This window comes from Streptopelia decaocto (assembly GCF_964273445.1).
Source record: "Streptopelia decaocto genome assembly, chromosome: 6".
In the NCBI taxonomy this organism is placed as follows: Eukaryota; Metazoa; Chordata; class Aves; order Columbiformes; family Columbidae; genus Streptopelia; species Streptopelia decaocto.
In genome coordinates, this window is record NC_138660.1 from 65,695,088 (window position 1) to 65,839,266 (window position 144,179).

Below are 144,179 nucleotides of genomic sequence, written 5' to 3' on the forward strand. Positions count from 1 at the left end.
TTCTCTGGTAACAAGTCAGTCTTCAGTGTTCAGCAGCTCCACGCTCCTTACCACCATTATATATATTTATATACATAGACACTTATTTATGTAGATATACACATATACACAATTTGCCTCTTAGAATCAGTAGCTGGTACAATGTTACTCAATAGCACCAAGGCCCATCAGCCACAATATTTACATCTGGCTTCTCGGGTATTTTTCTGGCTTATAAATAAAAACATTTGAATGGAATGGTGCAAAAGAATAAACTCCACCTCTTTTGTAGGAAACGCATCTAATTTGCTTCAGTGGTGGTTGTTAGTAGAATCATGGAATCATAGAGTGTCCTGAGTGCTCTGATTTTCCAGGGAATTCTTTTTCTTAGCGGGAGGAGGGTATTGCTGTGATACGGTTTGTTTGCTGTCTCCGAGTTCTGAATTAGCACGCATGCACAGAGTGCTTCTGGATGAGCTGTGCTGTGCAAGAGGGACATTTGCAGATATAGAGTAAAGAAATACTTGTGTAAGCAGTAAATTTTCTCCAAAATAAAAGCCTTTTGACCAAGTAATAAGAATTCCAAGAGTACCGTTCACATATTCCCACCAAATACGTTGCAAAACGCATTTAAAATGCGATTTGTGTGTCGAAGGAACCGCAGCAGTTTATGTCTGTTATTTCAGACAACACTCAGTGAAACTGTCGGTTCCGAGAGGAGGCTGAAGAAATCTGCTTCAGACTCCCCAAAAACGACCGAACCAACAGTTTTTAATTGAATCTCAAACGACCGTAACTGCGTTTCGCTCAGTAGTCAGCACCCCATCCCACGGAGATCCAGTTGGTTATAGGCAATAAGATTAATTCTGGGTTACTGCCTCTCCGATGCTGCCAAGAGCGAATCCGCACCGTGTTCTAGGGTTAAGGAAACCTCACGCGGTGCCAACATCACACTGTGACATTGCCTGCGGAGTGTGAAAGGATTATATCCTGTCTTAACATACCAGAAAATGGAAAAGAGTCTAATCACTGAGTAAGTATGCAAGTCACTAAATATAAATCTAAACCGGTTCCTGCTGCTATAATATCAAGTTTCCCTTAAGAGCAGCTCTCTGTAAACTTTGGGCTGTGGGTTCTCATATTTATGGCATGTTGGTAATTTCCAGATGAAATCGAATCGCACTATAAGTAAAGAAGGAGAGGGCTGGTGTTTTTATTTGCGCGCCACGCAAACTTACTCCGGTTCTGGATTCCTTCCAAGTGGCACATTACTAAACAACAAAGATTTGGCAGCCCGATTTTACAGCTAATTTTTTCTTCTGGCTGTCTGAGTCAGAACTGAGTTCTAACTCTGCTCTCCTTCCTACAGACTGGGCCTACAGAGGGAAAAGTAGGTCACGAGAGATAGGAACAAGCAAAACCAGGACAAAACTGTGGCCCTACCAAAGTCAACGGCAAAGCATTAACTTCACTAGGGTAAGGGATTTCGTGGTACTGTGCACAGATGACATGACACAAAAGCAGCTCGAATGAGTTACAATGAGGTCATTTTTATACATTTCAGCATCGCGTTGTGCTTAACTATGAAAGATTTTAAATGTGGCACCGTAAAGTCATGCGGAGCTGCCTTTGCCCAGTTCTCAAAGGGATGATTCGTAGCGCCGGAGAAACCTCATGACAAACCATGTCTAATTTGGCCATGGCCCAGGGTGACTCCAGCAGATCCCCAGAGCCGGCCTGCGGAGATAAGGCAGGATCCGTTTAGGATCTTCTCATGATTGTGAAGGGTTCGGGGCCACGGGCTCCTCATGCTGAAGGACACAAAGTGGCAGCGGATCACACGGGAAAACCTAACATTGGGGGAATATCACAATAAACGAGCCAGGGCTGCAGCCAGACCTTGAACTGAGTGATTTAGGAGGAGAAAACCACAGCTCTTGGACAACTGCTGAGGTTTACCTGCCTTGCATCATTAAAAAATTTATTAAAATAAGAGAAAATAGAGTTTGTATGCCTTCTTATGCTGGTAAAAATATTTGGCTAGGGTACGTCATTCTCTGCATCTTGATTTAGTTAAAGTGTAAATGTGGTGACCTTTAAAAACTTGAACAAAATGTGCTAGGGAAGTTTTATTGTGATATTAGAAAATGATCAAAAATGTGACTGAAAAGAAAAAAGGAGACACCTTTTTTCTAAGCAACCATTAACGCTCATACCCTTTAATTCTAGTTATAATTCTTAGAGTCCTTTAATTTTCTCCTGAAGCTCATCTAATCAATGCTACACTTTCTTCTGTATTTTTTGTTTTCAAGAATTAATCAAGTTAATGTTCCTCCAAAAGGTGCAAATTTGGACTCAGTTATACTGTAGCTGCTTCTGATAATGTCATTTCATTTTCATCTGACCTCTGTTCAGGAAAACAATTTTAAATAATGCCAAGGAATATATATTATAGCACAGAAGAGCAATCATAATTAGAAACTGAAGATTTAAGGCCTCCAAAATTGCATCAGACATTTTTCTGTTTAACAGTAAATCAAGAGTGTTTCCAAATCAGACTTTAAAGTCAAGTTGAAATATCCTCAATAATTTGCACTTCTTCCCAGAAAGATTTAAGTTACCCACAAAATAAAGAACAAAAAACCCAACAGCTGCAGCAGAACACAATGTCTGACCAGAAACCACGAGACCACTTCTGAATGGAAGTGGAAAAGGCAAATTAAGGAATAGGCAGAATAAAGGTGTTTTCAGGCTTTGTGAGGTTTTCAAGGACGCGACAGATTTTTCTCATGTGCAAATTCCACATTTTCCCTCCACAACACTTGTCATCCAAACTCTCTTCTGATAACCGGAGTGAAGTATTTACCCATATGAAGAAAAATTTGCAACTGTTAATTTTGATAAGATCAAATAAGATGGTGTTCTGTGGACTAGATCCAAAATGGATTTTGGATCTTTCGGTACTAAGCCAAAAGGCTGCTATTTTCTTGCATTGGGACAGGTTTTCCAGCTGTCTTAGCTCATCTATAAGTATGTCAAAAAGCTTCTGCACCAACTAGAGAAGAAGACACAGTAAGGCCAATGCTTTGGTGGTGGAAGATGCCCAGCACTGCTGGGGGACCTGCCCACCAAACTCTGGTGTCCTGTGTCCCAGGGACACCTGGCAGCTCCCTCCATCTCACCCTTCCCATCACCTCCCGGTCCATCCTGCACATGGAACACCAGGCTGGTGTTTTAATTAACCACCATGTACGAACTCCAGATAGACATCTGGCCAGCTTCAGCTAGACATCCAAACCTGAGAAGCTGGGCGTCTGCTGCACTTGCTCCTTAGTACCTGCACCCATGAAACAAAGTGATCAAAGAAACCTCTTAAAATAAAATGTTGAATGTACAGGGAAGAGCCCCAAGGTCTTTGCGGCAGGACACCATGGCCCTGGTCCCGTATGTGAACATATCACAGAATCACAGAATCCCAGAATGTCAGGGGTTGAAGGGCCCTGGAAAGCTCATCCCGTGCAATCCCCCCATGGAGCAGGAACACCCAGATGAGGTTACACAGGAAGGTGTCCAGGCGGGTTGGAATGTCTGCACAGAAGGAGACTCCACAACCCCCCTGGGCAGCCTGGGCCAGTGTTCTGTTACCCTTACTGAGAACAAGTTCCTTCGCAAATTTAAGTGGAACGTTTTATGTTCCAGTTTGAACCATTACCCCTTGTCCTGTCACTGGTTGTCACCGAGAAGAGCCTGGCTCCATCCTCCTGACACTCCCCCTTTCCATATTGATCCCCATGAATGAGTCCCCCCTCAGTGTCCTCTTGTCCAGCTCCAGAGCCCCAGCTCCCTCAGCCTTTCCTCACACGGGAGATGCTCCACTCCCTCCAGCATCTTTGTTGCCCTGCGCTGGACTCTCTCCACACACCACCTCCAGTATGACTCTAGTGCAGGCTGATGCTCAAACACAACAGAACTATAATTTAAGGGTGGTTTCACACTACATATTCTCAGCAATAGGTATTTTACCCTTGCATTGTAGCAAATCTGCTTGATATTCGGCAATTTCTGACTTCTGCTTACTTTTTTAATGCAACGCAAAAATAGAGTTGTTGGACCAGCTCTTCCCACCCAAGTGAAACTTCATCTGAAACCATCCCCGAAACAAACCGTTTCTCTCTTTAAGTATGGAGGCAGCTATTCTTTGATTTCAGTGAAAGCAATGACTCAGGGAGTGAAATACGGACAAGCCAAGCAATAAATTCAGTATTAATTAAAATATCAATAGTAATAAGAGTAACTTGGAGTAACATAATTTACATGGTCTTTTTACATCTAAAGTTTCACAGTTCTTTATAATAACTCTTAAAGACCATGAAGAACAGCCAGAGCCTTGAGGAAACTCTGGGAGCTCACAAACACGGAGGATGCCACAGAATATAAAGTCTAATTTCAGATACGAGCTGTTAAGTGCCTTTGGAAGGAGTAAGAGACACGAGAAACAACATGGCTTGCAACGCAACGCTCACGCAAGTTATGCCAGAAAGAGCAATAAGAACTACAGATTACTGTAGTAATGTCCACTTTATGTCCACTATTACTCTTGACAGGCGGTGCTTGTATTTTGATCTTCTTTCTAGCTGAAGGTGACAGAGGAAAGAGTATGGAAAAGCGTGGGTAGTGAGGGATCCAGGAGATAGCAGGTGTTCCATCAGGGACAGCTTTGAGGTGGAAAAGGCAGCCGTACGGAGCGGGGGGATGAGGGGAAGGAGTCATGTCGACAAGCAGGTGGTCCCCAGGGCCTGTCAAGTGACTTGGATGGATGTGGAGGTGATTGACGGCTTCTGTGCTGGCTGTCAGGGGGGCTTGCTTCAGCTGAAGGAAGATGCCAGGGACATATGGCAGAAGAGGGATAGCCAAATTTTAGGAGCACGTTGACAATGTAGGCTATAAAAATACCTTCTCTGGAACTTCTGGTGCATGGAGGAGCTGTGGGGTGGGGGGAGAGGAGAGGGCAGAATATCTCCCTCAGAATCATGGTGTGAGCTCCGGGAGAGGAAAAACAAGCTGTCGGTTCCCAGAGTCACGGCGGTGACGGCCGCCACCTCAGGGCAGCCCACGCACATACCTGCGCCCCACCGCCACCGCAGAGCAGGTGAAAGATGCTCATCTCACGGTTCAAAGCCTCCTGAGATAAGGCTGTTGCCAGCAGGAAGACGGGCACAGCAGAGGGGTTCCTGCTCTTGTGAAACCGGCGGTGCGGCTGGAAATCTCCATCTCAAAAGGCAGGTGACTCTGGGAGGGCCACAGAAAATCTGGTGGGGTGCAGCCCTGGATGGGGCAGATCCCTGCGGTCCCTCTGTCCCTTACGGACAGCAGGACACAAAGTGGGACCCGAGCTGAGGCCACACATGGCTGTGGGGAAATCAAAGTGGTCCTGGCCTGTGGCCAACCTCAAACCAGCCCTGCAAACAGCACGACATCCACCCCACACACACTGAAACTCCCACGGAAGGAGAGACCCACAGAGTTTCCTCTTTCTTTTAATTAATAGAATTTGCCTGAGGGCGTTTTGGAAGTATTCAAACAACCATTGTTGCTCGTGTTCCCACACTTTCTCTTCCTCTGCTGGTTCTCTGCTGTTGCAAAACTCAGAGGCAATGACACGAAACAATGTAAGTTCAAAAAACTTAAGGAATGTCATCGTTTGTCCCAGAATCTGGCTCGGGCCTCTCTCAGACTCTGCACTTACGGCACCTCAAAGCTTACAAATGTCTACACAGAGACTGGCTGCTGACAGATTAAAATGCCTCCTCTTTCAATGTATATTCTACATAGATTTTGAATGCTTTATCAATCATGCAGAACATCCAAACAAACAAGAAAGGGGTGTAACGATAAACCCTATCAGAAGACTTCACCTTCCAGATGTTAAATAAATGTCTCGATGTTTGGCCAAACAAATGGAAACAAAGCCAAGCTGTAGGTTTTGAAATAAATACTTCTATTAGCTTGATTACAGTGATCTCAATTGATGACTTGCATATGACTATGACAATCCTGTGCATACAGAGATTATATTGTGGGGATGGATTATATATTATTACAGTCCATTAGGTTCATCTTCTAAGTCTCACCATTTCAATGGCACATTTAACATCAAGAAAATATTGGGGGAAAATATTGCTTTTCTCACTCATTTTCAGCATCTTGGATCCCCAGTCTAAATTTATCCAAGACCAGACTCAGAAAATTTGTCTTTAAGTTAAATGAGACTCTACAATTCATTTCACTAGCGCTAAGAAAGTTATTGCATGACCCTACCAAGAAAACCTCTGAACACACGTAGTGGGATATTTCACCACCAGAGCACAGAAGCTGATGGAGAAGCTGTGGCTCAGCCCAATAGATTTATTATAATCCTGCTGTTGAAGAAGCGAAGGGTCTTTCCACCCATAAATACTGGTTAAAACATTAATGACAAATAAATGGAGCGAAAAGCCTCTGTAGAGCTGAGCATCAGGACAAAGAAGCCCGCTGCCCTCCAAAGCTGCCGCAGACAGCGGGGAGCAAACTACCGACTTTCTCCCCACAGGATGTTGTAAAAATATTTCCTCCAGTTTCACTCCATGAGAAAGTCAGTTGAAGTCCCCAAGTCCCTCCTGGTTCCTTGCCAAAGCCATATGAAAATACAATTGTTGCCCGATTTCGACATATAATATGACACAGACTTGATAAATACCGGGCTCAAGTTCATAGGCTTTGTAAAGCTGTTTCATTGCATGTTTAAAGGGCTTGATCCTGTTCCAGCTGAAGTCAATGGACGTTCTCTCATTTACCGCAGAATGAGGTCCCAAAGCCTTGAAGGAATCCAGCCTTGCAATTATAAAACACTGTCTCTCGTGGACAGAAATGTTACAGGCTCAGGAAAAACCCTGCCCGACTGACAAAACGCAAATCAGTCACTTGCTGCAAAACTATTTTATTGTACAGTGAGAAATATCTAATTTCATTTTGATTTGGTTTGCTCTGGTTTCTCTCTCCTTGGCTTAAGCATTCCCGCCATCTTCGCTATACTGGTTTTTAACGGTCTGGAGCTGGATCGGCTGGAAAGGACAGTCGAGCCCTTGCACACAAACCTAAGGTGGCCAGAGCAAGTTCTGAAGAGACGCTCGGGTACTGAGCACAGCAATAAATCCATAAATATCAAAAAGTATATGAAAAAAATAATATGCAAACTATCTGAAATTTCCTTTTTAATTGACTTCACTTGATATCAGGCTAACACTTGTGGAATTCCTTATGAAGGCTTCTCCTAATGGCATGTAAACAAAATAAAGCTTTTCTTGGGCCTGAACTTTTGTGACACCTATGACAAATTAGTACTAATTCATCAAAGGTTACTGTGCTTTGTTCCCAAAATTAAGAAACAGAATCTTTAAAATTGGGACTGCTGCTAATGTGTGGTTCAAATAACAACTTTTGCCACAAAGCACAGGAAAGTTCATCAGGGAGCCAAGGCCAAGTAGCACTCATTGGTATGTTGCTTCCTAAAGATGACAATATAAAAAGGATGAAGATGGTTTTCTAGAGTATTGAATAGCTGGGTCGTGCGTTACAAATGCATGTTCATATAACTAGAGATGTATGATGTGGATCCACTAGAAATAAGCATTTCTGTTCCAAACTCTAACATCTTATTTCTACCTTATCTTGTAAGTCATGCCACGGAAATGAAGAGCTGCTATCCAGTGAGTAACAGAGGCATCATCTGATCCTCAGAGAGAAGTGCAGCAAACAGATGCCCAAAGGTCAGCACATTGACACTTGCAAGTAAGCAGCCATCCCAATTTCTGTCCCTTCTTTAAACAGAAGTCCAACAAACCCCAAGTTTTTGATAACAAATGTCATCCTTTGGGAGAAATCTCTTCCTACTGCCACCGCACAATCCATAAATTTGACACGAAATCAATCACTACCACTGCAAGAGCGTTTTAAAGAAAATCCCCATTGAATTCTCTAAGAAGCTAATGAAAATACCAAAAGAATCAAACATCCCTAGCCTGAATTTATTTTAAATGTACAACCTTTCAATGCTTTCTTTCCAAAATCAGAAACATCTTTGATAAATAATTGGATATTTCTCACACATTGGCACTCTCCTTCCCCAGTAATGATAAGGACACCCAACATTATGGGGACAAACTTTGCTTTTTCTGCGTCTTCCTCTGTGCAATTCTGTCCAAACCTCTCAGCCTGGAGACACCCTACAGACACCACAGTTCTACACATATGACCATAATCCAATTTGTTCTTCCTTGAGTTGACACTTGACTTGTTGACCCTTCAGACAAGAAGCAGTTGCAGTCATTTCAGCAGGACTGCCAGGTAACAACTGAAGGGGGATGATACACAGTGTTGCCCTCAGGAAGCACCAAGGGCTTTTTAAAAATCATGCAGATTCTTGGAGGCCTCACAAGGGAATGATTTCTGGGGACACCATTCAGGGAGGCAGCAGGAATCAACATTTTTTAAAATAATAACCAAGTCATCAGATCCTCTTCATAGGATCATAGAATTGTTTTGGTTTAGATCATCAAGTCCAACGTTAACCCAGCGCTGCCAAGTCCACCTCTACCCCATGTCCCTGAGAACCTCATGTCCGTCTGTCCAACCCTCCAGGGATGGTGACTCCAGCACTGCCCTGGGCAGCCTGTTCCAATGCCCCACAGCCCTTTGGGGAAGAAATTGTTCCCCACATCCAACCTCAACCTCCCCTGGCGCAACTTGAGGCCGTTTCCTCTGCTCCTGGCGCTTGTTCCTGGGGAGCAGAGCCCGACCCCCCTGGCTCCAAGCTCCTTTCAGGCAGTTCAGAGATCAGAAGGTCTCCCCTCAGCTCCTGTTCTCCAGCTGAACCCCCCAGGTCCCTCAGCAGCTCCATCACACTTGTGCTCCAGCCCCTCACCAGCTCCGTTCCCTTCTCTCAACTCTCTCCAGCACCTCAAGGGCTTTCTCGTCATGAGGGGCCCAAAACTGACCCCAGGATTTGAGGTTTGGCCTCCCCAGTGCCCGGCACAGGGGAACGATCACAGCCCTGGGCCTGCTGGCCACTGTACTGATGACACAAGCCAGGATGCTGGTGGCCTTTTTGGCCACCTGGATGTAATGCTGATATCCTTCAAAGTCAGAGGGAGCTCAAAGCTCCCTTCACAATGGGGTGCGTGAATCACTGTACCACCAACCCAGTGGTGAGAGGACCTTCTCTGCTTTCCCTTGTCTGTTTTGCTGCCATGCAACAAAAATGGAGGAGTCCTGGGACTCAAAGGAGGAATGGTACAAACAAAACTGACTCCACAACATCAATAACAAGTCCTGGAGTCTGACCGTGCTGCCAAGTCTTGATGCATTTAATATCAAACATTTAACATCATTTAAGTTCTTAAATTTTGAGGTCCATTCTGCAGGATTTGCAAGATCTGTACCCACATGTGGTACAGATTAAGCCATAGTCACATTCTATTTTTTTCTTTTCTAATCTCTGGCGCAATACATCTTGCATTAATTCCCACAGAGTGGTAAAACTCCAACAAAAGGATGAACCCACCCTGTCTCGTCTACAGCTCTGACCACCCTTCCCGAAGATGGGCAATGTGGTGGTGACCTCCACGGAGATAAGAACGAGATGTGTCACCTGCTTGTTGGCCAAATTTCTCCAAAAGCCTGGCTAGAGGGGGTAGAGAAGGCAGTGCCATGACCATCCCCTCCATCAGTAACATTTGAAAAAGAATTTAAAACAGTTACGGCAATGGAATTCTGCAGGGACCGAGTCCTGCCAGCGTGTGGGAGGATGCTCTGAGATCTACGTGCCGTTCCTCTCCTCGCTGCTTCCAGCGGGAGCCAGACAGCTTGTCAGGCTGAGGCAGCTGGGCCACGGGGAACCTGAACAACACGGCAATTTCTGAGCAAAGGGACGGCCAGGACATTTTCATTACTTCCCCAGCCGAGCCGGTGATATTTTGGTAGCGCAGTTTTGGATTTAGGCACTGATGTCTGCCTCGCTGCTGAATCCTTTTTTTGGATTTGGCCTTAAAACCTTATGTTCGGCAGCATTTGTTTCATCTTCGAGACTTCGAACACAAGGAGAATTTGGCTTGACTATTTTCTTTCTTCATTCACACTAGGAATCCTGTGAATTCATGAGGATGGGTGTATGAGCATAATCTCTCCTTTAAATTCATCACCGTTATAGGACACTGAAGCTGCACAGCCACACAGACCAAAAAGTAAGCGATTAGCAGTAAAGGATGTAAAATGTATCTCCAGACCTTCAGCATAATATTTAACTACACTTTTGGTAACAGAATATAAGCTATTTTTAAAATAGTTTAGACAAGCCATTTTGTAGAAAATGTTAAAGCATATTAGCTAGCGAATAAAAACTAACATAGAATAATGTATTTGCGAAGCTATGCAGTTACTGAAGTCATGGCCGTGAGACCTGTAACTCGGTCTCAAAAGACTTAAGCAAATTAAACATAATGAGCCAGCCAATTCTATATAATAGGGAGATTTTTTTCCCCTGTTTTATACTTTTCCTTTTAGTTCATTGCATAAGTGCACCAGAGCAGAAGTGAATGCTATTTGCATTACCCCACGGCTGCTGAAATAACAGGCATGAAATTAGAACAACCTTGTTGATTACTTTTTAAAAATACTTTTTAAACAAGCTTTGGAATAAAACAAGTGTAAGTGTTTGCATTTAGTCGCTGTATATAAAAACAGATCATTTTCTAGAAGATGAAGCTGCAGCTGGAGCAGCATCCAGTTACGGCTGTTATTCTGCAGGAATCTTTACATACTCCAAGGACAGGCAGAATATACATTTGTAGTGAATTTGAATAATTTTTGCTTTCGGAAAAACTGTCAGAGATTTTCACCACAACATGAAAAAAAATAAATACAGTATGTTCAGCGCTTTCAGAAAACACTGCAACTTAGTGTCCTCAAGAGAGATAAAGAGTACGGGAACAGGTAATTAAGAGACGAGTGGACAAATAGTGGAAGAGATGGGTAAAGATTAAACGAGCTTTTGAAGCGCGATGGAAAAGCTCTTAGTGAAGTGATGCCATACAAGACTTGGGTACCAGATGGCGAACTGGCAGCGTGTGCTCCGCTGCCAAAAGGAGTGTGTCAGGAGAACAGGAGAACTAAAGGAACGGAAGGAGAGAAGAAAGTGATTGGATTTGGAAGCACTAGAGCTGTCAGAAGATGAGGAGGAGTTTGGCTGAACTTTGTGGAAGTGAGAAGCATCCTGCGAAGCAGGGCAACAAGTTTCTGCTCGTTGGGGGAAATCTAGAGCTGCGTGTGCTCCCGAGGTGCTCCAGTGTACCACGAGAACTACGTCTATGTTATAGGGGCATAAGAGAGCAAGTCCTGCTTCATAACGAGGCTAATTAACTTGTGTGCGCTCTGAATGGACGCGGTTATAATTGCAGTTCAGCACAGGTACCGTTACCCTGGAATTTCCTGGTCTATATAGGCTGGGAAAGCCAGGATGGATAGAAATGTTTCCGTGAATCCAGCAGGAAAGGACAATGTAAAAGAAAATGTCAGTGAGGTCAGGGCAACACTGTGAAAAGTGATGCAAAAACTTCAATTATCAGCCGAGATCCTCACACCGATGAATCAAATATAACTAACTATAAGCTAAGCCTTTCATCACCCTCATCGTTGATCTAAATCCATAGGCTAAGCCTGGTGTAGATGCCAGAGTGGGAACAATCATTGAATTCAACAAAGAGAAGGGTATTTTTAGTATTTTGCAGCAATTTGATGCAACTTTGATGCCACCTATTCCAGTTAGGAGCCCCACAAGAGTCGTACTCCGACAGGCACCATCTTCCCCATCATTTTGTATCAAAAACTTAGGAAATATGTGGGCATTTGCCCACCCACTTGATCTCATTTAATTATCTCTTTCCAATATTAGATAGCACAGGGCGTTTAATAGGCATATTAATAGACATTAATATCCTATATATACATTAAGCTTATGAACTGAAAGCAAAAAGATATTTAATTGAGGTTTACTGGAAGAAAATACAGAGTAAGGATATCAAACACTAAAAAATAATTAATTGATTGTCCAGTCTGAAATTCTTGGCTGCTTAAAAGAAACATATAAGCAATCTTTAGAAATCTATCTCATGTTTCTATTTGGATTTTCTTATTCTTCTAAATGGTGATTATTCGTTCTAAGTAAAAGGTAGTCCAAAGAGTTTTTTTAAAGAAAGAAAATTCCTTTTTGAGGTGTCGTGAGGTGAGCAAACTGTCTCATAATGGTCATTTGATTAAAAAGTCTATTTAGAAAGGGGTCGGAACAATGGTGAAAGTGTAATATATAAGATTTTAAATGAATATTAGTAGATGCTTATAGAAATGTTTGCAAAATAACAACATTTCCTTCCCGTTATATCTTAATAAAACTGTAAGGAACCCTTACCGAAGAATTGCAGCTTGCTTTTCTCTGCTGAGGCTGTTCATTTGGTTCTCTCAAGCCAGTCTTTACTTTGACCTCCCGGCCTTTGCAAAAGGGTTTTATTTTTGCATCTCTCAAGAAGCTCTTGGGCGCTGCTGCTGGCGGCGCCGCCTCCGGCCTCCCCGCGGCAAAGTGCCTGCGGCTTGCTGGAGAGCTGAGAGACTCTTCTGCAGGCTTCAAGAAGACCCTTGTCAACGGGAATAAATAGAGAAAAATGGCAATGAGAAGAAGGAAGGCAAACGCTGCTCAACAAAAGCCCACTCCACAGCCCCGAGAGCGAGGAAAGGCTCCTTTCCGTCACTATTAATAGAAAGGGAAGAAAACATTTACGCATCATTTGTATCTATGGCCAACGGTCTGCTCGGAGACGTGCAACCAAGATTTCAAACCTGGTTTTCAACGTTTTATTCTATTTACATAATCCTGCACTGAAACTGATAATTACAACTGCTTTGGAACAGCAGGATCAAATCCTTAGTTGAAACCACCCCAGTTTTCATGTTTAAACAAACAGTAAACCCCAGTACATAAATTATAAAGAAAAATCTTACTATTAGTATATTAACCATGTATTTACATGCTGTATTGCCTACTGATTTACAACCCAACAGTCTTTGTTTCACTTAGTACATGCAACTAATGTTGACATGTTCCAGATTTCGTTTCACCTGGAAAACAACATTGTGAGGCAACACGAAGTGAGCGGCTCAACTCTGGGTAAAAACCTCCATTGCATCGCTGCCACTAAAGATGCCAAGTTTGAATGTGGTTCTTAGCTCCGAGTATTTTCAAAAGTGAGAAAAAGATGCCTTCACTCCCCTTAGAAAAACCTCCGGTCTTTTTCTTAGCTCTATTTTAGACCCTGCAAGTTCACGCACAGTGTGTACCTGAAAGATCTAGAAGGAAACACCTTCAATCAGTATTATTGGAGACGACAGGGTGAAGATTTCTTTAATTAATGGTCCTTTCTGGCAACCTGTGCCACTGTAAAATTAGCTCCAGATTTGTTCTGCCATGTTTATGGGCTCCAGTTCAAAAATCTATGAAGTGTGGAGTATTTTACAAGCTCCTACAGCAACACAAAAAAGCAGGTGCTTGGACACACTGTGAGAAGGAAACAAATGCGACCGTTTATCTAGAACAATTTGCGACCCACCGGGAGAGCTCAGATGCCAAAAGAGTGACAACTTCAGGATATCCATCTAGCAGCACGGCTATAGATTGATTCGATTTCCCCAAGAAATCTGCAAAACAATCACGCTGCCAAGGAGAAGATGTGCATTGCACACACTAGCGCATCCATTCCTCCCAGCTCTGTGTCTACACGAATTTACGTATCACATAACCTTGGTTTTCTTGCCAGGTTTTCATCAAGCTCTCTGCTTTCAACATTGTTACTCAAGTCTGTCAGTACCTCTGCAATCGTTAACTAACTAATTAATTGCTTTGTGTGCCTGAGTAGCAAGAAAAGTGTCACCAAGGCTGACTTTGTTTAAACTGTGGAATTTAGAGCCATGCTCTGAGATGAGCATTAGTGCTCATTAGAGGCTGCTACCTACATACGGACCAGGCAGCACAATGGGAGGAAAAGCATTTGAGGGGGGAAGCTGCTCCCTGTCTTCCCCAAATAATTTCCTATCCACAGAATCCTATTCCAAGCCCAGAGCCAAGGAAATCATTGAACTCATTGGGCGGGGAAAAATTTAATGAAATATAACAACGGCAAGTGTAGAGTCTTGTATCTGGCTAGGAACAACCCCAGGTTCCAGTATAAGTTGGTGAATGACCTATTAGAGAGCAGTGTAGGGGAAAGGGACCTGGGGGTCCTGGGGACAGCAGGGTGACCATGAGCCAGCACTGGGCCCTTGTGGCCCCAAAGCCAATGGGACCTGGGGTGGGTTAGAAGGGGGTGGTCAGTAGGTCAGAGAGGTTCTCCTGCCCCTCTGCTCTGCCCTGGGGAGACCACACCTGGAATATTGTGTCCAGTTGTGGCCCCTCAGTTCCAGCAGGACAGGGAACTGCTGGAGAGAGTCCAGCGCAGCCACCAAGATGCTGGAGGGAGTGGAGCATCTCCCGTGTGAGGAAAGGCTGAGGGAGCTGGGGCTCTGGAGCTGGACAAGAGGAGAACGAGGGGGGACTCATTCCTGGGGATTGGTATGGAAAGGGGGAGTGTCAGGAGGATGGAGCCAGGATCTTCTCGGTGACAGCCAGTGATAGGACAAGGGGTAATGGGTTCAAACCGGAACACAAAAGATTCCACTTAAATTTGAGAAGAAACTTCTTCCCGGTGAGGGTGGCAGAGCCTGGCCCAGGCTGCCCAGGGGGTTGTGGAGTCTCCTTCTCTGCAGACATTCCAACCCGCCTGGACACCTTCCTGTGTAACCTCATCTGGGTGTTCCTGCTCCATGGGGGGATTGCACTGGATGAGCTTTCCAGGGCCCTTCCAACCCCTGACATTCTGGGATTCTGTGTGAACTGCTTTGGGAGGCACAGTGAGGGCTGTGAGAGATCCCTCGAGACGTCCCGGTTTTAGGGCAAGATGGGGCTTACTTGTCTGTTCCTGTTGCGAGCAGTTGCTGCCGGTCTCCCCACCGCACGCTGAAGTTTTGTGGATTTAGTTTTTTCTCTTTCAAAGAACGCAGCTGCCTGGAGTTTGTTCTGCTGCTTTTCTCCGATATTACATTTCCCCCCACGAAACGCAGCATTTTGCCTGCTTCAAACAGCACTTTGAAAAGCTAAATTTAGGCAGCCCCCAATACCGGTTCGCACATCACTATTATTCTTCAGCGTGCTGCGCAGGTGCCTTCGCAAGGGTATTAGTCAACAAGATGGGACCTCAAACAGCCGTTTGAATCCTGACACCGTTCTCCAGAAATCACTGGGTACAGATGCAGGTGCAGATGCAAGTCCAGCAGGCACAACTGAAAAGTCCTTCAAGGCTTATAAAACATGCAGTACATCTGTTCCGAGCACGGCTTCGTGGCTTTGTCTCTGCATCTGTGCAAAACCACACAGCAACGAGGCACAGATCTATTTTGTTTCTCTGGGCACACATCTTTTTTATTCGGTTGGGTTGGAAAATCTTTCATTTTCTTTGTTTTTAAAGTAGTTCCAAATGCAAAATCAATTTATACTGATCTACTGTTTGGTCTTCTTGACAGTTTGGTATCCCCCTGCTCTAACATATAACTTTTTAAGGGCAGATTGTTCACAGGCTACTCAAAATTCAGCACATCCATAGTGAGTCTGCTCCATGCTTTGCTCCAACATGACGTTGAGCTATTGGATCGCTGTATTTGCTTCTAATAATGGAACCTTGCAGGTGGAGCTGGGCCAGAGGAGTTACATATTTGTAGCCCCTTGGTAGGATCGGCCGTCCTGGCTTTGCTCTACTTATGTGTCTTATTAGTCTTGGACTATAAACTGTTATCATCTCTTTGCTGTATTATTTTTTGTTTGTTTTAATGCAAGCTGCTTGTTTCTGGGCAAATAACAAAACTAGGAAGTCAAAACATCACATTTTGACCTCACCACTTATAAGATCCTTCATCTTGGGTGTGCTATTCCCCTCTCTATTACTCATTTTCTGCATCTATAATAATACAAGTAATGATGCTCACATTGCTTTGTAAACACAGCCAAGAAGCAGAACGTGGGAGATAAGGGTTATTTCTGCCCCAAGTGGAGAACAATATTTCTCTGTCACTACAAAGTCCCTCCCCAGGCTGGGAGGGACAACAAATTTCTTGTGTTGTGGGACACATTCCCTGAAGGAAATTACGAAAAGTTCAGTGAACATAAACTTCAACAGGTTCATTAATAATTAGTTAGTGTCCTTAACATACTAAATGAACAAGTAGGTCATTGATACAGCCTCAAGTGACTGAGTTGGCATAAGCAAACAACATTCATTGCAGCACAACAAAATCGCGGGTGCGCTTCTAGGAACAAAGAACTCAGCCCGAATTTATAGGATGGGGGATTCCCGGGAAACAGGGACTCTGAAAATTCAAAGTCTGCCAGATACTGTGGGCGTGAAGTTGAATAGGAGCTCCCAGTTCTGAACAAACCTTCTGAAAAGCCCGTCCCTGTGTCTGAATGCACGGGGAGAGAGGCGCCCTTTGGGAACCAGGACTCCTTCCCACCACCAGGTCTGACCCGGCCACGGCTCCTGGAGGAATTATACAGGGAAACAATTAGCAGAATAAATGTCTCAAGAGCATGACCCGCGTGGGGGTTTTTCTTTTCTTAGAAAAATCACCTTCTAGAGGCTATTCTTATAGTTTAAAAAATGCTTTCCTAATACAAAACTAGCTTATGAGACTACCATACAAAAAAACATGGGAAGGAAGTCATGATACAATTTATAATTAGCAAGACTTAGGCTAACACTTATATATATATCTTGAAGAACGGAGACTGGAATCAACAATCTGGTTAAAATGAAGCTAGCCTTGTGCTGTCTAGTAATTTTTCATCCTCCAGGACATTAGCTTCACTTCTCCCTATTCAAAACTTCGCTATTTGCTTGGGATACTTTCTCCACTTCAATAAACCCAGTTCTTTTTTCACTCAGGATTCCCATATGACTCTCGTCTTTTTCTGCTGTGTATCTGAGGATGAAAAAAAAGCATCTAGATCATACTTAGTGATTACCAATGTTTAGAAATCTGAATATACATCCTTTGAGTTGATGAACTAGTTTTTTTCTGCGTTGGGAAACAGACCAAGACCTCAGTCATTAAAGTATAAGAAGCCAAGGATTAAATATGTGCCTATACACAGATCTATCTATCAAACCGATCTGCATCCATATGCACACACGCATACAATATATTTCAGACTCGCATGCTAGTGCTAACAAGTTTTGTAGCCAAGCCACATTCCATTTAGGAGTTAGTTTTATAGATCCCCATTCAGTGTCCCCTCTAAGGAATTTAGTTTTCAATTAAATCAGAGCACTTTGAAACCCTTCGGCCTTTTTTGTCTTTTAAAAAAAAAGGAGAAACCTTTCCTCCAAGACTACTTTTTCACGTTATTTACACGAAACGGCACATTTGGGACGTTAGTCACGGTGCTCTGAAACACAATCTGCTGCTCTTTAAGGCCTTGGGTGGGGAAAGTCGGGACTGAGAGCCAAGATAATGTACTCGGGGAATTTGGCGTTACACAAAAATGGAGGAAAAATGAAGCAGATGGAGGGGATGCAGGATAACGCTGGACACAGGGTCTTGTCGTTTAAACTTGATACTGTTTTCAAAACAAATTTACCATCAGCTCTAAAGGGCCCAGGATGGGAGCAGACTACTTACTTTGAGTAAAACACGCCAGTGAAAAAGGAGAGGAAAAAGAAACGCACAATACCCTGGACAAGTTGCTTACAAAAGCTTATCTATTACTTCAGTTATTAATTATGTTTGGTACTTGAAGAGAAAAGGCACTTGGATCATGTCCCTAATTCTGATAATACTCTGTTTATTGTATTCTTATGTATTTATGTTTCATTTCAAGAGTAAAAAATGGTAATAATAATAAAGAAATCACTTCAAAGGTTTGCAAGCATCGCTAACTTGGACTCACATGAGACCACAGCATTTTTCCAGACCCTTATTAAAAATACTCTTAAAACAAACATAAACAATAACTCCCTTAAGAAAATGCATCGTTCAGCATTCAGAAAACGAAACATCTCGCTGGCGTTAAAAAGCCAACATCTTGACGAAACTCCACTTGTGTTCCTCGTAACGAAGCCACGCAGCAAACCGCGCTGGCTGGAGCGCATGAATATTACATAGACTTCCATTCATTTCCAACTCCTCGAGCTTTTCTTTTCCCTTGGGTCTAAAGGAAAACTCTCCTTTCTTACAGGAGAAACCGCACAGGTAGCACCTCCCCAACCTCCCTGGAAACGCTCCCCGCTCGTAGAAAGTTCTCGAATGAAATATTTGTCGCAGCTGTTCCGCAGACACAGTATGTCTGCTGTCTACCCCGCAGTGAAAACAAATCGCAGCCAGTTTGCTGGTCACACGTTCCAACTGGGATTTTGCCATCTGTCATTGTGTTTGCAGAGCTATTTAGATTTCCAGTTCATACCAAACAAATTCCACCTCCAGCACCGGCAGGACTTCAAAAGGCGACCGGGGAGATCATATAGATGGGGAAACGTGCCCGAGAGTCGGGGGACCTGCATCTGTTCCCAGCTTTAAATATTGCTCGGCATAATTGCATTAAAGGCTCCTCGAGAGGGGTCGGGTGGACGTTACCAGATACAGCAGCGCGATCAATGTAAAAACCCCCTCGCCCCATTGTTTCCTGGGCTATTAGCAGCTTACTCTCTATTTAGGTGTGTTAAACTGAGTTAGGCAATCACTGCTTTATCCACGGTATAAAATTCTAATAAAACCACACTGATCTTAAATATCATTAAAGGTATTTTTAGTTAATTACGCCTCGAAATGGAGAATCTCAAAACATTTTACTGCTATCTTAATTCTCCAAGGGTTTTGGTGCGAAAGAGATGAAAAAGCCGGATTTCTTTCCTCTTTCCTAAGGCTCTCTCAGCAGTACTTCTAGACAGTGTCTATGGACCCTGGGCACAGGAGAACTTTGATTATTGGGAAAAGGCAAAGAGAGGCTGATTTGATGCCTATTTAATCTCACCAGCCCTCGCTGAAGAGGGAACTTCAGCCCTGGGTTGTTCTTCCTCCTCCCCCAAAAGCAAAGCTTGCGCGGAGCTGCCAACTCTCATTCTTTTGGAATGAGACACTCTCATTTATTGTCTCAATTTCAATCTGCCCGAGGCCGAAAATAAAGACAGTCACCATTGATTTCAGGCGGATATTTAGAAACACACTCGGATTCTTTCTAAGTCAATTAGACGATCATAAATTGGCAACTCAATAAAGCTCCTGCTGGGGATTAGGTTGTTGCAACAAAACCTCCTACTCCTGTCACCCAAACTTTCACAGTTTTTAATGGAATGGGATGTTAAAGGGGGTGGCACTGAGTAGTAAATGGAATAAGGAAAGCTCCATGCCCTTAGGGCAAACTCTCCAAAACAGACAATGGGAATGACCCCAAAAAAATGCAAACTGTTCCTAATTATATTTTGGACCTATTTCCCCCATGAAGAGCCTGGCCTGGAAACTCGTCAGGAAGCGAAAAGCAGAACAAAACAATAAATTCAGATACAGCAGAGACAGAACTTCTGTCCGTTCAAACACTTTGATGTGTACACAACCAAGTGGCACGCAGATGCTGGGCTTTTTCACTTGCCAGAGAGCTCGGAGCAGATGGGCTGGAAGGAGGATTCCCAAACTGCCGCACATAAGGACGGAGATCCCCAGAGGTGCTAATAATACTGATTTTCCTCTAGAAGCTGCTGTGCTTCAGCCACAACTACCGCTCCCAAGGCTATTTGATCAACAGCTTCACATCTGAGAAATATTTAAAGTCTAAGATGCAAAGGAGCTTCTGCTCGGGCAACTGGCCTGTATTTAAAATGAAGCATGAATAAACGCGCTGGTACAACAGGAGCGAAGAAGACAAGGTAAGAAAACATATACCTTGAGACAGCACCACCTTAGCAAACACAGAGTCAAAAAAGCCAAGAAAACAAAACCAAACCAGCAGAAACATTTTGAGAAGCAGCCCCGAACCACCACACTGTGTATGTTTTCCATCTCTTGGGAAGGGTGCAGAGGTTTGCAGGCAGGGGTGCCCAGATTTGCACGCAAACGGCAAAGCCCCTTTCTCTTTATAAAGTGCTGCTGCCGAGGGAGAAGGGCTGGGAAATGATTATAAAGTGCCCGCAGCAATTATAGCCAACGGTGCGCTTGTGGTGAAGAAACAGAAGTAGTTTAACAAACAGTCTTGGCAATTTGTGGAGGCTTGGGGGGAAATGTTAGAGGCAGAGCTGATACCCCCTGCATCCTCGGACACTCAGCAATGTATCAGAAGCACCAAAGGGTTCGGCCCCATCTCCTTCCACGGCTCCAGCTGGGCACAGAAAGCTGGACACAAATCATAAAAACTCCTGTGGGTACTTCATACCCGTCACATGCAAAAACAGGGAAAGAAAACAGAGATTTCATTTGTGCTACAAGCATTTTTCCTTGCTCATTTAATCTTGTTTATTACAGTAATGCCTAAACAGCCCACCACGTTTAGACTCATTTCATTACACTGAGGCACAGATAGTCCCTGCTTATTTCTGAAGCAGATGCTGCTCATGATTTTCCTGTTCATATTTGATCATTTCTTCAAATAACAGTTATAACTGAGAAAAGAATTGAGAAAACAGTCTGTGGCGGATCTTCGTGTTCTGGATTAACTGAAAAGCATAATCTGATATTCAGGTTGTGCTGTCGAGGAGCGATCTGACACATAACTTGCATCTAAGTGTTTTATTTCCTGCCTGGATGAGTGAGTAAACATTTCTAAGTGGACATAATCACATACGAATTCCATCCGCAAAGGCTTTGAGGCATAAATTGCTTTGCACTGGCTTGTGGCACTGATTCTCACTCAAGGACGCACTTCAACTGCCGGACACCTAAATAAATGCAAGTTAATTTTCCACCAACATCTACAATTGTACATTTTATAAGTATTAGTACATAGGGAAAGTGGTAAACAGGTGCTCGCCATGACAGCACCAGAGAAGTTATGCATCAGATACATATTGTCTGTACCTTTTTGGTATTTATTCAAACAAAGCTATACTGATGACAGTAGCAGAGAAGATCTGGTTTCCACAGATTCCAAAAGGGTTGATACTGTGATTAAAACAGCTTTTAAAGTAAAAAACCCAAACCAAAAATTAGCTTAAGAGTTATTTTACATCTTACTCCGAGCTTTTTCCCTTAGTGCATTAATCAACCCAAAAGCAGGGCAAGAATTTTTGTCTGCATAAGCAGAATCAAATATATTTCAGTAGTTTCTGTTGAAAGTAAAAAATATTTTGCAGGAACTGAAGCTAAAACGTTATAATACATGAAAAAACAACAGACCTCCAATTAGATTCCTTTATCCCTAGTATCCCTAGCATATGGTCTAGAGGTATATGCTATGCACTAATGTCTTTTCAGTGCTATTTTAAGATCCTATGAGGCTGCAATCTGAGAGGAGTGGTGACAGATACACAGGCACAACTGGGTTACATTCATCATGTATGCGACTCGATAACTCCACGCAGAAAGGAACTTCGCAGAAAGGATAATAAACTTCCCTCCTCAGCCCTCAAGTCTGTATTCTTAATAATTTCTAGATAATAAGAGCACAGGAGTTTAGTGGACAGAGAACATCACAGTGAAAAAGTGTGACCAGTTCGTTGGCTCTTCATGAACTGGGATGAGACAAACAAATCAGTGACAAGTGAAGTTATGAGATGTCTCTTCATCTTTTCACAGACCTTTTTCTGTAATCAGTTTATGTATTCAGGTTTAAATATTCAACTTTTTCATGCATTAATGTATCTGCTTTAGTCTAAACTTGGTTTAAACTTTAATCAGCAGAGAGAACATATTGAACCCTCTTAGCATCAGGGTTACTTCAAACCGTTCATAGCTTGCACCAGCTTGACAGTACGGCAATATAAATATCTGAGGTGTGTATATTCCGTTTACACAAAAGTAAACAGGTCATTTTAGAAAAGCAACTTCAAAGCCTTGTAAAACCTGTAAAGAAATCCAAGTTCCTCTGAAAACAATGGCAAAATTCCCAGGGATTTCAACAGAGACAGGATTTCATAGCGATTTTAGCGGATGAGCTCAGAGGCTGAGCTATATATTCTGCTGGTTAATAACCTGCTGGATAGACCTAATTTTGTTGTGGCAAATTCATTTTTGATGGAGAGGTCAAGTCCTCAGCAATGGCAAGAGGATTGCAAGTAGTAACGGGCTTGGTGGTCTTTTCTTTGTGATGGATGCAGAGCAGGGGGCTTTACCTCTTTCTACATTATTCCTTTTCCTGATCACCTTGGCAAAGACAGAACTTCCCTCTGCTCCCTGTTACTTTTTTCATTGGAGAAGTCATACCCCATTGCAGGTCTCTATCCCTTTGGTTAGAAACACGTAGAAAGCAAAATTAATAGATTCCATTTTATGCTTACACGTTTGGGTTTAAATAGGTTTAGACCTAAGAGCACTGGCGTGTCATCCAGCTTACAGGAGCTTACAATAGAGGAGAGGGACAATATCTGCAGCTTGGGGACGACTGGGTAATGGAGGGGATGGCAAAAGGCCCCTCGCGGGGTCCTGACACGCGGCTGCAGTGATGTGTGGGGAACAAAATACCAACCTTTCCTCACGGCTTATAGAATCACGAAATAGTTTGGGTTGGAGGGCCCTTCCCAGCTCCCCCAGTGCCCCCCCTGCCATGAGCAGGGACATCTTCACCAGCTCAGGGTGCTCAGAGCCCCGTCCAGCCTGGCCTGGGATGTCTCCAGGGATGGTTCAGCCACCACCTCTCTGGCCAACCTGGCCAGGCTCTCACCACCCTCAGGGCAACAATTCCTTCCTCATGTCCAGCCTGAATCTCCCTCCTTTAGTTTAAAACCATCAACCTTTGTTCTGTCACAACAGGCCCTGCTCAAAAGTCTGCCCCCATCTTTCTTACAGGCCCCTTTTAAGTACGGAAAGGCCACAATAAGGTCTCCCTGGAGCTTCTGTTCTCCAGGCTGAACAGCCCAACCCTCTCAGCCTTCCCGAGCTCTGGAAGCTCACACTGCTTAGGAAACAGGTCCTGCCGTCCCCGAGCAGCAGCTGTGCTCAAACACACACCCAGGGGATTTTCTAACGGAGGGGAAAATCAGGCAGGACTGCATGGTGCAGGGTACAGAGAGCTGCTCCCTCCCGTTGGGTTCGATATGAGATGAAAATATCAGCGGCAGCAGGACCGTGTTTAAAAATTAATAACATTCACAGATAAATTTGCATAATATTTCATATACAATAAGAATGCATAAATCCCATTTGCTTCTATTAAATAACCTGACAATTATTCTGCTTGACAGAAGCTTGAGAACATAGTCCCCAGGGAACAGCTACCACCAGCCGGGATGTCCCTATGCCAGCTACATGAGCCTCCTTCAGATTTGTAAGCAAACAAAAGTCAAAATGTGAACCGACACTATATATGTGAGTTCAGATTAACAGAATTACTCTTTTATTTGAAAATGCAGAACCTTGCTTTGTCTGTTACTGATGCCGGTGAGTCAGTTCCTATGCATTTGCTTTATAAATACATCACAACTTTAATTGCAACTGCTGAGTTATCGCTCTCACCTCAGCTCCTTAGAGGGAACTTTCTGGAACATTTTGCATGGCAGTCAAAGCATGGAAAAATTTATAAAGACCAACACAGATGCCAACATGTGGGGAGAAATGTTGTTATACCATTTGAAAGCTAGGAAGAAATTCGTGTTGATCCTGATTGGAACAGTCACTGTATGTGCAGTGTCTAGAATAAAAAACAACAATAACAACAATTTGTTTTGTAGAAAATACTCCACGTCCCAAACTCCATTTCTTGGCCCCAGCGTGCCGGTGTTACAGGAAGAGGAGAACAGTTTATTTAAAACAGTTCCAGGATTTCAGGCTGAGCTCACACAATTAATTTTCCCATCCAAACATCACAAGCTCCCATTTAGGCATCAGCTCCAAACAAACCTCCTGGAAGTGAAGCCTGTGCTGTGTAAGAGCAGACAACACTCTCACTAGGAACTGGTGGGATCGCTCAAACAACCACATGCTGAAGAAACACAGATCCTTTTTGATTCTTTTTGATTTTAAATAAAACACGCCCTACCTGAGTCTATGGAAGCTCCCTGGTGCATTAACACAAGCCTGTGTATGCAGGTGGAAGGCATGGGAGATTTTCTGTACAGCAATTCACCCAAAAGATTTAACATACTTCATAGTTATTAATTAATTTCCTAACAGAGCGCTTAGTGGTGGGGAACGTGATGAACTGATGAAGGGATGAATTACATGATTTACTTACAGAGCTCAAGGCAAATTTTTCATAAGAGTCCCTCACAGGTACAGCACAACCCAGCATCATGCAGAAACAAGCTTCTGGCCCCAAATAAGCGTAGCCACATCTTTCAGCATTTCACTCAGTTTCTGTAAGTTTTATTTCAGCATTTCTAAACCCTTTTGTGTGAACTTAACCATTCACCTTACTTATATATTATATGTGTGTGGAGTCGCACAGTTGCACATCTGGGGAAATTTTGACCCCTCATTTTCTTCCTGGCTACACAGAGTACTCGTCAGTGTCAGTGCTCTGACATTTCTTCTCCTGCTGGAGTCAGCGAGAGCTTCACCATTGGTTCTGCTGCCCCCAAGACCTCTCACACTGACGGCAACGCAGCTCTGCACGGAATGCAGCAACATATGCTGGGGAAAGCTGGCCAGATCGTTCTTCCCACACACATCAAAGAACAAAGTGGAACAATAGTTTGCCTTTTTGCATTAATTCAGTCCTTATTGTCTGCACTAAGCAGAGAAAGTGCAGCACAGCGGAGCCAGAGGAGTGTCAGGACACATTAGGACTCATTAGGACAGCTCAGACTATGAGCCTTGAGGACTTGGTTTTGCTGAGTGGGTAATGAAAGTGAACACTTAGTTTTGCTTCTAATTACTTATTATCCATCCAACAGAAGTTCCCTGGGTTAACCGGAGAAAGAAGATGGCAAACATGGACATTTAGGAGTTTTTTTGCTTTATCCATTCCAACCTTGCTGTCCACAACATCCCTTTACAATCTTAACACGGCTTTCATGGCACACGCTAAGAGGCAACTCTAATTTACTGGTTTAAAATCAAAAAGCATCAAAACCTCTCTGTTTTGAAGAATGGTTTTATGCATTTTGAAAAACCTGTAAGTTTAGGTGTAAATACTTTGAAACCATTCTGCTGACCAGATTTAGATAACATACCATTCTGCACAGCAAGCTGAGATAGAGTATATATTTTCTCTCCCATGTCTGTAAGAACTGTTAAGAAAGTTAAATTAAAAACAGCCGATAAACAGCTTAAATTAGATTTGCAATCTTAGCCACACTTGGAGCTCAGACCTCAGAAACCTCGCAAATGTAAATTGTCTTTATGCTGAGACATCAGCCGCAAGGTCCTGCAGCATCGCTGGGGCAGAGACTGAGCTGAAACGGCATCCTGGGCCTTGGGCTGGGCTTGGGGACAGGCTGCTCAGGGCCAGCAGGACCTACTAGTGTTGGTGACAGCATTAAAGGATGAGGCCTTGAGCTAGTGAATTGTCTATTAGTTCTCACACTGGCAGAAGATGGATCAGAGGATGGTTCCATGTGCCAAAAGCCATGGTAGATGAACCATCCCTGGAGACATCCCAGGCCAGGCTGGACGGGGCTCTGAGCAACCTGAGCTGGTGCAGATGTCCCTGCTCATGGCAGGGGGGGCACTGGGGGAGCTCTGAATGCCCGTTCCAACCCAAACTATTCTATGGTTTTATGATTCTATGAATCTTTCTTAATAAAAATCTTTATAAATCTAAAATGCAATATCCATAGTTACTGCCAGACATCATGTCTAAGTGGCTCTCTCAGTTTTAGTTGCTCGTTACAGAGCCGTGCTGCCAAGGACTTTGTTCAGTTACTCAGTTTGTCCAAAACCATGAAAATCTATAGACTGTTTGCTAAATCAAACAAGCAACTACAACAGTGCACACAAAATAAAAGAAGAGACTCCTGATAAATGGGTTCCAAAAGCCATTCATAAAGATTATGACTTACACGTTTTCATCAATACATACATTGCTGTGTTTGAATTTAAAAAGCATGTGCAGTAATGGACTCTATATCTTACTTTGAAGACGTGTCAAAACAGAAATGAACTTCAGTATGCAATATCAAGGGTTTACTATATTGATTTTGGAAGCCAGTCTATACACAGTTTTCTACAAACGACACATATTTCACAAAGCAACTGCTTTAAGCTATTTACACTGCATTAGAGACAGACAAATTGATTTGGACAAAATGTGCCAACGCTAAAACAAATTTAAGGTCTGAAAAAAGTTCATTTAACTTTTAACTCACACATTTCTTGCCCGTGTCCGGTTCCAGGCACCAACCCAGCACACAGAAGAACCGTGAAGGTCCGTGTCTCCCTCCTGTTCCACGACCAGAAGCAAGAAGTGAGTCACAGAGTTCAGACTCGGTCCTGAACCTGAAGCTTCAGAGACTATTTGAGTCTAGAGCCATTTTTGGATGAAATCTCCAAAAACACCATGGGAAAACACGTCTTACAAAATGCTCAGCCCCATCTGGCTGCCCTGAGAAGTTTAGTTACTTTGAAAAGGCGGTTTTGGGATCTTGTCCACGTCACACAAGTCAGCAGAAATGATCTGTTGGATGGAGTCCACCTTTACCATCACACACTATTTCCCTTTAAAGAGCATCAGCACATCCCTAAGCCACTGAACATCTTCTAGGTGCCAAATATTCAAAGGGATACACTCAGGAATCAGGAGATCTCACCACCTCCCTTGCTAAGGTTTTCCAAATGGCGTTTTTTGATAAAACTCTTTTAAGTTCAGCTTTTCCTCAGAAACATCTATGTTGCTCGGAGGACGAAGACATGTCAGGACAGCATCTGATTGTCAACTTCTTACAGTCTCATCTGCTCTGAACTCCGAACATGGTTTAACACGTTCACACCCGCCCATGTCCCTGCCCTGGGGACAATCCAGACCAAGGCAACACCTCCAGCTGACACGTGCTTTGTTGTACCGTTATTAATAAGCAACTACTGATTTGGGGGAGATATTACACAGACGCTACAGTTTGTAGAACAGGTCAACCCAGCCAGCAAAGTTTCCTTTTTAGCTAAGACCACGTAATCCTCTAACTAAAGTTTTCATCTCAATAATTCAAAACCATGGCACCATATGCTAAACGACACGAATAGCTTGTCCGTCTTTATAATTAACTCTCTTGAACTGTCTGGCTGTTTGGTTTCCTTTGGCTGCGACACTCCAGCCATGTGTGATCAGCGCTGTGCAAAACTACTTTGAAATGTCACCTTCGCCAAGGTCAGCCACATTCACCATTAATCCGGAAAAAAGGCCGAGGGTACTCACCCCACTTGTTTTCCCTCCTCACTTGGAATTTTCTCTTTCACCGACACCCTCGGTTTCATCTCTCCAAGCCAGTTCATAATCCATCTCAATGGCTCTTCTCCTCGGCTATTTTTAATTTTGAAAATCCCCATCAGCCTGTGGTGTCACCGGCTGCCTGTTGTCCTTTGAAATAAGGACCGAAATCAGGCAGCACTTCCCCTCTTATCTAGATATCGTTGGTCTTTTCAAAGACATTGGGGGGTGATTAAATATTTCCTGGCTTTCACTCCAGTGAAGCCACATATAAACATCTAAATCATGCTTTTTCTCTCTCTTCCATCTTTATGGTTTCTCTGAGCTAATGCTGCCGGTGGGAAGGCCCTAGTTCTCCAACTGCCCGTGGCTCTGTCTTTGGCTCCTTCATGGATCAGCCCCAATTATCCCCAAATCCATCAGTATTTTTCCTGGTGCTGAGCACCAGGAGGGTCCTCGGGACCAGGCAGCGCCAGGCCCAGCACATCCCTCCCGCTCCTCAAACCCACAGGCCGAATGGAACAAGCACAGAAAACACGTTGGATTTAGAATTTCCTCCCTCCTCTTCAGTTCTCTTAAAGATTTTGGCAAGATTTTTCACTGAAAATGTTCACCTCCAAGCCACAATCTGCCATTTTATCACTTATTTTGAAAGGAACATTTCAGGTTTCCTTCCTCCCTCTCTCCTCTCACTGCTGATCTTTCTCCTCTTTTCAGCGGCAAATACGGGAAGAAGGAGAAAAAGGGGTGAAGTAGTGACAAAACCAAACATTCGGAATATTTTCCCCTTAAAATCTCTAAAAATAAACGCAATCTCCCCATTCAGCAAGAACAACAGGAGGAAAACCAATTGAAAATATTCAAGAATTGTCACGATTGCCTCATTTTTAACCATCCCTAGAAAAAGAACGGGAGCTACTCAACCACAAGCACATTTCACTGAAGTGACACTTAACAATCCAAAAATATGGCATTTAGTTTTGCATTTCTCTGAGCAGCAGAGAATTCTATGGGTGGCTGGAGCAGCAGCTGCACCGCTCCACAAAAACTCAATGTTTCGGAGGAAAAAGGGGGTTACTCATGCTGCATTCATGCTTTTCTTTTGGAAAGTCTGACTTTCCAATTAAAAACATCATGAAAATTGATTTTCAGACAAACGATATCAAATACAAATGATATCCAAATACATATTAGAGGTTAAGATCCAAGTTTAATCACTCTACTGAACACAATGACTGGATCCAAGTTCACCTGCTGTTCTGCCAGGGGCACGAATCATTTTACCTGTTCCATAGTAGATTCTACATAATATTAAATCCTACCCATCTGTTTCCTACACATCCTAAGAATGCAACCAAATACACCTTTCTGATTTTCCGATCCTCTTCTAAACTATTTTGTGTTATTTTCAAGCATCATTACTGTGTGCAAATGGCAATTTAAAGGCAAAAAGTATATGGCAAAATTAAAATGGTAATTTTCATCGTACGTTTTGTTAATCTTGGGCCTGATTTCTGGCGTTTGTATGGCTCCAATTTAAAAATGGGCTGTATTTTCTTATGGTTCTTGAATATAGAGATGAGATGGAGCGGGGTAGCAGTGTTTGTAGCCATCTGCAATCAGACAACTCCACATCACCTCCCATGGCCTGAAGAACGTGGTTCATCCCAAGGTCCTTAACAGAAAATAAAGCTGCATATGTAGAATTAAAACCAAAACTAACCAACCAAAAATCCAACCAGCCAGCCAAACTAAAAAAAAAGCTAAATAAAGAATTAAATACAGGGTGTTTCAAAAAATGGACCCAATCCAAAAATCACTACTGCTTGGCAATTGGGTCCGTCTTTTTGAAACACCCTGTATTTTCCTTACCAATTTATTAAATTGTATGTCGTGTAAGTAACAATCTCAGCGCCACAAAGCAGCAAGGCGGTGAGGTTAAACACAATCTGCAGCCTGGAACTTCCTTGTGTGCTAAAAAATAACCTCTTTTAACTTTGGAAATTATACGATCTTTAATAGCATAACAGATCAGGCACAAAGTTTTGTTTTTAACCTTGATCTGTTACATATGATTTTTTATTTAACTAGATAATAATAAATACTTGATGTCATAAAATGTGCTCTTGAACTAATAGATCTTGAAAGTATCTCCCTTTCCTGACCGATATATGTATCCCGGTATATTGGCCAAGTTCGAAGACAATCTAAACAACATTGTGGCTTTACTGTGCATGAAGGCAGCTGCCAGCCCTGGTCTTTTTGCCTCTATTTCACAGTTCCAACTGCTTCAGAAGCATTAAATTTCCAGTCTTGTACGGTATCTAGGATGTAAACAGTAAAATGCTCCATAGGATGGAGACATCTAGATATTTTTTTTTGCCTTATTGTCTAAACACTTCGCTAAACAGAGCGATACATTCAATTTCCAGTAGAAAACGGCAGGAATGTGCATTATTTTTGAGTAAGAGTGTATCTTTTTGCTATATTTAAGCAAAGATGGCTACATGAAGATTATGTCCCGGAAATCAATATTGCACCAGGGAGAGCTGATGGTCCCAGATCCATGGGAGAATCATTGACTCCAGTTGCATGTGACATAGCAAACAGTCTACATGGAGGCTGGCTGGGCTAAAAATAAAACTACAGACATATGGATTTTTATATGCATTATGCAGTTCACAATTGCAATACATTGCATGAGACGCTACCAGAAAATTAACGTTCTATATATTGCTCAAATGACTCAAAATCTATTCTGCGTACGCTCTTTCTCAATCAATTGTATTTCCGTAAAATATAACATTTGCCAATATTCTTTACAGAAGAGGAAAGCCTCAATTGAGCAGTAGGTGTTCGCAAATTATCGGGTTACTCTCCGCACCACTTGCATCACACACTGAAATAAGAGTTGATGTGACCGGGTCCCAGAGTGAGGAACAAGATGAAACGGCCCAAGGCCAACGCTAAATTACACGCTAATTTTATTTTATTATTTTTTTTTAATTATGAATGTTTCTGTATTGGGAAAGTGGGACGTGGCATGTGTAATTAACTCGTTTGGGCAAGTTATGGGCCTCTGTTAAAAAACTCCACCTACTTTATCTGATGTGCACACACCCTTGTGCGCCTTCAACGCCGCATGAGATGCGTGGGATCTCTCTTATGGCGGCTTCCCAATTTTCCAGCATGTAAACAAAACAGCTACATCCAGCAACGCTGGGGCTCCCCTTTAAAATTGCTTTGAGACCCAGGAGTGCAAGAAAAATCAAGCCGTGGCCTATGAGCCAGAGGAAAAGAAATGAAATCACTTTTAAAAGAGAACGTCTCCGGGGTGATGGCAACACCTAAGGAGCGGAGAAATTCCAAGAAAGAGATTTTATGCCGTTTAAAAATAACAACAAACTCAACCAGCTGAATGCGAAATTCTCCAGCATCACGTGTGGTGCCTGGGAAACCAGCCTGAAGCCACAAGTGCTTTACTACGAGCGGATAGAACATTTGTCCCTCGCCCTCCAGCCGAGCAGGAAATTACACCCGGGATATCACTCGGGAATTTGAAAGGTTTTAACCGTAATGAGGTATATTGAATATCCAGGACCCTCCATCGCTTTTCTCCGTTTGCACAGGGGGGCAGAGAAACCGAGATTTGCAAAGGCACAAGTCCAGAAATCCCGGGCACAAAGCTCATTTAATATCTTTGTAGGCACTCGGCAGCTCCAACAGGATCTAAAGAGAGGACAGCAAGAGTAATAACCAAATTCCAGGAAGAATCTGCACTGCTGAAGGGCTGAAAATGAGGGATACTCCCTCTGCAAAGCCAGGCTCGGGTTAATTACTTAGGTGTTAAGGCACCTGGGTAGGAAATACAGACACATCCAACTATTACGACCAGCAAAACTGAAAGGGGTTGTTTTTTCTTTCCTTCCCTCCCCCCAGTTTAATGACTTAAAAGTGGGTGAAGCAGATCCTTCCTTATTAAACCAGCTCCCAGCAGATGGCTTGACACCTGGCTGGAGCCGGGCTTGGTGACCTTTGGAGTGACAGCAGGTTGATGTATTGGAGAGAGAGTCCTTGGGGGATGCAGGAGGACACAAAGGACTTTCCGTGGCGCTCGCTTTGCTGGGGAAGACGTGTCGGCTCTTGCAAACGGGAGCTGACTTGCTCCACCAAATCTCTCGAAGGCGGAGTGTGCGTGCTCGCGCTGCTTTATCTCATCTTTACACAGACGTTAATAGCAACGATGCGAAATCTAGAAATAACAAACAGATTAGGAAATCTCTGATCACTGTTCGCTTATCGCAGAGAACTGATCCCCCCGGTACCGCTTCTATGTTTTTATGCCACCGCTTTGGCAGTCTTAAGGTTTGTCTTTGGCACTTTGGATATTTCTGACTGCTTTCCCAGCCTCGAGTGCTGGAAGAATTTTACCTAAAGAGTGGAGAGAAATTCATTTTCTGCTTTCCTTTTTTAACTTTCCATAGTCTTGGCAGCAAAGTGTGTCATGATGATGTTGGCAACAACATATTTGTGGCAGAAGGAAGAAAGAGAATCATAAAATATATGAAAGAAAAAGTTGACATTTTAATGAAATACCTTGGAACTTCTTGGGAAAAGTTATTAAAATGCATTCGGTTTCTAGCTGTTTGCACAGATAGGAGGAGTGGAAGACTTTCTCCTGAAGTCTTTAATAAAGAGTAAATATAATAAAAATTAACAGTGGCTCGAAATCATTTTCAAAATTCATTGCTGGAGTGAGTTTTAAGTTTGGGACATTCTGGGCTTTTCTGGGCGTACCCGAAGATTTCTGGCACACGGGTGGGATTCTGGGAGTGCAGCAGGACTTGCCCATGAGAAGAATGATGGAGCATCCAATGTTCAACTGGCTTCCAAAACTGGCACTTATTCCTCACATAGCTGCAGAGAAATGAATTAGTTTGTCTTCCACGCTACTCTGTCGGTTGATAGTGCCCAGTATTTCCAGCTCCTCCAAAGGTTGTGTCCTCCTTTGAACAAGGAATGATGATTGCAGCTCTGGAGACACTCAAGCCGGGATCCCAACGCAGCAGCCAAGGTCTCTCTGGGTGCGGAATCCACTCCTCGGCTAATTAGTGCCGAAGAAGAAAGAAATTAAAGACGCTCTTCCTCTTGCACGCTGCCATTGCACCTAACCCCTGTAATTACACATCTCATTTTAACATGACATAAATCTGAGGAAAAGCCTCTTAGTGCAAAGCACAATAAAGCCGGTACCGCTGGCATCAGCTGCACAACAGCGAGGGTGAGAGATCAGCCACACCTGGGTGTTCTTCATGGAATAAGAAAAGAGAGAGGGAAAATATTCCCAGGCACAGATTTATCAGGGTGATGGAGTTGAGGACCGCAGGAGCTTTGCTCCCCTGTCTTTCCCCCCTCAAACTGGGCTGTATTTCCCCTGATAATAATTGCATTAGAAAATATCAAGGGAAAGCACTGATCACCCCACTGCTGAATACGCTGGACAGTCACCAATTAACATCTCTCCACAAAAAATGTGCAAAGGGGGAACGCAGGACGGGAATCTCAAACCTGCTGGCAGGATAAAGTGATTTCCAGACCCGAACAAACCTGGTTCTGTGCCTCCTGTTTCACCTTTTCAAAATCTAAACTTGAATTACAGGCAAATCTTGGGAAAATTCGACTTCCAGTTGGTTTCAGCTACAGCTGTAGGATGAACAGGTGTTGCATTTCTGGAAGGATTCTGACATCTTGATTTAGTTCCAAACCATTAAATTCCCCCTGTTTAACCAGACTCCATGATGAAAAATATCTCTCTTTTTTATTTTTTACGAAGTTCTGAGGCTCATAAAGCAAAAAACCCCAATTTTAAATGGAAGAGTCATTTCATGAGCAGAACAGCAGGAGCTATTGTAAAAATTCTGTAGAAATACGACACTTTATCACAGCTGAAATTTCCCTTCTCCTCTTCTCCAGAATCAGCCTTCAGCCTCTGCCCAAGTCAAATATCCTTTATACACTAACAGTTGTGTCAAACAGATAAAGGAGTTGATCCATGTTATATAAAAACACACCAAAGAAAAAAGAAAGGAGAAACACCACTAAAAGATGATTTTGCAGCACAACCAGCTGCCTGGACCATCCATCCCATGCCGGACACCCAAGCAGACACGTGAGCCCCAAACCACAGCCACGGAACGCCCCTCTCGTTAGTTTTAATTAGCTTCAGTTTCAGCTCCGACAGAGAAATTGTTCACAATAACCAGGTTCACTGGTCGCTGGAGAACCATTAAACCCCGGGCAGGTTAATGAGCCGCGACACAGCGGGTGCTGCTGGGGCGACTCACCCCAAGTGCTCCGGGCCCAGAGCGGGGAGAGAACGCTGCTGTCAGATAGGGCGTGATTTTTAAAACTCACTTTTGCTGGTTAATTAAAGAAGGTGCTACACAAGATCTGATTCTACAGAAAGCAGCCTGCCCCCCTCACACAAGGTTTAGATTGAAAATTCTCCAGTGATTGTCGCCCGCTGCATGTTTGCTCAGCAGTGAGTAGAAAAGGTCCCAAATGTCACTGGGGGTACCCCAAAACCCTTACAGACGTATGTACTACATGAGCTTCTGCCGCCACACTGATGTGCAAGGATTTGTCCTTATTATTGTTAGGACACAGTCATTCCAAAATTATCACTAATGATTTCAAGGATAGCTCTTCTTCTACCATCAGTGCAATGGAACATATTGAGCATATAGAATCATTTTGGTTGGAAGAGACCCTCAAGATCATCGAGTCCAACTATAACCCACCCCCGGCACTGCCCCGTGTCCCTGAGAACCTCATGTCCGTCTGTCCAACCCTCCAGGGATGGTGACTCCAGCACTGCCCTGGGCAGCCTGTTCCAATGCCCCACAGCCCTTTGGGGAAGAAATTGTTCCCCACATCCAACCTCAACCTCCCCTGGCGCAACTTGAGGCCGTTTCCTCTTGTCCTATCAGACGAGAGATGTATAGATACTATACACTAGAATAACACATGCTACCCACTAGAATACCAAAGTGTAGACCAAGCACAGGCGTACTTACGGGATTCTGTTGATATTGTTCCCGATTTAAGTTGTAAAACCAAAACAGAAATAGCATGTAAAAAGACAACCCTGATCAATGAACGGCCCTGAAGAACACAGACTGTGTTGGCAGATCATTTGAGAATTTCACAGCTTGGAAAAAAGCCTTGGTAACAAAATTAATTCTCTTTTATTGGCAACTGCTTATAAAGATTTCAAACACTGGACTGGATAGCAGTGGATTTAAATGCATATTGACAATTAAAACTCTGGGTCACAACTACTGTGTAATAACGCTAATTGAAGAATGCTTGTGTTATTTTTATGGTATTTATGTTCTGTTTAAGAACTTTGTTATTAATTATCATAAAAACTCCAGTTAATAATCAACTCATGCCATAATTATCGTATCAGTTATATTGTCTAATTAAGAACTGGTGAGTGATTGGAATTCCAATACAGCAATACAGGCACAGGCTGCAATCCTAAACAAATACAAGTGTGAAGTTAATGAACAAAAGATTCTCAAAGCTTTAATATTTACTGGCAAAACTCTTTCACTCTGGATCATTGGTTTCCAGCCCTATTACTACATACAAATGACCAATTTCTGCTAATTCCTAAAGCTAACTCCTTTAAACTATTATTTTGTATACATTGTGTTAAGGCTTTTAATTTGTTTAAATTTGCATAATTATAGCAATTGTCTTCTAAGCTCAGTCTAGTGAAATAATTTGAAATTGGGATTTTGCCTATTTTTTAAAGATTAGTCAACTCTGTAGAGCAATGGATCTGGAATGTGTGTAGATGAGGTTCTTAGGGACACAGTTCAGAGGTGGCCTTGGCAGTGTTGGGTTAACAGTTGGACTTGATGATCTTAAAGGTCTTTTCCAACCTAAATGATTCCATGATTCTATTCTATGAAGTGGTATTGCCTAGATCTTCTCCTGACATTCAGCCCAAATGCAAGGAGACAGTTTGGAAGGGTCAGGAAAGAGCCAGAGTGGAATATTAATATGTACGGTGGCCAGCAAGATATTCAAGTACAATGTAAGCAACAAAGCATCAACAGGATAACCTTTTTTCTATAGATGTGCTATCCCTGTGTCTATCATTATCAAAAGAGTAGAGCAGAAGCTGCGTTCCAGCTCTCACCTCTGATGAAAAGGTAACACGCCGAGTCCTGTTTGGGAATCATTTGTTGCTTTGCCTCCATCCTCAGAGGACACAGGAGGGGTCGGCCATGGGCGCAGAGCTCCCCACCAAACCACAGACAGCAGCTCTTGCCTTCAGAGCTCTGGAGGGATCAGAGCCAGGACCACAGGGGCTCCCAGTCACTCGGGTGGGAAGGAGCCCAGGTCAACTCCGGGCTGTTCCATAAACTCGTCCCTCCTAAGGAGCAGCCCTAGCACGGACCGTCCCCAACCTCCACCGCGGCCAACAGCTTCCCTGTGACAGCCTTATCTTCCTTTAATACTTCTCTTATGCCTGGATCATCAACCCCTCGGTATGCTCCTCTGGCAAGTGTCCTGCCTCTGATGTGTCCAAAAAAGTTTGGGGTATTAGCTTTTCTACATTCAATGAGTGCTCAAAATCTATCTGGCTTGCCTTTTACGTTTAAATTGAGAGGTGACTCTTTTTCCTTAAAAAAACCCCAAAACAACAACAAAACCCAAAGCTAAGAGCTCCTTTGTATGTTGGTTTATATTTTATTTTGGCGGATCTTCTTTAAAATCATTATGTTGTGCATATTTGTGTTGAGTGGTAAAATAAGTTGTTGCCTTTAAAGTATCAAAGCCGCCTACAAACATATTTCCCTCTTAGTTGCTCCTTTAATTTCCTTTTAATTATCTTGCTCATTATTAGGCAGTTCCTCTGTAGGTGCATTGATTTTCATTTTGTTTCTTCCTCCTACAAGGATGCTCAGTGTTGTTATGACTGTTCCAGATTGGCTTTTTCACGCATACTGACTGAAGTGAAAGAAGAACTGGAATTAACCAAAGAATTATTCCTTTTTGTGTCAACTGTTTTAATGTCAAAATGCATTTCTGGGAGGGGATACCTGGATAAACCGTAGGGATAAACCAACCTACTCTCACTGTGCTTTTCATTAACCCTGTGGTTGCTTTATCACCAGGCCCACATATTCTCCCATTGCTGCGGAACTTCTGTCCTGATATTCTGGCCACTATTTCCTTTCTGCGACACCTATTCCAACATCCCCATAACTTTCAGACTTCTGCTCTTCACATAAAAACACCCACATGGCTGCTTTCGATATTGTGTTCATCCCCAAGTTTGTCACAAACATTTCACGTTCTTTATGATCTCCTGCATGGGATTCCTCTGACTCTTTTCCAGAATAAACTTTCCATGGCTTCGCCTTTCCAGGATGGTTTATCCTGAATTTTGTCCACATCTCCCAGCTTCCTTTCACTTTACCCTCTTATCTGTCTAATTAGTAGTGCCAGGAGAAGCGCTCATCTCTGCTGTAGGTTATCTATATTTCAAAAGCTTCTCATCCCAATACCTACCAGACCCTTTTCTCTGCCTTCTGCCTGCCTGTCTGCCCTTTGAAGCATCTCATCTCGCTTTCATCTGCTGCCAATACGACACACTCCTTCCATACCTCTGTTCTCAACTATGCTGCTGCACACATACAGATGAGATAGGATGCTACTTATTAAAACCGAAGCTATCAAAAAGACAACCAGCAGCACTCAATAACACATGGCAGAGTCCCTAAAAGTTTATGTAAATGAGATATTAAGAAGTTGTTCCTTTGAGAAAAAGGATAAAGTACTGTTTGGGTTATGAGCTGTTCTGTGTAGGAAGCACTTTAAAAAAAATCAACAAAAATCCAACATAGAGTTGTATATTAAGTATAAAAACCCATCTTGTTTTCTAAGGATTCATAGTCATCTAAATAGTCATGTTCATAGTGATCTAAACAGTCATGTTCATAGTCATCTAAATAGTCATGTTCTTCAGAAACACCAGTGGCAATAAGTGTCATTTTCCCTTCACATGCTCTAACAAACTGGGTCATTAAACTCTGTAGGATCAGTATCTAAAGTTTTCTTTGCTGATTTATTCTTTCCAAAAGAATTGAAAAAATACTATTGCCCATTTCAGTTACCTGCTTCTCACCAAAACATCTGCTATGTACTAGGAATAGGCTAAACCAACCAGGCTATATCCACATGCAGTTTATTTTATCATATTTCAGCAGAAGAAGGAGAAAAGAGGATTTAACTTTTTCCTGGCTGCCCATCTCTATGGTGAATAAATCCAAAGAGTGACTTTTCCACAGTACAGATAAGCCCTGCTACTCATTGCTACGTGTTCTCACCATGTCTCATAGGATCGTTTTAAGGAACTTCACAAGATTTAAAGATAGTACCTCCAATAACCCTAATTCCAGTTATCTAGGACTCGGAGGCAAAAAAAGAATAGAGCATTTCTTGCATACAAAACACTCCTGAATAATTGTTCTCAAAACAAAACATCAAATAACCGGGTTCCTTCACAAGTTGCTGCCTTCAGCTCATCACGCCACCAGTGTGGGAGTCTCATCGCCTCCCCAAGAGCCCCAGCACAAGCAGAACGAGAGAACTGACCCTTTTTACCCATTTGAAAACAAGTTGGTTTACGCTGCACCAAGCGGAGCCCTCGGAGGATCTGTCCCCTTTCTTCTGTCCCCGCAGGGCCACGGGATATCAGGCTTTAAAAGCCACGGTATTTGTCATTCATCCAGGATTTCAGCTGCTCTTCAGCTTTGTGTAGGTGAGGGTGGAAAAAGCTCCAATGGGTTTCTGCAGCAGGTTATTTTTTTAAAAAAAATTAGTATTTTTGGAAAGTAAGTGGCTGGGAAAGATCAATAACGGGCAGAGGACAAGAAGTGCTGCAGGTATGTGACAGGGACACGGCCCACACAGCCCTAAAGTTTGTCATCGTTGCCATATGAAAAACAAAGTGAACCAGGTAATTTGTTCTTTTTTGAGCTTTTCCACGTGAATGAACAAAAGCAAAATTTTCTACTAAATAGTCTGTCAAAAATTCCCATTTCAGCAGAGGTAACATAATTGTAAAAATTGGACCAAATGGAGAAAAAAAATAAGGTCTTATTCGGCTTCTTTTTAGTTTCCTCAGCGATCAGGATGAGTTGTAGGAATTAGCTCCATGATTCTACCAGAACTCTATTCAACACCATCAGCAGATGATTTCTGAAAGAGTATATAATGATGTAAATGAATCCATTTGCAAAAGGTCTGCTCTGATTTGGAACGTACATGGCCATACAATAAACATGAGGTACTCTGAATAGTAACTATGCAGTTAGCGATTATCATCCTGCATTACTTAAAATACAAATTGCCATAAAATTCCATACAATATAATGTTTGGACACATTACTTTTTGCCTTCGAATGGAAGATAACAAATAAATGCAAAATGTAAAGCATCCTGCTACAAAGCCATTTCTAATTTAAATATCACATATAGGCATCCAGCTCATGTTGCTTTTAACCTTAGGAGTGCCATTCAGCTCCCTACCGTTATTGTGGAAGAAGAGGAAGGCAAATAATTTGTATTGATTTTGTTGGATCTCTACTTGGACATTTATTCATATAAAATATCTTCGAATGCCTAAAATAATTTCCAGGACAAGGAATTAAATAGAAAACCTAGAAGTATAATGCTCCCTGATCCTTGCATTTGCTTAACATACATGATCACCTGATTTTAAACGGGGAACGGAAGTTGAGTGATACAACTTTAAAGTTCCGCCTTAAATTCGTGGTTTCATAGAAACTGCATATTAAAGAGCAACTTAAAGATTTCTTTAATTCATCTTATTTTTAACACACAATGTCCTCTTGGTTTAGTGTGTTAGCAAAGACGAGAGTTACATGAAGTTTTGAGTCCCTTTATCATCTTTGTGAGGACCTGAGTTTTTCAGAAATCCACGATTTCCATTTAGACACCAAACACAAAAATGATCCAGCGGATCAGAGGTTCTACAGAAAAGCTGATCTGACTTAATGTTAAATGCACTGGTACCACCCTGTGCTGCAAAGATCACAAAGACCTGCTTTAAATGCGCTTATATGGTTTACAATTTGAGACATTCCTAAACAATTTTTTGTCTATTGGTTATTCGTGCTTTGTTCAGTGTCATATAACAGCGCCTACTTCTATGCTGTCTTTCTTGTTTGGGAAAACAGAACTATTGTCAGTACAAACCCTCAACAAACTTCTTTTGTTGTCTGCATAAAACTGCAAAATCGTTAATATATTTTTTCAAGATATTGGCCAACATTTCCCCTGACGTGAGACATCTTAGTAATATATGCAACCTGTTTTTTTCAGTTGAAAAATCGTACAATAATAGAATCAGCCTTTGTCTTATCATAACAGGCCCTGCATTGACTTCAGCTATTAAAAAAGTTATCAGCAGCTATGCAGCATGCATCTTCAAGCTGTACATCCCCACAAATAAATTGTAAAAGGAGAAAAAATTAGAACAAGGGAGTAATTCAGGTGCGAAAGTGTCCCAGGAGGTCTCTGGTTGGACCTCCCGCCCCAGCAGGGTCAGCTCTGGGGTCCCACCCGGTTGCTCAGGGCTTGGTGCTCTCAGGTCCTGCAGACCCCGAGGATGGAGATGGCACGACCCGGAGGCACAACTGCAGTGCATCTGGACCTCTTGACTTCCAATGCACGCCTGGTGTCCCTTTTGCTCCCACCCCACACTGAACGGGGATAACCGTCCCTCGTCCTGGCCGCATCCCTGCCCCGGCAGCCCAGGATGCCGCTGGTTCCAGCACGTGCTCCTTGTCGCCAGGGCTGCTCCCCAACCAGCGCTACATACCCAAGACACATTTCTGAGGCAGCCAAAGCCCTGGTGCTGCCCTTGGTGATCTGGTGGTGGCCGCGACATTGGGCAGCGATGCTCTGTGACCACTGATCATGCTCCTCATCAAGCTACTCATTTGCTTCCCACTGCTGTACAGTTTTAGCTGAACTTTTCATTTACATATAGATTCAAAAGTCCTGCTGGTATATTTAGGATGACATTTAATGATACGAGAAAGAGGAGCGATACCACGACTGTGTGATTATGGGCAATGCTGACGAGAGCAATTGCTGACTTGTAGCTGACATCTTCAAAAGAGCCGCCCTCAGAAAGTAATGATCTGGCTAACATCAATAATTAACAGATAATAGAAAAATGTTAAAATGGCACAATAAAGCAGGATTTGATCTGCAACATTTGTGTCTCGTATTCCAAATGCATGAAAGAGAAACTGCAGTAAGCTGTATTCTCTGAGCAGCTATTACTGTAGATAAATATTATTAGCTATAATTATTATTTGTTGTACACTTCTACAGTTATAACATCTACACAGCTTTCAATTCCATATAATCTCTCTGAGTTGAGGAGAAAATATTTCTGCAATATTAATTACTTGCAAATTGTACTATACGTATTGTACTGAGATAACTCTTTACCTTCTAAACAGAAATCGTATATAATGCCACTGCTGGCTGCCCCAGGGACAAGGTGTGTTTGTAATGAGAACCATGCACAGGTTGTATAAAAAGTAAAAATATGAGGAATCACAGAATCTGAAGATAGGAAGGATTTGAGATGGGTAATAGCAAGGCTTAAACCTCTAAAATGCATCAGCACAAGCTTGTATTAACTAAACCTTTTTTGAGACATGAGAAAATCAGCCCTATTTCACACAGTTGCAACTTTCCAGGTATTAGAATGACGGACAAATTGGGCTGAAACGTCTCTGGTGTGACACCCTGGGTTATTGGCTTTAACTGCCGACCTGCTGACAGGTCACTGAGGAATCCCACGTAGAAGACACCAATGTTGGGAATGTGCACAGAGACCTTTCCAGCTGTACCTCCAAAAACCTCACATACCTCAAACCAGAACTCACAGAACTAAACTTCACATCTATGCAGACATCTATGCTGCGGGGTCCGCAGCAGCTCAAACCGAAACACTCAATTTTGAGAGGATTAAATATGGCAACAACCGACACCACAGATGTTTTTATCCTAGAAAGCAAATCGCTTCTTGGCACTACGGTCTACAGGAACGACCTGTTTTAATTAGCTCTGTTCAATTTAGGTTTCAAACAGTAAAGGTTTTGAATTCACACGCACAAACAGAACCACCCCAGAATGGGGAATGATAATTTCTTAGGGATTTCTGCTGTTGTTTCTACTTGTGCCCTTCTCAGCAATGTTGAAATGCCAATGGGAAATGGATGAAATTCATTAAATGTCTTTTATAAATCATGTATTGTTTTGCTCCTTGGATGATTGACTATGCTAAAGAACTTAAAAAATAAATGAGTGTACTTTGGCAGGACTGCATGTGAGTATCACCTAGTTCTGAATAATATTTACATGATTTAAGAACAGGCCATTGCATTGAACTGAAAATGTGAGTTTATTGCTGAATTAAAGAGCACTGAAAATAATTAATGCAGACATAGTGAAACAACAGGATGAAGGGCTAATCCTGCTATAGTTGGAATTATAAAAATGAAATCATTTTGTGTAGCTGTCAAACTAGCAGACTCAGGAGACTGGAAAAAAGGCTGATTTTTTTCAGTTCTATTCTTTTAATTCTAACCTAGATCAGAGGTTTGAATGGATAATACAAGATGATTATAAAACTGGTTGTTTTCTAAGTTAAAATTCAGGCAGGAGGAAAGGTTACGAAACTATAAATCTTTTTGTGAGTGTATGGTTCTCCTCAACATTACCTCAAAACTATTCAGATCGCTACTTCTTACCAGGACTTAGCAGGCAATGGTGGGAACGTCTGGAGCAGATTCCGGCTCTTCTCTCAGCGACTCCCGAGTTCCCCTGATCTCCGGACGCTTGTGCAGCTCCTGTTGATGCTGATATTGCAAGTTCAAGCCTGTAGATGATCGTTGCCATTAGGAAAGATGTTTTCTACCAGCAACACAACAGTTTCGGTCATGGCGATGTGGGCCTGAAAGAGAAAAACCTATTCAATATACTATATTATCATTAAATATATTTTTACTTAAAGAAAACTTTTTAAAAAATGAAAAAAAACTCTTTCATTTTATATGAATTCGGGATATTTCTGACTGGGGAGATAACTCAAATTTCCAGCTTGTTTTATCTTGAAAAAAGCCAGTTTCAGTGACCATGAAGAAACAATGTTTTGTTCTCAATGAGTTCTCTTCAACATGGCGATAGGTGAAATATAAACATAAATATATGTAAATAAAACCATAAGTCACCACTCAAACTCGCACTCCACAACTAAATGCTTTTGCAATCTGATAAAATAATGCAAGATGGGTACCTAAATGACACGCCAGGTACGAAGCCAAAACTGATGCCTTGCTTTGCACAGGACAATGGATCGTTTTGGATGAAGTACCAAATGCCACAATCAAGTGGGATATTACTCATCCAGAAACATCAAATGCAATCTTATACGTGTGTGCTGTGCCGTCTGGCACCGAAGTCACACACTACAGCTGGGTAACATGGAGAATGAGCCAATTGCCATCACCTGAGTTGCCAACTTTCAGCAAAAACTACTCTTAGTCTTTCTTTCCAGCCAGCACATGTATTTGTATACTACGAGGAAGGGAAAACATAACAAGTAATCACTGAGGAAAGCCTAAGAAAACTCCTTTAACCACACACAGGGAGAATATGCAAGAGCCAGCACATAAAAATCTCGCAGGAAAACGCGTATGTGCACGTGACAAAGAATAAAAGGGAAAATGTAATAGGGAACTATAACCCACAGAACATCTTTCCATACAATAATTCCGGTATCGCAGCTGCAGCTTGCCTTAATAAAACGTAAAGTAGTCAGTAAAGGGGAGAAAGGTTTCAGATTCTCACACGATAGCTGTTAGATATGTGAGCTGCTTTGTCAGTTTTATGTCATAACTGAAAAGATAAGCACCTGTTGCCCGAGGAAATGCAGCCTATTTCTTAATGCAAGGACATTCCACACGTACTCAAATAAGCAGCAAAGGAGAAAAAGGTAAATGAAAAATGATCGTGGTAGCCAGGGGTTTGTTGACTGGCTGGTAAAAGAAGAAAAGATTGGAAAATATCAGATTGTCTCTTGTGTAAATGAGGAAACTGAGACGAACACGGAAAATGATCCTACTTCTAGATCATAAAAATAACTAACAAGGATGAAAGGAGATTGCTAAAAGATATATTTTTTAAAATGCTGTTTATGTTTCTGCCCATCTAAGATGATCACTCTTGATTTATTGGTGCAGAATATATTGCTGCAGCAATTGGAGTGATGATGATAATAGCCAGGGAAAAATGTTGATGCTGTTAGTTTGATGATTGATTGAAGCACTCCTAAAGCAGCGAGGGGATTTATCAATGTGCCTCTGAACTTGGTAAATGATGCTTCTGCAAGTCTGTAAGCAAACTAAACCGGAAGAAAACTGCCAGTGCCTCCCACTGCTGAGACACACAAGGACTCATTTAGTGTTGTTCCAATTAGGGGTGATTAACTGTAATAACACTCCAAGCCTTGCTACACTGAGGCTGAAGTTGGTGAAACGTGGGAGAGCTAAAGCAAAAACATAAAACAAGGTTTGTGCGGCCAGTCCGCCCACAGCCCTTGGTAAAGCTGTATCATAGAATCATAGGATGGTTTGGGTTGAAGGGACCTTCAAATGTCACCCCGTGCCCCCCCTGCCATGAGCAGGGACATCTTCACCAGCTCAGGGTGCTCAGAGCCCCGTCCAGCCTGGCCTGGGATGTCTCCAGGGATGGTTCAGCCACCACCTCTCTGGCCAACCTGGGCCAGGCTCTCACCACCCTCAGGCCAACAATTCCTTCCTCATGTCCAGCCTGAACCTCCCTCCTTTAGTTTAAAACCAACACCCCTTGTCCTGTCACAACAGGCCCTGCCGAAAAGTCTGTCCCCATCTTTCCTATCGGCCCCTTTTAAGCATAGAAAGGCCACAATGGGCACGAGGAGGCACCTGAGGTGTTTTGGAAAAGTCAGTCAATCAGTCACCACAATGAGCCTGGCCACAAACCCCACGCAACCCCACAAACACCACTGTTCCCCCAGCCCCCAGCCTTCTGTTTCCCAATCCATTGCCATTATCGTGTGATTTTTCTAGTTATTTATTCTCCCAATTTCCTTGATCTTCTAAGAACACTTCGGGCCTTTGCATGACTCAACGCAAAAAGTTCTTTGATCAGCATTGCTACTTATTTTTTGCGAGCTGAAGGCTGCATAAAAGGAAGCAAAAAGTTTCACCGAAATTAGTAAGGACTATTGTCTTGTCTCTCATTTATCCACTACATGGAATGGGACCGATATTTTTACCCAGTAGCCCCAGAAAGCTCACAGAATTGTAAGGCTACTCTATTGTCTATACTAGAGGTATCGAAAGGGAAAAACAGAAACAAAGCAGCATGTTTACCAAGAGAAAGGTAAAAAATTGCAGCCATGTGATGAACCTCGAGGACTTAGAAGCCAAGGCACTTGTCAGTCTGCATTTGTGAAGTTTTTGCCCTTTCTTCTCAGTTGGAGAGCAAGGCTTAAAACCTACGGCCTGAGCTGCTGTGTATGGTTGAGGCCTCCACCGAACACGACTCCAGAGGGAGGGCAAAATCCCAGCTACTAGATCCACGTCAGAATGTGTGAACCTCAGCGTTTGCTTTTATTGATAATGGCAGACAAAATGATAAAAATAATCATCAGAAGTGCCAGAACAAGACAACAAATAAAAGAAACCCAGAAATTTTATAATTGTGGGTAGACCTGTCAGACGAACATTTGAGCTGACAACAGATGAAGGTTGTATTTCCTTCACATGTTGTCAGACTTCATTAACAATGCAGATTAAAACAAATTAATGAGGCAACTAAATCCGTGCTTCTAAACTGCTCTTGTGGTGTTTTGTGTTAAACTTCTATGTTCGAGCCCCAGGAGGACAAGCTGGAGTGCTGGGTTATTTGCTGGGAGTCAAGCGAGCTCCACCACCGACTTGTGCAAATGACTCCACAGCACCCAAAGCAGCAAAACGGATGGACACCAGCTCAGGTTCCAGAAGCAACGAGCAGTAATTGCTCCTTCCTTCCTCTGCTAATGAGCCCTTCCACAATGCCAAGAGCAAAGCTGATGTAGCAGATTCGTGCTGTTGAAACTCTGGTTTCCCTGGTCCTCCTCTGCCTGCCCTGCAGCCTCCTGGGCTTCTCCCACCAACCAGGTCAATGCACAAGCCGGTGGAGAACTGAAAAGAAAGAGTCCTCTGCCAGGTTAAAACCACAAGTGATGGATCTGACAAGGTGGAGGAGAGAGAGGAGGAGGAGGGGAGGCAAACGGGACCTTTTCTTCCTGCGGGGACAAGCTGTGGGACTCACGGTTCCTCAGCCCGGGCAGACCACGGGGCTGACCTGACCCGCTAGAACACATCTCATCCCAGACCTGACTGTTCGTTGTGACTTGGGAGTCTCTACAGAGTGCTCAGTGCACAGTAAAGACAGATCACCCGATGGGGAAAAATTCAGCTGTATCTCAGCCTATAAGAAATAACAACATATTTCACTTAAAAGGAGTGATTACCAGCAAGGCTGTGGTAGCAGACTGAATTAGCAGAAAGCCCCAAGATGGATTCTTTGGGGTGGAGAGGAGAACTGGAGAATCAGCAGAAATTATTACATAAATCAAATAAAATTTTACATGCAGATGACTGATCTGGAAGGATTAAGTTACACTGTAAAAGCTTGGGAAGGAAATAGAGAGGAGCTCGCTCTTTCAGATGAAAGTAGGGTGGGAAACAACCTGTTCTGTGATTTCTTTGCTCCCCAAATGTATGTTCTTCCATTAGCAAAGGGAAAAGCATTCCAGCTTGCCGTAAAGTGTTCTGTCGGGTCACATCGTGCTGCACTCGAACACGTCGCATCGGACATGACAGGACAAACGCCATGACATAACACAACTAAACAAAGCGCAGCACTTCAGCCATCAGGCGCCGGCTTCTCTTCCCCGGCCACTAACGAGTGTCACTCTGGGTAGGAAACAGCTCACCTAGATTTTAAAGTACTATTGACTAGAAAGTGCTGGGAGGTTGTTTGGCGGAGCCGCTGCCCACAGACTGTCAGAAACCCCCTGTTCACTTCTAGTACCTAAAGGTGCCCGGCGAGAAGGGCAAACTCACAGGCTGCTGACCCACAAAAACTTATTTGCAGGCCTAAACCACTGTGGAGTTACAGCGAGATTTTTCATACTCACCGATAGCAATCTTTTGCTACTATTTTAGAAAAATAAAATTAAAATGATGAATTAATTTGAAAGGAAAAGCAGCCACCATTTACATATTACCTGACATTCAGGAAATAGCTGGTTTTACTGCAGGGAGCTGGGAGCCTGAGGATAAATAAACAAATAGGCGCAAGTAAAGAGACGAGATTAAACGCGGAGGTTTTTCCATATATGCATAAAAATGATTTATAGGAGGTGCCATGAGAGAGGTATGCCTTTGAGTTTGAGTCCACGGTGCACAATTAACCCAGATGAGTGGCACCTAATTACAGCACCAGGGTTACCCAAGGCGGGCACGAGGATCCTCCCGGCAGCGCCTCCGAGGCAACTGCACTCTCTTTCCGTGCCAAAACGCCTTGGCATTCCCCTGCAAATCAATGGCAAGAAAAGGAGCGGAGGGGGTGGAAGGAACCTGAGCTGAAAAGAAGATGAAAGAAAAATGGGGCGGAAGCACAGCTCAAATCAGAAAAAAAATCCAGGAAAAACCAGAGAGGCTTCTCCGGGTGTCTTGTGCAGCTTCTCCCACTGGCGGAAATCTCTGCTGGCCTCTCCCTGAAGATGGTTTTGTTAGTTTATTTTAATGCTTACGATTTTTAAGGGTTTTGTTATCTTTTCCCTGGCCAGCACTCATGGGGTTGAAGGTATCGGAAAGGAAGACGGCACTTTGTAAGATGCCCTTAAAGTAGAGGGGGATCTGTGGGCTCACTTTCAAACGTGATGGATATAGGGTTGGCCCAAGCCATTCCCCATATCTCACTTGACATTGCTTTCCTCCTTCACACCTCCCGAATTCCAGGCTTTTTGTCTTTAGACCAGGGCCTGGCTCCTTAATGCTATTTATATTCCTTACAGACCACTTTATCCGGAAAGTAACAAAGGCATTGGGTTCTTTAAATGTTGTATTACTGAAAAATGTTGCATTTCTGAGCTCTAATCTTTACACTTTATGTCTTCAAGTGGAAAGCTCTTTACCATCTGGAGGTCAAGCATGAACATACATGTTCATACTTTGCAATGGACTTACTTGATAAGAATTAAAATGTTAAGCCTCGATATACATGAGAATCAAACATCTACATTTTTTTAAGGATCTGCCCTGATCTTTGGGAAGTGGAATTTCTCTGTGTTCTTTCAGAGCCCAGCCAGGCAGAACTTAACCAACATTAAGACCTCCATATGCTACATAGAAGAAGCAATTTCACTGGAAAAAAAAGCCAAACCAAACCAAACCAAACATTTACTGTTGAACAAAATAAGACACTAAACTAAAATCTACAGATTTTTATACAATTTCAACTTGAAAATGTCAAAAGCCTCAAGTAAATTAAAAATAACCCTCAGTAACCTACCACACTTTCCCTCCCTGACGACTTAGGAGTTGAAAAGCCGTGTGATTTTGCTATGCTGAACAAATTTCTCAACTTCAGAAGTTAGAGAGCATATGCTGAAAAGCTGGCACCCCGAGGCACACCAGGTTCTGCCGTTTTCACCCTGCTGCACTGCGGCAAAGCCCCCAAACGCACACCACAGCGAAAACCAGCGCTCCAGGGGTTAAAGGACAACGCTTGAACTTGTCAAGATCTTTTTGCATTGTCTGGCAAAGTTGTTTGTTGTGTTGTAGATGCTGCAGGGTATCAGTCACGTTGAAGGAGAGGATGTCCAAGCAGTCCCACAGTTCGACAGTGACTGGCACTGTCAGTAAATCGTTTTGGCAAGGATTCAGTTTGCAGCAACGCAAAGGAAATCGTGTGATTGTTTGAAATGAGCTGAAGCATTTTGTATTCATTGGCATGCTGAGTCCACAATAAAATGATCAATTATGGCTTGTTAATACCACTCAATAACAGTTTGGACAAGAGCTTTCAGACTTGCTTTACTGTGGGTGGCTTCAGAGTACAGCAGATTCTCTCTCATTTTAAGCGGAGCAGTGGTGTCCTTTCTGCTCTGTGATATTTTCACTATGAAGCAGGGAAGTAAAACGGTTTTCCACGTACTTGTCTTCATCCAAGCCCAGCCAGCATCTGCTGTCATGCAGCTCTGAGCACAGAGTATGAGGGATTCATTAAAACCGCAGAGAGAAGAGGCATTGCAGTGGTCGTGGGTTTGTGATCCTGGCCAGGTCCTGAACAAAATCACCAGAAATAACAGCCTATGAATTTTAAAGCTCTTAAACAGTGTTGGGATCTTCCAATGTCATTCTGTACAGAAAGCATTTGTTTGGTGGAATAGAAAGATGTTAGGCATTTTGCTGGCCAGAGGTTGCACTTTTAAACCGTCATAGATATCCATGTCCAACCAAAGGCATCTGCCATCAGATATCAAAAGCATAAACTACATTAGTTTGCAGAGCATCCAGTCCTTAACTATTCTTTCCTAATTGGTATTGTTAAAATTAATTTGTCTCACCGATAGAATTTTACTTATTTCTAATATACTGGCTGACAAGTCCTCTGGGAGTTGAGGTGCTGGAACCGTGTGAGAAGTTGTGCTGAGTCCTACAAGGTGCTGAGTCCAGCTTTCCATCTTCCCCCGGTGGGAGCTGGCAAAGCCAATGGAAGATACCGAATGGATGAATGGTGACAACGAAATAATGAGGTTTTCTACCAGTTGGCTTTAGATAGCAGTAGGGAAACTTTTCTAGATCTCCCTCTAGGCAAAGATGAAAAAGAAGAATATTAAATAAAAACTCAGCTTAACCTGTAGAAGCTGGTGCTGTGGCTAATTCTGTCCAATGGCAGTGATTCAAACTATATTGAGAGAGACTTCAACGCACTTTGAAATCTTCCAGTGAAAGCCTTTCATTTTAGCCCATAAACACTCCAGTGACAATCCACAGACAAGACAGAAGAGTATGAAAACAGAAGTGAGGCTAATTATTTCAGATATACACCAAAAATCTGCAAGAATTTAGAAAATTATAGTTATCAGTTGATGTTGATAACAAATGTGGCCTCCTTGCTCTGGCTTTCCCAAAACTTGGGCATCAAACACACTTTCAGGAATCATTTTAACCAGCAAGCTATTGGCAAACTAAGTGGAGAAAAAGAAAAGTAAAACATATCAGGGCCTATAGAGGTGGATATGAGGAGAATAATTAGAAGCACTTCAATTAAATATATATAGTCAAGCCAAGCAATACCTACAGGCAATATATCTGTCAACACACACATGAAGGATGTAAACAGAAAGAATGGAAAGATTTAGTGCAACTCACTGGGCATAGCTAGGAGTGATGTGATTAAATTAAGAAAGATAATTCAGGTTGAATCTGAAGAACAACTTCCTGACAGTGAAATGTTTCAGCTTCAAACAATCTCCCAAGTAAGCAGTTAATCCTCGTTCTTTAAAACATGACTGGGCAAGAGCCCTTGTACATGCAGAATGGGGAATGCTGCTGCTTTTGCCAAAAGATAGATTGGAAAATGAAGTAAGCATTTAATTTCTTTAATATCTGTGAATCTGCGTTCCCAGTGGGGATAGCACAATGGTGAAACTGAGAAAAAAAGGAGATGGATGGGAGGCCTGTCCTAAACTCATAGTTAACCAGATTTCTTGAAGCAAATATTTTAAGATTAACATATAAGAAATAGAAACTGATGCTAGGCAGAGGGGGTGAAAATCCTGGGTAGGAGCTCAGCATATCATAGAATCATAGAATAGTTTGGGTTGGAAGGGACGTTCCCAGCCCCCCAATGCCCCCCCTGCCATGAGCAGGGACATCTTCACCAGCTCAGGGTGCTCAGAGCCCCGTCCAGCCTGGCCTGGGATGTCTCCAGGGATGGTTCAGCCACCACCTCTCTGGCCAACCTGGGCCAGGCTCTCACCGCCCTCAGGGCCAACAATTTCTTCCTCATATCCAGCTTGAACCTCCTCTCCAACCACGAGTGATTTGTGATGTAGCTTTCCCAAGGTTTCCAAAGAGCTTTGCCTCAGTCCATGGCAGCGCATCTCTCGCTGGATCACACTCTACTGCTTGCTGGTATTCCACATCTTTTCTTCTTCACGCTGTCATTAAAGACAGGGTCTGGCAGCACAACCTGATGAGGACCAAGCCTGCAAAATGCACTTTCCTTGAGGCAGCTGGGGCAGCAAGATGTGGAGCCCTTTACCCGTCCCCAGCGCAGTGCCGGCTGCGGCCTACGCTCCCATCCCCGTCCTCCAGCCAGCTCCTCCTCATCCCCACACCCCCTCACCACCAACACCCTAGCAAAAAAACATTAAAAAATGAGACTAGCTAAGTCTCATTATCCCACTACACAAATTAAATCAACTAAGGAGAGGCAAACTCAAGAGCTCTGCCCAAGGTTACAATCATATTCAGAGGCAAAGCCAAGACTAGATCTGGAATCCTGCTTTCTCCTGTAATGTTTAGACTACAGCTCCTGCAGCAAATGCTTTCACACTTTATAGTGTTTACTAACTTCATAATGTCTGCTAACACACTGCTCTGCCGGAAGAAGCTACACAGGAAAGAATTTAATCAATGGAAAATGAACGTAGCTATTAGGAATTACAGCACTTAGATCAGCTGGACAATTTCTGTTGTTTCAGGAGAAGGCCAGCGGTTCCGTTATTGCAGAAAGGAAGGACAAAAATCACAGGGATCACTCAGGCTTCACTTGGAAGGTACTAGAAGTGCAAAGCACCATCCATCACATTTATGGTACATGGCATCACCTGAGGCATGAAGTAATCATCTAAAAATGCACTGCCTGACGTGACCATTGTGTATAATCAATAGCCTCTACGATCCGAGAATATTAAGAAAAATCTTTTATTCTATTGATGTCTTGTTTTCATACAAAGATGTCCATTATCAGAATGGCACAAGTGGAGAACTTAGCTGATGGAGATTGAAAAGTACTCATTTTAGAAATAAAAGTGCATGGCTCAATGCATTTGTAAATCAGCACTGAGAAGCTCTGATTGGCTTTGCACATCAGAATTAACTCTTGGGGTATAAAAGAGCTAGCTTCAAAAATCAACCCTCTATATGTGTGTGTACCATGTTTGCCAATTTCATATCTATAGATACACGTTCCAAAATATATCTATATTTTGAAAAGTCACATTCCTGCACATAAACCCAGCGATCTTGGGTGCCAGGTAACGCACATCCACAGATGATGCCAGGCAGCTGACACAGCCCCGAAAGGACAGTGAACTGCACTGGCTTAAGCAGAGTTTTCTGACTCTGTAATTCAGTTCACACAAAACAGAAGCTGTTTGTCAAATGAACAGTCTTGGAAACTGATCGTTTTGAAGGACACGAAACACCACTGTAATGACCCATTCTGTACAGGTTCTTGGGATCACCATATGCAAATGCCCAGAGCTGCTCAGGTTCACATGTGAATTGCCACAGACTGCGACTTATATAGAAAAATGAAGTATTTTGGAATATCTAGGAAGCTGCTCTCCACATAGGTCTAATGTGCATGCAATTCAGCCCCTACATTTAAGTTGAAAACACTAATGTTTCTTCTACCTAAAGTATATGCTATATATATATAAATATATGGGTGTGTATGTGCAAGCGTTGATTTTTTAGGGGAGGGGGCTTAATCACTGTTCTTAGTGAAATGAGGGAGGCAGTCGGGGAGATGAGATGGGCTGGGTTGTGCTATGGGATTCAACACACAGACTGTGAAAATACACAGTGGGTCTGGGATGGGAGGCTGGGGACCTCCTCTTATCTGGTTCTGGTTTATAAAGGGAAGAGTCGCTTCATTAGAACAGGCTGCCCAGGGCAGTGGTGGAGTCACCATCCCTGGAGAGGTTGAAAATATGCGGAGATGAGGTTCTTAGGGACATGGGTTAGCAAGAGTGTTGGGTTAATGGTTGGACTCAATGACATTGAGGGCCTTTTCCAACCAAAATGACTCTGTAATTCTATATTAAAACTAATGTGTGATGCAGGTTGACATGAGTAGCACCATTCAGAAGTCTTTGCTGCTAGAAAGTAGTCATTCAAAGTCTCATAATATCTGGAAAACTCTCTGTTCTTTGAACTTCTTTACTTACTACTACAGCTTCCCAGAGAGCGTCCAAGTGCAGGTGACCTGCATTCAGGCTGCACAGAACCACACTGGTGCAGAAAACTGATGCCAGCCAGCCAGGAACACCCCAGAATGGTCTTTCCCTTCTGCAACTTCTTACACACAATCAGACTCTCCCTCTCACTCTCATTCTTTTGTCACTCTTGCAAAATACTCCCAGCTTAAATTGCAGTCTCTGGAGCCAACACGTCTGGCTGTAGCTGCTCTGTCATTCATAACCTTATTATGCAAATAAAACATAGACAAGCTGTAAGTTCCAATTGAATCCAAACACCCTGGAGCATCCAATAAATGGAGACGTCTAAAAAACAGAACTCCATGGATGACACACATTTGTCATCCAGCTGAGAAATCTTAGATACGAAGATGAATACGAGTGAATTCAGAAATGTCAAGAAGCTTCAGGATCCTTTTCCCCATTTCTGTTGCTTCGGGGAAGAGTTGAGACCCAGAAACTAAAAACCCCTCTCACCACGTGGCAAGCTGTGTTTGCTCTTATTACTTTCCCTGAAAGTTGATCTAGGGAACAACAGGTTTAACTTGGGATTTATTCTTTTGGCAAATATTTCTTAGATTCCTAAATTAGAGATGAAAAACTTCAACGGGCCTATTTCAAACTGCGCTTCATCTGCTTTTCAAAAGGAAAGAAAAAGTTAACCAAAAAAAGGTTGACAAATGTTAAAGATGTAAATATTTGCTTAATGTTTGGAAAGTGTGATTATCACAAGATCATGTACAAGTATGTACAGAACACCTACACAAGAATAACTACTATTTTAGACAATGTACTTTGTTGATCACAAGCAAAATGGAAAAGAATAGAAGCCACAAAATATCAAGTAACATTACTGGCCAATGGAAGGGATTCTAATCAGTATTTTTAATTTAGCAATAATTTGTTGTTAATACTGACAATATTAACAAGGAAAACACCAATTTCTCATTGGTAATAGTAACGAGGTCACAAGGCCTACCAACAATAAAAGACACTAATTAAGCACATCGATATTCCTACCAGCTTATGGAAAAGTCATGCTTGATTTCTGGCTCTATTTGCCCTCTGTCTGGCATTTCTATTATTATATCAGGGTGAAATGAGTATTTAGAAGCCCCATGAAACAATCTAACGTTTGAAATACGCCTTTTCATATTGCAACATGTTGAAAACTGCTGGGATGTCTTACTAGTACAGACTGGTCCATAAATACCATTGATTACAATCGTTTAGATGTGATTCTGAATGCTGCTGTAGATAAGCAGAAGGCTGTGGAGCAGGTAAGGACACAGTGCTGAGAAGTGATAGCGATGACGGCTGCCATGAAGTGAGTATTTGTAGGGGTTTGCAATTGCTTTTGGATCAAATTCAATGGATCTATCAGTCACTTCCAAATGCAGCGGATGGAACATTTGTGCCTCTTACGGAGGCAAAATAGCAGCGGAGATGAGCGAGCCAGGCCTAACCCAAGAGGATTGAAAGATTTCATGCAAATTCAGGGATTTTTTAATGACACATATACTGGGACGTTACCAGTGTGGCACTGGTAGCTGGGTTAGCCCAACTGGAGTGTGAGCAGCCACAGATCCCAGGGCACTGGGGCTCCAAACCTTCCAGGAGCCTCCTTGTGCTTCCCCAGAGGTGAAAGCATCTTACTAAGAAACTCATACACATAATAGTTTCTTCCTGCTGGTCAGAGTAACGTTATAAATGATTTAAACCATTCAGAATTACAATTTCCAGATCCTCAGCTGCTACGCTAAATCAGCACAGCTCCAGTCGCTCCAGCACCGTCAGCTCGGTTTCCACCAAACGCCAGCACGGCTTTGTCTACGTTCACTTCAGTGCCTGTTTAGTTCAGGCTGCTTACCCTGGGAAAGTCACAGCTCAGCAATTAGCCGAAGGAATTTATTTCCACATTTGTTGCTAGCATATATTGTAACACTTCCCAAAGTTGTTATTAATGGCACTGCTACCTACAGATACAAAACAAGGGATATAATATAAATACAGAGCAGAGATAAAAATCAGAGTATAAGATTATTTACTGTCTCCGGTGGTTTTACCACTGAAACAAGTCTCTTGACACCCACTGACCAGAGCCGGAGCACATTGCGTTGGCGGGAGTGATATCAGAAACAGGCGCTTTGCAGCATCACTTAGAACAAGCATCCATAATAATCATCACAAAACAAGGTTTTTTCCAAGCATATTCCATAATATAAAGATGCAGGAAGGGAAGTCGTTTCTATTTACTTTTACTGGAAAGGCATGAGCGACTGGTTTTGCAAAGGCTGAGCTGAGATCTAATGACAGTGACCAAGCCGCCCCTCCTTGGCCAGGCCCGTGACCTGCCAGGGTGCTCAGGGATGCCCACACTCCATCAGAATGCTTCTCCAGATTCCAGAGCAGATGGAGCTGCATCCCGGCTACCTACACAGGCTAACGGTGTCTGCAAGAGTGTGAGCGCTGGTAACGCCTTCAGACCAGCGCTTTGGAAAAGAGACACAGAGATCTCAGCAATACCTCCCCAGAACTTGATGTCCCATTGCAGTCACTTATTTTCTGAAAGAGATGAAATTTCCTTCTAGTTGCTATTAGCAAAAGCATCTATTTAATCCATTTCATCACTTCAGACAAGGGACAGATTGAAGAAAGGGTTGAAAGGGCATCTCCTGCAGCCTCCTGGAGCACCATGGAGAAGCCCACCCAGATCCTTCTCAAAGGAGGAGGACACCCTCTCCTTCTCCTATGTGACACTAGTGAGTGGTGCAAGGACCTCAGATGATGTTCTGTGCCATGGCAGCATCAGGAGAGAAGGTTTCTTTTCCCTCTTCCTTCCCTTCTATCTGCCCTTCTACTTAACCAATACCTTCATTAATGAGTTTGCACCTTCTGACCCCCAAGCACACAAAAGTACCTCATTCTTCACTCCGCCTTTCCACTGCCTCATCCCCATAAGTCGCATGGTTTTCCCTGACAAGGAACATTTATTATTCTGTGTTTGCACAGTCCCCAGCAAACAGGGACCTCCTTCTGGGGAACTGGGAGGTTATGGTAAGAAAATGAGCATTAAGAAATTATGGCGGCACGAGGACTCAGCTGAGCGCTCACTGAGGTCCGACTTCATGCCGCTATCATTTTGTTTAGCATCAGATTCTCTCATTGTCTTCACAGAGTATCAAACAAGGTCCTTGCAACAGAAATGTATCAAGAAAGATGAAGAAAAACATTTAAAATATTGAATGACAATAATTAAAAATGTGTTTTATAAAATATTATCTTTTCTTTGATTTCATCACCGCCTCATTTAAAGAACTTGGAGCAATTCCCAAAGCCCTTGTGAATTTTAGATGCCTGAGATTCTTCAGCCACAAAAACCCCCTACCCGTGATTGACAAAAACTCAGCACATTCATTGTATCACAAATGGGCTCGATTAAGGTTTGTGCTATTTGTAGAGTAGGGTTCTGAGTTTTTAGACTTTCTCTTCTCTTTTTTAACTTTTTTTCCTCCAAGAATGCTAACTTTCATTAATATTATATCACATTTCCCAAAAGCAGCTATTTATTGAGTCTGTTTGCCCTTTATTACACGGAAAAATAGAAAGCTTGTCTTTTTCTTTGCTGGGTAAAGATGCTTCACAAGTAATCTAAGAAGCTACTTTCATGTTTGTTCAATAAGTATTTCAAGATGCTGCTATTTTGATAATGTGCTGACTGATACACAATTCACAGCAATGCAGAGTTTAATAATATCTTCAAACTCAAATATAAAATGAGCTCTCCATCCTGCCATGCTAAATCTAGCTCTAAAGCATACTATTTCTCATTTGTTTTGTAAAATGATATAGAACCGCTATTAGTCAACGTAATACATGCGTTTCTTACACCAAGACATTAATAAAAAATCACTTAATTCCTGAAGATATCTACAAACATACCGCCTAGGAAGCGAAGCAGATGAAATGGTCATCACTCATGGAGACCTCTCTCCACTACACAGCGAACGCTCACTGAAGAACGAACCACTCAAGACACCGTTCCTGCCCACAAATCCATTTACCAAGTAATTCTCCCATCAGGAAGGATTTCAACAAGGAAGCTTGACCTGACCTCCACAGGAAATATGTTAAAAGGACAAGAATCACAAATAACAACATAATTGCCCAGCTTATCCTTGGTGCCATCTCAAGGCATATCAAGGATGAGAGGGTTATTGGGGGCAGTCAGCATGGCTTTACCAAGGGTAGGTCATGCTTGACCAACCTCATAGCCTTTTATGAGAATGTAACAAGGTGGATGGATGATGGCAGAGCGGTGGATGTGGTCTACCTTGACTTCAGTAAAGCCTTTGACACAGTCTCCCACAGCATCCTCACAGATAAGTTGAGGAGGTGTGGTCCAGACAATAGAGTAGTGAGGTGGGTTGCAAACTGGCTTAAGGAGAGAAGCCAGAGAGTGGTAGTCAATGGTGCGGAGTCTAGTTGGAGGCCAGTATCTAGTGCGGTGCCTCAGGGGTCAGCACTGGGGCCAATATTATTCAATATATTCATTAACGATTTAGACGAGGGAATAGAGTGTACTATCAGCAAGTTTGCTGATGACACCAAGCTGGGAGGAGTGGCTGACACTGGAAGCTGTGCTGCCATCCAGAGACCTGGACAGGCTGGAGAGTTGGGCGGGAAATAACCTAATGAAATTTAACAAGGGCAAGTGTAGAGTCCTGCATCTGGGCAGGAACAACCCCAGGTTCCAGTATAGGTTGGGAGATTACATATTAGAGAGCAGTGTAGGGGAAAGGGACCTGGGGGTCCTGGTGGACAACAGGATGACCATGAGCCAGCACTGTGCCCTTGTGGCCAGGAAGCCAATGGTACCTGGGGTGGGTTAGAAGGGGGGTGGTTAGTAGATCAAGAGAGGTCCTCCTTCCCCTCTACTCCGCCCTGGTGAGACCACATCTGGAATATTGTGTCCAGTTGTGGCCCCTCAGTTCCAGAAGGACAGGGAACTGCTGGAGAGAGTCCAGCGTAGGGCAACAAAGATGATTAAGGGAGTGGAGCATCTCCCTCATGAAGAAAGGCTGAGGGAGCTGGGTCTCTTTAGTTTGGAGAAGAGGAGACTAAGGGGTGACCTTATTAATGTTTATAAATATATAAAGGGTGAGTGCCATGAGGATGGAGCCAGGCTCTTCTCGGTGGCAAACAATGATAGGACAAGGGGTAATGGGATCAAGCTGGAACACAAGAGGTTCCACTTAAATTTGAGAAAAAACTTCTTCTCAGTGAGGGTGACAGAGCCTGGCCCAGGCTGCCCAGGGGGTTGTGGAGTCTCCTTCTCTGGAGACATTCAAAACCCGCCTGGACATGTTCCTGTGTGACCTCACCCAGGCGTTCCTGCTCCAGCAGGGGGATTGGACTGGATGATCTTTTGAGGTCCCTTCCAATCCCAAACATACTGTGATACTGTGTGATACTGTGAAGAACGAACCGCTCAAGACACCGTTCCCTCCCACAAATCCATTTACCAAGTAATTCTCCCATCAGGAAGGATTTCAACAAGGAAGCTTGACCTGACCTCCACAAGGAAATACGTTAAAAGTCCTGGAGACTGTGTGCGCAGTAGATGTTTTGTATTTTGTGTTTTGTCACCAGGCTCTTAAGCCTGCTGGAACTTTTGTTTGCTAATGAACGATGGAAGTGGTTTACCTGCCTTTAAAGAGTTGTTATTAGATTCAACCCACCTCAACTATCTCAGGTGTTGCCCCTTCATTTCCCTTTTACTTCCACTTCTGAGCTTCTCAGAGCCTTTTGTGCATTTTTTCTCCCAGCGCACTGTGTGGTAGGAAGGTATCACTCTCCACATTTAACAGACAAAAAACTGAAATTTGGGGCATTTGCTGCTTCCACAAAATCAGAACATTTCACAGACAAGGTTCCATTTTTGGAATTCTGAAGGAAACCTGCCTCATTTCCAACCATCTTCTGCTCCTGGAGACTTGAGAGCTACCAGGCAGGACAACAGAGACTCCTTTCCTCTGTATGAGACTATAACACATTTCAGCACCTCATGTTCTTCCATAGGAGGAGCGAAATTCTAGCACATAAAAGGTAAAAACTTGTCTAACATTGAAGACTTGCCAGCTCCCCATCTCCTGCCGCCCCCCTCCCCGCTGAAGTCGCACACTTGCCATCGGAAATCGCACCGAGGATCAGCAACTTCATCCTTCTCCCGCCTCAGCTTTGCCCTGACACGTGGAAGGATCTGGGGGAGACGAGATGTTCTAGGTTCGGCAATGTCTCCGCGGGTGGCTTTTGCCTCTCTGCTCGAGTCACGAAAGCCCATCTGTGCCTCCGAGTCCCCATCTGTCAAGTGGGGAAGATTCTTCCCCACCTCCCGCAGATCCTGTGACGATCGGTTTATAAGCACTTCCAGATCCATGGGAAAGGCAGCACGGAGAAGCGAAAGGCATTACTAAGGCACTAAAAACATACAGTGATTTTTTCACCTGGGAGGTTTGTTTTGCGATGTGTATTCGTAAAAGATATATTCACTTTTAAGGTGAAGGTGGGAGCAGAAATAAAGAAGCAAAACCAGAGTCCTGCTGCCTGTCCATAAGTCATCTTGAACTGCTTTCAGGGGACTTGGATAACCTGTCATCTACCTGCAGATTAAATATTTTCAGATGAATAAATCAGAATGGGGTTTACCCGACTGCTACAGCGTTTTCTCCTTACCCCGCTTGCCTCCTCCCCAATCCTCCAACTGCCTTTTCCCAACCTCATTATAACACAGCTTAAACAAAACCAGAAGTTAGACCACCTCATAGCAGGGATTGCTTAACAACCTAACTTGGAATAGCATGGCATTTGTAGGGCGACAAAGTCCAACACGCTGCAATGGGTTTCCAGCCAGTGAAAATGCCGTAGTCAATGGAAGTAGCACAATTTACACCAGCACAAAGTCTGCTCCATCAAATACAACATTGTTCACATTCTAAATTCATGGCATCTACTGGACCTTCCTGAACACTCCTGATTGCTCCAGCATAACCCAAAGGTTACGGTCTCCAACACTCCACCAGTGCTCATCACCCGTGAGCCTTCACAAACTATTTACATGGTATCAGTCTCTCCTTAGCTTTACATTATGAATGAGCAAGATGTAACGAATTATAGAATGCTTTAAGAAAATTAAAATGCCAAACATATTTTTCTACTTTGAAAAACGCTAAACAAAAATCTGGGTCTTCTGCCTCTCTGCGTGCATCACTGCCAACAACTACAACCTGATCTGTAACACCAGAAGGTTAGAACCAGCAGAAAGAAAAAGAAACCCTGCTTTGAATGAGACCCGCTCTCACTCTGCCGCCACACAAATAAGCACATTAAGAATGTAAATAGGACTAGCATAAGGACAGGGTTATGAGGAAAACAAATGATGACAGAGACTTCAATCACTCATGTAACAAGTATTTCAGAGTGTCACAACTAAATGAACCCTAGTTTTCCAGCCATTCAAGTAATCACTAAGCAAACCTTCATACTTTGTACCTTAAAACGAGATAAAACTACCTAATTTTCCTGTTATAGATAGCAGAACCTATCTATAGCCCGGAAGGAACAAGCGAGCCCTGTGTGCCCTTACCAGACTGTGCTCCGTTGGCAGTGTTGTGTGGGAGAAATCTCTCCTCTGCAGATCTCTCTCTTTGCTTCCTCTGCTTATCTTATGCAATAAACACTAAAATAAGAGTGAGTACTTGCCCTTTCCCAGCTCTCTTTTCACAAAGACACTGAACTGTTGGGTAATACCTGCCTTCTTGTAAACTTCGTTAAAAGCAAAGAAGTAAAAATGGAAAACATTTTGATCCTAACATCAGGGTTTACTTAGATGGAGGGTTGTACGCCTGGAGTCGGACTTAGACCGGTGCGGCTCACCCGGCTCTACACGCTCCATCCGCTGGCGTGGGTGGATGGTGCCAATGAACGGCAGAGATTTATCTGCTCCTGTGCAAAAAAGAAAAATTAAAAACCCAATCGATAGGATTTTCAGATGTGGGAAGCACCCAAAGTTTTCATCAGACATGTGAGTTTGAAGATCTAAACTGGTCTGCATAAAGCCAGACAGGAAATCTACATCAACAGTAAAAAATTCAATCAAACTGATTGGAATCCTCAGCCAACATCTGAACGTGTTTTATCCTGTGCAAAACGCATGTTGATGTTAACTTTTTTATTCGCATTGAAGCGTTGTGGGGAACAGGTAGGAAGCTCTGCAGACAGCGGTGGGGTTTGCACCTGCTCAGCACTCCCTTCATTACCGGGCACAAAAAGGTCCAGCTGTCTGAGCTGAGCCAGCCATTCTCAATACTCCTGTGTGGGCCTTTCACACTGATTCCTGCCTCCAAGAGAAAGGGTTTCTCTCCTTACCCTTAACAAATACATAAAGCCAACCTGGAAATTCATAGCGAGGAAAATAAAGGAAACTAATTGGTTAGTCAGCTTTTGAAAAATACCAACATCATGTTGCCATTTAAAATAACAAAAGTTTGTTTATATTTAGGCTTGTTTCCCCTCTCTTTAGGTCTCTCTGCAGTTTCTGCTGCCAAAATAAAGCCCAGGTGCTTCTTCCCTTTGTTACTACTGACAAATTCGCATTTCCAAATGCAAATTCGATACAACAAGAAGCATTTGCTGTTGTGTTTATTGAAACAAAATGAAAACTTCTTGAGGGTGCAAGAAAAGCAGTCACTCTGGGTACCACCTGGCGATGCTGGATTCCAAAGCTGAAGATCATTCCAGCAAGCTGGACCCCCATCAGATGGGGGTGCTGCCCCCCAGCCTGGAGCTCTCCTGCCTTCCCCAGCCTATTCCAGAACACCCCTGCGTCCCCAACTTTGGGTAGAAAGCTGAGTTGTAAACTAATAACACTGGATGTTCAGGAGAGCAGCTGCCGCACATCTAAGTGCCTCATTCATAAACCCTCTTTTGATTTGGAAGGTAGAACAGCGTTTTTAGCAACAGCGTTGTGCAGGCTGATGATAAACAGGACTCATCGTGCATTTGGGTCCTATGGAGCGACTGCTGTGTGTTAATGGTGCATCATGGTGCTCAGCACTTGCCTCGACAATCGGGAACTCGAGAGCCCCTAATAAATCTCATTGGCATAACCCAATGTTTCGAAATGGCACATTATACAAAGATCAGGGCTGGATCTAAATCTTTAGGGCGCAGAGTTAATCATGACAAAAATATGCTCCCCAGAGACCTGTGAATGCTTCAAGTAAGATGAGGGGAAGGATAAGACATTCCATTTAGAAAAAAAACCCACTTTGTGTAGTGAATTTTCTGTCTTGTTTTCCCTTCCCATTTTAATTCCTTAGTAAGCATTCAGGAAAACTGGATCTTTGCTTTGGAGATATTCTGCACCTGCTGTCTAGCCTATAAAAATGCTGTTTTCAATTCAAAGCAATAAAACACTGCAATTAATCTAAATCACATCATTACTGTTGGAGCCTAGACTTACAAAAATTGGCTCTCTCTACCTCAGTGTATACCACTTATCTTATTTTCAAAAATATTTTCAAAATATATGTTGTTCTTCTTACCTCTTTTCACTTGATGTTACTGCCCTTTATTTTACTGTTTGTTTGAGTTCTCACAGGCTCCATTTAAGAGTAGATGGCCCCAAGTGCACAGATCCCCACCATATGGGTTCAGATGGAGACAAACGACAAACTGGAAGAAATACCACGTGTACCCAATTCTTCCAAGACTTTGATGGTCAGAATAAGCCATAGGAGGGGTCTCCAGAGATGTGTGGGTTAACCACGCTGCTGAAAAAAAGGTCCCGGTATTTCTAGCGCCATCCCTGAGCAGCCAAGTATTCCCTGCACATGGAAGTTATGTGCTGCAAACCCAAAATATAAGCAGCTGCATCCAACTAGTTGATCCCAGGGTGGTATTCAGCAAGAACATTACATCACGTTCCATTAAAAAATACACGTGCCCAATAAAAAGACCTTTTTCAGCCAATCTCGCTTGGTAATTCCACACAGAAGTCTCACTGGAGCTAGCTGTTGCTTATATTTACTAACTCTGGAATTTCATAGATAATAGTTTTGCTTTTTTCCAATGAATTAATTTAGTAACTTCTGTGTTCTCAATGTTTTCAGTCATGCAACACTATATACAAACTCTGCTTCCTGCTGTTCCTAAGCTACAAAAGTGTGGACCGACATCAACGTGTGTTTCCACAATGTACAGTGACAGAAAACAAACACGAAAAGATGGCACAGGAATTTCCATTTGATGACACCAACAGGACTCCACAGTGCCAGAGCATATGACACTGCACCAGAAGCAACACAAATCAATAGGTAACAAAGATGCTACTTGTGGCTACAGCAGAGGATGAATCATTTATTTCATTACATTTCCTATTCTTCCTTTGAATAAAGTTTGCCAGACTGTCTGCACTCAAATACACATGCACATTTTTATTTTGCACTTTCTGACATTAGGAGGAATGAAGGAGTTGGAAATTTGTATTAATAAGCTTAAAAGCAGAAGGAAGAGATGGACCATGTGGAAGGTCAATTGAGTAATGGCCCAGGAAAAGAATTCAATTCCTTTTCTTTTCAATACATGCAGGACTAGGACACAACTGTGCCCCCAAAAAAGACTTTCATTAATTACTTATCAAGTTGAACATTGAACTGAGGTCAGTGGCAAAGCCACTATCACCTAGACCACTTTGTGCACACAAACAAGGAGTGTTTTTCAGCTTTTAGTTTTTTAATATTGTTAAAAGCTTCTGAATTCTCTCTACACTTCTGGTGACATCTTCCAAAAGTCCTCAGGTGGTACAACTTTGTCTCCAAAGCAATTATACCCTCCTTTTGGACAGACAACCTGGGCCTTTTCTAAGTGCTTTTCAGAAGCCTGGTCTGCTTCTTCCATCACTGCAACAATTCCGACACTCATGACTGTGAGTAACTTCCTTAGATCTCTTTTCTAGCTCTTATACATTTTTGCATTGTTTTTCCTATAATGAAGAGAGATATCAGGATGATTTCTAGTTTGGATATAAAACGTCCTAACTGCTATGGGAATTGCTCTATGTACGTTGCCAAAATGGGGGTATAAATGAAGTACTCAAGATGAGACACCTCACGGTGATGCAGAGGAAATAAACTTGTCCCAGTTGACACTAGTTGCCTGATAGTCTATGTTGACACCTTCTCATGAGACCACCACACTGTCCATAAGTACCTTATACAATGATTCTCTCCATTTTCTTCCTTTAATGATGTCAAGATTGTTGTATTTCTTCTGTTTTCCAAATTAACCTCTTCTCCCACTATCTCAAGTCTTTGGACTAAGTTCTCCTATTCAGAGAAGAGCCCATGAAAGACCATATGCAGTCCTGATGCATCTGTCCAGGCTCCAGTACCAGCTACTATGACATTTGCAAAATATTACAGAATCATAGAATTGTTTTGCTCGGAAAAGACCTTTAAGATCATCAAGTCCAACCATTGACCCAGCTCTGCCAAGTCCACCTCTACCCCATGTCCCTGAGAACCTCATGTCCGTCTGTCCAACCCTCCAGGGATGGTGACTCCAGCACTGCCCTGGGCAGCCTGTTCCAATGCCCCACAGCCCTTTGGGGAAGAAATTGTTCCCAAGATCCAACCTCAACCTGCTCTGGCGCAACTTGAGGCCGTTTCGTCTCATCCTGTCACTTGTTCCTTGGGAGCAGACACTAATACCTTCCTTCGTACAACCTCTTGTTCCCTGGCCTCAAGGCTGCACAAGGCATTTGGTAGGACAAAGTGCATCATGCTTACAAGTGGAAGGCTGGAGTGCTGCACAGGGGTCAGCGTCCCTGTTGTACAAACTTTGACACTTAGTCGGATGTGTTTCAAATTATCAAGATGAAACCAAGGCCTTTTGATGTCAAAAACCGGGACTTCAGCAAGGCTCTGGTGGCGGTGGTTCCTCAAGGCAGCCAGGAAAGAGCCCATCAGTCAAACCACAACTTTCCATGTTCAAGACAAGTCCTTGTTTAGCCTACTGGCTGCACTAACGAACAGTAAGTTGTATTATTTTGGGGAAAAAATATTTTTGAGAAGCCAAAACTCAAAAAAATATACCCTTAACTACATTTTTTATTGAGCTTGGAGATTTTTTGGACTGAGATGCAATGGAAGTGTAATCTGGAATTTCTTTTAAGAAATATGCCAGTCCTATTCAATTTTTCTCTGGGTCTTTACATCATCAAGAACGAAGAATGCTGGAGGGACATCTTTATTTCCAAAATGATTGTTTCTCTCTACTATGGACTACGAAGTTAGGAGAAGGTATAATACAAATAAATCCATCTGAAGCACAAAGTCTAAAGCATTTCTTTCCCATCTTATGCTCAGGCCTAACTCGTAAGATTCCCAAACAGATTTTATATACATACTTGCTTCAGGTTTCTGAGATTTTTTTCTGGCGGAGCCCTCCTTGGCACAAAAGCAGAGGCTGGGAAATCTGGACTAGGTGGCTTTAAATGACTCATTTCTTTGCAGTCTCAGGAACACCAATGCGTGCTCAGCCCAGAGTGCGATGGACGTCTGTGCCGCTGTGAGACAACAGCAAATAGAATACGGCCTCCAGATTTTGGGAAATTGAGGACAAAACAGATTAAACTGCTATGATGCGTATCAGTGACAATATAATAATCAATAAGTTCTCTCCCAAGCCTGAGCTTAACTCAGAACAAGGCAGGAGACATAAGACAGGCAGGGAAGCAAACTGGAATCAAGTGTTCGGCATTCATGTTTTTTGGTTAAAACGTAGATGGGAACAGAGGCAGAAATAGGAGCTGTGAGAAACTGGAATATTTTAGAAAATAAAAACAAAGCAGGAAATTATTCCCATATCATATGCAATTTATAAAAACATGAATGAGACTCTGATATCGGATATGTAGGTTATTTTTTTTTCCTTTCGGTTAAATCACAGTGTTGCAAAAGGGCTTTCCAGAAAGCCAAACTCCAGTAAATAGAGCTACCCCAGCTTGAGTTTCTTGGCATTTAGCAACACTAATTGTCCCTTTTTTCCTTGCTGCTCTTTGCCATATTTCTTGGAAAACAACAGCTGTGTTTATTCAAAGGGCCGTATCCTGATGACTTGATGATAGGCTAATCTGCAGGAATTTCAAGTGTGACCGTCCTGTAGCAGCTCTTGCAGAGCACCAAATTGCCTTTGGATGACACTAATCCTTGGAAAGGCTTCCATAGTTGCGGAAGGTTACCCTTATCCCGGCCAGTTCACTGATTTTCTTAGGGCACGCACTGTATTTTTCAGTTTTTGTGGAATAATTTCCTCATGCATCAATGTCAGAAAGTAATTCCACAACATAACCAGTTTCCCTGCGTACACTCTGACCAGAGGGACGTAGGCAGCACCTTGAATTACAACTAGAACGAACCTCAGCATTTGTCTGGAAAGCAGGGCTATAAATTCTGCGGGACCGCTGGTGTTCTCCATGAAACAATACGAGACGCAGACTCCATGATATCTTAGGAAGCACCTCACATAATATATCAAATGATCCAGAAGAAAAGCAACCGTATAAGAGCAGCTGAATTAATCACATGCATTCAAAGCAGCAGGATCCAGACGAGCGCACAGCCAGACAGACGAGTGTCTGCACCTTGTGTCGGATTGGGATGCGCGATGCCCGGCTGAGAACTGCTCACAAAATGCTGTTCACTCAGCACTTTTACTAAGGAGGGGAAACTGGGATAAAAGAAAATGTTCTCTCTACCTAAGTCCTGTGTTACTGGATTCTATTTAAAAAATAAACTGTTAACGTACATATAAATCAAATGAGGAGTAAGGTAGATAAAAAAGGGGGATGTGGGGGGCAAGGGGGCGGGATGGTCCTGTTGGGCACCACAGCCGATGTGTGCGGGAACACACAGGACAGTAGGATCATAGAATGGTTTGGGTTGAAGGGGCCTTCCCAGCTCCCCCAGTGCCCCCCCTGCCATGAGCAGGGACATCTCCACCAGCTCAGGTTGCTCAGAGCCCCGTCCAGCCTGGCCTGGGATGTCTCCAGGGATGGTTCAGCCACCACCTCTCTGGCCAACCTGGGCCAGGCTCTCACCACCCTCAGGGCCAACAATTCCTCATGTCTAGGGACACAGGACATACAGGAGATGGTCCTAATGGCCCAGCTTCCCAGAAAAACAGGTACTGTTGACATATTTCAAAAACCAAAGACAGAACACATTCAGACCCATTCCCAGACAGAAGGCAGCTTAGTTTCACTAGCTGTGTGTTAGGTAATTTGGGCAAATGTTCATTTATTCATCATTTATTGTAGAGTTGTTCCCTGATCTTTCCCTCTGGATTACTGGTTTCTACAACAGTGCAGCTCTCTGATCCGTTAAAAACTCTTTGGGGAACTCCAAAGGCTCCCCGAGCACAGCAAGAATGTGACTGCAAAAGCCTTTTGCAAAATGGTGAAGACGGATGGTTTACAGTGCAACGGGACCACCCCACCCCTTCAGCTGAACTTCCAGTAGAACTTAGAGCAATGCTTCACATTAGATTGAATTTGATATAACCACGCTCGGTCACCAAGAGGTCTGGGAACACAAGCAGATCTACCAGCCAGCAGTTAGATAAAAATGAAAAGTAATGTGATATTGCACCCATAGACCAGAAGAATAATGATTAAACACATTAATTTGTAAAAAGTGCACCTCATATACAGTCGAGTTTGCCTGGTTTCAGCTTCTAGTCCTGGATCTCACTGTACCTTTCTCTGCTAAATAGTGTTTTATACATCACATAGTTTATTAAAGATGAGGTCACTGCACAGTTTCTAGTTTGATAAGACCAACACATCATATTCTCCACATAAAGAGAATATATACTTTCTCTAAAAAGCCATTTGCCAGCATTTTAGTGATGCTCTTAGTTCTTCTGAACTCTTGTGAATAAGAATAGGGAATTCTAGGGCTGAATCATAGAACTATTTTGGTTGGAAAAGCCCTTGAAGATCACTGACCTCAACCATTACCTACCACTGCCAAGTCCACCTCTAACCCATGTCCCCAAGAACCTCATCTCCGCATCTTTCCAACCCCTCCAGGGACGGTGACTCCACCACTTCTCTCCATATTTATTAATATGCAATTGATAATGATTTATTGTTCCCTTCTACATCATCGATAGAGACATGTAACAGCAGTGGATCTAGAACCAACATACAAGACTCCCTACTAGGAACTTACTTCTCAGTTACTATCTGTGTAAGGTGCCCTTAGAGGCCAGACAGGCAGCTGAGCTTGTATGTGCCAGATAATGATCCATATTTCTTAATCAACATTTCAAATAAGATTTGCTTCAAATGTCTAAGTTTGGGTCTCTTATGTATCTTTTCCAGCCTAACCTGCAGTCTCAGAAAATCTAAAAATAGAATAAAAGATCGGGTTGGCTTGACCTTCTCTAATTCCAAAACACTCTGCTGAAAAGCCACTTATTGCTCCCGTTTATGTCTCTATTCATACCATTTTATATTCTTTCCCATTATTTTTCTCTGAACTGCGGACGCAATTTCATTTCTGGTGTTGTCTGTAACTACATATTTAATTACGTAGCCCAAATCTGCACAGAAATAGTCACTTAATCATTTCCTTGCCCATCTTCAGGACATGATAACTCTGATTGTTTTCCCACGCACACTGAATCCCAAACCAAGTAAGCACTGTAAAGCAAAGCCGATGTGCCCTTCTCTGCTTTCAGTATCACAGCCTGGTCCTTATCTTACCTCTCCTAGAACAACAACAGCCACAAAAATCACAAACACCCCTAAAAAGCACAAATCTCTCCAAGTGGTGATTGAGAAAAAATGGCTTGATTTCCATGTAGTTGTACGTAAGGAGTATCTCATCAATGCAGATGGTTCTCTACAAGCGTATTATCAGTGCTGATGGACTGAGTAAAATTGGTGTCATTTTCCTTCACATGACTGAGTTTCTCTTTGCTGGAAAATTAACTACAAGTAATATCTTTGAGCTTTCCAAATTAAAAAATACGCAAGAGATTTCTTCTGCATTTAGAATATGCAGCAAAACAATTCAAAAGCTTACAAAGTATTCAACACCTTAGCTCTTAAAAATAAATAAATAAGATGCCCTTAAGTCAATTAGCAAATTTCTGTACGTATGGTCCAGCCTTCCAGCATGTGTCCATCTTAAACATTCATTTCAAGAAAGCTGTTAGTTTACTCGCTTTACAATATGTTGCCTTATATTAATGTCATGGAGGCACCCCGAGGTTAGTTTGGACAACAGGGTCCAAACAACTTCTATTAAACCAGTGAGAAACAGGGGTTTAGCACTCCAAAAGTGACTTAAATACAGATTCGGATATCAGTTGAGGAAAATTATTAAGGGGCAGCAACTAATAATTCAGGAGGTCCACAGAGTCCATGCACATGGCTTCACCAAAAACAATACCGGAGCCGTCCCTGGGTCTGGAAGAGTCCACACTTGCCTGAACACGGTGTGGGATTATTTTAAAGGGATACAGGTATTGAGTACGGGAAGTGTACACTCGCGATTCTGTGAGGGTAAATTTATAATACACTCGCAATCCTGCGAGGAGAAATACACTTGCAAACGTGCACAGAAAGTTACACGTGCTTATGTGGAAGCACGGGAGGAAAATACACCCGCGATTACGCGAGGGTTCATTTATACACATGCTCGTATTGAGCACGGAAAGTAAATACACTCGCAATCCTGCGCGGGTTATTTTCCTCACACCGTGGCAGCGAGGCCAGCGGAGTCTCCATCCCGGGGGCTCTCAGCGGCAGCATCTCGCTCGTGCTCCGAGAGACCCGCGACAATGGGCGAAGTCTCGACGAGAGTCCCGTTTTTTATAGGCTGATCAGCTCTGACTGTGGGCATTCCAGAAGCTTCTCTGCACCCCCACACTGGCTGTGGGTGCCCCTGAAGCCTCCAAACATTCCCACACCAGCCGCAGGTGCCCAGCGGCTCAGTGGCCCCTCGGCGCTCCCTTCTCCTAACGGCCCTGGCCAGGGGCTCTGGGGCCAAACAAAAGCAGCTGTCAGCCTCAAACAGCAGAGAGAGAGGGAGACGTGCCTACTCCTTCCATGATGGAGGAGGGAGGGGGAGAGAGGGGGGTTTGCATCCTGCCACAGTTGAATATAACCAGATCTGGTCTTGGCAAAATGAAAAAAACAAAAGAACTTTTTTGCTCAAGTATTGTCTGCGATGCCATCGTGTGAGAAGCAACTCTCAGCAAAATCAACTGTTCTTAAGGGCAGGATAAGTGTATTTAATTATTACCAATGCACTGAACAGGGCGAAGTTCACAGAATAAGAGCGAAGTTAAGATACATATGAAGCATGTATGCATTCCTTTCTTCTGCTTCTTTTTCCTTACCAAACCTGCACACACTCAGTTCAGATGGCACCAAGTATCGCTCTTATCAAAGCACAACAGCAGCTTATTCTCTTTCCTGGAGAATATATTTTCATATAAAGGGTTTTAAGCTGAGCTGGTGCCTGACTTTGAGGAAACAAATGATCTTGTGAGAGTATCAGCACTAGTGCAGAGGGCAAATGCTCCAGAGTGTGCAGGTTCCCGTGCCAGCTGCGGGACTCGGCTCACACCGCCTGTGGCACAGGGGACAAGGAACGTCTCTGGGTACATAAATCAATGGGACAGTTGAAATCTAAACCCAAAAGGGAACAGTTAAAACCTCACAGTGCAGCCAAAGCCTCAGGAATGTGCACAAAGAGAAGCGATGACCCCGCAACAGCTCTTTGCCACAAAGCCCATCCTGCTCTCTGGACCAGCCCCAGGTGTCCGTCTCCTGGGGATGTCACAGCCCAGGGACTCCAGTGCTGCTCCTGCACTGGGCTCACAAAGCTGATTCGGTCTGCATCTACCTTAGCTGATGATTTGTTAGCTGTTTTGTTTCTGAAACCCATCAAGTGCGGATTTCCAGGGAGGCCGGGGGGCTTCAGCAGCCCCGTCAGCTCCATCTCCTGCACCAGGTCAAGATCAGCCCCCTCCATGGGCAGAATGCTCCTCACCCTCCCTCTGAAAGAGCAAACGCAGCTCATTAGATCATTTACAATCCGCTCTATAATTAAAATACAGAATGACCTGAATGCCGCAGTTCATGTTTGCAGTTCATTATTTATCAGGCATCACTCAACCCATGTCAACCATCTATTTTTTATACTGCCAGGCTATTCAGGAGCTCCCACCCGGCGCTCTGCAGGGTCTAAGGCCTCCAACTGAATCGCTGCTTCTTCCAAAGTGGGATCGTTTCCTCCCCTTCTCCAGACACCTTCCTAAGCAGGAAACACTACAACTGGTCCAGTCGCATTTTTCCTGATGGAATTAATTGTTGCCCAATTCTCAGGTGCTCTCCATCCATCTAAATAAACCAAGGCTCAGTGCTCTAGGAGCTGCCTTGGTAGTTTCGCCTGTGGTTGAGTTTGCAAGACCTTAATATATTAATACTAAAGGGGTTCGAGAGCAGGTTATCCGAGAATCCACACTAACACCACAGCAGGAACTGGGAGAGGAGAGATTCAGCATCTCTGCAGCCCAGGGGATGGAGACCATGCCAACATTTGGGGTCAAATAGCTGAGCTTGGGGACACCATATCTGCATGTCTGAAAGTCACTGCACAGTATCTGGGAGACAAGGGTATATCCTTAAATAACTTATCTACAATGGATCCATTACTTCCATTGTGCATGATTATTTTCACTGCTAGAGTATTCCTTTTTTCTTGCAAGTTTAACATCAATGACTCCTAAAATGTTATTTTTTTTCAGCTTGATATTAAATAGCAACATCAAACCATACCAAGTGAGAAGCACACTAGCGTGTAGTATGAGAGGATTCCAAAAGTACATATAAAACTCTTTCAGCATCAGATTCTAAAAGACAATGAATGGTTTTTAAAGTCACTGAGGTCTGGGTTTCTTTCTGTTCCTGCATAAAGCCTGAGTTGCTATAGCTGACACCGATGCTGACGGCTCTTTTGCAGTATTGTAATACAAATGAGAATAACAAGTAATACAATGTATAGTTATGCTATAATTTGAATCATTAAATCCAATGTCACTGTATACACACAGCTGCTTTTTGGAGAGCAACAGTAATTTCCGGCTTTTCAATGACTTGAACAAATGTGGCAAGTTTTCTTTAAAAAGCCTTTTTGCTTGTTTCTTAATTGGCGAATTCTTGTGTCAAAGCACCCAGATCATTCACGGAATTGCAAAAGAACAAAACAAAACCAAAACAGAAATGAAGAAACCCCTCGGCTGGGTGGGAAAGTTTGTTACACTGTTAGTGAAGAGTTGACTAGAGCCCAGCTACCTGTGTGTTCTATTTAACCTGATGTAATCGGATTATCAATGCCAGAACAGGCTTTCCCACTTTGTTACATTTTCATAGTCCTAAAATATCTGCTTTTGTTGCAAAGACAAAAAAAATATATCCTTTATGGAAACACCAAAATGAATATTATTATTTCAGTTCTAGGAATTTGTCACAGTGATGTATGGAGAAGGAGGTATGTGTATGCATGCATATACATATACATCCACATACCCCCACGTATGGGCACGCAAACCGCATGACGTGCTCAGCATCCGGCTAACGACGTTCCAAACTCTCAGTCAAAAGAGTGTATGAATAACAAAAGCCTTGTGGAAAGCTAAATGCCAAAAGAATGGTATTTAAGAGTCAACCAAACGCATGCTAATAAAACCAGATGTCCACAGATGAACATATCAATATAAGGAACGAGATGAACAACATTTAATTGATATTTTCAACAACAAAGGTGAAATCCCAGACCTAAAAAGCTGATGAGGTCCGTGACTTCACCAAGGCCAGAATTTTACTCCAAGATGTCCCATGATGGAGTCCACAATGATAGCTGAGGTGGTTTTGAACGGTTGGGGTCTCTGCCAAAAAAACCCACACATGCTTTTGTTCTGGTTGGAATTTGCTTCTTTTCACCCAACCTCAGCTTCAACTTCTGAGGGTCCCAAGTGGCATCAGATAAAGCCTGGACACGAGCCAGCCCACCTTGTCCACCAGGGTCAAGGCGGCAACGGCGCGATGCACGACGAGGATGCAAAGATGCATCACACCATACACTCACTCCGTGCGCTCAAGCCTTGGGTAGCTTGATTAGCTGGCAGCAATTAATTTATTAATTTCTGCCAGTAAATTCGGTGTGGAACAACCAACATGAGTTTCTTTCTGGGGGAATTTCTTCTCCCTCGAGGATTTTACACCGAGGAGAGCGGGGAAGGGCGGCCGTGCCCAGGCAGGGAGCAGCTTCCCCACCGCACTTGACGACGCTGAGAACAAGGGTTCTGTGGTACCAAAAGGTGCTACTGCAACACACTTACTCACAGAAATCATGTTTCCTACTGCTAATCCGGTAAAACATTTGCTCCTCTCCATCTCTGTGAGTTGGGGAGGGCAGAGGAAAGCTAAGAGACGACTCACCCTTCTGAGTTTCTCTTCTATTTATTGCCTTCAGACAGCTATAATTTATTAAGTAAACTACCTGGCACCAGTAGACAAACTCAAAGTCTATGCTTTCCATTACCGCTCAGAGGAGAAAGTATCTGAGATATATGCCAAATGCACATAGGTAAAGTAATCAATATGGGGAGGAGGTGCACGGATTAATCACAAGTTATGCAATGCTGTACCCTGAGCCGCTCGATTTAATCTCCACCACTTGTAGCTATTTCTAATCTAGTACCGTACAGGTGTTCGCAGTCAGTTTTGTGTTAGCCTCGCATGACCCGAGTCTGGTTTTAATTGCTTAACAAACGTAATTTTATTAGAGAGATAAAGATATAGCTAACACTAATAAGCTGACTTCAAACTATAAAGAGCATTTCAAGATTGGATTTTTAGTTGGCTTGCTGCTCTTTCTTTAGTATCTAATTGATTTTCTTGACATCTCTTTAGCCTGGCACACTGCCTGCCTAAGTACTTTATCTGACCTTCGGGCTTTTTGCCAGGTATTGATCCGGCCCCTCCACCGGCTGCGTTGTAGCTGCTCCTCCAACTTTGATAAGGGCTAATGTACCAGCCCCGGCGAGACGGGAAGTCAATGGTCACCAAATTTCTGTCATCCTGCTCCTGTCTACTTAGGAAAGTATTCTGAGCAACGCCGAAATAAGACCCTCAGCAGGCCATATGTGCGTGTATTCCAAATTTCTCCTCCAGGGAATATTTCACAAAAAAAACCAAACCTTCAATGCAAGTATGTAGATGGAATTTTCATCATGGAGCTAAAATAAATCTTTCTTGATTTGATGAGTAGAAATAGAAGTCAAGCTGTTAAATAAAACACCAAAACAACACGAAAAGAAGGAATAAAAAAGGAAGTCAGATTTTCCAGTCGCATCTCATACACTCAAGTCAATGAAAACGTTTTGGACGTTACAAGGCTTTAAAGGAAAGTAAAAGAAAGTTGTATTTTTAATAACACTTCAATTTATTATAAATAATAAATTACTAATTACTAACAGCTCAAATTTAAAATGGGAAGGAAAAAAAAAGAACATAAACCAGGCTATTAGCAACCGTCAAGGTTAAGGTTTCCCAAATCCCACTTCGCTCATGTCAGGCCCTGCAGCCACATTATTAGAGCCATTAAGCAATCTGAAGATAAGACTAATATAAGCCGTTTCCACCAGATGTTCTACTGTATGGGGGGCTCTGACATAAGGCAGAGGAAGATAATGGATCGTCCTCAGTGCAGACTCCTTCAACAAAAGCATCTGATTAAAATGGCAGCACGGTGCACAAGATTTTGGTTTGTCCAAAAAGCTTTACAGGGCAAATATTGTAATAATGACTTACGGCATGTGCAAAAGAATTACTTACGGCATGTTCAGGTTTTTCCAGTGAAGTCTTTTCAATGTTTTTTGGTCGGTTCATTGGTTTCATACCCCCTCGAAGATGCAGTGAGGAGCTGCGGTTGCCTGATGAGACTCCAGGCTTGGGAAGTATTGGCTGAATCCTCACACAACTATTGAACCCGTTGGGCTCCGTCAAACATTGACAATGGATGCACAAGGAGCGCTGCCAGGTAAATACATTCCAAATTGCATTCGAGGAGGACTTCTTTAGAGCAAGACAAATACCACAGACAGACAAGAACCATGTTTAGAAGGTAATGCTGCTCTGAGGCTCCTGCTGCTCCAGAAGCCCAACTTCAACATAATTCACAATTACTCTGGACGCAAAAAATGCACTAAAATATTCTGCATTTATATGCTCCTTACATTTGCTCGAAACAGTTAAAATAAGCCACATTTCCAAAGTTAGGCTCACCAGTGCCCCACCAAAGGGTAGGGATTAGCAGGACAGTAAATAGAAGTATTTCAATCACAAACTCTTGTAAAGAGGAAGAATAAAGTTAACCAAGGGGAAAACCTGAGCAGGGAAAATGATGGATTTTTCAAATGACAAAGAAAATATACAAACAGAGCATCACATTAAGGGCCCTATGTACAAGAAAATCCCCTGTGTAATATCTTGCCCTCAGCTGTTCACAAAACATCACCTCCTTCACCTGCTCTGCAAACCGTGTGCCTCCCTACCTTGTTGGTACCAGCCTGCAAAACGGCTCCAAGAGTTCCCTTCCAAAGAAATAATTGAAGTTACAAATGAAGATTTTGCCGATTGATCCGCTATTTAAATTTATTTGGCCTCCCATAAGTGCGACGATGCTTCATGCATCAGTAGGAGAGGAAGACGCCTCCCAGACGGTTTGGCTGAGCACCAGCAGACCATCAGCAAAGATCAGCCCGTGGATGGGCAGAGAGCGCTGCCTTGCCTGAGACTGGCTGAAGTCCTGCCTCGTAAAATAAATGCATCCGACAGTGAAGTCAGCAATGCGGTTAACAGAATCAGCATAACCGGAACACTGATGTATGGGGCTTTTCGTCCGTTTTCTGGGGCTAAAACAAGACGACTGAACCGAAGGCACAACTCTCTACTTCTGTTCTCATAGAATCGCAGAACTCCAGAATCATTTTGGTTGGAAGACACCTTTAAAACCATTGAGTCCAACCACTAACCTAACTCAGGCACTACCCCACGCCCCTGAGAACCTCATGTCCGCATCTTTCAAAGCCCTGCAGGGCTGGGGACTCCAGCACTGCCCCGGGCAGCCTGTTCCAACTCACTTCTGCTGCAGGAATTTCCTGCTGCGCTTTCTCCATTTCTGCTGAGATGAAGGAGTTGAAGAGGAGGAAGGTGAGGGAGGATCCTGCCACAGCTGAAGCCCCAACTGCTCCGCCTGGAAGGGGAAAATCGTGCAGGATCTGCCCTGAGTGACCCCCAGACTCCCCTTATGAGGCACGAAAACTTCCAGGGAGTTCTGAAAAAAAGGGCGAATAGGGAATGTAACTGGGAAGAAATGTGGATTAGGGAACATGATTTAGTGGGACCCAGGGCCAGGGATGAGAGAGATAAACAGGATCTGGTTTCCTTATCTTTAGGGGAAGGACTAATTTGCTTTAGTTGCAATTAGCCTTTTTACCTTATAAGTGCTGACATTTAGTCCAGATTTATATGTTTCTGTGTGTATATCTCGGAACAGTCTGTGTACTTGGAGCCAGCGATTTTTCTTTATTATTCTTACTAATGACACTGGCTGAACAAACGCGGCATGGGAACTACTACATTCTACAGCAACTTCACGAGGTCTGGAAAATGTCTGTATCATCCATGGCCACGATACCGAGGGACAAACCTTCAGCTACAGAGATGCGGGTGGACAAGCTCCTGGTTATTCTTTTCTTGCAGGAAAGGAACAGAGTCATATTCAGCACAAGTCCATTAGACGGATCATCAGAAAAACGTAGCAAGGCATGTGTTTTTCCAAGCTTTTGCTAAACTATTTCATTGAGAGATTTGAGAACTCCGATACAGAAGCTTGCCTTCTTGGCCAGTTTCTATTTCATAATCTTATTCTAGAGGAGCTTTTTCCTCTCCCTGTTAATTTCTAACCTTTGGTTTAGTGAATTGTTAAGTTTAGGCTGAACAGGCTGTTTAACAGAGGTATTACTTAAGGGAACTTACTATAATTGAATTGAAAATATGGTCACTAACTCAATCTCATACAAATGCAGAGTGAATTTCCAAATTGAGAGATCCGTTATATTCTGTTCTTAGACAACCTGCTTCTTCTTCTGATTATTTATGTTCTCTGAGCAATTCCTGACTTCATCGGTTTTATTTTTATAGTAATCCCACCCTACCTCAATTCCCTGTTTCCACCAAACCTGTTGGAGTACCACTCTTTATTTCCTCACCTGATACATCGATGCTTACTTTGCTGTATTTATCATTCCTCAATTGCTCATTTCCTTTCTTTCTCCTCTCTATCACCTCCTTTTACACAACTTGCTCTCCTGCTGTTACCCACAACTTGGAATTTTTTAAATATTCCATTTTCAACAGAGCTCACATCTTACACAGAGACTCCCCAAGAGATGAACTAAAGCAAAAGTATCTAGCAATCACAGTTAAATGTGCCACAATATTTTAGATGAGACTAATCCACTTGATTCTGTATTGATGCTATTCCTCTTCTATATAGGATGGGATAATGTAGGCCAGCCAGCCAGCCAAAAATCACTATATGCTCTAACATAGACACTATTGCAGACAACTGGAAAAAATGAAAGATAAAACCCTTCTGGTGCTGTTCCTTTCATTTCCTATTTCAGGACCTACCGTATATTTCAGTATTGTAATTTTTAGTAAAAACACAAATATCTGCTGATGAAGGGCTCTTACAAAGAAAGGAAAAGCACAGAGATCTGCAGCAACTGTCTCAGGTTCGCACAGTTCTGAAACTCAACAACACAAACCCAAGAAAAACGTCCTTATTGACTCATAGCGAGTGCAGACCTTCACTGCACAACAAATTGAGCAGCTTCATATCAACAAGAGAATACACTTAATAACTTCATTATGTTCTCACTTCTTTAGAATCTGGTTCAAACTGGGCTGAAACAACACGGGTGAAATGAGTCTCTCCTTCTCAAGTGAGTGTCATGTTGTAAAGGCACAAGAGAATTTTTCCACGATACCCATAGTTCGCTCTCAAAGCTCCTCGAATTGACTAGAATGGGCTTCCAGGTTAGATGCAGTGGCAGAAATTTATTGAAAAGCTTATTCCATCCTTGCATCCTCAAAATCCAGGTCTATATCTTTTTCATGATGACTAAATTTCTCCCCAAAGAGAATTTGATCCATAAAAGTGCTGGTTTAATCATCATTGACTTTATGATTCTTCTGCAATGTCAATTAAATGGTATGAAAAATTAAACCATTTACAGAACACGAGGACCTTTTAAAATTACACATTTCAAAAATATTATTTAAAATTCTAGTTATATAATCCTTTTAGAGCTGTCAGAGAATAATGCTGCCCTAACATTTGATTCATTACTCATGCCAGTGCTTGCTGGAATTCAGAGAGTTGGCAGATATTTAAGAAACAAACCCAGCAGAAAAGAAGAAATGAGCAAAGTGTAAGAGCAAAATCAGCCAGTGTTGTGCAGAAGGGGGAATTCATAGCACTTGGGTGCTAAAGCCCGTTAAACACGAAGTTTTACACGGCTACAATGATATAACCATTTCAAAGTTCTATAAATTAAGTCATTTCCCCAACGTGGGTTTCTCCTTTTGTGCTTTTTGCTGGGAACCTTTCTCTCCCTTTCAGCTGGTTTTACCCTTTTCACACCCCCAAATGGATGTTTTCCTCTTGACTCTTTCATTTAATTCTCTTTCAAAGTTGCTTTGATTCTCCTAACTACCCCCAGCAGCTTTACAGTGCCATGTTTCCAACTTAAATGTATATTTTAGCACCTGGCATTAGCACTGACAGTCATCAAGAGGGAAATTGCCTGGGCTGATTCTTCAGGGACCAAGTGCTGTTGCCTCCGCTGCCTCCTCTGGAAATGAAAGGAGAGGTTTGATCTGGGACCTGCAGGAATGTGGGATTTCCCCTCAAGGGAAACACATGCAAATAAACCCAAACACATGCAATAAAGACGCCTTTTGCATCTCCTAACCCAAGAGATACGCACTACAGGTCACGGTGCTTGTCATGTGAATATCAGGGGTAAGCATTATAATTAGGGAAACTAAATAAAATCTGACAGTTACATTTGTAATAAAAGACGCCATTCATGAAGCTGTTTTTTCAACAACTATCATGCAATACAGTATATAAATTTGCAAAAGACAGGAAAAGAATGGCAGGCGAATGACCAGGATGATTTCTGGCTTCAGTGTCCGTCGCCATCCCCAGTGATTTTTTATTGGCATGTAAAGTCTCGTGGTTGCTGTGAACCTGCATGACCAAAACTCTTTCAGTCCTGCCAAATCATAGATATATAATCTGCCCCTTCTCTCACTCCACCTTTCATATGATCGTTTAAAAAAAGAGAAAAAAATAACAGAGAGGCTCAGAAACATTAAAAAGTGAAAACAAAAAAAATCTAAAACCACTTTCAAGGGATTAATTTCCCTCTTAATATGCAGATTCCCTCACAGTCCCTCACTAGTAGGATCCTTGTAGCCGGCCCATCACCGCAGGCTCACCAGTTGCCATGAGTTAGGAAGCGCCGGTATTGAACAGCAGAGAGGACAGATATCCAGAAGATATTTGGGCCAATTAGGTTAAAAACCTTTGCACAAATGACAGACTCCAAGTTGACGCACTCGTACACTTATTAACACGATAGACACAAGCAAATGGACTCTTGGCTTTTCTTCGCGTGGATCCCCACGCCGTGCACAGGTTGACCTTGCCCACAACCACACCACATATCCACTGTTCTTCATCCGTAAAGAGTTCAAAGCATCCTGGCTCCTCCATGGCGGAGAACCAAGGCTTGTGCGACCAGGCACACAGCACAGAGGGTCCAAGATCCCAGTCCTCGCGCTGAAATGTTGTTGTCTAGAAGAAAATCAGCCAACCTCACACTCCAAACCACAACACGCCCTTTCCCTGATGAATAATTTTCCTAATTGCCATTTGTACCGGTCTTCATTACACGATTGTAAACCTGGTCAAATGATATCACTGATAACGGTAAGAATATTCTGGGAACAACATTTTTAAAGGTCTGTCCCTAACACTGATGAACTCCAAATGAAATTTTGAAGGTACAGGACATTTTTGTTTCTGGGGGTAATGAGTTATTTTGTAGCTGTCCACGTTTCATGTACTTCTGATAACCTGAAGCTAAGGCCGTGTAAATGGAGCGTATCTGTCCAGTCCAGACCTCGGCAGCCATTAACATTTTGTGTTCGAAAGGTTATTCTCCAAATGACCCTATTTTGATTTTTGAGAGAGAATCTAATGGAAACTTCTTTCATGTTAGTAACTTCCATCCTGCTTTCTCTTGGCAATGTCAATTGAAGGGAGAAAGTAGAAGCTGGAAGCTTGGAGTTCCACACCAATTTTAATGTAATTTTGTGATCCTTCACCTCAATTTCCACACTTTTCCACATGAGTGTTCCCTTCAGTTAGATTAAGTAAACTACAACACCACTGAAATGCTGCAAAGCACAGAAGGATATAGAGATAATTTCTCTTTTGCAGTTATAACCTAATACTCTGCAGATGCCTACTAATAAAAACAAAAGGAAGCTGTCCCTCTGTGTTAAGATATTGTCATTGTTTCACTTGGGGTTCAAGATCACAATGAGAACAGAGTCGTTTGTATCTTCACGATACGGAAACTACCAGCTAACTGGTTCCTTGGGGGGGGTCCCCGGAGTTTGTCTTCAGGCTCCTAATAGTTTAGACCCCGATTACCTGAGGTATCGCCTCCTAAGGACACAGGCAGGAGTGGCACAGGCACTTTGGAAATTGTTTCCAGCTTTATCTTCCCCAAACTAGACTTTCTGACCTTCTGAACATCCTGCAAAATGTCAGCAATGAGGACGGGTCTTTCAAAGTCCTCAAGAACCCTGAAACGTTTTGGGTGCTGCTGGATAAACAATATTTTGGGGCACTTGGACCGGCTGAGGTACCTCCCGAATGGGATTCATTTTCATGGGAAATTCCACTAAAGCTGATCCTCTCTTCTTTACTTGGACACAACCCATTTTTGTCAATCAACTCAAAATACTGGAGTCTGGTAACCCAGCATTCAATAGCAACAACTAGAGCTCACAATCTGATCATGACTGAGGAAAAAAGAAAGGGACGAGCTCTGTTAATTTCTTATTAATAGCTTCTATCCCTGCAGTCACATTTGAAAAGACAAGGTACTGGATCTTTCTAAGACACTAAAGAGAGAAAAAACCTGCTCAGTATTAATATGCCTGCAAAACAATGGGAAGATGTACCAAAGGCAACTCAACGCAGGGAAGATACAACCAAGAATCCCACACACACGCACACAAGCTTTTTGATTTTTTAAAGTTGATTCTGCAAGGTTAAATAATGGGAAGCCTCCAAATAGTCCTGCGAATTATTTCAGAATGATCACAGGCCTATTTAAACAAGAGGATGATAACAAGCAATTTCTCAGCAAAGAATGATAGTAATTTCTGATGTTAGCACAATTATGGTGCCATTATTACGAGACAAACAACCTCGTATATTATGCTATGTTGCAGCTCAGCTCTGCATATCGCCCTGCTGTGTAGCACACCTAGTTACTTATATATTCTAGACAGCATCAACATTTAATAGCTCTTTTTTTTTAATGTTCTGAAACCCTGTTATGTGCTGAGATCCCACCTGAGTAGCACCAGCCTAGGATGATTTTCAGCCACTTCTTTCGGAACCTTGGGACAATATTCTCAACTATAATTACCACTTTTTAAGGAAAGAAAGATTAAACCAAAAATAAATATCACACTAATTATTTACTAGCCTAACTACAGATTTTGCAGACCATGGTTACCTGAAACAAGATGTTGGGAACCCTTGCAGTAGCGGTTTATTGTGATTTCTAGTGATTTGCCCTGCTGTTCTCTGGGAGGTACAACACCTCCAAGAGAGGCAAAAAACCAGAAGGTGTGTGATGTCTCAGCTAACCGTGTTCACAGAGCGGCGTCTTGGTTTAAATCGCTGATGAGAGTGAGTTTGAGCCAAGACTCCAGCTCTGACAGCGCTTTCCTTCCTGCCGGTCCTGGCAGAAAAGCAGGACAGGCTGCTGGGGCCCGGAGATCCAACCACCTCAAAGCCAGATGAGCTGGAACTGGTTTGACAAAGCTCTTGCTCACCACCAACTTGAAAGGGCTTATCCTGATGCCCTGCTGTATGAAACAAAGCCAGCTTAGAGGAACGCCACCGAAATTTAACTCTTATCAGCGTGGTATTAAAAATACACCCAATGTTCACACCGTGGGAGCTCCGTCGTCTGCTCAGGTAGGTTTCTGGGCAGGTTTCCACAGCAGTTTGGAGGACTTTTCATCCTTCTCCAGTGGCTGAGGAAACCTGCTGCTGTACACTTGCAAGGAAGGATTTCTACAGTGTACTCCATGCTTTGGAGAAGGCAGGGAAGTGCGTGCAAGCAATAATTCCTTTTAGGCGTAATTTGGCAGCTGTAAATAGGTAGACAGTGCGTTCCAGCAAATACCAAGACACTGGCACACAGCAGCAGAGATGCTTTTCATCGTGACGGCTGCCTTACGTCAGCTCTCAGTCAGGGAACCCCTGAAGATGGAAGATGCCAAATGTCAGGCCAGACATGAGGAAGAAATTGTTACCCCTGAGGGTGGTGAGAGCCTGGCCCAGGTTGGCCAGAGAGGTGGTGGCTGAACCATCCCTGGAGACATCCCAGGCCAGGCTGGACGGGGCTCTGAGCAACCTGAGCTGGTGAAGATGTCCCTGCTCGTGGCAGGGGGGGCACTGGGGGAGCTGGGAAGGGCCCTTCAACACAAACCATTTGACAATTCTAAGCTTCGACAGCAATGTCTCCCCAGAGAAGGGCTGGAGGGGACCTGGGTGCCCACAGGGACGTTGTGGGGGACACCAGCGTGGGGCAGGAGGCCAAGCAGCATCTGGGAGTTACCGACCGTGATGGACTTTGCGCTGCTAATCGCCTCCTCCGTGTGCAGTCCGTGCTTTGTCACACTAACCCAGATCGCCCGGCTAATGAGACTAGAGAACCGCTTTCCAGGTCACTGCTGATTGAAAGGGTAGAGTTAGCACCGATAACAAACTGTTGCTCTATTTCATAAATTATTATCAGCGCTTGGGTACGACTAAATGGAAACCATCATTGTATGAAACACTGGATTTTTTTTCCCATCTGTTTTAATTAATCTCATTATATATGAATCAACAGAGTACTGCTTAAGGAAATTATATCTTGTTTTAGTCAATGGATGTTTTAGTTGTATTAAAACCTTTCCATTATCTAGCATAATTGAATGAATTAAATGTTTCCAAACCAAATATTTGGTAGGTCAAGGTACGTAATCCACCTCATTCAAACTGTCAATACATGCACTGCTTTTGGCCACAGTTAATGGAATTAATGTCACTTGTTTCAGTCAAGTCCTATTGCAAAGCCCACGTCTAATCTATGACGTACATAGATAAACTGATTTACAAAGCAATAGCTTACATTGCACCTTGTGTTTCAAGGTCACAGGTTACACTGCAAAGACATCCTTATATACCTACTTACCCCAAGCATAACAGTATATATTGATCTATTTATTCATATAGCCCATAGACATGCTCAAAATATCAGTAGGGAAAGCTATTTATTAAATGGCATTTACCACAAATCTTGTCTATTTTACCACACCTTAGTCTGCTAGGCAGCACATCAAATAATCCACATTTGGGGGTTTTTTTGGCCTAGAGTTATCATCATCACTTTTTTCTCAAGATTTCAAATTGAAAACCAAACAGAGCAAAATTAAATCTAACACTTGTCCTGTAAGGTAAACCAGGCTGCATCTAAAATATGTTTTATGGGAAACCACTACTTTGTGTATCCAATTTCTTCCAGGATTGAACAAAAGTTATTTCTTTCAGATAACATGATCCTATATACTGAAATATAACACATGGACATGGCATAACTTCTATCAGTCTATACGCTGCTTCAGAATACATCCGTCCTCAGTCAGTCAGCGGCTTGCAAGACATAAAAGACGAGATGAGCAAATAACCATGAGATAATGTTAGTATTGCATCTTGGAAAACTGTTCCATCATTCCTATGTTAATGCACACCTGCCTATAGAGCTGTATTTTTCCTGGGCATTTGCAGCGACTTAAATTAACAGAAGAAAAAGAAGTTAAATTTGTGGCTATCTTCATATAGTGTCTTAGACCAAGGATCTACAACTCAATTTTCTAAACCAGTTTAAAAACTCTATTACAACAAATTTCCTTGTTAAAAATCAAAAAATAAAGCAGTATATATAAGCTGAAGCCATTTTACAAGCTCTTAAAAACTGTGCTATGGGCTAGATCTTAGATTAATGTTTGTGATGCACACTGAAAACCTGTAAAGCATTTATATAATTGCTAAGCATTATTATTTTTATTACTGTAACAGATGGAACCAATCCATCTTCGTAGATAATATCTCATAAATGATTCATTACTATTCCTTTAACCTAAAGTCTTTTGTATTTTGCAGATCCATCAGAAATAACTATTAGGAGGCTCCACGCATAAAGTAGTACAAAAACTACCTAATGTCTTCCAAATGTAGTAGCTTCACTAACATTTGGGCCTTACAATTTTCACATTGCCCCTGTTCCTCTCAGAACGTGTTAATTCTGTAGGATACTCCCCCTCATTTTCCATCATTCAGGTGATGGAAAACATCACTGCAAACTGCTGGTAATGTTTATAGCTTATATGGCTGCCATTAATTGCAAATAAGCCCAGACAACTGCTTTATAAGAGATAGATGTATCTCTCACAAATGCATGACGCAGTTTTATAATGCAGCGTTCTTGGCTTCAATCGCTACCGAAAGAAGAGTTATGTGATCACCCTGGGCATCTTCCCTTTGCCCAATAACTTTTGGAGCAATTTTAATCAAATCAGAAAGCCAGGTAGACATCTCACAGATAGGAGTTTCTATCAGCTTAATGAGGACTGATGGCTGCAAGAGAAAAATAATGCACAGATTACTACTAGCACTGGTAACAAGGTTTCAGTGGGGGCCCATCAGTCACCCCCTGTGCCTGGGGGGCCTCTGGCCATTCGGCCACCACTAGTCCAGAATCAGTCGACGCCACCTCCTTCCAGCTGACACACGCACCACCGACAATATTTTGAAGAAAATTTGTCTAAAAATGTATTAAAGCAAAGCAAACATAATGAAATCAGTGACTGATGAACTCCCCAACGTGCATTTAAAACGCAAAAAAATGCTCACACCAAAAAAGCATTTACTGGATTGTTAGAAGAAAAAGCGGAAAGAGAATCTAAATCCACCACAGGTAGCTGATTATTTCGATACCAGCCTTGGCAGCACCATTAGTTCCCAGTCTGTCAAGCACTGGCCTTGCAGGCCTATGGAGAACGTGCAGGTCTCCACTGTTTCCATGGGATTATTTGGGTTATTCTGTCTCTTTACACACAGAACAATCAGCCTTTTTCAGCAGACTTCAACATGATGGTAAAAGCTAATTGAGAACGATGAGCCCTAACGTGGTATGGTTAATCTTTCTGAGTTTTATCGATGAAAAAACAAATTACCTTCTCCATGTAATAACACAGATATTGTGATTTGAATCTGAACAAAAAGATGTTATGCTGCCGACACTGTGCTCCATTGGATAAATCAATGCATTCTTGGTTTTTGGCTGAGTGGTTTTAGTCTCAGCTCCAGTGTCACCTCCTCATCAAGTCACATTTGCAAAGGATTTGGGGTGTTTGAGGAGGATGTTGTATAGGGCTTGATTTCCAAAAAGCGGTCACTACCCATACAAGAGAAGTTTTAGAAGCTTACTAGAAATCTCCTTAAACCTCATAAACAAAAGATACCGACAGTAAAAGCTACTGTGAAAGTTTGTAATTTTAAAGTACAACAAACCACCAAAAAAACCCCACAAAAACTAACGGGAGATTCTGGAGCATTTCCTCCTCCTTGGCTCAACTCATCACTATGTCCAACAGCAGGAGAAGTTTCACAGGCAACCTCCAACCTGCTAATTCTTCCAAACTAACGAAGCGGCAACAGAGGAGGTTCTGCTGGGGCAATAATTTGTAGATTATATTAAACTGCCAACCCATAAACCTCCTGCTCAACCCACCTCTTGCAGAGGTGTTTTATTCAGCACCCAGACATATTTTCTTTAGCTGGAAGATGTGTTTGAAATAACTTCGCCACCAGCCACTTTGGCGCTGGGTCTCTTCTAAACATTTCATAAGAAGTTATTATTTCCCATGAGAAACCACATTAAAGCGTTTCTTGAACAAACGGAGCTATCTTTGACTTGAAGAGCATCATATGATCTCAGCCATTCCACGTGCAAACTGATTTAGACCCACAAAACAGTTGCCTTGAAAGTTTTCCCTTAAAAATCTAACTTAATCTAAAATTGCCATGAAAATTCATGTAAAAACGCAGTTTGCAATTCCCAAAAATTGAAAGTCAAATGTAGAATAACACGTTTGCTAAGCAGCTTCAAATTCCACATGGAAACAAGAGAGTGTTTCCTTTGGCCGAGGTTGATGGGCAGAAGGTGGTGGAAACCTCTCACAGCACCAACCCTACAAAGTGCAGGGTTGAGGCATCAGATGGAAAAGCAAAGACCTGAACCCCTCACCTTTCATTGAGCTTTTCAATATCCCACTAGAAGGACCCGCATTTACAAACTGCCCTTTGAAAAGGATTCATTTTCCATTCCTCTTGTCAAAAGAAAGATACAGTCCACATAAAACCAGCAACAGATTTGTCCCTTTTGCTAATAACTCAGTTAAATCCAATGAGCAACATTTTACTCCAGTGTGAAGTGCACTCAAATGTAACAACAGTGCTGTAAGCAGGAGAACGAAATTTGCTCAAATTCAAGAAAATCCCTCTAATGCACTTAATTTTTAAAAAATCTCTTACAAGTGGTACCATATGACTTATAATGACATAGGTTTGGCAAGTTATTCAAATAAATAAGTCACGCTTATGAGAACAATGTGCAAGCAAAACTCAGTTTTATTCCTAAACGTATTTTCAGTCGTACTGAGCTGTTCTTGCCGAGACGTGAGTGGCTCTGTCACCTCTCTGGCCTCTCAATGTACAGATTTTCACTTTGCTACTTAGTTAATTCATTTGCTTTGATGTGAGATTTTTAAATACAACTACCAGCTGTTCAACGTAACGAGGTTTCATTTAGAATTTTCTAATGACCATGAGGGTGGGTAGAAAAATCTCCGCTTTAAAATACACGTTATTTTATATCACGTCAGAGAACAGCAAGCGTTCATCTGAGGTGACTGGTTAGCATGGCAGTTGTGCAGTGAAGTATATTTTCATTTCAAGATCCCCACAGCTACTTTGAATTTAATTGCACGAAAGACCCCCAGGATTTCTTTCTCAAACACGAACCAAAAGCGTATCACCAAAGAAACAACTATTACATGCAGGAAACCAATATGTTGAAATGTTTTAAAAGGAAGCAAATGGCAAAAAAAAAAAAATACAGGAAGCATGACTTTCAAGCGTGCATCAAACTGGAGTTAGGCGCTTTGATAAATGGAAAAGTTAACAAATTAAGCTATTAGCAAAGCACGGGGATGTACATGAATAATGTGATCTTAATCCAAATGGTACGGGACACATGGGCACAGTAGGAAAATGAGTTTCAGCCCCTCTTTCTGTATCGGTCAGAAGCAGAAATCACAGAATCACACAGAATCCCAGGATGTCAGGGGCTGGAAGGGACCTGGAAAGCTCACCCAGTGCAATCCCCCCATGGAGCAGGAACACCCAGATGAGGTTACACAGGAAGGTGTCCAGGCGGGTTGGAATGTCTGCACAGAAGGAGACTCCACAACCTCCCTGGGCAGCCTGGGCCAGGCTCTGCCACCCTCACTGAGAAGTTGTTTCTTCTCAAATTTAAATGGAACCTTTTGTGTTCCAGTTTGTACCCATTGCCCCTTGTCCTATCATTGGTTGTCACCAAGAAGAGCCTGGCTCCATCCTCCTGACACTCCCTTTCCATATTGATCCCCATGAATGAGTCACCCCTCAGTCTCCTCTTGTCCAGCTCCAGAGCCCCAGCTCCCTCAGCCTTTCCTCATAAGGAAGATGCTCCACTCCCTTAATCATCTTCGTTGCCCTGCGCTGGACTCTCTCCAGCAGTTCCCTGGGACTTGAAAGTCTAAAACATGCCACAGAAAGTGTCCGGCACCATCTTACCTGCTGGGAGCTGGGCACGTGGAGATGGGGGTCAGCAGGTGGGAAGAAACGGTGCAGCTGCCAACAGAGAGAGAACAATGGTTAATTCCATTGTGCAGGTAAACTGGGATATGTTATGAAACAAGAAAATACGCTGCATGTAAAAAAAAAAAAAAAAAAAAAAGAGAGATGAGATTGTAAATGAATTCTGCAGCATTTAACATAGAAAATTTTCCCCCTGCTTGGTCACGTTACAGGAAGGTGAATATTTTATAAGGGAGTAGCAGAGCACGGTTGAAGAAATGGCAAAGCGTCAGATCTAGACAGGTAATAATGGGTTTGTTCTGGAGGTAACCTACTCCAGAGAAAATAAGTTAAATCAGAAGTGCTGAAGTAGGGGGAAGTAAACAAAAGTTACTAAATTGTGCTACTCTAACACTTCCCATTCCCAGAGAAGCCATGAATCATACATAAGGCTGAATATTTGTCACAGCTGTGATTTCAGCATCAAAAAGAATTAATTTTAGCTCAGATTTTAGGGGAGTTTCCAGAAAATTTGTCAGTTCAGCCAAGCGGATACTAGAGATCTCCATGATCTTCTGCAAGTTTATTTTTCATCGGGTTTCAATCCGCAAAGCAAAAACCCCTCAGTTTTGAAACCCCTGTGATGACAAACGTGGTGAAGTGTCTTGGTGTGTTCTTAGATGAGGCCAAAGCTCTGCCACCAAGCTGTATTTTGATGGGTTTCTGTGCTTGTAAACTGATGCGTGCACTGAATATTTTTAATTTGACAGATGAAGAAACGTCAGCAATACAAAGATATGAAAACGCTGAACCATTGTTTTTTGCTTCTTATGATTAAAAAATGATGCCCTTAAGAGTTGTGCTCTAGTAAAGCAGCGTTGCTTTTATTCTTGGCAATGACAAAAGTCAAGTTCCACCCGCAGTCCTGACTCACCGACAGCGGCTGGTTGGGGAAGTGGCCTCGCTTCATAAGCCTGCACTAAAAACTATAGCTGGCAGCAAAAATGCATCGTTTATATTCCAAAACCAAAAGATTCTGGAGTAAACAAGGTATCTGCAAGTTCAAATTGAATTTTATAGCACAGGAGATCTGAAACTTGGAAAGCATTTAAAAGCTCCAAGCAAAATATTTTATGTGAAACAAAATATTGCATTCAATTCTAAGTTCATTGTTTCTACATTTTTCAGTTTAGGCGCTGAACTGTAAAAACGATGACAATTCTGATTTTCTTTTTAAAGCAGAATTCCTGTATATTGATGTTCTTACAGACCCTGCCAAAACACGGGTACATGTAGAAGTATATTCAAACTTTGACCCCCATGGTTTCAGTTAGACTTTTCACACATATCTGGACAATTAGCCAATGAACCAACTCATGTTTTCACAGATTCAGGCTATCACCCAAAACTTAAAAAATGGCTTAAATGCACTATAAAATTTTAAGAAGGGGATTTTCGATTAAAACCCATTTACAAGCTATCTGGAACTGCAGCGGGGCTGCTGGCTGCCCTCCCTTGCTCCTCTGCCCACACTCCGCTGCTCCTCTCCTGGCTCCAGCATTTGTTTCACTTTGGGGACAATCAGCACAGAAAATGAGACAGCAAAGAACTAACTCCACAAAAAATAGCAACTTGTTTTCTGCCAATTTAGCTCCCTGAACGAGCTCCCCACAGGGCAAATGAGACACAGGGCCTGCGCCAGGCTCACAGGGTTATGGGAAAAGGAGAAAAAAGATGAATCTACATACATATGTGGTGTTGTTTGATTTTTTTTTTTACATCAGCTAATTTTTGGATTGTCTTAGCTGTAATTTAAGACCTTACAGCAAGTTCTAGCAGCCTTCTGTTTCCTGCCTTCTGGGCTGAGCTCTTTCCTTTCAGGTACAAATAACAGATGCTTAAGCCCACTGACAGAGGGGAAAGCGGTGCTGTGAGGAGGGTCAGGTCGGCTCGTTCGCAGAGCGGGAAACACTCAGCTGGGCATAAGAAAGAAGATTTTTGCCTTGTAACCTTCAGTTCTTCACAGACAGAAAAATGAAGGGACTTATCTAACATTTATTCTTAAAAACTCAAGTACTGAAGAGCTTATGCAGGCTGCCCAAAGTACGGCCTGCTGCCAGGCCGCAGCACTGCTGCAAGGGTTTAACCCAGGCGGCCATCAGGGACTCACAGGACGGTTTGGGTTGAGGAGACCGGCAAAGCTCCCCCAGTGCCCCCCCTGCCATGAGCAGGGACATCTTCACCAGCTCAGGTTGCTCAGAGCCCCGTCCAGCCTGGCCTGGGATGTCTCCAGGGATGGTTCAGCCACCACCTCTCTGGCCAACCTGGGCCAGGCTCTCACCACCCTCAGGGCCAACAATTTCTTCCTCATGTCCAGCCTGAATCTCCCCTCTTCTAGTTTAAAACCATCACACATTGCCCTGTCATAGCACATCCTGCTAAAAAGTCTGTCCCCAGCTCCAGGGGGCGTCAGGACCCCAGTCCCTTCAACACCTTCAGTCTGTAGCTCTAGGGTAGAGCTGGTCCGAGACAAGAACATTCACAGGAAATCTTCCGCCTAAAATAGGCGTTGTTCTTCTACACCTCCCACTGAACAGTGGGTACAATTCATGAATATAGACTTTTGAAACTGATTCAGAAGAGATCTGGGGAATGTATCAAAAAAGTCCATATGGTTTTGCCAAATCAAGTATGCAGAACTGGGTAAATTTAGCCATGCGCTTAAAATCTAAAATTTGTCTTGTTTGACCCAAATGGAAGGAACATAGTCATGAGGCACTTATACACACATCAATCTGACTAATTTCTCATCTTGCGAGGTCAAAAATTGATGAGTAACACATTATTTAATGTATGGAAACAAAAGGACACCTCAGTTAGTGAAGAACTGCAGTGGAACATGCAAGCACTCCCCAGACAGGTCTAAATAATGCTACTTTCTCTACCATATTTAGGTAGTGAAATCACAAGTGACAGGTGGTTGGCACTTTGACAGCTGGGCCTACATTTCCAAGTTTTTCTCCTCTAACTCAGAAGAGTGAAAGCTTTGTTTTACAGGAAGGCTGAAATTCTTACAATAAAACAGGAGGTGGGGGCTCTAAGAAACATTACACGTTGTTTATTGTAAAAATCACAGGTGTTTGTAAAAGTGAGGTGCCAAGCACATGAGGAAAGGCTTCCCAAACGTCTCTACACCACCGTATTTCCATTTGCATCAGCAGAGCTTAGCCTAGACTGTTCAATACCCTCTCTTTGGAGAACCATGGAGGGAGCTTTCACATTTATTTTCCATCGCTAAAGGCCACTTCTCTGTAGGCTTCTGTTCTGCGCAAGGTCAGACTCAAATGCCCCAAAGTTCACGTGGTTGAGCTTTTGTGTGTGATACTTATAGGAGTAAAGCTTGAACACAAGTTAGTTCTTCTCCCCACTCCTCTTCTGATGAGAGGCTTTAGCAATAGTTCCTTACCTTCCCCCAAGAAACAGGGGGATTAGGATGCCTACTAAAAATCTCTATTTTCTGGCACACTTGGTATCTACTTTCCGACATACTTGCCATATCAAAGGAGTGGAGAGGAATCAAGCAGTGCACACAACAAAGTACCCGAATTCACACAGCAATATGAGGTGCAACTAGAAAAGTATTTTGAGCAGCAATACTAATTTCACAATAAGCATGCAAAAGGTAGGTATTTATCAAACGGAATACAAACGGCTGAAATGCAATGCAAAGGGAAATGCATGCAATAATATATTGACATGCAAAAGAAACAGAATCCCAGAGTGTCAGGGACTGGAAGGGACCTGGAAAGCTCATCCAGTGCAATCCCCCCATGGAGCAGGAACACCCAGATGAGGTTACACAGGAAGGTGTCCAGGCGGGTTGGAATGTCTGCACAGAAGGAGACTCCACAACCTCCCTGGGCAGCCTGGGCCAGGCTCTGCCACCCTCACCCCCAACAAGTTTCTTCTCAAATTCAAGTGGGACCTCCTGTGTTCCAGTTTGTACCCATTACCCCTTGTCCTATCACTGGTTGTCACTGAGAAGAGCCTGGCTCCATCCTCCTGACACTCCCCCTTTCCATATTGATCCCCATGAATGAGTCCCCCCTCAGTCTCCTCTTGTCCAGCTCCAGAGCCCCAGCTCCCTCAGCCTTTCCTCACACGGGAGATGCTCCACTCCCTGCAGCATCTTGGTGGCTGCGCTGGACTCCCTCCAGCAGTTCCCTGTCCTGCTGGAACTGAGGGGCCACAACTGGACACAAGATTCCAGGTGTGGTCTCCCCAGGGCAGAGCAGAGGGGCAGGAGAACCTCTCTGACCTACTGACCACCCCCTTCTAACCCACCCCAGGTACCATTGGCTTCCTGGCCACAAGGGCCCAGTGCTGGCTCATGGTCACCCTGCTGTCCACCAGGACAGGGAAAGGGAAAAATTTAATGAACTATAACAAGGGAAATTGCAGAGTCTTACATCTGGGTAGGAACAACCCCAGGTTCCAGTATAAGCTGGGGAATGACCTATTAGAGAACAAATGGAAGTCTTTTGGTTGTTGACCTCATAGATTTGGAAAAAAATGATGATTCATATCTCAACTTTTAGTCACATTAACACAGCTCTTTAATATACACAGACATGTATGATCCTTGCAGCTGCAATGTTCAGGACGTTATTCTGAAAACAGTGAAATCCCAGAATCCAGGAACCTGCGGGTGAATCCCAGCAGTGAATGAGAAGGTAGTTTTACCTTCCAAACCTGCATTTTACAAGTCCTCTACAGATTAATAAACACAATCATGCTTTTCAAAAATATCTGCCTATGGTTATAACATTCTCACCATCTCCTTTTCTCCCTTGAACCTTTAATTAATTATCCACACTGCTTCGAACAGCAAATAAACTGTTCAAAACACACAGACATGCTGTGAGTTGTAGTCTTTGAACACAAGCTTCTTAAATAACCCCTTTTATTTATTTTTGAAAATATCAGATTCTAATCCTCTCTAACCAAAGTAGGCTAGCATTAATAAAAAAATACATGGCTCTTTGGATATTTTATTTTCCTATTTGCCTTTTTTTTGATGAATACATGTATAACTATGCAGGATTTCCCACATGAAAAGTGTTCATAGCGGCAAAAAAATCATGAAAATGGTTTTCATCAGCAGATCTTAAAGTACTTTTATAAAGCGCTATTCTTTAACAGACGGGGAACCTGAGACTCAGGCAGATAAAGTAACTTGTCTAAAGCCACCCAAGAAGATATCATAAGGTGGGTGCTCTTCTGAGTCTTTAGGACCATCTGAAATAAATCCACTATGTGTTAGATCTTCAAAACCAACTTTATGGCATCAGACTACAAGTCTTATTTGACAGGAGCAATACCCTCAGAAATTACTCCTTGGGAAGCTCAGAGGGAAGGAGAGAGGCCAACATGGTGCTAAGATGGAAGGGATGAAAGTGCAAGGGTCACAAAAGCCTGGCCCCACCGGTCCTAGTGGCTACAGCAATCTCTCCACCAACACGGTGTAAAAATAAAGTGTAAAGAAAGGAGTGGGCTATGGGTCTTTGCTTCACTAGCCTGATCCTATGGTGCGAAAAATATAAAACTGCCACTATGACTTTTAAATTGCATGTCTTGGACAATAAAACATCATCTTTTTCATTGGAGATGCTTGGGGTCTCTGCATATTGGCCTGGAAAACCTGTATTAGATTTCGGGACAAAGCAGGTACCACAGAGATGATCCAAGGAGCGAGAAGCCGCCATATGAGGAAAGGCTGAGAGAAATGGGTTTGTCCAGCCTCGAGAAAAGAAGGTTTACGGGAGACCTCAGCACCATGTTGCAGGATTTTAGGGTGGCTCCAAAGCAGATGAAGTGTCCCTTTCTACAAGGAATCCCACGGAAAAGACATGGGGCAATGGGTACAGGTTACTCCTGAGGAGATTCCAACTGGAAAAAAGAGGGAAATACCTCCTGATGAGAACAATCAGCCACTGGAATAATGTCCCCAGTGTTAGACACTGTTAAGATTCAGATGGACTGGTGCTGAGCCAGCTTGTCTAGACCAGGCTTTTGCCAAGAAAGGTTGGACCAAATGATCCTTGTGGTCCCTTCCAACATGGGATTCTGTGATTCCCTGACTCTGTGATTCAATATTATGGTATGTTGATACCAGCAGACATTCACTCTGGGCTATCACGCCAAGTCTAACCCTGCAAAGAAGCTTCCACAGCAGAGTTCAGAGTGTTTGGCACCTACAAAAAGCCATAACCGAACTATTTGTACAATTTAGTGCCATGTAATTGTGCTGGACTGTGTATCTAGACAGACACATGAACGTTTTTATCACATCCCATGCAAAACGCTGTGAATTTCTACACCTGTCTGCGTCATCCTAGATTTTGCTGCTAAACAAGCAGCTGAAAGCTCATGCTGCAAAGAACACGTGTTTGGATGAGCATCTTTTACACCTTCACAAGCAAACCTCACCTTCCATTGCAGACACAATCTGGTTTTGAGCAGCTGAAGATTAACACCTGGAAGGTGCATTTTTATTTACTGTTAGTAGAGTGATGCTTCTGGTAGTTTTCTAAATATCTACAGTTATTCTGCCTGTACTGAAGATTCCCTTGATACATCAATAGAGCAGCACATGCAGAGACTGCTGTGAATGCAACACACATTTTCCCACAGAATTGTTTGAAATACAAATTCAGTGCTCAGTCTGCTAAACATTTGTTTTCCTCACATTTCGATATTTGGAAAGAAAATAGATAGCTCCTAATTAGGAAAACATTCATTGCAGAACGAAATAACCAACAGGCCCTTGGATCTGTTGTTGAGAAGTCTGCAAAAGCTGTATCTCTAGAAACAAATCTCTGCTTGCTCTTTTTTATTTGTACCAGTGGCAGGAAATACTCCACTCTAACTTGATAACAAAGACTTCAGTGCTATATTCCTGAGATTTGAAACAACAACGAAAGTTATTATTTTTTGTTACTCGTCCATTTAACCAAAAGAAGACAAAGTTTAAGATGTTTAGATTTGCAACATCAAATAAACTCCGCGACTTGACAGATATTTAATGAAGTATCACAAGTCATGCACGGAAAACATGAAGACTACACTGCTGTAAACATTAGCTGGCGTGCCTGATGTTTCTTGGTGGTCCGAGTTCATGGTTTTATATTTCAAAGGCTGTGAATGAAGACAGCTTTACAGTTCCGCGTGTCTTCTCACCTGAAAGAGCCCTTTAACAGTCCTAAAGTAGTAACTTTAATGTTCTACCCACCTCGTCTTACCAGAGACTAACAATGCACATTTGTAATGGGATTTTGAATGGGAATAACCCCACGTTTTCCAGTCTGAACACATATGTCACTCAGAGTTGCAGGATTCTTTCCATATATCTTAGTGAGTTTTGTTCAGCTAGAAGTATGAGGGGCATATATTCTAAATTACACATCAGTTTGTTAATTCACAGCATTGTAATAGCCCATGGAAACGAAAACTTGGAAATAATTGTCCACTTGCCTTTGACACAAACCAATTCCCATTATTCAGATGCCTTCAAACAAAGTCCCAGTGATGGACTGGAGTGCAACACTTAAAAAGTGTTATTTTAGTAAATGGAAACCTGTTTTAACTGGATGCTAAAGAGTGATCGTGGAAAACACAAAAACTTCAGCTCTGTGAGTTCAACAGAATAATCAGCTACTCAAAACCTACTTGAACATCTCAGCTGAAGAGTAAATATTGAATCAACAGACCTGGGAGCTGACTCGTTAGAACTTTATTTTTCCGAGGATGGGAAAGGGTCAATGCTATTCATGTTTAAGTTCTGTATCTGATTCAAACAAATTGGAGCAAAATTCTTAAAGCTTAATGAAACACATTTTTTTTTCAGCCTCCATCAAGATATTAACTTATCAGGCAACACTCTTGCAAAGGCCACATGGGGTATGCACTACATATAGAAAGCCGTAAATCAGTTCTGCACATCCCCTCTGACTACCACCCAAACAAACCTGGGTGTCACAGCGAAGCATCACGTGTGCTGAACGACTCGACTGAGCGCTACGGAAACGTAATGGAACATTTCCAGCCATTTTCACAAGAACTCTGGTGGTGCAGCAGATGCTGGATGAGCTCAGCTGGAGAGGTGTTGAACATCCAGAACGTGCAGGGAAGTCCCAACAGCAGCTGGATGTGCTCAGCACCTCTGATAACAGCAGCTGCTCAGCCTTGAGGTCTTAGGAGTTCAATGAGAGGAAAATTAAAGCAGTTCCACGATTAAAAGCTGTTTAGACATAAGTTATTTAACCTCAAACATGTACATTTTCAAATACCTACAGCCTTACAAGTAAGAAGTGGGTAGCATGGTTTGAATCTAGGAGTTTCTAAAATTCCAGTAATATAAATGATTAGTATGTTGCCTTGCAATTTTTGCACAAGGCATGTGTTTTCTTTCAAAAAGATGGTTTTAAGGGTCAGTCAACTCATAACACTACTAACCACTCCACTGACTAATTGAGACGTAATTTCTGGTCTCTAATAAACAGCACACATTAATCCCATATGTAATTTTGCATAAAGAACGCATGCCAGTTTATATTATTTATGTGAAATTATAACACTAAGGGTGTACAAAGTCTGAGGCTTTTGCCTCATTAAGTAATTTGGTATTTGGACTAACGACTTGCTAATATTTCAATCAAGCCCAAGAGGTGACTGCGCGCGGCCTGCCAAAGAGGTTTGAATGGCTACACAAACTGAGGGCAGAAGAAGAAGTATCCAAACTACACTCTCCTAGAGGCAAAGAATTACATACAGGAGGAGCACAGAGATGTTCTCACTGACCCTTACACCAGCGAGAAGCTTCTGATTTAAGAGATGATTGAAGCTACTGAGAGGGCCAACACGCTGGAACTACCACCGCGATGTGGACAGGAGAGAGAAAGAGTAAAGATCCACGCTGTTCACTGCACATTCCCCACCTCCACTTGTACATGAAACAAGTCTCCAGAGCACCCTGAGAGACGATGCCATTTCCTATCAGTTTAATGCAGACAGATAAACCGGAAAAAAATAGACACTGTGACACCTCCACCCCCTTTCTGCATCCTGATCTCAGGTCCCAGAGACACACGGGTGCTCTGAGCCAGGTCTACTCTGTGGCTTAGGGCAGCCTTCCAAAGCCTCCTGCCAAGACTAAAGCATTATGAAAAGCATTTCTTTCCCAGCCTTGAACTGAATCAACTTCTATCAACATTAAAGATATTTACTTGAGTCTACCTAGTCACAAAACTCCAGGCAGACTGGGATACAACAAGAATACTCAATGGAGTAGCACACGGCTACTTCGCAAACCAGTCGGTTCTGTGGCGTTCTTGTAACACCAGGCAAGGAGGTGAAAGCAAACACGACAAGCTGAGATTAAAAGCCGAACAAATAGTTTGAAGACAAAGCACAGCGAGGGTGGCTCAGCCTCGCGCCGTTCAGTCCCACCTTGTGCACCAGCCCATCCTCCCATAGCACAAAGCAGCAACTCGCGGTAGAAAAGCTGCACCCACTGGTACCTGAATTTGTACAGTGCTTTAACTCAGCTTTCAGGAGAAAACTGAAGTGGGAGTAGCAGCAGTTTCACACGTACAAAAGAAACCCTATTTTAAAAAAAAATAGAAAAAAGAAGGAAGTGGAGGAGTAAATGACAGTGGTAGAGAGATGTCTCCTGCCATTTAGACAAGCAGACATACTCTTGCAATTTAACGGATTATAAGGACTCAAAGATATTTACTGTCTAGCCACGTAAGTACATTCCAGCTCTTGATCTGCTTTTAGCATTGAAACCAGTCGTATATTACATCAATATGATTCCTGTTTGTTGAAATAAGTGAATAATTTGGGGAGTCTGTCCAATTCACTGTTTCTACATTCCCTTGTTTCATCTGTTCTCCATTCCCACAATATGCTGTTTGGAAAACTGCAGCTGGAACCACATGGTCAGTCAGACAGATTGGTCAAGAACTCGGACATCTTAACTAATTTGCTCAACTACTTATAAAATTAATAACATACAGGCTAAGTTGTTACCAACATGACATACATCACTTTTTGTTTTTCGGTACGCAGAGCTCAAGTAATTTGAGGACGCAATTCGGTTAAGTCAATGTAATGGCTCACTTCTGCCAAAAGGTGTTAATTCATTCCCTGGCACACACAGCGTCCCCAGCCACGTGTCCCCGTCCCCTTCCCCACGCTGGCACTGGGTATCATTTAATACGGAGGATATAAGAGGAGGGAACAGACCGTTGTATTCGAAACCCAACCATCAGAGAGCACCTGGTGATGGCTTCACTCTTGCTCTTCTCACGTGAAAAAAATTAACAGTTCCAAAATAGGTAAAAATCTTGTTTCTATGGTTAAAGCCTGTACAGTCTGCAGTTACTACCTTCTGATGTTCTGTGGAATAACTACTAAGGCGATTTCCCACAAAACCTCTTAAACCACATTTTTTTTCTATTACAGGGCTTAAAATTCAGCTGGTCAGAGATAGACAGTGAAAACAGAAATAACAGCCCTTAAATTCCCATCATATTGAATTGAAACAAAATACAACAATGTTTACTCTATTGCTTTGGCGTGGGTTGGTTTGTTTGCAGTCAAACCGTAATTTATACTGGCTCCTGACATATCGATATGTTGAGGAAATAAACAGTAAATACTATTTCCAATCCATCTGTTGAATTTGTTAGAAAAACAACAGTCAGAGGCTTTGCAGAATTGTATTTGTTTTCCTGTACAAAACCAATTAGCCAGTAGGGTTTTGTTATGCTGCAAGTGTGTGAGTTTGGATGGAGTACGAATGGGTCCAGTCTGACTTCCCAACTCCAGCCCTGGTCCTGGCAGAGGTTGAGGAGTGAGTGGCAAACATCTGGAGCAGACACACCACATCTGCAGGCCTGGCAAGAGCTGGCCTAAGCTGCGGTTGGTTCTCCTTGCTGAGCCTCTTGGTCTGATACATGATTGTGCCTTTTAGAGAAAACATCACCCACCCAACAAGGAGATTTCTATGAACGGTGCTGCGAGGAGGATCAGGTCGGCTCATTCGCAGAATGGGAAACACTCAGCTGGGCATAAGAAAGATTTTTGCCTTGTAATCTTCAGTTCTTCACAGACAGAAAAATGAAGGGACTTATCTAACGTTTACTCTTAAAAACTCAAGTACTGAAGAGCTTATGCAGGCTGCCCAACGCATGGGCTGCTGCCAGGCCGCAGCGCTGCTGCAAGGGTTTAACCCAGGCGGCCATCAGGGACTCACAGGACGGTTTGGGATGAGGAGACCGGCAAAGCTCCCCCAGTGCCCCCCCTGCCATGAGCAGGGACATCTTCCGCAGCTCAGGTTGCTCAGACCCCGTCCAGCCTGGCCTGGGATGTCTCCAGGGATGGTTCAGCCACCACCTCTCTGGCCAACCTGGGCCAGGCTCTCACCACCCTCAGGGCAACAATTTCTTCCTCATGTCCAGCCTGAATCTCCCTCCTTTAGTTTAAAACCATCACCCCTTGTCCTGTCATAACACACCCTTCTAAAAAGTCTGTCCCTGTCTTTCTTATCGGCCCCTTTTTAGTCAGTAAGGCCACAACAAGGTCTCCCTGGAGTCTTCTGCAGAACGTAGTCTGGTTAACTCCAACAACAAAAATCTCATTAGGTGTAAACAAGCATAAAACTGAAGCAAATCAGCCTCACCCTGACTTACCTAGACACATTTTTATTGTACTCAGCAATACTGTCCTATGGTAAGAACTGTTGGAACGATAAAGGACTCAGCATTCTGATTCAATGTGAATCACGCAAAGCCATTTATTACAGAAACAAGCCTCCTTATATATGCAACTATATTCTAATCACGCATCCATGCTCCAAGCATGGATTCGCTAAATGAGTATCACGGGCTGTCCACGCGCTGGAGTCTCACTGATGGTACGTCCGATGATTCCCGCCATGTTGAGACCCTGTACACCCCACTTTCTCACAGCAGATTCTGTTCTCAGCTTCTCCAAGCGGCCTTGAGATTCCTTTGAGCCTGACTAATTCAGCAACAAATCTTTATCTATCAAAACCCCTCCACACAGAACCATACAAAGGCCTATGACAAAAAGTTATGTTTAAATACCAAGCCAGCCAATGTAGTGCAATTAAAATGTTTTACCAAGTCGCTCAGCAGGTCACAGACACCGAAGCACAGCACAGTGTTTCTTTGGCCTGTTAGCTAACCTGTTTAAAATAATAATAAATAAAAGAAAAAAGACATTGGTAGGAAGGAGCAACTGGTTACCAGTAGGGTAGAGCTCCCTTTGCCACCAAGCAGACAAAGCACCGGTGCCCAAGTGCATCTGTTAGGATTTGTGTTCTGCTGAGAGGTGGAATAGTCTGGGGAAAAATATTCCTTCTCTCCAGATTGTCACTTTCAGCACCGAAGTGATTTACTGCCAACGAACCAGAGAGGGGAAAAGAAAGTATTTGTTGACTCCTGTGAAATGAGATGGAACCAGCGGCTTTGAAGGGTTCAATTACGCTGCTTTCAAGATCTAGGGCAGCAAGTTAGTACCTTCTTAAAAATATTCGAAATGTTGAGATGGATATGAGTTCTCCATGTGAACCCTGGGGTAGGTAATTTAAACCATCTGAACTGCAGAGCTGTTGCTGAAGCCAATAAAAATATTTCGTAATTACTTTTTGCTTCCTTTTTTGCCAGTATCAAATGCCATCGCTGTTCAGTTCAGAAACATGCCGCTTTTCAACACTGACAAAAATGAGACCTAACTAGGCAGATCAGCATTGAAACAGCTGGCAATAGCAGGAATATTCTCAGATGGAAGTTATGGGCTTTGGAACAGCAGGTTTCAGGCACTCACCAGGTTCCTGAATCCACGAGTTATCCGAACAATTTTATTTTCATTCTGTGTTTTTCAGTGTTTTCCTACAACACCCACTCAGAAGAATCTTTCAATGTATTTCAGGTTAATTCCATATAAACCTAAAACTAGTGACAAATTTTGCATTTCTTTTTGTAGCCTGCCTCGGTCAACTGCAAATCTTTTCAAAAAGGATATAATACACTCCTGGTTTTTTGATTAAGTTCCAGTCGTCTAACAATGGATTAAAATACACAAACAGGCTGCAGCTGTTTAGCCTTCTAAATTCTGACACCTCCTTCCTGCATTCGGGACTATAGTCTCCTTTTCTTTTCGTCTTTGACTTTTCGTAGACTGAAATCCAATAATTTTGTCTGCATGCGCTGCTAAAAGCCATTTCTCCCCAGCCATGGACCAGTCCCCATGTGTCTCATTAAGCACATTTACATTTGGCTCTTAAAATCCTAAACAGAGCATTCCAGGCCTAGCAATAGTGCACCGATGAAAGAAGCACTCAGGGCATCTGTAATGACACGTGGTATTTCCCCATTATTTAGGGGGACTCAGACAAAATCTTATTAAAGAAAAAAGTTACCGCCCTGTTACAGACATCTAAAAAAAATCAGTACTATAGCAGGCAATAATTAAATTTAATTAAAAGGCATATAAAAAGTCAACTTTTGCAGTGAGGATTAATTCACTGGGGTGGGTATTTCTGTGAAGTTCCTGCTGAAGTCAATCGAGAAGAGTTAATTCCTCAAGAAGGCATTAGCAACAGGAAGGTCCCGAGGTATGCAAGCCATTTGGTGCCACCAGCCTTCTCAAAGTCACATAATTCGATGGGGAATAGCAGGCATACTAGCTCACCACAATGTAATTAAAGACAATTAATCAACTCTGAACCAATTCCTTCCAGAAGTGCCCACTGAACCTTTGCAGGTGGCAGGAATGTCAGGAATTCACGGTTCTGGCACACAACACAAGGAAGTCATTCCAGACTGGCTCCTACAAGTCATATTGGCTTCAGTTCAAGGCTTCACTTGATCGTTCCTGTGGTAGCATAAAATAAATTTAAAAAAAAGGCAAGAAGGAAACAAGCATTCAGGAACCCAGCCCTGAATCACCTGGGATTTAACATGAACAAATAGGATCTTGCATTGTATTACAAGCCAACAGGCAGAACAACCTGCAGGCCACAGGTGCAGCACGCTCACCACAAGAAACTGTCTTTAATCACCCGGCCGTGCTATCTCAAGTAACTGTGTATTCTATGCAGCTCCTACACGCAGCTCCACGAAAAATGAGTAGCATTAGAGTAATCCAAAGCTAATGAAGGAAGCCCGGGCTGTCCCCAGAGTGAACTGTCACATTGCCCTTTGAAGAGCAGATGGGAAAAGCAGGCTTTTGGATGCTTCTGTAGGAGTTCACAGCCAACAGCTCAAGGTCTGGTAGACCTTGAGCTTTCAAAACGTGGCTTTCGAAGAAGGGAAAGCCATCATCACCTCCTGATGTAACTAAACAATGCTCTGATCCCTTCAGAAAACTTGACGGCAGCGTCGGTTCTAGCTGGATTACTCCATCAGAAGACATGGTGTCAGCCACTCTAGTGATCACAAAAGCACGATGGAGACCTCTCCACTGGGGCAAGGACAATTTCAGAATGGCCTCAAAGTCTTTTTCGATTCTTTAGCAGATATCGTTAATCCAACAGCACTAGCATGGATTCAACTTCAAAGGCAGAAAAAAAGAAGAATAAGAATATTAAGGTTGCCTTGACAAAACCAACAATCTAACAATTAGTAAATATGAACTACCATGTGAAAAATGTGAGATCATTAAAAACCAGAGACCTTAAATGAATCTGATCTCAAGAACATCTGGCAAAGGAGAATGGACTAGCTCTGTGGTGGCTGGTCCTCCTGAGCCAACAGACACAGCGAGCCCATTATACAAGGAGTAGCCTGAAGTACCCTCCTTCCATTCAGAGTCACAAGCCAGCAGAAGGCTCCGTTTAGCCCTTTGAAACATTCTTCTCCACCCACAGAAGCTGCAAATTTTCTCTGAGAAATTCTGCCTGTGGTACAAGCAGCAAATTCCTGAGCTGGAAACAAAGGAGCTTTGCTGTGAGCCAGCAGTCGTGGGCCGAGAGAAGAACTCTCCTGTTCGTGCTGCAATCAGCACTTACCGCCCTCCTTCCCATCCTCTGTTCCGCGGCCAAACTTGCCTCCAGGCGGAAGGGAAAGCAGGCGGCCTTCTGCCCATATTGCCCCTTTGCTGTCCTCGTGCACGCACACAGAAGATAAGAACTCAGAAAGAATAAATACTCCAACGAGGTCAAATGCAAGAGCTGCCTGACCTCTTTGTTCTTGTAAATCCTTCTTCTGGTTTCATTTGTTTCTCTTGTCCCCACTCACTACCATCTCCACAGAATCCCTGTATGAAGACATTCTCCATCACTGGAATCATCCTCAAAAACCTTTGCTACCTCTTATCCGGCCCTTTTTTCTTCTGTAAGATAAGAGTTTGAAGCATCAGCGCCTTTCTCTGGAGATCTCAAGAATCTCCTGTTGGTATAAAAAATTCTGTAACCTCCACCACATGCATCCATGTAATTCTCAGTTAAATGAAACTCATCTATCACAGCTACTTGAAGTAATGAAAATATTGCAATATATAATACAATTTTCAGCTGCCTGTGCATGTAACAAGCAGAAGGAAAGCTCGCCCTTCCTTCTCTGACCCAGCCAGAGCTCTGATTGCATGAGGTATTGGAGTTCATGCTGAGGCTCCCAGCTGCGCCCGACTGACGTGAGCAACAGGACCTGAGAGACTATTTGAGTCATTTTTCCTTCAAATGGCTTTGCTTCTGAACTGCAAAATAGAAAGAAGCAAGAAAGTACCCTGAGCTGTCACTTACAACAGAGTACTGGACAGAACCCATCTCAGAACTCAGTCTGAGAGCTACTCAAATTCCTTCTTAAAATGTATTTCTGCTGTTGACTCCTACAGAAGGGTGGGCAAGCAATTATGATCGGTGAAAGGCAAAAGGCTCAAAAATCTTGTAAGCTTTACCGTGCCTTTTACCCCGAGTGGTGCAAACACGCCTCAATAGTCATGATCTGGCACTAGAGAGATCCAGATTGAAGTAAATTCACTGCTGCAGTCCCTTTAAAGTCCTCTTGGATAATCAGGAATATCACAAAGAATTTATAAACTTCCTCAGTTATTCCAGATATTTCAGTGTTCACAGAAGTGCTGAGTATTTAGCCACTGGCAGGGGTTCCACAGAAATGGATATAATCTAATTATTTCAATTTAATATCCAATTATCCTTTATATATATATAGGCACTTCACTTCAGAAGCAGAATTCTTTCAAAAAGTTCAGAGGAAGGAAAACTAGAGCTACATGCCCAAGGTAGGACTAAATATTGTAATCACTTTTCATGCATTTTTAAATGTTAATTTTGTTTGAAATATTTATATGATTTCCTCACACCTATGAATAAATAATCCCGTGCCTATGAGTATATTATTTTTATACACAAGAAAAAATACAGCAATGAATCTTAATTTTTTTCTGCATCATCCAGCAGGCTGCAGACACCCAGGCCATAGGAGAAGAATGATGTGAAATAGAAGACAATGGGATGGGATAGATTGGAATGGGATGGGATAGAATAGAATGGGATAGAATGGAATGGGATAGAATGGGATGGGATGGGAAGGGATGGGATGGGATGGGATGGGAAGGGATGGGATGGGATGGGATACGGTAGAATGGGATAGGGTAGAATGGGATGGGATAGAATGGGATAGGATAGGATAGGATAGGATAGGATAGGATAGGATAGGATAGGATAGGACAGAACAGAACAGAACAGAACAGAACAGAACAGAACAGAACAGAACAGAACAGAATAGAATAGAATAGAATAGAATAGAATAGAATAGAATAGAATAGAATAGAATAGAATAGAATAGAATAGAATAGAAGTAGAATTACAACAGGAATAGAATAGAATTGAATCGTGTGGTCTCAATACTATACAGAAATGAGCCAAATGGACAGGGAAAGCCTCTGATAAAAAAATAGTGGTATTGAGCTATTTAAGGAACCATTAGGTATTGTATACAATGGTGCTGCTTTTGACCAAAGCCAAACATTGAAAATTAGAAGTCCAGTATTCAATGCCCTGCAAGATAAAAGCTGAGAAGAAATGGGAAGGCTGGATGCAGACTTGCCTATTCAAAAAAATTTAAAATGTCATTTCTCTAAAGACAGGAGGCATCAAACAAGAGCTTTATGTTCTTTCAACCCGGCCAAAAAGGTCTGTGAATGCAAGTTCTCCTGCTGTTTCCTTTCTCTGCTCCCTTTTTCTCTCAAGTTCATGCTCAGCAGCACATCAGGAGCTTCTCTGGCAACGACCCTGGCTGGGAAAGAGGTTAAATGACAAAAGAACAGCTCCTCCTCCACGCACATCTACCGTTCCTTTTGAAACCTGCATTTAACAATAGCAGGTATGTAAAGTTCTGTACGGCTCCATGTGAAACGCAATCAATTGCACATGTGTATGAGGTGAGAAGAATCTTTTTATTCCTCCAATGACATATTTCAGCAATAGGCCACTGTATTCAACCATGTGCAGGTGCTGGAAGCCAGACTTGTGCTTTTCTAACACGTTGTCAACCTTCTGTTCTTACAAATAATAAAATGAGTTAGCGACTCATAGCGATTCTACTCCTGATGAGGTTCTGCTAAAATCAGTGGGGACCCTTCTACCCATTTTAATAGGCGTCAAGAATATCAGGTCATGTCTCACACTGATAATTTTGTTCCCGTAGCAATACAAGCTAAGCATAGGCAAGAACCTGTTGCAGTACAGCCTGCATGAAAACACAACAGGAAAACAAAAGGAGATTCTGAGCTGTCTGTGGGACAGATTAAATGGAGCACAAGAGCCAAGCAAAGGAGAAAAACTGCAAGAGCTGGAGTGCTGATGCCTTTGCTCAGTCCCACTGCCCATCACTGCCCTGTTCTTTCTGGAGGCACCGCCAGGAAAAGAACGGGTGGAAGATTCACATAAGGCTCTTCTCAAGGGCGACGGGGAGTAAGAGAGAAGCACCAGACGCTGATTTATTGCGGGGTGGAAGAGGCAGCCCCAACATCATCGGTAATCTTATTAACATCACGCAGTGCTTCACGTGTCACAGGATGCGGTCCCAGGTCCCAGCACCTTTAGCACTGTAGTGTGGGCTGTGGCATCTGTTAACAAATGTCATAGGTATGTAGCAGACTGGCTTTAAAAGTAGAAGCAAGACTATCATTAAGGACATGTTACTACTGTTTGCAGTCCAGGAAGCCAGGTCATTTAGGGTTCCCATAAATAGAAAGCGGCAAGCCAGTAAAAAAAGGCTCAGATTCTTGTTGCACAATTTTTCGCCTCCTGTTCTTGATTTAATGCCAATGTAACCAAAAGATTGACCTACAAGAGCTCAGATTTCCTTCCTGTTTCTTCCCTCCCATCTCCAAGCTTCAAACTCATAACTTTCTGTTATCTGTAACCCCTGCTTTGGTTCTGCACAAGAAAATTAAACACACTGCTGAATGACTCAGCAGTTGAAGCATGAGCTAACTCCATCCAAACACCAAAGGTTATATCAACACAGTAATAGCTTTTTAGCATGCTTTCCTAAGAAAACAAGGCTTATGTAAATACATTAGCTGCCAGTCTGCCTGTGAGCCTGTTCTCCCACTCCACCAGTAGTTTTTGAACCATTGACCAATTTCAATCATACTTAATGAAAGAATGAAAATCTCAAAGCCATTACAGGTGGCCGTAAGGGAAACCAGAGATGACCAAGGCAGCGCTCCTGCTGTGGGCATCGGACTAAGATTCCTACATCTCAGCTGTAATCAGCTCTTACTCCATTTGTTGCAGAGAAACTCCTGAGTTACCCTGACAAGGACCAAAAGCACTCAAGCACTCGTTCGGTTTCAGGATGGCAACAAAGAGCTCCGAGTACACAAGGAAAAACTTCCGCTCTAGTCTCGGGACTAAAACTTGTGCTTCTTTCCTTTGCTGTCACAAGGCAAAAGCAGAAGATTCCCATGTAAGCCTTCAACTCTGGAGGATGGTATCTACCAATGTGCTTCATTCACCTCAAGCTCTACGAGACTGGCACCAGAGAATTTGCCATTCATGAGACACTAATGCTCAAGAGCCAAAGGACACTACTGTGTCCACACAGCATGGACCTGTTGAAGAAGGGCCAGTGGAGAGCATAGAAATGATCAGAGGGCTGGAGAACCTCTGTAATGAGGACAGAGAGTTGGGGTGTTCAGCCTGGAGAAGAGATACTCCAGGGAGACCTTATTGTAGTCTTTCTGGACTTAAAAGGGGATGATAAGAAAGATGGGGACAGACTTTTGAGCAGGGCCTGTTGTGATAGGACAAGGTGTGATGGTTTTAGACAAGAAGAGGGGAGATTCAGGCCAGACATGAGGAAGAAATTGTTGCCCTGAGGGTGGTGAGAGCCTGGCCCAGGTTGGCCAGAGAGGTGGTGGCTGAACCATCCCTGGAGACATCCCAGGCCAGGCTGGACGGGGCTCTGAGCAACCTGAGCTGGTGAAGATGTCCCTGCTCATGGCAGGGGGGGCACTGGGGAGCTGGGAAGGACCCTCCAACCCAAACCATCCTATGATTCTCTGCCCTGAAGTAAGGACTGCACCTGGGCATTCACATTAAGGTTCTTTGAGTTCCAGGACAAAATCCAGACAGGCAACCATCCACACTGGTACAAATCCTGCAGTGCTGTCCACTCAAGAGATTTTTTTAATTTTTGTTGTTTTTTTTTTTCCCCTAGCACTATAAAGTGGAGTTTTCATTTAGCTCTTGACAAAATAGGGCTCCCTCTTTGAATCTTTTGTAGTCAATATGATCTCTCTCTCTGCCCTGTAATCACGCCCGGTTAGCTAACAGTAAAAGAGCCCATCACGTCAGGCGCTCCACGTGGCAATAGTGCTGCCTTTTGACTTCTTTCTGCAGAGTGGAAAGCTATGATATTATTAACTGCTAATGGCAAGCCCTCGCTGCATACTAATAAGCCAGCCAATGAACAGCACGTACTTTATTAGCCGTATTGCAACTGGCACAACAAGCTGAGGTGACAGACGAGTACTGGGAAAAAAGCTGAAAGGTATCAAAAAACGTACATATGCTCCAAGCTGATGAAAAACATGTTATACCCAGGGAGATATTTTTAGGCTCCCATAACCCGACAGGTGCCTACATTATCCTAGAAGTCTTTAATCTACAAAATTGGATTTACAGCCAGTGCTTCAAGAAGAATGAATGCACCTAACAGCCACAAAGACCTACATTCTCTGTATGTTTAACTGGCATGGATTTGCAGGACTCACTTAGAACTGTAAAGAAAAATGCTGTTCTAAATTTTCATCAAGTTTTAATGGCTTCAAAGTAGGAAAGAGTTTTGTTTTGATTTTTGTTCCTGTTGTTTTGGGTGAGTTTTCACTTAAGCAAAGCTTTAACAGTATGTAACTTTCTCCGTGGAAAGCTGGCCTGCAATCGGCATTTACACAGCAAACAGTTTATTGCTAACAACAGAATCTAACAGCTAACGACTCAAGCATGGGTTAAAGAAAACCATTCCAATGGCTTCCCCAGCCTGTACATCTATTGTGACTGTGAAAACACAAACTCACCAGCTGCACAGAAAGGGTTTTTCCTCCAGTCTCCAAACAGAGCAGATTATTTCACCACAAATGCTGGTGAGTCTCTATCCCATGGGCAGAATTCCTTACTTGGTCAACTCTCCTCACCACTGACCTGTTAAAAGAAAACAGTTGGAAGGCTTTGCTTATGCCAGATAGTATAATAGATATGTATTAAACCACTGTAAATAATTGTTAAGTTTGTACAGCCCTGAACTCTCAGTTATTGCATCAGGATTATGCTCAAAACCAGCTCTGGAATTCCAAACTAGCTGTTTCCTTACCATTTTCCTACCTAAACCGAATTACCATGTACCCTTTATTGTGGGTACTTCTGTATATCCTCCCTCGGACCCTAAAACACCTCAGCAAAACAGTGTGTTTACTGGCCAGTTATAGATTTCTGAAGCTTTTAAAGAACCAATTCCTAGTATTTCCTGTAAAACAAGAGTTACTGAAGTTATCACAAGGATATTTTGAACACCATTGCACCAGGTATAAACCTAAATAACCCACATGCGACAAAACGCTTCTATTCAGATGGTTCCACCAGTTCAAGTCGGATTTATTTATTTAACCGCTACCAATGAGCTCCTTCCCTTTAAAATGAATTAATGACCTTTCAACTCAAACAGACGCCTCTACACGTGAAACTTGTTATAGGAAAAACACCCAGTTGCCTTCCCCGTCCTGCGGCTCAGCAGGAACCCCAGGCAGGCACTGAACTGACCAGTTTTACCCTTTTCCTTGCATCAGTATAGTCTCTCACTCTTATTTTCTCTAAGGACCACTTTAGCAATTACATTCTTATGGACGGCAACGTCATTTGAAGTGAGACAATCACTATATTTAAAGCAGGATATGAGTAATTTTTTTTTATACCTTTGACAATGCAACGTGATTTCGCATTAATAACAGCTGGTTTGAATGTCTTACTGTTAACTCCACCTCAAAGCAGGGAAGCTGAGTCGCTGAGAAGTTGAATATTGTGCCCAGATAAATTCAGCGAGTTAGATTCCCAGCCTAGATAGTGACCAGCAGCTCGGCCCGTCCTCCAATTGCTTCTCTAGGAGGAGCCTCTCACTAGTAATTTCTACAGGTCCGTACTACACAAATGCCAACGGAAAACAAAGAAGAAATTGCAGTTTCTACAATAAACACTTGGTAAACTTCTCAATGGAAGATACGTCTTCTATCTGACCTTATTATCCCTCAAATAGAATGACAGTGGGATTTAGCAGTCAAAAAAAGAAAATATTTACACTTTAACGTTATTCTAGCAAAAGCATTAATCCTTTCTGCCCTTTTAGGGACTGGTTACTTATTTTCCCCGAGCAACTGAGCAATAAATTGTGCAATTCTAAGCAATTGGAAGAAAATGTTACTTTGGGTTTAGTAAGATATAAGAGTTACCATAACAGCAAATCATTAAGATGAGTTCCCTGATTTACAAATAAGGAATGAAAGGGAGGCATCCTTCACCAGATTTGTTTGAACACTAAAAAGGGGGGGAAAAAAGGAAATACACAGCCCAACAGCTCATGAATCTCTGGGAGAGAAACAGAGATTTCAGATACAGCAGAATCTACAAGTCAGAATCAATATACAAATAATGTGTGTCCAGCGCACTCAAAGTGTTTAAGATTCTAAAGGAAAACAAACAGCAAATGACTGAGGAATCTCTGAAATCCAATAAGTTTAGTGCCTGTGTGAGCCCCTCCAGGAACACAAGCCGAGGTCAGCCCTGAGGAGGAGGAACTCGCGGCAGAACGCGGTGATGGCAGCTCCAAACGCGCCATGGAAACGATCCAGGAAACTTGTTAGTTCTGCAGCCATCCAGGAATAAACATTTAACTTGGGAATTAGCAAGGAGAGCAGCTTGGAGCAGGCGAGGGATCTCTGCGGAGAAGCCAAGCAGGAATTATAGAAGAAATGCAGGTCAAGCATCTGCAGGGAACAGGTCCTGTTCTGCTTGTTCCTCCAGCTGTTCCAGCCAGACCAAAGCGTTTGCATCGGGCAGGAATCTGTGTTTTGCATCAGCTTCCCCAGGATTGGGAGCATCCACCCGACCTGACCTGGTGGCTGCAATGCTGTGGAAATGGAGAACTGCTGCTTGGGGGGAAAAATAACTTTTGTGACATTCTTGTTCCTTGGAATGCAAAAGAAACCCTTTTTCTGAACCTGCCGCAGTCTGATGCTCTTTTCACATCACTGCAAGAAGTGGTTTGGTGGGTCCACTCATTTCCAGCTTCTGCCCCTGGAAGGTTGGATGCCCACCCAAGCCAGGCCCTGTGAGCAGACAACAGCTGAGACACAAGTTCGGAAAACCACCCCTCGGGCTTATCTCAGACACCGAAAACTTCAGCCAGCGGAGCCTCGCTTCTCTCTCACACAAGATTTCAGAGCTGTCTTATTCATTTTGTTTTCCTGGAATTTCTGGATCAACAACTATACCTGCCTTTAAAAATTGCCACCCAGTCCTGCCACACATTTCTTGCTTTGTGTTGCCCATAGAGGCAAAATCAGCTCCTTCCTCAGATGAGTATTTCTCTTCTCACATATCCAAAAACCACACTAGGGACGGGCCTTCTTTGAGGTACTCATTTGTAAGAGAGACTTGCAAGATCTGTAAGAAATATCAGTGGGGCAAAGAAATTTTCTCATTTTGTTTCTTTAGGGCTACTGGTTGCAAATTAACCACACCACAGATTTTTAAGCGTTTCATTATAGCTGATGCTGCAACGTATCCTCTTTACTTACACATTGGTGTGTTTTCTTCCACAGCTTCATAGACTATCAGTGCATCATATTTGCTCCAAATCCCTAGAGATTTACTAAATATTTCTGCCTTCTTTGCACCATCACAGGTGCTTTGGTGAGAAGGAGCTTGAGTAAATGCACTTACCGGCCCCTCTGACTTTCCCTACAGATGCCGTTTGCTTCCTCTTTCCTATTCTTTATTCAGAGCGTTGCTGTTTGTTCTGCTGCCAATTATTTCCATCGTTTTCTTACGTGGGTTGTTTCTTGACCAGATCTTTTGATGTCTGGGGAGCCACAAGTTTTTGATATCCCAGATGATATTTTCAGATAACTCCCAGTTTCCAATAGTATTCCCCGCACTACGTTACGTTCCCAAGTGTGTTCTGTAACTGCGTGCAAGAATTGGAGAATTCTTCTTATTGATGTGGTGTATATGGATGTGCAAGCACACGGGTGCATGTGCACATATATTTGTGTGCATAAACCACAGATAAACAACTGGAGCCACGTCCTATTTACAGAAGGTAAGTGCAACCAGATTGGGATTAGTACATAAGGATACGTAAAGAAATACTCTCTTTCAATGACAAAGCAGCATTCTTCTTTGTTCCTCAGCATTAGCTTAGTCTATGTGCTGACATAGGCTTTCTGTGTTAAGAAAACACATTTATATTTGTAGGTGACTGGCATTATCTACATGCAACCATTTTCTAAGCAGAAGATCTTTCCAGAGTTATAAAAACACATATTCATGCAGGAGTCTAAGAAGACTCAACACTGAACAACAATCTGAAATTTGAAGAGTTCAGAGGACCTGGTAACAAGTTCTATTATGCTCAAGAGAAAACTGAATCTAAAACTCCTATCTTAGCAATTTCAGCGAAAGTGTTGCCCTTCTGCACGGCGGGAAGATTCACACTGTGCTGAGAATAAACTTGCAGACAGCAATGACAGCTGTGGGAATGGTGCCACGTATTAAAATGGTGCAACTTTCCTCGGGGATGACAACAGGAGGAGTGACCCTGCGGAGCATCGTTCTGCTCAGGTACAGGGCAGCGGAGACACGGAGCAACACTTTGGGGAACACTATAGCCTGAAAAGACAAAGAAAGCCCAAAGGCGTTTTTAAAGCTAACCCTAAGGAAGAATGCTTCAAAACATACAATAAAACTAAGAAATTATTAAATTCCACATCGAGCTTATTTGTTGAACCCATGCGCAGACACACGTCTTGCCAGAGGAAAATGGAAAGCTTCAAACTGATCTCAAGAAGTTAGGAAGAAAGGCAAGAGGAGGTAAATAAATGTATATTAGGCATCTCCTGCCCCCATCGTTAACAAAAGGCAAATATCTACACCGAGCCATGTACATCTGCACTAAAATGAAAGTGAGCATATTGCACATGTAGCAATCTTTTCATTAATTCACTTAAAATTATACGAAAGACAGCGCATCATGACAGCCCCTGGGATTCCTTCTCACCAGCAAATCTGGAAATCGCAGGTTTTTCATAAGATTAGGGACAGATGAAGGGAAGAAGCCACAGCTTGGAATTCCCAATTTGCACATCGCTACTTGTACTTCAGTGTCAGGAGCCTCCATCAGGCACAAAATCCAAAAACACACCCAGAACTGATGTCCGAAAGCCGTGCCCTGTTGTAGCGACGTTAATATTGAGGCTTTGCTGCCCTTTGGGGCCTGAATGCTGCTCCAGAGGCGGGTTTACAAAACGAGGATAAACATCTGGAGCTTTACAAAGCACAAAGTCCAGGTTTGCCGAGGCGCTGTTGATTTGGTTACTTTTTGCTGCAAAACCTGTGGTGAGGTCAGGTTCCCCGCGGCATTTCCCTCCCCGTGCCGCCCCGCGGCCCCGCAGGACAGCGGTGGCTGCAGGAATGGCTGCAATGTGGTGCTTGTAGCCGAGTTTGCTGCTCTGCAATCACTTGCTGCTTCCTATCAGACTGCGGGGAAAAATAAACCACCACAAACGGGCTTCTTTCAATGTCCCTGGTTCAAAAATGTAGCTATTGCTCCGTTTTCTTGGCATAAAAGAATGTTTTATTAACGGGGATTGTGCAAACAAAAATATTCTTAATTCATTTTTTTCCATTAATTTCCTCCTTTCTATACCAGGACTCGAGCATGTAGGTCTGGGTATCTTATCCTTTATCTATTCCTATGTATATATTTTGCGGAACAGAGACATGGAAATGGTGAATCCAGCTCTCCAATCGGGCGCTCGGTGCTGTCGCAGCCACATGAAGAGGCAGCGAAGCTCGCGGAACGGGATCCACAAGGAATAACCTGGGGACGAGGGAGTTTCCCAGCTGTCAGCGAGCCAAGCGAGTCGTTCTGCAGAGCTGGAACCGGGGCAAAACGTGCTCCAAGAACCTCCTGCTGCAACCAGCTGCAAGAACAAACCCTCCTGGGGTTCCCACCTCAGCATCAACCTCCCACCACCAACCCCAACATCTTCTTCAACCCTCCAGGCACCCTCAGGAGCTTCCAACAAGGAGAACAAATCCAGCTTGTGATCGTCTGGTACCACCAATATCCTCGCATCAAATACATGTGTTTCGAAGTTTGGATTGTTGGTCTTCAAAAGGAAGGAGCATATTTTTAATAAAAAGAATGTTCTGGTCTGCTACAACAGTGCTGGATTTAGGTTATGGTTGGACTCCATGATCCAAACTGAGATTGGCCATGGCACTTAGTGCCATGATCTAGTCAGTGGACTGGAGTTGGACCAAGGGTTGGACTTGATGATCTCTGAGGTCTTTTCCAACCCAGTCCATCCTGTGATTCTGTGATCTTAAGGGTCTCTTCCAAACAAAGTGATTCTACAAATTATTACAAGATTTTTCATAGCAGTAGTAGTTAATTCTTTCTATCTGGTGTAATATCAGCGCAGCTGCCCTCAGCTGTTCAGCTTTAAAGAAGAGTTTCTTATTGCAAGCTTTACAGTTGCTTCGTATACGGCATTTTCATCTGTCAGTCGACATCTGAAATTCGTTACTGGTTTACAAGTTAGCATTTTTAGATATATTCCTTAAATGTCAATTACAGAGGTTAGTGCCTCTGAATATCTAAAAGCAACTGCAGCTGTATGTACCTAAAAAAGGAAAGCGAGTTCCATTTATATTGTATTCACGATGCTAGAACCAAAAGCATCTATGGATTCCAAATTATTGAAGTATGCATCTATTTTTGCTTCTAACTATAAGTGTGAGGAAAATAACCACCAAAAAATAGTAGCACATTTCATAACAAGCCGTACAGTTTTATAAACCTGCCCTATTTCTTTTTGACATTTCATATGAATTTCTCAAAACGTGAAGAAACAAATCTGTAGGTTTTTGTTCTGGTGTGTTTATACAATAAATTAAAAGTCACAAGACTTACAAAGCACTAGCCTCAAATATTCATAGATCACAAGAAAGAAAGGGACAGATTCAATGTTACCTCATTCGGGCCATTTTCATACTGTTTCTTTCCTACAGTCCGGTTCTAAGTTTTTAATAGGGTCTTATTATTAATTGAAGTTATTAAAACAATGAACTGTCAGCAGTTTTAGATCATTTTCCTCTCTGTGCACCCCGCGCCATTCCTGCTTGCTCAGACCCTCTCTGCTCTTTACAGGCCTGAAATATTTGCAACTAGAAGGCAGATCTGCGCAAATTATAACGAGAAAAATCAGCTGCTGAGAAGCGTTAAATAATGGCACCTTTAAAGCTACAACAGCCACCCAAGACACTTCTGCAAGTACATTTTTGAAAGCAATAATATAGTGTATAGGCACATTATATATATCTATATATGTATCTCTCTATATATATCTGGAAGTGGTGTTGCTCTGGGAAAGCCTCCCAGCATCAGCCCAGCTGTTTGGGCACTTAGAGACAGAAAATAACCTTTTCCCAGGATCGTATCTGATTTCCATATTCACGTATTTTTCTCGTGCTCGTACATGTCCAGTGAAGTGTTGAAATCCAATGTTAAGCACGGTACAACACTCAACTCCCACACAGACCTGATTTGTAACAACCATTCTTTTGTTTGGAAAGGACACAAATGGAAAAGCTGCAAACTCAAAGTTTAGGTGTCGAGGGAAAGTTCCTGGGAGAAGATTGAAATCTAAACGTTTAAAATGAGCATTATGCATCGCTAAACCAAAAACCTTTAAGCATCCAGCAAAAGTATATAGAGATACAGAGGAAAGGAATATTAACAGCTTTGCCATGATAAGGGTGAGGATTTCAGCCCCCATCTCCAAATCCACAAATGCAGAATCCAAACGTTAATGAGTTTGCCTTGTCATTAGATGGGGCTCTGCCTATGGGATGCACGGTGCATATTTCTATTAGACATCACTGGGGAGATTTGTGGGTCCCACTGACCACTCTCATTAGCTATTGAAGGAAAAAAAACCTTCCTAATTGGAGATGAATTTCGAGATGAGACAGCGGGTAATGTCCTGTGCTGTCTGGGAATTTACTGTGGATAGGGATGGGAAAGAAGGGAAGGAGAAGAAGGAATTCACAGATGTTTCTATCACCTTGTCACACAGAAATCACTCAGAGCAAATATGCTGAGAATGAAGAGCTCCCCCATCATGAGTCTGAGCCCACTGATGCTCTGCAACCCCAACCGCCTGTAACGCTGCTGCTACCACCAAAGGTCATAGAATCACAGAATCAGTTGGGTTGGAAGAGACCCTCAAGATCATCGAGTCCAACCATAACCAAACTCTAGCACTAAACCACGTTCCTAAGAACCTTGTCTACATGCCTTTTCAACCCCTCCAGGGATGGTGACTCCAGCACTGCCCTGGGCAGCCTGTTCCAACACCCAACAGCCCTTTCCGGGAAGAATTTTTTCAGAATATCCAATCTGAACCTTCCGTGGAGCAACTTGAGGCTTTTTCCTCTCCTTGGGAGAAGAGACCAAACCCATCCATGGTGTTCTCAAGTTCACCCATCTGCTCCGGAGAGGTCCAGTCCAACCCCACTGCTCCTGCAGAACTCAAAAGAGATGCTGTCAGACAGGACACGGACACACGGGGACGTGGTACCGTCATTCACGGCATGAAATACAGGAGTACAACTGCACGGGAGTTGTTGGCATCTCTGCAGAGGATCGACCTTCCACGGCAGGAGCAAAGGCCAATCCACATGGGACAACCCTCAGGAGGTCTCCAGTGCAACCTCCCCCTCCAGGAAGGACCAGTGGAGAGTTCCCACCAGCTTACTCAGGGCTTTAACTACTCAGGTCCTGAAAGCCTCCACGGGATTGCACAGCACCCCTGGGTAACCTATTGCCCAGCTTGAACATCTACTGGGAAAAAAGGACTTATTTTAAATATCCATTACACCCTTCGCCAGGTTTGGCTTGGCTTTTGTAAATAAACAGAAGAACTAAAGCGCTTTATGCTCAATTACTTAATAGACAGATCCCTGAATGTACAAGAACACCACCTACGAATGCCTACAGCATATGTAACTCGCTGGAGGAAGAAGACACATTACCATCCTCCACAATAACAAAGCAGATAAGAGCTATAAATACTTACATTTTTGTAACATATTTGGGTTTTTGCTTTTTGTAATTCAGAAGGTGGTAGAATCTAAACAAGCATGGTACAACTTGGAGAGCCAATGCACACGTAACATGACTGAATTTCACTGCAAAATTATGCAGACGCGTTCACATCCATCCACGCTCACGAGCCTGCACAGATTTTTGCATATAGCTCCTGTCATCCATGACCCCAGAATTCATACTATATATATTTTAGTACTATAAACCAGACTGCAAATCATTCTCTTGCTGACTGTGCTGGAAATCCAGCTCCCCAGCTGGTTACAAACACCTTTTATTTGACGTTCAGTCCACACAGAAATATGTTCACCAATCTCTTTTATAAAGATAACAACCAAGAAAGTCGGTGTTCTATGAAAAGCAAAAGATACAAATTTCTGCATTTGATATTTCATTAGTAAAGTAACGATGTTAATAAGGTACCAGGAACTGTAAACCAAATAATATTCAGGGTTTTATTTTTCTCTTGCAACTTTGACTCCTGCCCAAACCAGGCAGCGCGTTTCCACTCTGCAGCTGATCAGCTCTTACTCACAGAGTAAAATCTTACTCCGTATTCTTTTTTATATGTTAATAAAGTTTCTCCCATCGTTACAAGGCTACGATAGACCAGGCCCCATGTTTTGCTTAATAGAAAACTAGTTTACAAAACATTATTTTTGCTGTGTATGCATTCAATAAACAATAAGAAAAAGGAGAAAAACAGGTAGATTTTAGCGGGACTATCTATTGTTTGCAGTGTGGTACGTACTGATCATATTCCACAATACGTAGCTCTTATAGCATCATTACACCAACCTGGCCTCAAAGTACTAAAGGGTATTTTCTTCCATAAATCCAATTAGTATTAACTGGAGCTACATCCACAATTTGAAAGAGGAGCACACGCTGAGAAGTGACTTATCGTAATAAAATAACTCACCTGCATCAACTATGAGATGGAAGAGTGGTGATAAATACGAGTCAATCAGCTGCACACTGCGATCGTTACCCAGGTAAAGCACCAGTGAACCCCCTGAGCACTCGGAGCTCCACGATCGGGGCTGTTACAAGTTGCTCTTACTCTTGAAATGATCATTTTACATAAATCACATTTTCTTATCATTTCTCTAATCAGCACATGCCGCTGGAAAACTAATTTGGGGAAAAATACATATACATATATATATACACACACATTAAAATACACCTGCTCGCTATATATAGATATACTTAACATTTCAAAGTAAATGATACAGCAACACACAAGAATCTCTTCATATATTTCATATCCTCTTTGCTTATAAATCACTTATTCAGAAACAGAAGGGGAAAGAAAATGAATCTGGTTTATTTTAGGAAAGGTAAAGAAAAGCAGATCACAACGGCTCCGGAATGGCTCCCTACTGTTCAAGAAGGATGCATTTCGTTTTTTGCTGAAAATTATACCAGTATACCTTGAAATACTCAACTGTGCTTTGTGAACTAATATTCACTTTTTCTTTTTTAAGTTGATAGTTATTAGAAAACCATGAATCAGGCAGGTAGATGTTTAACCAAGCACCTACAACACTGGCTGCTTGACTTGGAAATGTGGATAGGACAACACAGAATAAAAAAGCCACCAAACCCACGTATGTTGATATTGCTCCTTAAAACTGAGATTCCAAAACTAGCCCACAGACATGAAGCGACGTTTAAAACTAAAGGAAGATGATGGCTGGGAGTGGATCCTAAAGTCAGTTAATAGTGATCAGTTCATTGTGGGGTGTGAGCCACAGAATGGAATGGGGTCATGATGCCATCACTGAAAATAAACTATTAATCCTCCTAAAATATATATTTATATCATATATATATGTATGTTTATATACACATGCACATATGCATACATAGATTATGTGACAGAGCTATAGAAAGTCATAACAAAGATGGAGAACTGAAACATTTTGCACAAACCACGGAGTAAGAACAGAAAATCGATGAAGACAATCCTGAGCAATCAGTTCAAACTACAACCTGTTCATGGTTAATTCCCGAGCAGAATAGAAAAGCAAAGCTGGCAAATACTGATTCTTGGTGAATTACTTGCTCATCCTTCCCAGAGGTGATCTGAAAAGACCATAAATGTAGGTGCTAAGTGAAATGTGCCATCCTGAGACTGCCCGGCAGTGGAATTGTAAGCACAGTAACGAGATTTTCACACCTATTTTGAACCCCATGGCCAAGGGTTAGATGATAATGATGAAGCTCTATACAATTCCCCTTCCTTCTGTGCGGTGCCACAAACAGAAGTGATACAAAGAATAAGTTTCTGGAAAGAAGCACAACAACATTTTTATTTCTCAACAGAAAGAGCGTAACTGTAATTACAAACTGATTGCAAGTGCCTTAATTTTTTTCAAGGCACAGAACCTTTTCCAAAGCAGTGGAATCACTAATTATACCGAGCAAAGAAATAATTATTCTACCAGAGATAGTGTTTAAAGGGGGTAAGAAGAGAGAATGAGAACCATTTATTCTTTAAAACATGATCCTAAACATGTCGCTTATGTTTCAAATCTAGAACAGATTTTATAGCACAGTTAAATTAAATATTCTTTAATTTTTATAATGGAAATGCTGATGGACCCTAAAATACAGTGATACTACTGGCTGTCACTATAATAAGGTGGCATGTAAGATTTGGGGTTTTTACCTATCTTGCATGGTTTTAAAGAAGAAAATCTTGTCTATATCAAATCTTTCCACACGTGTCATTATTGGAGGCTGCTCTGGAGCTGCATTCGCTGGGACACGGCAGCCGGGGAAACACTCTTGGCTCTTTCCCAAGCTGCTTTTCTCTTTGATTATATCCCCGTGGGGTGCTTAGGAAGCTTAAATACTATACAGGATTTAAAAGCAAAAGAAGGGAGTGCAAAAGGTTCAACAAGAAATAAGAAAAATCACAATTAGCTTTGCAGAGAAAGAAACCAGAGCAGGTCAAACTGACTTTCTGCTGTTTTTAACACGTTTGCTCTGACTCGACCAGGCAAATCCTGGCTGTGGAGAAACGACGCTGGGAAACAGCTTTTATGCTCTAATTTATTATTAGCTGAAACACACAATGTGATAAATTCAGAATGGTTAGAATCTCACCCAAGGTTTAAGGAAATCTTCCTCCTTTGCTTCCCTATAGTTGCTAAAATACAGCTTCATGGAAAAGTTATTAAAAGTCCATTTTAATCATTCGAACAGACAGCAACAGTGTTAGGACCCCAAGTTCCATTTCCTAAGGGGGTTGTCCAACACTGAGCTGAACCACAGAGATTTAACTGGGCTGATACAGGGCTGCTAAAATGCATTCCTATTTTCGGATGCTTTCCCCCAGGGATGAAATCCACAGCCCTGCCTTACCAACCTCAGCTCCCTCGAGGTCTGAAGGAGAGAAGAATGAGGGGCTGGACCCCTTAGGGCTGGGGTGCTGAGCAGGGAGCACCGCCAGGCTCATACAAGGCTTCAGAGGAGCTAAAAAACCCCAAAGGAACACAAAACTCCACCATATAAACTTACTGTACAAATTCTGGTTGGATTCTTCCATTTCCTCTTGGAAGGAGGAGATAGCAGCTCAGTAAAAAACTAACACTGGTTATTACTGCTGATGAAATATAGAGCATCTTATGTATATAGATAAAGAATAGGAGAAAAATACACTTTACCTTCAAAAGATTCTGCGCTATCCTTTTAACCACCTTATGGCACAGATATCCAACTACACTGGTATGGCAAATGCAACGAAAAATATCTTATTTTGACACTGGAAATGGCAGATTACCTGACAAACTGCCCTGAGAAGTGCACAAAGTGTCTCCTCTTACCACTTCTGCATGTGCCACTTCCACAATCAATTCCCCAAAGTGGCAATGACAGAGTGATGTGAAAGAAGGATTCAGGAACACAAAAGCAGAGTATTTCGGAGTCAGGTGTGGAAAAGAGATATTTATGTGTGTTGAATTCGAATTCGCTGCACACAGAATTATTAAGAAGTGGAGTAGCATAATTTGCCATGGTATAAATTACCTGAATCTAAAACTGTATATTTGTCCTGAAGTGGCTCGGAACGTTGCAGAGTTATCCCAGTCAGAGAAGTGCGATGAAAGATCATCCTACAATTTATCTTTGAGCATGGGAGGAATGTGGCCAGTACATGGCCAGGAAGCCAATGGGACCTGGGGTGGGTTAGAAGGGGGTGGTCAGTAGGTCAGAGAGGTTCTCCTGCCCCTCTGCTCTGCCCTGGGGAGACCACACCTGGAATATTGTGTCCAGTTGTGGCCCCTCAGTTCCAGCAGGACAGGGAACTGCTGCAGAGAGTCCAGCGCAGCCACCAAGATGCTGCAGGGAGTGGAGCATCTCCCGTGTGAGGAAAGGCTGAGGGAGCTGGGGCTCTGGAGCTGGACAAGAGGACACTGAGGGGGGACTCATTCATGGGGATCAATATGGAAAGGGGGAGTGTCAGGAGGATGGAGCCAGGCTCTTCTGGGTGACAACCAGTGACAGGACAAGGGGTAATGGGTACAAACTGGAACACAGGAGGTTCCACTTAAATTTGAGAAGAAACTTGTTGGGGGTGAGGGTGGCAGAGCCTGGCCCAGGCTGCCCAGGGGGGTTGTGGAGTCTCCTTCTGTGCAGACATTCCAACCCGCCTGGACACCTTCCTGTGTAACCTCATCTGGGTGTTCCTGCTCCATGGGGGGATTGCACTGGATGAGCTTTCCAGGGCCCTTCGACCCCTCACATTCTGGGATTCTGTGATTCTGTGAGCTTCAGCTGAGCCACGTTCAGCTGTACGAACCCTTAGCTTTGTAAGGTACAATGGATTTACACAAGCCTCACCAAAAGAGAAATAAGAAATCACAAGTCTCCAAGCTAATTCGGAGGTCACGAGATGATCTGTTTGACTAACACAGGAACACACAGAAACTATCTTCCTCCCACATCAGTAAACCCTGATGGCTCTGCAGATTTTGCACACTACATCTCCTTTCATGCCCTCCTAAAGCAGTAATTATACCACTCTGTGATCTGTTCTTTCACCCGCCATAAATATCTTTGCTCCGTTTTGATCCACTTCTGTTGCAAAACCCAACTGCTTTTTTCACATGGCCCAGGGGGATTCTGGTGGCCGTATCAAAGCTCCTTCATTGACTGGAAAGGGTCGAGATCCTCGTTAGTCTGTTCTCGCCGCCGCAGGGATGAGAGTCGGCAGCACTGGGAGCCCATGGGGGTTCCCGGTTCTTGCTGCTCTCCAGAACAGCCCCAGCGGCTCACTGGCCAGAATTCAGCGGGAAATGGGAAACCAGCATCTCACTGGATCACGCTCAGTCTTCCAAAATGAGTATTAGAAATCACTAACAGTCGAGAAATCCCACGTATAACATTCTTTTCCACTATGGCTGTAACTGCAAAAGGAGATTCTGCTATCTTATTTTTATCCCCTCCATTAGCAGGAAGCTAAAAATCAGCTATATCCTTTTTCAGTAGTATTATTATTTTTATTTAAGCACCACCATTTAAGTTCAAGCCTATTACCATATTTCATCTGCATGATATCTAAGTAATATCAAAATAAAAATAATGAACAGTGCTTTCAGAACATATATCCTTTGCTTCACATATAAAATTTCCTGTGATATTTTCCCTTTAATATATTTGCTTAAAAGGTTCTCGCTTGCAGTTAGATTCCATCTGTATTAGGCTATTTTCTCTCTTAATTCTTTTTAATTAATAAACATTTGTCTACAATGGCTGACTGACTTCATTTTATTATGTCTTGCTATTATTTTAAATTATACAATTTCCTCATTGATTTATATTATCATTGGAATGTTACAAGTTGCACAGAATATCTACTGAGAAGCATTTTTCAGGGATAGTTCCAGAAAGCCCGTTCCTTTCTCACATTTGCTCTGAGTTTCATAAACTATCTACTTGTGCAGAACACAGCATGGAAGAAAAGAGGTTCTTCTTTCTCCTTCCCACTCACAAACCCTTTTTTCCCTAAATAATAACAATCCAATGATTTTCTAACTCAGTGCTGGAACAGGGTTTAGTGCTAGAGTTATGGTTTGACTCGGTGATCTTGAGGGTCTCTTCCAACCAAAATGATTCAACGAAATCACAAAAATCTCATTATTCATTTAGACCTCTTGCTGGAAGCAAGAATTGGAAATTGCTTCAATTCAGCAGCAACCAAATTTAAAGCAAAAGGCCTGTTTTTTTACACATTTTGCCATGTTGACACAAGCCAAGTTACAGCTAAATCAGTGCAGCCCAAAGATGTCACCTGAAACTCTGAGCATCTGTCCCTCAAAGAGACCTTGGAACCAACTTCATAATTGGTTGGAGTCAGGAGAAAGTCAGACAAGTTGGCTCAGACCATTCCCGGGGCTGGAGCTCCTAGTGACGAGCTGAGGGGAGGCAGCTGGTCCCAGCACTCCTGGGGTTGAGAGAAGATGTTCAGCGCTGCACTGGGACCAGGAAGACATGGAGAAATCCCACCAGGACACACTGGGCTGCCCACACGCATGGCAACCCAACTATAGCCAGAGAATCATAGCATCTTTTTGGTTGGAAAAGACCTTTAAGATCATGAAGTCCAGACATCAGCCCACCTCTGGCACTGCCCCATGTCCTGACAACCTCATGTCCGTCTGTCCAGCCCTCCAGGGATGGTGACTCCAGCACTGCCCTGGGCAGCCTGTTCCAATGCCCCACAGCCCTTTGGGGAAGAAATTGTTCCCCAGATCCAACCTCAACCTCCCCTGGGCAACTTGAGGCCGTTTCCTCTGCTCCTGGCGCTTGTGAGATTTAGAGAAGCCAAGGTTTGTGTTTGATACGGTGGAGTCAGGGGACACACACGTGATGGCTCCTCAGAGGGACACACCTCAGCACTAACCAGCCCAGGAGCAGCACATCTGGACCATTTCCTCTGCCAAAATACAAATTTTCAGTTGTGCCAATATACGTCTTTCCCTCCCCACTCGAAATCTCTGCCACAGGAGCCCAGGCCCCATTATTTTCACTCGCACACATGCTTTGGGTTTCCCTGTTTTCTGAAAGACCAAGGAACAACTGCAGATAATGGATGACATTCAATAATCCCTGCCACTCGCCCCGAGTGAAATTCAGCTCTGCCATTAGAAGTGCACATCCTCGTACACGCTCCCCGATTGCCACTGCAACGGATCTTTTAATAAATCGCCTCCCAATAGCTGTGAATGCTAATAAAAATAATCAATTCAGTGCTTAACACTTCAATCACAAGACATATTTTTAGCCTGTACTGATAGCCATGTTATAAAAACACTAGTCTGTTATGTTCTGGGCTTTTCTTGTGAAACTCATGTAACAGCGTCAGAAACAAGCAAATAGTTTAAGCCTTCTCCTCCTAAATGCTTATTCTGTCTTAAACTAAAATAACAACACAGAATCAGAATTAACTTTGGCTCCACTATTCTCTGGGTGACTATTCAGTACATCAGACAGGCAAAGGTATATATTTACTAATTATAATACCTGGATTATTCTTCAACTTAATTCAATTTAATTTTTTAGGGGATATTTGACTGAAAGTGTTTATATCCTTGAATTCAGCATGAAGTTTTATTCTATTATGTCTCACCTTTGCTATTTTTTTTTCCTCTTTTCCTTCTTGAAAAAAGTTCTAACCAACATAAGAAAGTCACAAGAGGCCAAAGATACTTTTGTTTCCCAGAGATTTTTTAACTTCTTTTCCCACTTACATGAATCTGCCACTTTAACGTCTCATTTTAATTAGGAGATGTTAATATTCAGGCAAGCTGGGTTGCCTTGCGCAACGAGATGAGTATTGCAGCAACCGTTCGTACTCTCTGCAAGCTCCAGATGCATCTACATCTTGATTTTAACCATAAGCTTAATTACAAGCATGTGACTTGTTGCACTCAAGTCAGAGATCTGGACAATCCACAGCTTGTCTAAGTGGGGGGTTGGATGCAACGCAGGGTGTTTAAGTTTCATGTAAGAATTTGAAACATATTCCACAGTACCAGCAGTGCCTGGAATCAATTGCCATTGATGTTAAATTTCTCTGTGGTTACATATATACCCATGGTCCTTGTCTGAGCAGCTCCATGCACAGGTCCTGCTGATCCACAGGGCACAAAGCAGAGCAACCAGCCACCCCAGCCATGGAAACTCATTCGGCAGCTTGAGGAGGAAAATTCCCTTGAGAAGCAGCAAGTGCTACAGTCAGAACTACGGTTCTGGTGAAGTCCAGTTGTCCTTGCAAAAAGTCTTTTGAAGAAAAGCACTTCCAATATTTAACTCACATACAAACGTAGAATCATTTTGCTCGGAAGAGACCCTCAAGATCATCGAATCTGCATTTTTGGTTTGAAATTTCTCACAAGAAAAATACAAACAAATCATATTTTATTTGAATCAAACAGAAGATTCGAGGCATCATCTTTCTGTCACTGACTTATCGCATTCACTTGACACAATGAACCTGAACCCCAACTGCAGAGCCAGCCTGAGGAACTAAAGCATCACAGCAACCGAACTGCAGAGACACACACCTGGGTCCTGAAGAAACCCTTAAAGCCAGGATTAACGTGTGGTGTTAGGACCTCGTCCAAACGCGGTGAGGGTCAGAACGGCCCCAGAGATCTCCCGCTGTGCCCCAGGGGCACCCTGAGGAACTCACCCTCTCCCGGTCCCCTCTGAGCACAGAGGTGCCTGCGGGTGCACCGGCATCGAGCCCAAAATCCAGAGACCCTGCAGAGAAAGGAGCGAGATTAATGTTCACAGGGATGCGGTCTTCCTCATCTCTGATCTTTAGGACGAGAGAGGTTCTCCTGCCCCTCTGCTCTGCCCTGGGGAGACCACACCTGGAATCTTGTGTCCAGTTGTGGCCCCTCAGTTCCAGCAGGACAGGGAACTGCTGCAGAGAGTCCAGCGCAGCCACCAAGATGCTGCAGGGAGTGGAGCATCTCCCGTGTGAGGAAAGGCTGAGGGAGCTGGGGCTCTGGAGCTGGACAAGAGGACACTGAGGGGGGACTCATTCATGGGGATCAATATGGAAAGGGGGAGTGTCAGGAGGATGGAGCCAGGCTCTTCTCGGTGACAACCAGTGACAGGACAAGGGGCAATGGGTGCAAACTGGAACACAGGAGGTTCCACTTAAATTTGAGAAGAAACTTGTTGGGGGTGAGGGTGGCAGAGCCTGGCCCAGGCTGCCCAGGGAGGTTGTGGAGTCTCCTTCTGTGCAGACATTCCAACCCGCCTGGACACCTTCCTGTGTAACCTCATCTGGGTGTTCCTGCTCCATGGGGGGATTGCACTGGATGAGCTTTCCAGGGCCCTTCCAACCCCTGACATTCTGGGATTCTGTGATATATTTTTATCGATTACTGCAAGTGAACAGCTAAAAACAATCAACACTTAAAACTTAAACCACTAATGAATAAAACTACAAGTGAAAAAAACAAAAACAAAACAAACCAACCAACCAAACCTTAAACTATAAAAGACTTATCTTTCTTGATCTTGAGTTAGTAAGTGAACGTGTTGAAGCAATGCCTGAAATAACGTGGAGTGTGCCAGAGGGCCCAAAGGTCCTGAGCGGTGCAAACCTTTCCAAGCCCATCCATCCCCAGTCCTGCTCCATCCTGTGGCGTCAGGAGTCTGACTCACAGCAGGGGCAATGGTCCAGCTCACTCCTTTCTTCAGCCACTATCCCAGGCTTTTTAATGTATCTATTAAATTTGCGCTTTATTAACCTTAGCTAAAACGTATAGTAATAGCACTACATCAATTAAAGCATCCTGGTTCCACAGTTCCTAGACAAAACTAAAGAAAAGGAAGAACGACGCATTTGCTTGTTTTCTAAGCATTAGTGTTATCTCAAATAAAAGAACATGCAATTTGAGATCACAACAATGCTACAAAGACAATGAGAAACTCGCAGAGTCGCCTGGTGCGAAGATCTCCGAGGCACAAGCCTGAAGGTACAAAACAGGGAACAACTCGCACCAGAAAATCGGGCCGTGAATTGAAACGGTGTTAATATTCACCATTACAACAGTTTTATTTTGAAAGAAGTCCTGGAACTTTATTTTCAGCAAGAACAATTAATTAGATACTATATATATATATAGTATATGTTTAATCAAGTTTTTGCATTAGTTGAATTTTGCGTTTTTTCAACTAATCCTGCAAAAATCTGTTTGGGGCAAGGAAGGACAATGGTATTGACACGTCCGACATGGGATTTCCAAGCGCACCAAAGCTCCCGTGGCTTTAGGAAGGCAGGAGTTCAAGATTCAGCCTGCAGCTCGGTGTTTGCCATTTCTTAGACACAGCAAATGGCACAGTAGGAAGCAGCACGTCAGATAATATCATCTATTTTTATTACAGTTGGTTACGCTTGATTGTCATAATAAACTCCTGTGGCCCACATGCACAAAGCAAATGTTCATTGCATTACGATCAAACCCTGCAGTGATGGACATTTTCTATGTGTTAAGCTCCAGTGTAAGTCTCAGTGGCTGGTTTATCTAATCTCCGCTCCCCGCTGGCTGGGGAAAGATGGGCGGTTGGACAGCGGGGGGATCTGCACAAGCCTGTTATCGATCAGCAGAAATGATCTGTGCAGTTGATCTCTGCTCATTTGATTTCTACCGTTCCCCATCCTCGCGTAACGAGGACCTCCAGGCTAATTCTGGTAGATTTTTATCCACTGAAGTCATCACCGTGTCCTAATTCCAAAGACTTTTTGTTGTTGCTGGTTGGAGTTGAAGGGCTCAGCCCCACTCCCATCTCTCCTTCTGCAGAAATAAAATGCTGCTAGAGGACCTAGTCTTGTTTAACCCCCTTTTACCTGCACTAGAGAAACCCTTTCAGAGCAGAAAAACTCAGTTTGCTGCATGTTTCCTTTGCCATTAAGATCACCTTGGGCTCAGCCTCAGGTGAAAAAATCCCATTAAAGGAGCAGTAAGGAGGATCTCAGCTAATGATGTGAGGAAACACCCCCCTTGATGAGAAAGGCTGGATCTATTTCTTCTCCTCTTCATCCTTCTCTGTGCAGGTATCACCTTTGGCAACTGCTAGTCTGGTTAAAATGGAATTTGGACATGGAAATTCTTTATCCAAAGGTACCAGGATTATAGAGCATTCATACCCTCACATTATTACAATTATGACATTTAACCCCCAGAATGGTGAAAAATCACTCTCCTCCTGAGTTTTTTTCTTTCCAGAAGAGCATATGTGAAAGGAAAAGGGGGCTGGATGAAACAACAACAGAGAAAAGACAACAAGAGTTTATTATGGACTGTACTCTTTCTATAAACTTGCACACAGGCCTGGAAATGTTGCCCCTTTAAATTGAACTATCAGTAGAATATCTGTAACATCTGGAATTATTTATTTATGCATAATAATGCTTTCTGTTGCTATTTAAAGAACCCCTCTGTAAATTCAGGCAATGGTATACATATGCATAGGTCCCCTAAGAAAACAAATCAAACCAAACACTTTCTAAGTTCCTGGGAAGCTTTAGTGCTGATTTTCCAGTCCCAGAGATAAGGCAGGATTTTGGTTTTGTGTTTCACCCAATACCTTTGCAAACAGTCAATATTCCATTTTCTGTAAACTGTCCAGCAATTTCAATGAGGTTTCAGAACTGATTTCCAAACTGCAACAGGGACTGCAAGGAAGATTTGATTTTTCTCAGAATTATCACATAAGCAAGCATGAAAAATCAACAATTATTTATTACTTTCACATAAAGAAGCTACTTCCAAGAATAATCGTGGAAAATCAGAAACTCGACAGGTAACGGTAACTCCGGGTACCTCTTTCCGCTCTGAAAGAAACTATAGGGACCATTGAAATGCATCTGCTTGCTGGCCAAGGACTCAGAGTAAAAATCATCAAAAAGAAAAACCCTAAGTAAATACAAAAAGAGTTAAGGACCATCCAAATATGAAGCAAACTGCAAAATACGTACAACTTGAACACAAGCCCTATGGGGAGAGGCTGAGGGAGCTGGGCTTGTTTAGTCTGGAGAAGAGGAGGCTCAGAGCTGAGCTCAGCACTCTCTAGAACTACCTGAAGGGCAGTTGTAGCCAGGTGGGGATTGGGCTCTTCTCCCAGGCATCAGCAATAGGACAAGGGGCCATGGGCTTCAACTCTGCCAGGGGAAATTTAGGCTGGAGATTAGAAAGCAATTCTGTGCAGAGAGAGTGGTCAGGATTGGAATGGCTGCCCAGGGAGGTGCTGGACTCATCGGCCCTGGAGGTTTTTAAACTGAGATTGGCCACGGCACTTAGTGCCATGATCTAGTCAATGGACTGGAGTTGGACCAAGGGTTGGACTGGATGATCTCTGAGGGCTTTTCCAACCCAGTCCATTCTGTGATTCTGTGTGTGTGAACTTTCAAATTATAAAGAAAACTGAGAGGCACATTTGTTCCCACTCCTAAGGTCAAACTACTTCTCCCTCTCACATGCTGAACAGAATCACAATTTAAAAATGAGATATGGAGAACCTCAAGCTACCTTTTATTTTTTCATAAAATTATTGGGGAAACAACCATTCTAACTGAACAGGCAGCACAGATCCCGTGTCCCGCTTTGCGATCAGCAGCAACAACCGCTCCGACTACGTGCAACAGCAAACAATTCCGGACTTTCGGAGAGATGCAATAAAACCAGAATCAATACAAACAATTCCAAAGCGCCTGCTTTCCTCACCCGGGCTGACACTTGGTATAAAACCCTGTGAATTCTGAGATGCAGCACGTCGTTCATTTTTAAACAGAAACATCACGACTCCCACAAAGAGCGAAGCACCAGGAGGTGGTGAAGCCAACACTGTGGGGACACTGCAGGGTCTGCCTGACACCTAAACCAGCATTTGAAGAGTTATTCATTAAAAACAATAAAAATAAAAATTAAAAGAAATCACTACTTACCTGAACCAAAAGTATAGACAAAAAAAATACCAACTTTCTCCTTTTTTTAATTTAACACGTGAATCAGAAACAGTCAGACTCAGCACTCTAATTTCCTCATTTCCTATAATTAACTGAGCTTTCAACACCTCTTCTAATTTACTGATGATTATCTTTTTATTCACCGATCTAGATTAGAACACAACTGACATTCTTTGCTACCCACTGGTTCAGATGTTCTCATCTTTCTGCCTCTCCAGATAAGCAGCGCTTGTTCTCGGGTGGATTTACTTTCCTTGTACATCACGGACAACCAAGAACCCTTCGAAACCATCCAAGTTTGGCTTCCTCTGATCTCTGCACATCAGCTCCTTGTTTGTTTTAATCTAAATTCTATTTCAGCTGGCAAAGAGGTGTCTATTTGGTCAACCTGTTTGCTCTTCTCTCCTGCACGGTGCACGGAGCCAACACACAGGTGCTCAAAACAAATCGTGGGACCAGAAACAGGGGTTGTCCAGGTCATTTCCACAGCTCTTGATGATGAGAATGTATCTTAAGGATACAGAAGGAATTAAGAAATTCCTATTAGAAATGGAAAAGCAAATATTTCTTAAAATTATTTGGAGTTTCAGCCTTGTTTTTCAGATGTAACAGATATTATTTGAATTTATTTTCTCTGCTTTTAAATAATGCATAGAATCTTCTTTAGAGCAATTTTTAAGAGTTTTTTTAAGTAACATTAACCCACCCAACCTGGAGATGTTTTCTCGAACCGCCGAGTCAGTATTTCTACAGACATGAGCAAACACGCAGGTGTCAACCCCGGGCATGGTTTATAATCTAACAGTATAATCAACTGTAAACCAAGACCATCTTGTCTCACAAGATCCTGTCCCAGCCTCCTCCAAAACTGATCATTCCCACCTCTGCTTTTCTGGCTTCCCTTTGCTATTCTTATATTGCTGGGGTTTTTTTTAGGATGGCTTAAAAATGTTGCTCCCCAAATATTTTTTAGGGAACAGAAAGCATCTAAGACCACTGGATGATATCTAAAGTCTCTTGTAACACAAGAGATTTTTCACGTGGAGTAAATTCTGAAGAACTACAAGCTGCTTTAATAGGAAACTCCTGAGAAGCAACAAGCAGATAAGTTTCTGAAATAATCTTCCAAGCAACCATAATGCACTTGGTCAAAACCAAAGGATTAATAGAAGAACATGTTCACAGAGAGCAAATAGTCAATGTTTTTGAAAGGTCTCAGATTTACACTCCAGATCCACCAAACAAATATCCAATGAACTTTTGCAGTATGAACCTGCCCGAAGTCCTCGTTTCACCCTGGAAATCCATATCTGCAAACGTGATCGCAGCTCTATCTCCGATCCCATCTCCATGCACTTGCCTGACTTCTTATGAATCAGATCACTTACTGTTATTTCTCACCTTATTTAACCTCTTCTGCTCTGCAGTCTGTAATTACTGTGCTATTGTAAGACACGTTCCCTGAAAAAATTAACACGAAGTAAGAATCTGTAAGTAATTTGTAAGAATTGAGTGGGTCTCTGGGCCTCTTCTCTTCCCTTTCTCCAGCATTGGTCTAGTTGAGCTGTCCACAAACAGAAAGCAAATTAATTACTCAGAGCTCTATTTATTTCATAGCTGACTGAGCTCAGAATTCAGCCTCCCCCTCCTAAACCTGCTTGTGAATCAACTTTTGGGTGCTTTATAGAAGCGATTAACGCTCCTCATTGCTCCGCACTCTCCAGCCTTCTTCAGCACCACAGACAACATCACGTTTTAATGGATGTCAACATTAACATCAAGCTTTTTTTAAAGTCTTCCCACCTGAGCAGTATCTACATTGCCGAAGCTTTTCAAATATGTATTTTGTACTTGGTTGCAGTTCCTCCTATTTCCTGTGGACACGCACAGGTGAGCCGGTTGTCCCCTTTCAAATCCCAGTTGCAGACTGTCCTTCGGATGTTACCTACTACAGAAACGACGTTTTGCTCAGCCCACTGCCTGCCGAACAGATCCATTCCACCGCAGCGCTGCCAGGGGCTTCACTGTTTTACTGACTTCTTCCTTAAATAGTCTCTTAAAACCGAATTATCATACCTAGGGTACACTTTGAATCCGAAATCTGAACAAGACCATGTTCTGTTTCTTCGCCCCCTAGGCACTATAGTTATACAAACACCAAAATAAAAATGTGTGTTTGTTTTGGGGTCTTTTAATAGTTTTTTCTAAGTAGAAACACAAATATAACAAGCAGCAGATTGAAAGTACAGCCACATAATGCGCCAGAGAATTCAATTTATGGTTCTTGATGCTGCTCTGCTCGAGTTTCTCCTGCTTTTAATAGATTTATCCCTAGGACACGTACACCATCCCCTGGTAGGTACCTGCCTAAGGGTCTGAACAGGAGTTGGTTGGGATCCCCTTCTTCAATGACCTACGGAGAGACCCATATATAAGTTACATGCATACAAGTAGACGGTGTGAAAGCTCAATTTTCCATTGTACAACTGTGCAAATGCAGCCGTGAATAATGGCCTTGATGTGGAAACCAGCAGCCCACTCAAGTTGTATGTTTAACAGCACTTTTCTGCATTCACTGAGAATATTTTCAGATTTAGGGGGGTGGTAATTTCCACTGAGCTGTGGAGTTTTTCAGCTTTAGGTAATTAGTAATATCCGTCCCTTGGCTGTGTGTAAACTCAGGGAACAATAACAAAACAATGCATCTCGATTTGACTAAAGGAAATTCTTGGCACTGCGAGCACGCTGCTGTATTTACTGATTTTACAGTGTAAACACATATGTTGCAAGACAGATGGACCTTTCCCCCCCAGCTTTCAGCAATGGGTGTCTCATCAGGGAAGGGATTAAGAAGATCTTAAAATCTTTAACCAAGGTTTCCCAGCCCCTGCCATGGGCAGCCATCGATTCTGCAAAGGCCGGGATTATTCAACACAAAGGGGGGTGTTTTTGGGGAGCAGCCAGGCCACACTAAACAGATAATTCCGCAGTGTTTTAATTATATTACAGAAAAGGGGTTAAAAATAGCTTTTGCTATCAACTGCAGCCAGGTGGCTTTACAAGACAAAATTTCGGATTTGTAGCGCATGGAATGCGTTTCCTGAATTATCCATATTCTGAGCAACAGGGAGGTCTGTGTTTTAAACAAATTAGCTCTCATCCGAAACTACGTCTGCAAAACAGCCACAACATCAAATTATTTTTCACACATTTTCTATTAAAATATCGCAGATTTTATAAAATCAAGGCGCTTACGGATTTGTTAGAACATCAACTTTTTAGTCTTAGTCTTTGATGGAAGGTCTATTATAATATTTATCAAATGAAAATCCATGTTATAATAATCAATTTTCTTTTAACTAAGGAATTGCAGGAGCCATCATTGTTCATATTTCTTCTTAAAATTCCTTCACCAACAAGAACGTGTTTCTCCATGTTGAGCTAAGGACGGTTTGACACAACAACAACAGCACCATTAGCTCCACAAACATTGCTCGTTGTTCTCCTTGGTTTGATTTTGAGGAGTTCTCGTGCCGCTACCAGACTATATAGCGTCAGGGACAGCTTTAAATTACACGCGGTAGAACCAAGAAGCCTCTGCTTGTTTATTAAGTTATGAAATTCGCCTCAAGTAGACCACGATTTTTCAAAGGCAAAACCACACAAATGGCAAAGCTGTGCAACGACTGGAAAGGCGGGAGGTGTAAGACTTTTGTCTCCTATTTTAGAAGTTGTTAATTAATTTTCTTCTGCAAGACTGAGTAAGGGGAGGTAGCGAGGATGGCTGGGTAAATAGGTTTGAGAGCAAAGGGAATGAGGAGGCAAGGGCGAGATAAGCATGAAGGGCAATGCAAGAAATCGGCTTTTTGCGACTAGTAAAAGCTGACAAGAGTAAGAAATTAGTTATTTCCTAAAGGAAAACAAGCTGCTATATTCAATTTAGGTTATGGGTTTAGATGGAAGCTCTTTTAACAAAATAAGATGCTGTACAAACAATACCTCACAGCTTCCTCTTGTACACTTATTGTCTCCATTCTATGACCTTGCACATAACAGAAACGTCTCCAACAATCATGAAGGTTATATCGTGATAGTCTCGCATACGAGACCTCGAACTTGTTTCGAAATGCTCTTTATAAAGGTTGGGAATCACTAATAACTGTGAGACAGCTTCTTCCCCATCATGTGCATCTCGTCTTCCTCTCTAATTCATCCTGTCAGCCTGATTCTGAACACTAATATTGCCAGCAAAGTCTTCACGGAATCAAATCCCATTTTTCAGCACAGTAACCTTGCAAAACAGCAAGCGTTTTGTAAAAGGTAGGTGATAAGAACTGACTGGCATTCTCATATGTTATGGATGAACACACACTCTAATGCTACTTAAAAGATTTAACGTCTGATATTCTCCTAATGAGATTAAGGGGACAAAGAATTGAAAACAAGGGATGTTTACAATTACTGGCACCTGAAGAGCAGTGATGTCACACGCAAAAACAAACTTTCCACCACAGATTAATTTCCTGGACAATGAACATGTATTTATCCCTCATTTCTCTCCTTGTACCCAAAACCGCTTCAACACCATAACCAAGAACAGAAATGAACACAACGAAGCGTAGTGGTCCATCAGCAGCAATTAAAAGATGAGCACATTTGAATTACAGTAAAAATCCATGTGTAACTGAAGAACCGAAAGAACGAAGCCATCATTAGAAACATCTAACTCCCACCATGCAAACACGTCGCAGTTTACACATTGATGTTTCCTTGGCCTTTAGACTGAGCTACTTTTACCTGGACAACACCTTGAAAATCAGCTTTTTAAATTATTATCTTCCTATAAATTTCAGACAATTATAATGGTAAGAACCGGAAGGTGGAACAATATTTGGATCATCTTTGTGAAAGGCTGGTATTACTAAAATGAGAGTTAAATTGCCATCTTCTTTCAGGAAAGCTGTATTTCGTTCCTCACAGAATCAAATGGGTTGGAAAAGACCTCAGAGATCATCCAGTCCGACCCTTGGTCCAACTCCAGTCCATTGACTAGATCATGGCACTAAGTGCCATGGCCAATCTCAGTTTAAAAACCTCCAGGGCCGGTGAGTCCAGCACCTCCCTGGGCAGCCATTCCAATGCCTGACCACTCTCTCTGCACAGAATTGCTTTCTAATCTCCAGCCTAAATTTCCCCTGGCAGAGTTGAAGCCCATGCCCCCTTGTCCTATTGCTGATGCCTGGGAGAAGAGACCAATCCCCACCTGGCTAGAACTGCCCTTCAGGTAGTTCTAGAGAGTGCTGAGCTCAGCTCTGAGCCTCCTCTTCTCCAGACTAAACAAGCCCAGCTCCCTCAGCCTCTCCCCATGGGTCTTATGCTCAAGTCCCTTCCCCAGTCTTGTTGCTCTTCTCTGGACCCGCTCCAGCACTTCAATCTCTTTCCTGACCTGAGGGACCCAGAACTGACCACAATACTCCAGGTGTGGCCTCACCAATGCAGAGCACAGGGGAAGGATCACTGCCCTTGTCCTGCTGACCACACTGGTTTGGATACAGGACAGGACACCATTGGCCTTCTTGGCCACCTGGGCACACCGATGGCTCATGCTGAGCTTCCTGTCCATTAGTCCCCCCAGGTCCCTTTCTGCCTGGCTGCTCTCACCTTTACCACTAAAACACTGTAGAACTCTGCCCCTCCTGACATCTTTTTTCTTGTCTCTTTTTGCATTCTCTATCCTGCTGCATGGCCTGTTAACTCCTCTTGACCTGTTGCTAATTTAGGGTCTGATCCAAATCCTTTGAAATACAGAAAAAAAGTCGTATTCGTCTCAGTGCTGAGTAACATTATTTTCTCTTTATGGCACACTAAAATCTCATTTCCATTGCAGTCATTAATTTGCCAGTTCATAGTGTCTGTAATTCTAATCTTCCTCCTTCAATCTCCACTCTCACTCCGTGTTATTTTCAAGAGGCAAATTTTGAAAGGGATGAAATTCAAATTCCCTAAGTGACAAGAAAAGAGGCAATAACGTTTAAAAAAATAGCCATTTACCCCAATAAACGTTACAAAACTCAACCAAAAAAGTTCAATAAAATTGTTTCCCTTATTTCTGTTTACGCAGTTGTGTTCTACAAATTCGTATCCAAGTTTCACTCACGGCTACGCTCCCATCAGCTTTCTGAGAACAGGAAAACAGGCCCTTCACCTGTAAGCTGTAAATTCATTCATTTGGTTATTTTTACATTTGCAGAGCTGGATCTGGATAAGATAGTGATTGAAGTTTGGATCCCCAGAGAATTTTGCTTCTGTTATGGCCACTGAAAGCTCAGAGCTCATATTACCAGGTTAAACAAACCAACCAAACCTTATTTATATGTGGAGCCTTGATCCATGCAGTACTTATTCCGGAAAAACTCTTATCAGCTTCTAGAAGGTGAAATTCTATGATAAGACATGCAGATGTCATTAAGCTATTTTGTATCTCACGCTATCTATGCTTTGAAAAGAAAATCCAGGGTTGTGTTTGCACAGCAAAGAGGTTTCTCCTTCACAGAATCCCAGAATGTCAGGGGTTGGAAGGGCCCTGGAAAGCTCATCCAGTGCGAACCCCCCATGGAGCAGGAACACCCAGATGAGGTTACACAGGAAGGTGTCCAGGCGGGTTGGAATGTCTGCACAGAAGGAGACTCCACAACCTCCCTGGGCAGCCTGGGCCAGGCTCTGCCACCCTCACCAGGAAGAAGTTTCTTCTCATATTTCAGTGGAACCTCCTGTGTTCCAGTTTGAACCCATTGCCCCTTGGTTGTCACCGAGAAGAGCCTGGCTCCATCCTCCTGACACTCCCCGTTTCCATATTGATCCCCATGAATGAGTCCCCCCTCAGTGTCCTCTTGTCCAGCTCCAGAGCCCCAGCTCCCTCAGCCTTTCCTCACACGGGAGATGCTCCACTCCCTGCAGCATCTTGGTGGCTGCGCTGGACTCTCTCCAGCAGTTCCCTGTCCTGCTGGAACTGAGGGGCCACAACTGGACACAAGATTCCAGGTGTGGTCTCCCCAGGGCAGAGCAGAGGGGCAGGAGAACCTCTCTGACCTACTGACCACCCCCTTCTAACCCACCCCAGGTACCATTGGCTTCCTGGCCACAAGGGCCCAGTGCTGGCTCATGGTCACCCTGCTGTCCCCAGGACCCCCAGGTCCCTTTCCCCTACGCTGCTCTCTAACAGGTTGTTCCCCAACTTATACTGGAACCTGGGGTTGTTCCTGCTCAGATCCAAGACTCTACACCTAGGGCTCTACACTTCAGAGCTAAGTTAGACTGCCAAAGCAAAATTTATTTTTGAACCTACTTTTTAATAAAAATATTGAACCAGAGGTATAGTGTTTGGCACAAATGAAAAACAAAAACAAGCACACAAGAAAATGACACTTATCCCGAAGGGACAAACTAGAATTTAATCTCCTGAAAATTCAAAAACTGCTTTCAAAAGCAGTTTTCAGACTGCTTCCAAAAAAAAGGCAGTCTTTCAAGTTTTTAACACACATTTTAGCTGCTCTGTTTAAATATCTGCTTCACTGATTATATGGAAATGAAACAGCCCAAACCTTTCAATTAGTCATACGAAGCTTCTACCCGTTAGTGATGCGTCATACCACCGATATATGTCACAATTTCCTCAAATAAAAATGGTCTTTTTAAAGGCAGAAATGCAAATACAAAATGGAAGAAGGGCTTAGAAGCAGTGTAACGTTTTCTACTCCTGCACTTCTTGCTCCAGCAAAAAGAAGTTGAAATATTTCAAGAGATGTTTTTCAAAATCCAGAACTGCTGTTCTCCCCCTTATTCTCCCCTGTCCCTACTCCAGTGCATTTGGGACCTCTCCCTGCGTTCATGTTGCCTTTCCATAATCATTATAATGAACGACCTTTATAAATAATACATTTCCTTTGTTCCCTTTTGTTCTGTGAGGACAGTTCAGCCTCATAAAATACCATGTATGACAGAAAAGAAGCATAATTTTTAAAGACATCGAAATATTTAAGCATCAGATGGATATAGAAATATATAAGCTTTATGTGGACAATTTTGTCCATATAATACTAATATTTTTTGCAACTAATTTAAATACTTAGTATAATGCACTTCTGTTATAAAGTACTTATGCTGCAGATATCAAAAAGTACAGGTCACAAGCTCTTTCTCTTTTGTGTTCTTTCTGTCAACAACGAGACGCATTTTCCCTCTTGTTTTCATGCAGCCATCTCAAGGAATGTCACCGTTCTCCAGTTGTACCCTGAACTTCATTACAGTTGTCAGTCTGCTCCTTGAACATCTATCTCTAGGATTTCCTTTCACTTCAGTGGCACAGAGGGACTTGCAGGGATAAAGATGAAATACAGATCTCTTTTTCCAGCTTGTGTTTTATATTGTGAGGGCTCTTCATTCAATAATATTTGTCTAACTTAAACATATGTCTAATTTAAATTTCAGTTACGGAATACTGAATTTCCACTTTCAGGCATGCATTGGGCTTGCCTAATATATCTAAGACCTGTCTCTGTTCCCACTCAGATTTTGACAAAATTAAAGAAGACAAAAGCACATCTAAAAGCAAAAAATAACTAAAAATGGAACTGCGATAAATGGTCCCATGCTGGCTTCCCTCTGCCACGCACAAGTTAACAACTGCAAACCTGGCTTCAATGTAAGTGACTTTATGATATATTTAGTAATTGGTAACAAACAAAAATAATTTCTAAGTAAAGTTGTGTGTACGCTTGTAGAGCCATCTGCTATATATATAAAGAGCTGGATGCTGGAAGCATTTTCCCAGAGCAATCTCATCTGTCTTGTCTGTGGAGTTAAAAAGTTTGATGACTAAATTCGAAACCCATAAATAAAGATTTTGTATAGTTTTTCAGTTTATACTCTGGGACCTTTCACATAATACAGCTTTGCTTTCCACACTCCGCTTTCATACTCCATACGAATTCACAGAATCACAGAATGGACTGGGTTGGAAAAGACCTCAGAGATCATCCAGTCCAACCCTTGGTCCAACTCTAGTCCATTTATTAGATCATGGCACTAAGTGCCATGTCCAATCTCAGTTTAAAAAACTCCAGGGCCGGTGAGTCCAGCACCTCCCTGGGCAGCCATTCCAATCCTGACCACTCTCTCTGTAAAGAATTTCTTTCTAATATCCAGCCTAAATTTCCCCTGGCAGAGTTGAAGCCCATGCCCCCTTGTCCTATTGCTGATGCCTGGGAGAAGAGACCAATCCCCACCTGGCTAGAACTGCCCTTCAGGTAGTTATATAGTTCATATACTTGTCCATCATCTGGAGTCTTTTGGTCTGGATCCCTTTGAGATCGGGATGAGAAGGGGAGATGACAACTCTGCAGACGTTTGTTCCGAACCCTCCGAGGATGCTCAGCAGGAAGATGATCTCCCACTCTCCCACGTCCCCATGCGTGGGTTCCAGACCGACGCCACCTCTGAAGAGCTGCTGGGTGTGCACAAGTCCAGTGGTCTTCACTTTCTGTCCAAGGCACCACGACAACGTTCCGTTCGGATCCCCCTGCAGCTGCTGGATACGTGAAGCCAGTGGGTTTGCAGGGAACGTCGATTTAGTGTGAAGTTTCAGATGCTGAGAGATAAGGGAGCAGCCACCTCTCCTCAATACTAGAACACATTCCAAAAGCAAGTGCTTTGCACTTGATGAGTTTCTCCACAAGATACAAAGAGCTGGATTCTTTACCACAAACAAGTGTGTTTTCAAACTGCTAACCTTGTCCACAGCATCGGAAATTATTCCAGTAAACGGCCGGAGCAAGAATGAACTAAATTATGTGGAAAATGTGTTTGTTCTCAGAAGCGCAAGTCTGCTTCCATCCTAAATACACTACTACAGCTTGCGAGGGTCTGTCTCAGTGAGAAGGTGGTTTTGGCGCTCCTGAGACCCTGAGTGTGTAGAATGATGAAGTGAATAACCGAAGGGAAGCTCTGGAGCGCTCTAATTCCCCTGGCTAAACAGACCAGCAGTCCAACCCTACGCTTCTCAGCCAGATGGGCCAGCGTTAGCTCGGTGGCATCCACCGGCGACACGAGCCCACCCTGCTCATGATGGGCTTCGTCCTGCTCTCCTCGACTTTGGCAGAAGCAAGAGCTGCTTTCACTGCATCCCTCCCGTGTGCTGAGCGTGGAGATATTCCAAGAAACGCCTCTGGAATGCCTGAAGAGCACAGAATTATTGCTTCTGCAAATATTCCCCCAAGAGAAGCAGAAGGGATGACAAGGGCCAGAAGCAGCGTCACTCTGCCAGGTGCAGCTCTGGAACACCACGGAGTTCTGGCTGCTTCAGAACAATAAGCCACAGTGGGGAAAAGACCCTCCTTACAACTTTTTTGGACGGATATAGTTCCACAGTGAACATCATAACACCCGTAAAGGACAAATATCCAAAATCAGAGGCGCACACATAAAAGTCATTGTCATCCTTTTAGTTGTAAGGGCTAAGCTCAGGTTCATGAGCCTTTAGACTTTTTCCTGATGCTGAGAGAAAGCTGCTGCTGGAGGCAGCCAGTCCTTCCATGATGTCCCATTTGTTTCCAAGAACACAAGCCCATGTTTTCCCCTGAGCACAGAAGGAATCAAACAGCAGAGCTGGTTCCTCCGCTTGCAGTTCCCTCCCCAGGCTGCTCACGCTGCACAAGTGTCTGGGGCTGCAGCTCCTGCTTTCTCCCTCTCCTCCTCAATCACAGAGCCATGGAATGGTTTGTGTTGAAGGGACCTGCAAAGCTCCCCCAGTGCCCCCTGCCATGAGCAGGGACATCTTCACCAGCTCAGGTTGCTCAGAGCCCCGTCCAGCCTGGCCTGGGATGTCTCCAGGGATGGTTCAGCCACCACCTCTCTGGCCAACCTGGGCCAGGCTCTCACCACCCTCAGGGCCAACAATTTCTTCCTCATGTCCAACCTGAATCTCCCTCCTTCAGTTTAAACCCAACACCCCATGTCCTCAGGTAGCTCTCCAAACCAGGCCGCTCTAACCAGCCACACCTGACGAACTCCTTCGCTCACACAATTCTCATCAGCCCTGCCCAGACAGGTTGGCAGGCACGGTGTTACAACCCATCTATGTAGTACGTAAATTAAGGCTTTTTTCACAAGAAGTAGGGCCCACTAATTAACCTGAAGACTGGCATCAGAGATTATTTCAGAACTAATCAAAGTTACTCACCAACAGTGTATTGATACTATTAATTAGAGCCAACCTATTGTATAGACCAAACATACAGAAATATGCTCACAGAGAGATATAGATGTGTCATCCTCCACAAAATTGTAATGGTTACATTTGAAGGCCTCTGGTTTCACCGCAGACACTCTCTAGGTGAGAACAAATTGGAACAAGTTTTAAAAGGTATCAATGAAGCAGCGCGGCATTCTTGGTGTAAGATACTGCTCTACCTTTTGGAAAAATAAACGGGATCACAGTCCCTGAAGACAGACAACGGTCCTCAATTTTACCTTTCAGACAATTATGTTATTTTAAGCATAAAGATTTATTTTATATTTGTTATTTTTATATATCACTTTTGAAATTCGGATTACTGTATCAGGAACTTGAAAGGCATTCCCTCTCATAGCAAGAACTTTGCAGTCAGGTTATTGATATGTACTTAAATTATATGAGCCAACTGAGGGGCAGTGGGAATTATATCTATTTATCTATTATTCAAATGCCATATATTTTGGGAATACTTCTGGAGTTAATATCCTTTGTTATAAAACAAAAGAGTTTTCCTCTCAGATTTCTCACAGGGATTCAACCTACTTCCATAACATCCATAAGAGCTTTTCTACTGACTTCACGTCAGATCAAAGCATAAAGACAGAATTTAAACATTGTTTTTTGTTTCAAGAGCTCCACGGAAAGTGCCAAAGAAATGCTGATTTGGATCACAAATAACACCCCTTTTGTTCAAGTTCTGAAACCAATCCATAAATAAAAAAAATATGCCAGAATAACTGGGCAGTATTTTCCTTTTCAGTTAAAAACCTGTTCTAGCACAGTGTGTTTCCATTCTGCTCCTTTCAACCTGCGCTGCAATGGAAGCTCATGTCGACGTCTATTATTTGGAATGGACTGTACAGTGCAAATTTCATTCTCACCCACAAAGTGGCTGTTTTGTGAATTACAAAGCGCTAATACATGAATATCATATTATTATAACGTTCCTGTAACAAACCCTGTAAAGGACACAACCTGCTCATAGAGAATAATTGAGATACAAGGTTTGATTTAAAGAAGCCAGCTCCTGAGAAAACAAACAAGAACAGCCTTATCCTGTTTAGAAAGGTCATATGTCAAAGTACTGATGTTGCCAGGCACTGATGCTTGGAAGTAGGAGAATTATGACACCTTCTTTGCATCTGATTAATAATGTTTTATTGCTTTACATAAAATACAAGACTAAAGACACCACAACAATCTCTCGGAAGCTGCTCTTGAATCCTACGGCAATGCCACTTCTCATCAATGTAGAGCAATAGCATTTTTAATGGATTTAAAATTCATTCATAACTTCCTGTATTTCAATATAATACAAAGCAAATGTGGGCTGGCTCTTCAAAACAAGCCTTTAGTATAGTGGTACAGATCTATTCTAGAAAGTTCTCTCTCATTCAGAACCACCTAAAACAAAGGGCTGCAGACAAAGGCAGGAACAAGTCAACCAGCCCAACCGAAGGCCGGGTTGCACTATCTCACCAATATGACTCTGACCCTGTAGCTCATTAAAAAAATGGTACAGATGTTTCCTGCTAAAATTCAACAAATTCAACCAAATTCAACAGACACTGACAGCACGTCCAGCGGTAGCTCCTCTAGATCCACCACAATTCACTGAGATCTATCCAAGACACGGCGATGGAAAAGCATCAACTTTGCACAGCTACTCTAAGTGCGAATTTTTCGACAAAAGTTTAAAGTTTATAAAGTTTAGATCTCATAAAAAAATGTAAAAAAGAGATTAACATAAATTACTTGGCTACAAATTAATCTCTGATGTTTTGAAACTATTCCCATGGATTATCATCTTAAATTACGCCCTTTTCCTGGCTATGAAACTCTGCTGGAGACACATTAAGCCTTCTGTCCTGCAGACATGGGAATGCACAGAAGCCAGCAAGAAATTTCAGTTCAAACAAATTTCCTATGTTTCCTAGAAGAAAATATAACTAAAACCTTAATCTGGGCCACCTGTCCCGTACAGTATTCAACATCTGCTTCTGGATCTGATTTGAATGTGATTCCATATCTAGCATCGATTCAGAATTCAGACAAGATTATTAAAGACAGCATTATTTTCAAAATGCAAGTTTTTAATTTCCAATTGCAAACCAAATATCACACACAACTCCATTATGGGTTTCTGAACCAGCCTTGAAAAATAGAACTCAAGATCAAGACTGAGACTTTTTAATCAGTAAATGTCTGTACTAGGGATGAGTTTCAATCTATGATCAAAGAATGGGAAATCCAGTAGTAATCTGGGTTTAGCCGAAAAAATGATTCCATGTGCTGATGGGATACTCGTGAGCAATAGTTGTT